Genomic DNA, 144179 nt, shown 5'->3' with positions numbered 1-144179 from the left:
AGGTGCCCGAAACTCTCTATGCTTAGTCTCCTAGGAGGCACACATGGAAACTGTGGTGATTGGCTGGTTGATTGTCCGGCAAGGACTGCCACCCTGCTGGGTTAGTGACAGCTAGGCTGGAATGAATGGGAGAGAACTGAATAAAAGGCGAGTCTTTTGGCTTGGAAGGCAGAGTCGACCACTAGATGAAGGAACCAAAGAAGAACTTGAAGAGGACACCTGCTGCAACTCCTGGACCATTGGTTTGCCCGGTGAAGCCCTGCTGCAGTGCCGAAATGCCAAGTTTGCATCGACAGAGAAGCCCCTGCAAGGACGACTTCTCCCTTTGAGTTGGTGGGACCAATCAACTCCAAAGTAAGCCACCTGGACATCCATCTCGGAGCTCGTTGAATTTCCACAGAGTTGCTGCTGGAAAACATAGAGCCAGGGAGGGGAACACCAGATTGTGTTGCTTTTAAGCTGGCCTAAAGCTTTTGGAAGATTTTCCAGACTCCCAGGAAGCAGGACTGACCAAGCCTGAGCCCTCCCAGCAGAGTGCAGGACCCCAGAAGCAAGGGCAGTCCATCTTGACAGCCAGGAATCATATTGTTGATATTTGTGGTAGTTGGAGGAGCTGAAACGCGAAACAGCCACTGACAGTGAAGCTTGCCGGTTGTGAGTCTTGACAGTCCCAGTGCATAGCAGGAGTCCCTCGATGTCCTCCCTCTTGTCCCCACGACTGGGGCCCAAGAACAGTGAGATCTGCAAAGCTGCACAAGAACAGAAGTAATCAGCTGCATCTTTTCTTCTTTACTAAGGTACTGTAGAACAAGTCTAAGAGAACTTACCTCGTGCTGTGGAAGTGCTTGTAACTTCTCCAACTCACAAGTCTAATCTGCTTGTGGCCCTACATTTGATTTTTCTTTTCATCAAAGACCCCTAAGAACATGTGCAAAGACTTTTACATGTACTTACCAGAAGTGCTTTATCCTATCCAAGACTTTTGCCCCTTGACTTTGGCTTAGCCTATTGAATTGTATGACTCTTCTAAGAGGATCTAAACGTGTTTTGCCCTGCTTACAAAATTTGTAATCTCTTGTTTTCTAATAACCTTTACCTTTTACCAACTTTTAAGAGTGTTCTGAATGCCAAAATTAAGATAATAATGTCCCCAGCACCCTTGTTATTGAAGTCACCTGTGGGTGTAGGTTCTGTCAGTGGGCCATCCCAAAAGGGTCTTGTCTGACTCAGAAACTCAGAATGTACAGTATTGAAGTGTATTTGTGTGTTACTATTATATTGCTCCCTTCTAAAGAAGGCTTTATAACTGACTGATAAATACATTAATAATTGTTTATGCAAGAAACTTTGAGTGCAAGTGTTTATTTGAATACCTGTAACTGTGAATCTTTGTGTAACTCCACTACTGCTCATATTTCCCCTCTTGAGATAAGCCTGGTTGCTCAACGCGCTACCAGAACTGTGTACTATAAGCTTATACCAACGTTTGGATTGCCTACATCTGCAGTCATAGTTGATTGTAGTGTTCCCAGAGGGTACTGCATTCAAACTTTGCCTAACACTTAATCCTTTTGTGAATGGAGCATCAAGCGGATTACTTGAGCAGGAAAAATCCTATCATGACCTCAACCCCCCCGAGCCCCGCACCCCCCCAGATTATTGTTTCTGTAAAAGAACATTGTGGAGGCCTACAAGGATCACCAAACTCCCCCCTCCATCTATTAAGGGACATTGAAAGATGGGATATAGGCTTGGGAGTGAGTACAAACCCATGTAGGATTTGTAGCTGGGTTAGTGAGGTTTGGGTTGAAGTGGGGGGGGCTTAAGCTGAGCCAGTAGTTGGCAGGTGACAGATGTTTCTATCTGTACAAGGTGCAGGGTGCGATGGAGAGTGACCTATCTAGGAGCAACAACTATCTATATTATGTGCCTCCCCATCCAGTGGGATATCTTTAGTAACGTGCAGAGGATGCACCTGTGGCTATTTATGGTGAATGCTGTTCAGATGGTGATGGCTGTCCTCCATTTGGCCTGATGCAGTTAGGCAGCCAACAGCAACATGGTATTGCATTGACAACGAAATTCATTTGTATGTGACCTGCTTCTTTATGTATACGGGGTGATGTTTACACGGTTGGCGGTGCAGACACTGATTAATAAGCTGATTTTGCATGGTTGCATATATGATATGATATGATATGATGTGGCATTTACAACATGCCTGTACACAAGTGTTTCTATGCACGACAAGACCAGGAGGGAGAAACAAGGGAGGACAAAATAAAGATCTTACTAGGCCTTTTGCCATTCAGATCATGCAGGTGCGGAGAAGAGGGAAGGGGAGAAGTGCCAGGATGGAGGGGAAGGGGGAAGTGCAGTTAACTGATAAGTGCAGCCAGTGGGTGGCTCATCAGTGCAGACAGAAGGGACTGTAGGGTTGCAGATGCATACCCTTAACTGCTGGGGAGCCCAGAGGCAGTGCAAGGGCAATTGGACATGCATGAGCCTGGGCCCGAGTTCAGAGGGTGACCAGTGCGCAGAGCAGTCACGAGCATCAGCAGGGGAGAGGAAGAGAGAATGCGGAAGTGAAAAGGAAGGTCTTGAGTTGCTTCCGTAACCGGAGATGGTTCTGCTCAAGTTTGAGAGAGGCTGGGAGGCTGTTCCAGAGGGAGGCCCCAGCTGAGGAGATAGATCTGCCCTCAACTCTCTGCTTGAAGAAGTGTCTGACCCTCAGAGAGTTGGAGGTGGATGAGATAGGAGATGTTTTGGAAGAGAAAGTTGGAGGTAGAGCGGCCCCAGGCCCAAGAAATCATTGTGGACAATGCAGAGGTTCTTTAAGTTGATCCTTGCAGCCACGGGGAGCCAGTCAAGAGATTTCAGAGTTGGAGAGACACGACCCCTAGGTTTGAGGCCAAGGATAAGTATTTCAGTCCTGTTCTGGATAAGTTGTAAAGGTCAAAGAGTAGAGGCAGGAAGATTTAGAAAGAGGCTGTTGCAATAGTCAACCGAGAGAGGACCAGAGCTCTGGCGACAGTGAGTTTCTGGGGGAAAGAGAGAAAAGGAAGAATACCTCTGAGGAGGTGAAACTGATAGTTTGACATTTTAGAGATGTCAGAGATGGAGAAAGAAGGAGAGGGTGGAGTCAAAGATAACACCAAGGTTGTAGCCTCACAGGAAGGCAAAAGAAGAGGATCCAAGGCGGGCAGCCAGAGAGAGTGAGGAAAGGAGGGAGAGGGTGTCCCAATGAGGAGGAACTCATTCTTACTGGCATATACATCTGGGGTAGTGGAGGAGCAATGACGATTTACTTTGGTAAGTTAAGGTGAGGCATGCGTTAAGTATAGATTGGGTGCCTTTTCTGGGCAAATCATACTTGGGCCTGGTGCTCACCCTTTGATCCACAGTGGGCCCTATTCTAGCAACATTAGTAAAGCCTGTACTAGTACAAGCATCACCACTGCAGCTGGTTGCAACATCCAACAAACTCAGGCCTCTCACGGCACCCTCCATACTGATTAACACCTTCATCTCACAACCTCCCCTTCCATGTGCTACAAGTGTTTAGCTCAGACAACTCTGCCAAGAGTTGTCCAATTGCTTCCTGTAGCTCTGTTGCCCTTTTGGCCTGACAGGAGCAATAGGGAGATGGTACCATTTGGAGTGTCTTTGTTTGTACCTGCAGGATCTGAAACTGTAAAGTCATCAGTTTATTCCCATTTTACTTGTTCTCCCCCTGTGTCTTCCTTGTTGTGTCCCTGCTCCAGCACTGCACATCCCAAGTTGTGTGCCACAGGGATGTGCGTCTCTCTCCCTTTCCTCAGGCCTGTCTCCTCCCTCCTACCTCCCTCACACCCTCTATGGTGCTTGATGTCTCTCCCATATTCTCTAACTGCTACTCTATCGAATACCCTATCCCTCTCACTAAGTCTGGAACGAAGAAGTTCAAGAGGGACATCCTGGTCACCAACCCTGGCCTCCCGTTAGCTGATACCTACATCAGTACTTCCTCCAGACAGACTCTCACTGACATCCTCTTTGTCGCTCCATCTCCAGGCCCATGGACCCTTCATATTGTCCCGGCTCTCTCTCCTATCTCTTCCTCTCCCTTTAACTGTGGCACTCGATGGGAGGCCCACTTGGCTTCCTTCTACTCCTCCAAGATCATAATTAATGTCTATCTGATTTGCACCGTCTTGGTCCAGGGCCCTCAGCCTAATCTCCTCCTGTTTGATAGGCGTCTCCCGCATCTTATCAACTTCCTTCCTTTTCCTGTAACTTCTACTAGCACCTCTCCAGCTCCTCTGCCACTCCTTGCTTCTACCTCTGCCCACTGTCAGTCCCCTCTTCCTCTTCTGCTGGGTGCACTGCAAGCCTGTACCCAACCCCGGAAGTCTTTCAAATGTGGCAACTCTGCTGTCAAAAACTCCTCTCACATCTATCACCTCCTTGGAGAACTTGACATGGATGTCATCGCTCTCACCGAGACATGGTTCATGGCCAGCTCTGTCATGAGTTTTGACACTCTCCTCCCTGATAGCTACAAGATCCTCTCTGAGCCCAGAACCAACCGACCCGGAGGTGGAGTAGCTCTGATCTTTTTGAATGGCTCCCTGCTTCTGCCATTCCTATTCAGGCCCACTCCTCTTGTGAATACCGGATCTGCAGGCTCTCTATCTCTCCTGGCTTCTCTCTTACTGTGGCCACTATCTACAGGTCTCCTGGCCAGGTGGCCCTCTTCCTCTCAGAGTGGGCCGGCCTCTCCTATTCTCTCCTTGCCTCTACTTCTCAACATCTCCTCCTCTGAGACCTCAATATCCACCTGGATGCTTCTAATCCCTCCTCTGGGCTTCCGCAACCTCTGCAACACTCTCTCTCTTTCCATTCTGTCTTCTGGTCCGACACACTCTGCCAGACATACTTTGGATGCTCTCTTCTCCTCAGATATCTACCTCTCTAACCCTCTCATCACTCCTCTCTCTTGGACTGACCATTTTCTACTCTCCTCTTGTCTGAAACTCTTTATCCCTCAGGCAAAGCCCCCCCCAGCATTGTTTGCCACCTACCGTCTCTGTCATTCGGCCCATGAAGCGTGTCAGTGGATGCCTTTGTCTTTACTTTCTCTGCTCCTCCTACTCACACCCTGACACAGCCCTCTCTATTCTGCATCTTTCTATTTCCAGCACCCTGGACATCCTCGCCCTTGTCATGAGAATCCACCTGGAGCCTACCTCCAAGTGCAACTCTTGCTATGATTCCAAACTTGCAGCCCGGAAACGCAAGTGCAGGGTGGCTGAGAGGAAGTGTAGGGCTTCGGGCACATCCTCTGACAAACTGGCCTGCCGCCTGCTCCAAAGCAATGCAGACTATCTGTCCTGTCCAAGAAGAGATCATGCATTCAAGCACGCATCCCTGCAGCCTCTAACAACTTAGCCAGATGCTTTCAAATCTGCCAGGAACTGGCCAATCCTGTTGCAGTCTATATGTCTGTGCAGTCTATATGTCTCCTGTTCCCTCCCAGGCCCTCTGCATGGCTCCGGCCTCTCACTTCTCCACAAAAACTCAAGACATCCTGTCCTCTATCTGCTCTTCCTCTCTCGGCCTCCCTTTGGCCATCTCTCCCTCTCCTTTCAAATATTTCTCTCTGACAACACCTAATGAGGTTTCTAGACTAATCCGATCTATGAAACTGGTGTCCAAGCAGGTGCTCCCCTCCTCCTCCATGACCATCAAGGACTATATTGACACCCTCGATGCAGCCTTGGCGGATTTATGAAATCAATCTTTCACTTGAAATTTCCCCTGTTCCCTTAAGTACTCCCTTGTGCACCCCCTCCTCAATAAGCTGTCTGCCGATCCTACCTGCCAGGAAAACTATTGCCCGATCTCTATCACCCCTTTCCTAGGCAAACTCTTGGAAAAGCTGCCCATCTCCCAGCTTAATCTCCACACTGAATCTGTTGGTTGTCTCCATGACCATCAGTCTGGCTTCAGAGCTGCCAGAGGCACAGAAAATGCTCGCCTGAACACCTGTGAAGATCTGCTCTTTAACCTTGATTCCAGCATTCTTTCTTTCCACATCCTCCTTTATCTTTCCTCTGCTTTCGACATGGTCAACCACTCCATCCTGATCAATCAACTCCATGAGAATCTGGGCATCACGGATCAGGGTTGGAGTGGCTGACCTCCTTCCTCTCAGACCTCCCCTCCCAGATCCAGCTTGGCCCCTTTCTCTCTCTCTACCTGTGGCGTTCCCCAGGGCTCTATCTTCTAACCCTGGTTTTTCAACCTCTACTTAGCCCCTTTTTCCCACCTGATCTCTTCCAGCCCCGTCTAACTTTCAGTGTTATGCAGATGACACTCAGCTTTCCTTCAGGCTCCCCTCAGCCTCCTCTTCTCTATTGCTCTTTCCTGACTGCCTATCCACGATTCATGATTGGTGCGCCTCCAATGATCTCTGCCTTAATGCCATTAAGAATGAGATCCTTCTCATTGGGACCCCTGCTCCTGCTTTCCTTCTCTCACTCTGGCCACCTGCCTTGGGTCGTCTTCGTTCGCCTTCCTGTGAGGCAAAAAACCTTGGTGTCATCTTAGACTTTTTTCTCCTCACATCTCGGACGTTGCCAATAAGTCCCACTACCAGCTGCACCTCATCAAAGGGACACTTCCATTTCTCACTTTCTCCCAGAAGCTCACTGTATCCAGACCAAGGTTCTCTCTAGGCTGGATGACTACAACAGCCTCTTTCTCAATCTGCCTTCCTCTACTCTACGCCCTCTGCAACTAATCCAGAACAGGACTGCAAGACTTATCCTTGGCTTCAAGCCCAGGTACCATAGCTCTTCAGCTCTGAAATCTCTCCACTGGCTCCTGGTAGCCGCAGGGATCAAGTTCAAGAACCTTTGCATTGTCCACAAGGCTTTCTGGTGCCAGGGAACACACTACATCTAATGCTCTCTTCCAAAATACCTTTCTTCTTGAGCCCTTTGCTCAGCTTCCTCCAAATCTCTAAGGGTCAGATGATTCTCCAGTCACAGAGTGGGGGTAGATCTCTCTACTGTGTAGGTGCCTTCCTCTGGAATGACCTCCCTTCCCCTCTCATACTCGAGCCGGACCACCTGAAGTTCTGGAAGCAGCTCAAAACTTTCATCTTCTCCTCTGCTTTCTCTCTCTCGCTCCCCTGCTGGCCTACCTGTCTGCTGTCTCGACTGGTTGCTTGGATACCCTAAGGCTCTCACTTGGTACCAGGTTCCTTCTTGATCAGTCTCCCTGCACTGCCTCTTGGCCTACCACGCACTTAGTGGATGTAACTGTAACCCTACAGTCCCCTGTCTCCTTGCACTTACCCTGAGTCATGCTGCCCTGGCTGCACTTACTCAGAGCATAACTGCCCTGTTTCCCCTTCCCTCTCCCATGTACTTCCCCTATGTGTTTCCCCTTCTCGTTGCTGAATGACATGAGGCCTAGTAAGATCATGTGTCTTGTCCCCCCTCTGTCCCTGTCCCATTAGGGAAATGCCAGCAATTGTTCAAAACTTTTAGGTAAACGTCTCAGACCTAGCCTCATCGCTAGTCCGCGTCTGGACGCATCGTGCGGTGCTGTATTACTTGCTGGTTGCTCCTTGTAACTTTCCGTAAATCATGAGACTTCAAGAGGCCCTTGCTGCTATTGAGGCAGCTAAAGGTATGTTATATAAAAAAAAGCTATTACTGATCACATGCATAGCAAAGTTAAGCGAATAGAGGCAGTGTTAGCTAACATAAGAAGTATGTCTACACTAACAGATGCTGGCGCACCTCTGTTTGGTGGGATTACACCCACATTAGAACCGGACATAAATACTCTACATACTCCTACTCCCGGATGTATTAACTAGCATCATTATGCCTCCTCACTTACCTCCTCCATTAACCATAGATACTACTCCAGCATCTATAGAAGATTTAGCGTCTAAAACTAAACACATTAAACCTGTTGCCCACGATCATTTCATTAAAACACTACTTATTAATACTAGATCCTTGGTAAAACATGCTATAGAGATTGCTACCAATATCGAGGAGCAGGATATAGACATATGTGCCATTACTGAGACATGGGCACACTCAGCTGCTGGTCCATCGCTCAACCTAGCCATTCCTGTGGGATATGGTATGATTAGATGCGATAGAAAAGATGGTAAGGGGGGGGATTGCCATTATACATAAGCTAACCTGTAACATTTGGCAAAGTAGCACATTTAAAATGGATGGTGTGGACTCCTTATGCATAAAAACTAGTTTGAGTGCAGAGAGCACCTTGAATATTCTTCTGTTATTCAAACCACCTCTTATAAAGCATTACTTTGTTAAAAATCTCTCGAGGTTCTTACTTACCACGGTCAAAGCAAACACTAAATATTTGATTTTAGGAGTCTTCAATCTATGGTATAACCATATGGAAGATAAAATTGCCCTTGAAATGCAAAAAACTCTGCATGAATTAGGCTTTACACAACGTATCCAAGAGCCAACACATTGTTTGGGCCACATCATAGACTGGGTAGCTAGTCATGAAACCAGTATTGATAACATACTGGTTTCAACATGTCCCTGGTCTGATCACTTCTTTGTGAATTTCAATGTTCCTATTGACTTCCCCATTAAACCTAAAACTCAGACTCCTGTTAAAATATCACATTGAAACTTAAAGAACATCAAAAAAATCAAAGTGGAATCAATTCTTAGTACTATAGTTGATCCGATAATGGACACTTCCGAAAACCTAGAAAAAAGGATTTCTTACAACTTAGAATGTGTTGCTAACACCCTGGCACCTATAAAAATGAAAAGGCCTAAAGCTGATAATAGACATAATTCATGGTTTACACCAGAGCTTCAGTCCCTGAAATCAATAACCACGAAATCTTATTATTTGTGGAAAAAGCATAACACTCCATTGCTTCTTAACAAATACAAAGCCATTATAAAAAATGGTTCTACGTTATTTTGCCGCAGGATTTTTCATCGCAGGACTTTTGATTGCCTTTTTTTAACGAAAAAAACTCATGTTTTTTTTTTTTTGGGGGGGTTACCCCGTGAAACCGCCCCTTTTTTTTTTAATTATTCCCTTTCACCCAGAAATATTTATTTAATTTTTAAACCCCCCCCCCAAAAAAAAAACGATGATTTATTTTTCGATAAAAAAACGGCGATGAAAAGTCCCGCGATGAAAAATCCCGCGGCAAAAGAACCGTATACCCAAAAAATATGCATGATTAAGGAAGACATATTGGAGAAAAGTATTAATTTAAACTGCTCCGAGGCCACATTCACTGATGGGCCATATCAAAGATCACCAACTATTCCTGTCTTCAATTTAGTACCCATAACGGACAAGGACTTAGAAATTATCATCACCCAATTAAAAGCCACAAAAAATAAGAACGACATCCATACTACCATGATAATCAAGACATGTGCCCCTTACTTAATTTCTTCTATTTGTCAATTTGTAAATACTTCCTTATCCACCGGTTCTGTACATCAGGAACTTAAGCAATCATGGGTCATGCCAATCTTGAAGAAACCAGGGCTTTCAGTTGATATGCCAAATACTTATCGACCCATCACAAATACAGCGTTCCTACTCAAGATTCTTGACCGTGTGGCCTACATTCAAATTGCAGAACACCTAAAGGCACATCCCATTTTAAATGACCATCAGTCTGGATTTTGGGTTGGGTACGGCACTGAGACTGCATTACTTGAACTGAAATCTAAATTGATGGTCCGTATGGACAACAGGGAAGCATCCCTGCCTATGCTGCTTGATCTTTCTGCAGCTTTCGACCTGGTGGACCATGATATCATGGCCACCAGTTTGTGCGAAGTGGCTAATTTTTCACCTTTGGCCTGTAAATGGGTATTGTCTTTCCTTAATAATCGAGACAGTAGAGTCTTCTGCGGCAATGCGGAATCGGAACCTACTATAACAACTTGTGGTGTCCCACAGGGTGCTTGTACATCTCCCTGCTTCTACAATATATTTACAGCCCCCTTGTTTGCAATGCTCGATTCCGAGAATATAATTTTGACTAATTATGCGGATGACACGCAATGTGTCATCCCGCTTACTGGCTGTCACAGGGAAGATGAATTAGCTATTAACAGAGTCTTCACTCTTATTGAGGCCTGGATGGTCCATAACAAATTAGCACTGAATAAATCAAAAACGGAACTACTTGTTATAGGCTCACCACATACGATTAACAGAATGGGGCCGAAGAATGAGAACTTCCAATTGGGAGGAGAATTTATTAAACCCCTAAAAAAGGTGAAAACTCTTGGAGTAACGTTCGACCAACATATGACTATGACACAACATGTCAGCAGTCTTGTATCCTCATGTGCATATTACATCAAATTGTTAGCTCATCTAAGGCCATTGATCTCACAGGAGAATGCTGAGACTATTGCAAGAGCAATAGTAGGTTCTAAAATAGACTACTGCTCTAGCCTACTCATGGGTATCAGTAAATCTGATTGTAATAGGCTGCAGGTATGCCAAAATGGGGCTATCAGAGCTGTTATGAATCTTAAATTTAGAGACCATGTCACACCGGCAAGACGTGAGCTACATTGGTTGCCAGTGACCTCTAGATTCCTATTCTGAACTCTGACTATTATACATAAAGACATACTTGTTCAACTAATTCATTCTGAGACAGCTATAAACTCTCTTCTCCGCAATGGCTCTGTACCCCGGACTCTTATATTTGTTATTCGTTGTCTGTGTCTTGTAATGCCCTCGGGTTCATGGCTGCGCTATATAAATGTATTAAAGTAAAGTAAAGTAAAGTAAAGTAAAGACCAGTTGTGTTTACAAACAATAGTCCTGCACACAAATGCTGCTAACAATCCTAGAATCAGTTACAGATTCTCAGGAATAAAACAGGAATTGGACTAGTGTCCTAGAAAGATAAATTCCCATTAAACATACAAGGAGATCCACAGGAAGTTTTAATGTACTCAGTACAAGTATTGGAAAGCAAAAACATACCCACACATGACATCTTTCAGACTTCCTACATGGGAAAACATAAATGCACTCTCTGCAATCATGTCATTCATAAACAAGTCCTTAACAAACACTGTCTCTACGTTTCTATACCTAACTGTGATTCCATTCCATTTTAGCAGGTGGTGCAAAATGGAAACCATAGTATATTGTGTAGGCCTTGCAATTCCAATAAACGTTCCACCTTACATATACAATCAATATGCAATATGAATGCTTTCAACATACAATGTAGATGGAAACAAAAATAACTGCAGCCTTGCAACCTTCACACACTGACAGGTATCACTTGCCAACACAACCTTCTCACTAATAGCCATAATGTACCACACAGGATGAAAGAACAAGGAAATATCGAGGCTGAGTACCACAAAGGAAATACACCACTCACGAGCTAAAAAGATTCAACAATCTTTTATTACTGTACAGTTTACAAAGCAACATAGATAGCTATCTGGCTCCCAATACCCCGCAATGTGTGCCAGCCCAGAGAGAGGTGAGAGAGTGCTTGACGTCTAAACATTTGTGCTTTTATACAGTTTCGAGTAATATTGTCCAGCCTATCTTCACGTTAATAATTTGTGGTCTAGAGTTCGTGCCTAGTTCACATACAGATTATACAATATTATGCAAAGGATTACATAGGTTTGCATTTCCCTGGAGGCACAATGGTGATGTATGTTCTCAAATCCTGCGGTAAGCTTCACACAACATCTCTTTACAATTCTATTCGGCCTATGTCTACGCTCAAGGTTTGTTCTACATTGTCGCAATGTGTATGCAAGGATGAGTCTTGTGTGCATAGACAACACTTAAACAACAGTTGATATGCAATGTAAGGTCTTATTGCCTAGTCTAAACAGTCAGCTCTCGGACAGCCTAAACATTAACAGAACTCAAAGGATGGGAGGCTTGGTTGCAAGTTGAAAACATAGTCCACCATTTTAGAACGAAGAACACACGAGAAGAAATCAAAATGGTTGGATGAATCTTAAAATGGCGGGAAAGTCAACCCAAAATCGGAACTTTGTAACACAGTATTCCCATGTAGCACGACTAGGCTTAGGCCAATATAAATATAAAGGAGGCGCTATACAATTACTGTTTAACAAATCCTCCATTTGGCCTAAGCCAAGAGCTTTACTAAAAATAGTCGCTTTACTCGTAACTCCACGTCCCAATGTCCTTACATCCTGAATCACATTCATCAGAAATATCAATTGCCGTTAGATCTTTGACAGTAATATCCTTCATCACAAATACATTAGTCATCTTCTCAGGTGTGTGTATTTTCGGTCCTAATGTTCCTACAGTTTGCGCACAACATCCCCCTGATATCGAACATATGGCAGGAAGACATTGTATGCAACAACAACAGAACAAAAAAATACCAAGGATTACCATTAAGACTGAAAGTAGCTCCCATCCCCAAGACCCTAAGAAGTCCCAGAACCAAGTACTAAAATCCCAGTTTCCCTCGGGAACATGCACTTCTGAGCTTAGGACGTGCAGATTTTGTATTGCCTTGAACATGGTCGGGGAGGAGTCAGGTACGAAAACACAACAAGCGGATCCCACCAATTGACATACTCCAACACGCTCAGCCAGGATGACGTTTAACACCATCCGGTTCTGTAGAGCCACTAATCTAATTGCTTTCTGTTCTAGAGTCATGTTGTAGAGTATGTCAGTAGTCCGGTTGATGGTTCTCTCCAGTACTCTTGCCAGTCTCCTAATATCCTCGGAATTCATGATCTGTCCCCAAAATGGTACAAAGGATTTTGCTACATCACGCATGACTTGTGAAGGAGTATCACCATTCTCATTCTGCCTTGGACGAGCCCTAGATATCTCAGTGGTACTAGCTACATATACCCCTGGTAGCAAGACACCCAAATAACAAGTTCCCTGCCAATCCCTAGGTAGCCACGGATAAGCTTCATTACCGCAAATGAAATAAACAGGATCACCTACATACAAAGGTCTGTCCTCACTGGTCAAGTTTGCAACATTGGTAAAACCCTCAAAAGTACCCATCGACTGAGAACCATTCCTTTGTATGCAGAAGGAGACAGATTTGGGGCTATGATTGATAATGTAGGAAGGTGGAGTGGCATCCCGGTTGCCTATGGGAGCCATCTTGAAAGAGACTAACAATTGAAAGGTCTAGATAGTCTATCGGAAGGCCTAATAGAAGCAACATTAAGTTTGCACCTATTTGCAAAAAATGAGCATCCCAGAGGTGTCAGGACTCGCCTTTCAAACTCATTTAAATTAGTCCCATCAAAGTTCCCTGAGATGCTATCATTCCAACGACCAAAGATTAATGCCCTTACAGAGGCATAACATGCAGTAGTTAACGGCAAAGGATGAATATACCAGCCCAACCCTTTTTCCCCATGTTGTGGCAAATGCAAACAGATCCAACAATTCATTCTATTCAGAATCGCATGAGTTGCATTCATTATTAACAGAAGTGTGTTGTTGTGATAGCTCTGTCTGTGTTGTGAGTCCCTAGGAGATAGAGTGTCCAAGTGCACAAAAGGTGTAGACATAGTGGGAACATTCTCAGTAGGCAAAAATGTTTCAAGTGGACGCACTCCTTCAATATACCAAAACACAAAAGCAATTACTACTGTAAGACCGGTTAACATAATTACAAGACAACAATATGTCCTCAAGGACCATGTATTTGTCTGTCCAATGTCTTTGTTAGGCACACAATCGATCGGTTCTACCGTATGAGTAGAGATAACGACAGACATTGTTCCTCAAAGCTCTTTCCCGAAAAGTTCCTGCGAAAAACACTGTAGTCCGTTTGCTGGTGATCTCCTGATCACGAGGTTCTTGATTGAATATTGTTTTTCCCAGTCCCCAGCCACTTGCTTATGCTTCAGCACAAAAGTGGCAAAGGACAAGCTCAACAGTTGTTTCCTGTGGGCACAGCCGTGCTGTGCAGTAAGTCTAGTGCTGTGGACGCAGATTGTACCTTGAGACTCCAGGTACTGAGTGATCTGCGAACAGTGTGTCGTTGCTTCCTGATGGAAGTGGTGAAATAGCAACAGGATCGTGCAAGGGTGCAGAAGGATCCAAAGAAGAGCTCAGAGACAAAGCAGCAGTCTCCTCAGGCCCCGTGGGCTCAGGGAGTGTCTCCGAAAAACCCTTGATGCTGTTCAAGACTGATTGATCATCAGAAACAGAGGAAGTAATTTTCTTCTTATCTTCTCTGTCGTGTGGCAAAGGGAAAGGAATCCTCTTGACATGCGTAGCGTGTATCCAATGTTGTTTCCCAGCTACTCGTACAGCAGTCTGTGTGGCCAAGAGGACCAGAACAGGCCCGCTCCAATGCAGTGCGAGGCTGGATGCTCTCTCAAATGACTTTGTGAGCACCCAGTTGCCGGGTCGAATTCTGTGACCTGGCCTCTCGTATTTAACTGGGAGGGCTTCTTGCACCTGTTGATAAATCAAATACAAATTTTTAGTTAACTGGTTGCAGTATTCAGAGAGAAGCAAATGCTCTACATCCTTTAAATACCTGGGTTTGGGGAGATTCCAAATGTTAGCTGGCCTCCCCATAATAATTTCAAACGGGGAGAGCCCAGTTCTAGTCTGTGGGGTTGTTCGCATAGACAGTAGTGCTATCGGTAAGGCGTCCGGCCATTTCAGATTACTACTGGCACAGACATTAGCGATTTTTTGTGGCGTTCTACAAGTCCAGCACTTTCAGCGTGTCTAGCCAAATGGAACCGTTTATCGATCTGTAATCCCGCGCATACTTGCAGAATAACAGCAGCGATAAAATGTGGACCATTATCCGACCAGATGACCCTTGGCAAACCAAACCTAGGAAAATATTCCTTAAGCATGGTTTTCACCATTGTCATTGCTGTGGCATCTTTCATAGGGAAGGCCTCAACCCATTTGCTAAAAGCACAAATGACTACCAGGACGTACTTGAAATTATTACAGCGCTTCATCTCGATGAAGTCGAAATGAACTACTTCAAAAGGCACATACGGTGGCCCAAAACTACCCCTCAGTGTCGACGTACCCTTCCCTGCATTATGCAGTAGGCAAACCATACAATTCTGGACAAAATGCTCAGCAGTTTTTGAGATGTCAACATTTTCCCAGACAGATTCTAACATTTTGCAGATCTTCCTAGCACATATATGAGTGGGACCATGAGCCATTGTGATCATAGCGGTGACATATGCATTGGGTAACATCCATCTTCCTTTTGAATTATCTACCCAACACCCTTCCTCATCCAATCTCGCCAAACCCTCAGAACATTGTTTGATTTCTTCTAGAGTGGCATCTGCTTGAATATTTTTTTATCAAGTCAATCCCTGTATCTATAATACAAGTGTTTGTGGCGTTCTTTGTAGCATACATATCTGCATATAGATCAGTAGCAGTCTGTTTAGCTATCCTGTCAGCAAAAGCGTTCCCTTTTCCTACATCATCTACTACTTTCTAATGTGCCACGCACTTCATAATTGCTAGTTGAGTGGGAAGCGCAAGCCCTGAGAGTAGCTGAACTATCAAGGTGCCATGCTGGATCTTTGTTCCATGTGAGATCAAGAAACCTTGTTCTGCCCATAATCTACCGAAGTTGTGAACCACCCCAAAGGCATACTAGCTGTCAGTAAATATATTCACTCTAAGCCCTTCGGAAAGTTCACAAGCTCGAGTCAGTGCAAAAATCTCTGCGGCCTGTTGGAAGTTTGAAGCAGGAGCCATTGCAAAACAGCTCCCCTTGAGGAATGTTCAAAGGTGTATCTTTCAAATCAATTCTGCCTTTAGTTTCTTGTTCTGTCGCATAAAGGCAGTCGTATGACATTTCGTGATTGCAAGCAATATCTTGCGGAAGAGGTAACAGTTCAGCCGGATTCAGTACGCATCACTTTTTAATTTGACTATGCGGTGCAAACAAGATCAATTCATATCTTGTTAATCGTGCAGAAGAAAGGTGTTGTGTTTGCGTTCTATTTAATAGAACGTCTACAGCGTGAGGTACCAACAAGGTTAAAGCATGGCCTAGGACCATACCCTTGCTCTGCGTTACAGACGCAGCACCAGCAGCAACAGCTCTCAAACATCTTGGCAAAGTGCATCCAACAAGATCAAGGGTGGAGGAAAAGTAACCGCACAGCCTATTCTTCCCCCCATGTACCTGTGTTTACACAGCCAAAGCACATCCATCACGTTCATGCACATACAACTCGAAGGCCTTTTCATAATTTGGTATGCCCAAAACTGGTGCTGAACACAGTGCAGTCTTGAGCAGATCAAAAGCTTTCTGGTGTTCCAAGTTCCACAGTAATGGCAAAGGAATGCCCTTCTTTGTCAGTGCCAACATTGGTTTGATCATTAGCGAAAAATTAGGGATCCACTGTCTATAGTAAGAAGCGATTCCTGTCAAGGCCCTGACCTCCTTCTGTGTATTTGGGACAGACATGACAAAAATTATTTTTATGTGTTCATGTGTCAATCTTCTTCCCTCCTTTGACAGGAGATAGCCTAAATAGGCGACCTCCTGTCGACAATACTGAAACTTTTTAAGTGAAGCTTTATGTCCATGTTTTGCTAGATGAATAAGCAATAACACAGTGCCTTGCTTGCAAGCACTTTGTGAGTCTGCAGCTAAAAGAAGATCATTGACATATTGCAACAATGTACAATAAGTAGGCAACTCAAGTGTATCGAGCTGCTCTTTCAAAGCCCTACTATAAATGCTCTGACTCTCTGTGTACCCTTGTGGCGCACGAGTGAATGTAAACAAACGTCCCCCTAGGGTGCACGCAAACAAATATCTACTATCCACATGTATGGGAATGCTAAAGAAGGCATTCTTAAGATCTACAACACTGAAATGAGTAGCAGAAGCTGGAATCATCATTAGTCTCATCGTTACATCAGGCACAGTTGGAAATTGTGGAGCAACAATCTTATTGATAGCGCGTAAATCGATAATAAAACGGAAAGGAATTGCATTATCCCCTATTTTATACACCGGTAAAATCGGACTGTTGCACAAACTTCCTGCAATTTCTTCAATTACCCCATGATGTACAAAATCAGAAACTACACACTTCAAAGGTTGCTCACCATCAACTGAAATCTTATACTGTGGAATTCGTGGCAACTTAACTCCTGGTTTCAAAATGATTTTAACAGGCTCAATTTGCAAAATACCAATATCATTGTCATCAATCGCCCATAAACATGCCAGAACTTCACTGAATTCTGGTGGCAAAGGTCTGGTCATAAACTGTGAGGCAGAAAATTGCTGAGGTGAAATCGTCAAACGCACTCCATCTGAAGAACAATGAATTACTGCATTTAATTCCTTCAACAGATTCAACCCCCAATTCTCTCCACAGTTCATTGTCACAAGAAACGGACAGTGATCTGTAAATGGACCCAGTGAAATCGGTACCGGCAAAGAAACCGGACTAACCACTGGCGTACCAGAAAACCCTACAGAAGCGTTAGTCTGCCCTGACAGTGGAATGTCTGGAACCCGTGAATGGTCAATGGAACACTTCTGTGCTCCTGTGTCTATCACAAATAGATGCTTCCTATTCCCCACCACATCATCTCAAAGTAGGGACCTTTCTGATTAACGGGACTAGGTGTTGGATCCATACCCTGCTTCGGGCTGTCCTAATGGAACAATATATCGTCAAAGACAAAATCTTCAGAAAGATAGGCAGTGGAAGGATTATCAAAATTATTTCTGCCATCTGCACTAGGTTGCTGATTATTTTGTGAAAAGGACTGAGACTTTTGAGCAAACTGGCTTCTACCAGGGCCCCATTCCCCAGCGTGGCCTCTGGATCGTCTACCCATGACACCATGTTATTCGACCTTTGCTGGAGGATCGGGCATTGTGCTCACCAATGACCCTTTTGTCTGCAATAAGCACATTGGTTTGCGTGTACAGGACCCAACGGCACATTACCTTGTGGAATGAACTGTCCTCGGAATTGTGTACTGCCCCCCTCTAGGCCCTCTAACTATCTGTTGCAACAATACCTTAGTTTTCAGATCTCCTCTTTTCTTTTCAATCCTTTCTTTCTCATTATTGACTCTATTCTCATAATACTGAGCCATATGCAATACTTTGGACTGTGATTTAGCTTGCCAAGCACTCTCTGAAGTCATAATTTGTGACTGGATATCAGGCAACAATCCACGCACAAATGTGTCCACAAATAATCTTTTTCCTGACTCGGTGCTTAAATCCTGTCTGCTAAAATCTGAGAATACTTGTTCGAATCTATTAAATAATTCGGTAGCACCTTCAGATTTTCCTTGGGTACAAGCAGTGAGTTTGTCCCAAACAATCATTCTCTCTGGAATTAAAGTCTTCAATTTTGCTACTATTCTATCTGGCAAAAGTCAGTATCACCTGTGGTGGTCTTTCACTAGCTATCCTTTCTCTATCTTGCCTAACCAGGTTATCCCATGTGTCACCTAACTCCGCTGCATCATCTACAGTCGTAATCTGTTACCATAAATCAGCAGGTAGGAGCACGGGAAACAACAGATCTATATCACCCATAGTAAAAACTGACGAATGCAAGACGGATTATATTTCTTTGTAAAACCCTGTCAGATTTTTCCTAATGTCTGGAATCGACTGTCTAATAGTATTCACTTTCTGTCTTGAGAACCGGACGTGAACAAATTGTGATACATAATGAGCATCAATATCATAGGTTGCTAGACCCGTTGCAGCATTTGCCGGAACCTCAGCTTGAGGGAACAAATGTCGGAGGAACCTCTCTCATAGGCAACTGAGAAGTAGGCAACTCTGAATGCTTACTAAGCAACAGAGCTAAATCGAGCGCTAAAGTGGCGGAAGCAGTGTCAGACGCAAAAGCTCTCTGATAGATATTCAATAATTCTGCGGGACAACACATCTTTCACTTCATACATTCATCCTGCAGGTATTCTACCATTACCTGTTTCACTTTCCTCTGCATTTCTGGAGTATACTGACTATACATGTCATATACTTCTTCGGGAGATATCTACGTATCTGAAATCCATCTAAGTGCATCTCTCGTACAAATTTGCGTTTCTTCACTCATCAACTTACAAAGAGGAAGCAACTGTTTCTGTACGTAAAAAACATCCAAACTATCACCATCTATTTCATCATTCTGCAACCTTTCTAACTCCCTTCTAAACTCAAATACACTCTCGACATGCTCATGTACTTTCTCCGCAGTATCTCTCAAATAAGCTAAAACATGCAAATCCCTCAATCTCTGTGGGACATCTGTGTCCTTCAGTCTATTCCACATTACGGTCAAAAGTGTTCCCATCCCTTCCATAAAGACATTCTGATCGGGAATACCTTCTAGACTAGAGAGTGTAGCTAAGGCAGCAGATCGTTCACCTTTCTCTATACATTGTCTAGTCCATGCATTCAAGTGTATTTTTCTCTCTTTGGAAACTGTATTTTTCGAGTTACAATTTTTGATCCAACACTCGCTCTGTTATCAGCTACAATTGGAGCAGAACCGCTTGTGAAAGAAAGTGTAGATAAATCCTGTACAACAGGCAGTGGAGACACTATCACTGGCGCCAAAGACGATTATATTGGAACCGTAACAGTCGGTAAAGGTGAAGGTACATATGGAGGAACAACTGGAAACAGAGCAATAACTGGTGGCGGAGGAGCAACAAGAGGAGCAGGAATTGCTACGGGAGGAGGAACAACGGCAGGAGGAAGTAAGAGAGCAGGAATAGGTACATAAGGAGGTGGTGCAGTGACACCAGGCCTACCTTCATTTAAGAGTTTATCAATTTGTTCATCTGATACATGAAAATCTTTAGACGGATATATTGTTTGTATACCAAGTAAGAAAAGCCCTATCCATGTTTCTAACAGACTCTCATACATTGATGCTTTTTTAGTGTTTGACATATGCCGACGTGCATGCTTCTCTTTACTCTTAAGTTGCTGCATAGCTTCCTTTTTCAAACTTTGTATTACATCGAATGCTGCAGGTCTAGCTTTTTTCTTTAACAATATAGTTTCTAAATACTCTATTCGGAAACCTCAAAACTACCATTGATTGGCCACTGAAGTTCGGAAGCATGTGTAGTTTGTCTGTGCCAAATATCATTGAATACTATCACTACCAATGTCGTACTTACAGTACATAGTACATGCTGGCGACCCCTCCTGTGGTGCTGGATGGCCAAATTCCAAAGATTGTCTGTCTCTGTGGAATAACGCCCTGAAACAGCCAGACAATTTCCCAGGCATATCAGATCACTGATGTTACCTGGCACCAATTGCGCTCGCGATAACAATACTACAACCACATATCAGGACTCGGGGCACGACTCACCTGATTCAAAGGACTAAGGGAGGTCTGATTGGATTACAAAGGACAACAAAGGACCCTTGTGGTTGGTGATTTTGGCAAAACTGCCCGCCTCGATATATGGACCCACGTCAAGATGCTGTCTGGGACCGCGAGCTCACCATCCAGGGATCGGGTCGTGCAGTACTGTTGAGGTTTCGCGTCTCATCCAAGAAGGGGCCCCCTTTCTCACCATCTGATCCCGGTCAGATAGCCGCGTCAACTCTTCAATGAGATTGCATCAATCTTGAGGGTCTCTATTTGGGCGCCATCTGAAAGAACAAGGAAAAATCGAGGCTGAGTACCACAAAGGAAATACACCAATCACGGGCTAAAAAGATTCACAGATCTTTAATTACTGTACAGTTTACAAAGCAAAACAGATAGCTATCTTGCTCCCAACACCCCGCAATGTGTACCAGCATGACAGAGAGAGGTGAGAGAATGCTGGACATCTAAACATTTGTGCTTTTATACAATATCGAGTAATATTTTCCAGCCTCTCTTCACGTTAATAATTAGTGGTCTAGAGTTCGTGCCTAGTTCACATACAGATTATACAATATTATGCAAAGGATTTTCCATGGAGGCACAATGGTGATGTATGTTCTCAAATCCCACGGTAAGCTTCACAAAACGGGCCTCATTACGAGGTCGGAGGTAAGGGATTACCAGCACCGGTAAGGGCACCGGTGCCGGTAATCCCTTACTTCCAGACTACGAGTTCCCTTTGCGGGTCCTTCCTTAACGTCTGTTTTTTCAGGAGTTAAGGACGGGACCCGCAAAGGGACTGTAGAGCTAATATCGGTACCGCAATTTGCAGTACCGTTATTAGCGCCTTCCCCATTCCCATTGAGCCCTATGGGGGCTCAAATGGGAATGGGGAATTACCGGTCCCTCCGACCTCGGAATGGACCGGTAATTGCTCCATTCACCAGGGCGGAGTCGGAAGGGTTTTGGAGGCAGCCATGGAGCTAATAGCTCCATGGCTGCCTCCAACCACGTAATGAGGCCCAATATCTCTTTACAATTCTATTCGGCCTATGTCTACGCTCAGGGTTTGTTCTACATTGTCCCAATGTGCATACAAGGATGAGTCTTGTGAGCGTAGACAACACTTAAACAACAGTTCATATGCAGTGTAAGGTCTTATTGCCTAGTCTAAACAGTCAGCTCTCGGACAGCCTAAACATTAACAGAACTCAAAGGTCGGGAGGCTTGGTTGCAAGTTGAAAACAAAGTCCACCATTTTAGAACGAAGAATGCATGAGTAGAAATCAAAATGGCAGATGAATCTTAAAATGGCAGCAAAGTCAACTCAAAATCGGAACTTTGCAACACGGTTTTCCCGTGTACCGCGACTAGGCTTAGGCCAATATAAATATAAAGGAGGCACTATACAATTACTGTTTAACAAGGTGACGCAACCACTTCAGGTCACTGTACTGCATACATTGGAAAACACGTACCATATAAGAAGGAGTTGTAAAGTAATTTGTTTCCTTTCATGAACGAGCGGGCCAAAAATGTCCTTGACGAAAGGCACTAAAGTGCGTAAAATGGCCATGCCACCCACGTATGTTCAGCCATTGCATGCACTGTCTGCCAACATACACCGTTGATTCGTAAGACACTGCACATATAAATAGTTAATAGGGCCCATAAATGTACATTTACATATTGTGGCAGCTGAACATTAATTGCACCATCTGTAAGGTAGTAGCATGTCTCCATGTCCGTTAAAGTAAGTTCTACGTAACTGCAACTATATGTGGCTGGCTGTGTACATTCTCCATATTTGAAATGTGTGATGCAGAGCAATTCCTTTCATGTCGCCATAGTTTACTGCACTTCCTAAACAAAGGGTGTCTTTAGGGGCTAACAATAGGAAACGCAGGTGGTGGCATTTCACTCCCTAATGTGAAACAAATGCTATGTCCTACACCATATGAAAGTGTATGCATGACAGATCACTTCTGGTGCTCTACCAAGTGTAAAATGTCCTTCACAACCATTCTGTAAAGGTGACCACCCTCGGAAAGATGCAGAGTTGTAACGGTGTACAATGCAGCAATGTATCGTTATAACAACTTACCCAAAGGAGCGAAAGAGAAAATAAAATGACTCTGTAAACATATTTGTGGCATCCAGACAGTGACAGTGTTGGCATGCATGGCTGCATTATGCTGTGATGGGTGTGGCCAAGACTTACCCTCTTGGGGGCATGGCCTATGGCCTACAGCCTTCCGCCATGCACCCAAGAGCCCAGGCCTTGTCCACACCTATCGCTGCATAATACAGCCATGCATGCAACCATGTAACCAGTTAGCAGAATAATCAAACATAACACAGCCTCCAGCACCCATACCCACTTCCATTCACATAGCATTTTACTACTTCCAACAAAACCACAAAACCTTCACAACATTGGCCCTGCTCCCAATACTCTATTAAATACAAACAATCAATAAATCATAATACAGTTCAGTGCTGAGTAATCTGTGCAATGGCCACAACCCAACCACATAAACCATCCACTGGAACCGTATGCACTTGTATACACACAGAACTTCAACACTTCACCCAGTGGACACATTGCAGGACTGTTGACTCCACCATCTGCAGCCATGGACCCAAAACTGGAAGATGTGCTAACAATCACCACAACCATGTAACTAATACTGTGTACAATGCTGACAAACCACACACACAAGGCAACAATGTGAAACCTACTTGGAACCAGTGGACATACTTTTCAGTGGAAGGCGCTAGGAGCTTTTCTGTAATCAAAAACCTGTAGGAATCTTAACGTTTCAAAAATAGTAATTAGCATAATGATGACATACATACCAAGAAATTAAGTCATTTCAGCCTGACCCGAACAAATGACAGGACATAACATCACAGGAAATCCTGTCATGAGAACTGCTGTCTTATAACATCACAGTAAATGACTTCACTTGACATATGGCCTTTAAGAAATTGCAAGAAAGGACTCCCTGTCCTCTGACCCAACATGAGAATGAACTGTACCAAATGTGTGAGCTGTGAGCACTGTGACCGGCTTCGTCCTCATTAAGACTTATTTTCCTCATCAAACATACAATGAGGTGATAACAAATCTGTATACCCCAGGGTAAGTGACGGCCACACGGACAAATACCGCGTGTAAAGCGTGTAAAGCGAGTGCTGCAAACCACACATTGAAAGCCCCAGAACAAAAGTAATATAGAGAAAAATATTTTGTTGTTTTAGTTGACTGCTGACTTGCAACAAGGGGCAGTTGCTGAAGGCCTCCCTGAGCCTCATGTCCACTTTCCACTGAAAGAGAGGAAAGGCCCTGATGCCGTCCCTACCTTTGACACATAAATTACCAATTGTTTTTTTTTTTTTTAAGTATGGCAGTGTGAAAAGGCAAAGAGGTGATAACACTTCTGTATACCCAAAGGGAAGTGACAGCCGCAAAAGTGCCAGCAAATGCAGCTTGTAAGACAAATGCTGCACATCACACATTTAAAGCCTGACAAAATTGATTCAAAGAGAAATAGATTGCTGTGTTATGACACTGCTGGCTGGCAACATGGGACAGTTGTGGGCCCCCCACCCCCATCATGCTCAGAGCTAATTTCAACTAAAATAGTGCAAAGGCACTGATGCTGTAGTGAGACAAAGCACTGGCTCTAAACTCTGAACAAACAGTATGAATGGAAGATCTCAGACAGACAGCTCTGAGATGCATAGTATGTGTATGCCGGAGCTGTTACAGGAGTCTTCAACTTTTGCATCTCCAGATATATTGGTGTGTTATGACACTGCTGGCTGGCAACATGGGACAGTTGCGGGCCCCCAACACCCTCAGGCTCAGGGCTAATTTCAACTAAAAGAGTGCAAAGGCCCTGATGCTTTAGTGAGACAAAGCACTGGCTTTAAATTCTGAACAAACCATTTGCATGGAAGAGCTCAGACAGACAGCTCTGAGATGCACAGCATGTTTGTGGACAGGGCTGCTACAGGAGACTACAACCTTTACATCTCCAGATGTTTTGAACTACAAATCCCGATTCCCCTCTGCATTGACAGTCATAGCTAGGGCATATGGGAGCTGTAGTCAGAAATATCTGGAGCGGCAAAAGTTGCAGACTTCCACAGTATTGTATTCTATATGAAACAATTTTAAGAAATTGGTTTAAAAGAGAGAATCTTTGTTAGTGTGTCGTGAAGCAGGAATCCATTCGAAAATTGTTTAAAAACAAATAGTAAAGCATGCTTTTCTGGTTTGCCGTTGTCATTTTACTTTTCTGGTCTATGTTTTTCTTAAAGGGAAACAAAACATGTGCACTGTCAGGTCCACCTCCTGTACAAACCCTTACCTACTCAGCTACTGAAAAGGAGAGAGCATGGGAAAAGTGTGAGAAAAAGCTTCACAATGGTGAGAGTGACATTGAACAAACACCACAACACACCAAGCGCCCGATTCATGGAATATTTTCACAGTTCAAAGTCAGTGCATGTGGTAAAGAAGATCATTATTCAGGCAGCACCACACACCCAAAGTACCTTTCAAACCACCACTGACATTCTTTGAAATACAAAGTTTATGCTGTGTACTTACTTGTCCTTAAATGTACTTGTATGGGAGTAACCAAGCAGCAACAGTGATGCCATTTTCCAGACTGACTAGAGACTGTCACATGTACAGTGAAATCTTTTCACCAACTCTACAAACCGCCAATGACTACTAGACACTTTGGCCCTCATTACGATACCAGCGCTAAACCATGGCGCTATTAGCACCATGGTTGGTGCCGGTATCGTAACGTGTCCGCCATGGTGAAATGGGGAAATACTGCCCCATTACAAGGTTGGCGGGGCAGTATTTCCCCATTTCCCCATGGCCCTTCCCCATTCCCATTTTTGCCCCATAGGGCATAATGGGAATGGAGAAGGCGCTAAGTACGGTACCGCAAATTGCAGTACCATACTTACCGCAAAGGTCCCTTTGCGGGTCCCTACTTTAACGGCTGGTCTAGACCAGCCGTTAAGGTCGGGTCCCGCAAAGGGACCTCGTAATTAGGCACTAATGGGTTAACGGCGCCGCAGCCTTTTACGGCGCCATTAACCCATTAGCGCCAGGGTCGTAATGAGGCCCTTTATCTCATGGTGCTCAGTGCAGAGATGGTGTGTCTGTTTCACGGGTCATGCAAGGGCATGCAGCACATTAATCAAATTAATGGGCCTTTTAACACGCCCACCATACAGTGGAGGATGCTGTTCCTTGCTCACACTAAGCCTCCGGCGGCCAGGCGTGCTACATTCATAAATTGGTAGTTTTGGATAGCAAAATCCTTAGGAAGTAGGACTGCTTATAATGCGGTAGCCTACCGCCTGACTCGATAGGGTTGCCAATTGTCATTTGCCATCCATGCGCCATCAGCAATTGAGCCTGCCAGTAGTCACCACACAAAGATGTCACCTCAAGACTTAATGTGCCGTAACAAAGGCTACCTGCATTCATCACACAAGGAACTCGCCTGAGGAGGTAGCCGCCAAATGGGGCAGTATGCACGGATACCGCTGGCACACCACCGTCTTCTTCCAAATAATGAAATATATATCACATGAACCACTTCTCACTCCCCCACCCTTTCCATCCCCTCTTCTCACCACCAGCTTCTGCAAAGAATGTTTGTCAGCCCCTTTCGGCACCGCACTATCCTGGGATACAACATGGCGGTGTTAACCAAAATGATGATGCACATCACGCTTCCCTCCAGCTAACCACTGGGCGCATCCAATATCCATCGACATCACGCCACACTCCAGGCCAATCAGAATTTGACTGCAGAGCGAACAGGGGAATGGTACCGCGGAGCGGAGCCAGATATCACTATTTTTTTGAGACGTACATTTTATCTGCTTTTAAAAAAAGTATCGAACAGATTATCACCAAATTTAGAAAAGCACGCTTCCGGGACCAATGTGCCAATCCTGCTGCAAATTTGATGAAAATCTGTCCAACGGTTTTGGCTGTAAGCGTGTGGAAAGTTTTATCCATTCAGTCTATGGAGAAAAACAAAATGTGGGATCCCCCTATAAGTTTGCCCCCCGGACGAAACCTCAGCAAACTTTGCAAAAAAATTCAGAGCGGCCCATACACTTTTTTTTGCAAAGTTTGATGCAAGTTTGTCATGGGGGAGCAAAGCTATAAGCCTGCCAAAAAGCGGTCTTCCTATGGGTTGAGCAACTTAACCATAAGTACATGCCTGCTACCGCGGGCCGTGTAATGCATATATGTTACAGGGCCTGTGGTAGCAGCCCTGTAGTTATGGTTAATTTGCTCAACCCATAGGAAGAGCACTGTTTGGGTGGCTTATAACTTTGTCCCCCCGAACAAATCCTCAAGAATCTTTGCAAACAAAGTATATGGCTCCATCAGATTGATCCTGCGAAGTTTAGTGTGGTTTCGGCAAGGGGGGTCAAAGTTATGGGGGGACCCAGAATGTGTGGTTTTTACCCATAGACACAATGGAAAAACATGTTGCTCATGTCTACAGTCCAAACCGCTAGATGGATTTTCACCAAATTTGTGGCAGGATCGGCAGCTTGGTCCCAAAAACATGTTTTTTTAAATTTGGTCTAAATCCACCCAGTATTTTTTTTTTAAAACAACCAAAAAGTAGGAAGAAATAAGTTAGTGATATCTGGGTTCAGTCGAACACGCCCGCTGATTGGATGGTGAAAAGCGTGAAGTGTGTCAGATTTTGGGATATTACCGCCATGTTGGATTCTCGGAGAGCCTACAGTGTACGCAGACATTGTGGTAAAAACATATTGAAAATCCCAGCATTGCACTTGTCAAACTAATTAAACAATCTCTGAGGAGTTAAGGGTGATAAGGATCGGATGGGACATGGCCTTAAAAAGCCTGAAAACAGGTGTTTTTCTTCTACGATGTCCGCAAACAGTGTGGAGCGGTCCTGTGATGTTCGCAAACATCTCAGATGTTCGGTGGCATCTATGCTTATTTGTGCATTACAGGGTTAGTGGAAAATAGTTTTCTGATGGCTTATAACTTTGGCGCCACTCAATGAAAGTGCATGAGATTTTGGAATTTCACATGAGACCTGATTCTGAATGGATTTGAAAAGTGTGGTGCTGTTTTGTCAAGAGAAACAAATTAGAGGGGGGGGTCCCAAAATATTGTAAAGGCTTATAAATGTGATGACATTTGACAAATCTGCACAAAAGTTTGCAAAATTATTTCAGATCATCTAGATATAAATACGTTTGCAAAGTCTGGTGGGATTTTGTTAAGAGGGGGGTAATTAGAAGGGGGGTCTCAACATTTTTAGGTGGCTTATAACTTTGTTGCCGTTTGACAAATGTTTGTGCATAGTCTGAATGGATTCGGTCAAGTGAGGGCTATGTTATATAAATATTGTATGTACGCAACACTTTTGAAAAAATGAAACATGGGCGGATTTCCAGCAAACCCATCTAAGGAGCATTGGAAAGTACCTGAAATTATGGTTTTGCAAATGTGTTTGTGTTTTATTTTATGACAAGTGTCATAATGTAGGTACAAAAATTGTTATATACCTTTGGTGTCTGAGGTATAGCCTGTGGCCATGGGCAGTGGCCAGATTGTCCGTGTCCTGGCATAAGGTCATGACCTGGACAATCTGGCTACTCACCATGACCAGAGGAATGACCAATGGGGCTGACGTGGCCATGTCCACCAGGGACCGGCTGTGTGTTAAAGTTTTTCAAAATTGCGATAGGTTTGAAAGGGTAAATATGTGCTTGTGCTAATATAGTCATAGGGTTCTCACTTCGCCTTGTGCAGGCCGACATGGAAGGGGAAGAGGGGCTCGGTATGCAGCCCCACCTTCCCTTTCAATGGTGGCCATCTTGGAAAATGATTTTCTTTCCTACAGTAGGACGCCACGCGTGTCCCGGATTAGGAAGAAACATCCTCTTTTTAGCAGTTTAGGGTTACTAATTTGGCAACCCGGGATGATAATGGCCTTCATCCCTCATTGCAGGGGCTTGAACGGGGGATAGCGGTACAGAGCCCTTGTTATCCACCCTGGCTCCGCTTGGTCCAATCATTTTGGGTGGCACATTATTCCCATTAGCATAACACAAAATGCTAATGGGAATGTTGGAAACTCTTATTGAGTCTATGTACTTTACTGAGAAATGTTAAGTAGATGGAATCCATGCGTTTTATTTAGTTACATGTTTTAACTTTGAAAGGTGATTCCTAAAGGAACCTGTTTTTTTGTTGTTTTTGTATTTCTTTTTTTGCAGGAGATTGTAGACGTATGGTGAGGAGGGAAATGAGGTAAGCGGTGCCAAGCACTAATATGGAGGGGCAGGTGGACAAGGGAAGATGTTGCATGTGTGTTACATCTAAGGTAGGGGGCAGTGTTTCTCACACTCCTTGATTACAGCTTTAAAAGCACTTTGAAATTGCTCCCCCCTGCAGAGAGGTGTGTTGCAGTATATACAGAGGACTGCTGACTTCGAAAGATATGGATCAACAGCCTCATTTATTTCTTGCAAGGTAGCTGGTGGGGTTGTGTGTCCCACAGAAGTAGTCTGTGTGATTACAGTACTGGTTGAGGTATATAAGATTGAGGAAGACAGGAGCCTTTCTGAGAGCATTGCAGTGGTTGGATTGGGTGTGGCGGCGCATGGATGAGGTCCCGTAGGAGTACTGTTCAGGTAGTTTGCGACTGAGTACAATGTTGCACTTCAGTTTGGTAGCTTTAGCTTTTGATACATTCCCAACAGTGGTAAAGAACTGCCTAAACCATGATTATCTCTTGGTGTTAGAGATAGGCACTTCCTCTACCTCATCATCTTGGATCTCTTCATTGTCTTTGGAAGTACTGCTCTTTTTTTTCTTGTGTAGGTCCACCAGCTGGTGGTGGTGGTAACTCTTGTCGAGGAGGGATTGCAATAGCATTTGTGATGTCATATTTGATGTCCTGGGTGTTTGTCTTAGCAGTGCACGGTGGTGGTGTGAGTTATGGCTGCTTTGCTCACCATAATTGGGTAATTTCTGGGGTTTTCAGTTTTACTTGTAAGCATAATATGGATAGGTTTTTATTAGTGCAAAGTAACTATAATGTCCCTTTAAAAAAGCTTTTGCACTGATTTTGATAGCTTTTTATTAGGGCAGCTAAAACATAACATCCTTTTACAATGTTTTTTCACTGAATTTGATAGTTTTTTAGTAGGCCACCTTAACCATAACGTTCCTTTAACATAATTTTTTCACTGAATTTGATAGGCTTTTAGTAGCACAACTTAACCATAACGTCCCTTTAACAGCGTTTTTTCACTGAATGTCATAGGTTTTTAACAGGATACCCTTAGTGTGTATAGATGTACCATTCAACATACTGAACCCTCTGGCTCCATGTTAATGGGCGCAGTGGTCGCAGACTATGCATCTGTTCACGGACATCGGGTGGCATCCAACCTGCTGAGGAACGCAGGGGTTCTCTTACATAGTGGTACCATTCAGCAAAGACAAGGAACATATACAAACAGCACCATGTATGTGAATTGCAAGGGAAAATAGAGTAGGTCTGCAAGCTCTGTACTTATGAAAAAAACAGAGCAAAGGCATAGGGTATGCACCATAATGGAATGCACCAACAAGAGAACTAACGTCTGACTTCAACAATCTTACAGTACTGCTGCTTTACATAGGAACGAAGAACCAACTGGCAGAGTAAGGACTGCAAAGTACTGAGAGCAGAACATCACTACAGCGTGGTAAGTACACTAAAGTTTGTCTTATAATTGCACAGTTTGTGCAGTGAACCATAATATAATAGCATGATGTTTCTTTTTTTACGCAGCAATGGCAGGTCTCCTAGAATGGCTGGAAGAGAATTTCGCTCATGACGAAATGAGTGACGATAGTAACCCCATTGTTACACACTGCAGACTGAAAGTTAAAACAATTAATATATATTGCTTCATGTACACCTAACAGATTATTTTTTTCTTTAACAGAACATGTATTTATTTATTTATTTATTTGGTGCCTCTTCCACAACAGCATGCGGCCATAGGAAGTGAAGGAAACTCTGTAAATAGCAAACTGGACAGCCTGGACGCCAAAATGGAGGAATTGCTCAACAATTTTCCCGCCATAAAAGAATTCGTAGAAGGACATATTATGGAGAAAATAAAATACCACTGCCCCATCGGCATATGTACCCCTTCCCCATTTCCCAGCTGGCCATCCCCGCAAATTCCGTGTGATCAGAGATGTTACGATGAGACCTCGACCCTTCCTCTCCTCACAACCAACTTGTACAAATCCCCAATTCCCCTGTATATGTATCCATTTCTGCTACCCTTTCCTGATAGTTTCTATGAATGTGTGGAAATAAAGGTTTATATGTAAATTGTTGCTGAGTGTATGTGTGGCTTTTCCTTTTTTTTTATCCCGTTATGACTCTGCAGCACACAGTACTGGTGGGGATGACCACAATTAAGCAAAAAGGAGGTGTCCTATGGACATCACACCTGCCCGTCCTATCCGCAGTCACAATGGAGGCATCCGTAATACGCCACTACAGGCCACATCTTGTCAAACACCTGTAATAAGTTGTTGGAGCGCATGTTTGTCCGTTGCTCAGCTACGCGCATCCGATACGTATCTCTTCCTCTGTGACCTGGCAACACCGCCCCTGTCCAGCATGAGCGAAGAAACTTGGAACTTACTTTTAGTAGTTTGAGGCCCCCACCCACGCCCTACGGGTATCTGTGCACATGAACATCCCACCTGCTGTACCCTACAAACACCCAGCTTGTTCCAAAATGTTTGCCGCATGTATGTCACAATTTTAATTAGTCCGGGGATCCCAACGGTGTCCGTAGGACAGCTATGCACATGCGCACAAAGTATTCGTCCATCTACGCATCCTGCGGACATCCGTCCCATTCGAGAACATTCACAACATCACCGTGGGACCGCACCCATGCTGCGCGTGGGCCCTTATTTGCCGGACACCATCCGAGCCCCTGGACATCGAAAAAGTACTGTTTTCTTTTCTACAGTGTATGGAGTGTTACTGCGAAAGGGCACCCTTACAGAGGTCCCACACGTTGCCCTTATACATCTAACTATTTTTGGGAAAGATTTAGGGCCGCTTTCTGGTTCCAAGTGCTCCACAGCATCCCTATAAAAGACCACACCACAGAGCTGCTCTGCATTCTGTGTTTGGCTTTCCAGAACAGAGCAGTGGTGCACATTGCTTTGTGCTGAAATTGCTTTGTGAGCAAATCTGCTGGGCTATATTACCTTTGCAACTAATGGCAACCATGACTGCTGCTATTGCCTCTAACTTCAGCTTCAAGAAAATATCCATCACCGAAAGAGAAAAAATTATACTTTCACTTAAACCCTCCAATTGTAAAAGAGATAACTATCCAGCCCAAATTATAAAGGACACAGCCAGAGGCTTAGCCCCTTTCATCTCGAAGCTTACCAACGCCTCCTTTAAGACGAGCCTTGTGCCCAACAATCTTAAACAATCCTGGGTGCTACCATTGCTCAAAAAACAAACTCTAGACACGTCTATACCGACAATTTTTTTTTTTTTTTTTTTTTTATGTAACATCAGTTTATACAAAAGGAAAGACAAACTTTAAGTTACAGTTCATCACAGAATCTAAAAACAAGTAATCCCAAGGATCCACACATCTCAGGCCAGGCCCTCTAGATTGGATAACCCCAAAGCGTCCATGAAATTTATAATCGCACAGGTTATGTGAGTGTTAAAACCTCCAATCAAATAGCACCACCAGGCATCCATGTTTCCAGATAAAGGAGCACACTGAGCTAAGTGTAGGGAGCGCTGAGCGCCAATCACCTCACAGTCAATGGTTAGATGCCGTAATGATTCTGTCGCTTGGCTACAAAAACGACGTTGAGCGTCCTGTTCAGATATCTCGCGCCTCCTTACAAGTATTTCTTTGGTTTTATAGAGATTGAGACATAATCGTAGGAACATGTTCCTATGGTATCCAGCTTATCCTTCCACTTATTTACTAGGCCATCAGAAGGGTGCTCTGAGACTGTGTGCATGATTTCATATGGTTTCGCCGGGGGCTCCAGCATCATTTTCCTCAGGGCGGAGATTGATTTCCACAAGACTGCACCGTAGAGTGATTCGATACATAACTCGTATCGTATCGCAGCCACTGAGGAATTTTTTGGCAGGCTTAGGACTTTTCTCCAGAATTTCCCCTCAAGCTTGTCCCACAGGTCCTGGGGGCTATTCCAGCCAGATTCACACCCAAAGGTTATAGAAGGCGCCACCTTTTGAAGGTAGAATGTTAATATTGGTTTAAAGGAAAATTTACCATGTGCTGCGTGCAATTTTGCACCTTGAAGTGCAAACATTTGCATCCGGGCCAACAGATCTTGTGTCCAATCCCACTCACGAATGGAATTGTTAAATTAAACTCCTAAGTATCTGATACTATTCGATGATTCTAGTTGTTCTTTCATGATTTGCCAGTGAAATTTTCGAGATCGTACTTGCATTCCTTGACCGACCACTATTATCTTCGACTTTTTAGAATTTATTCGTAAGTCATTTTGCAGGAATTAGTTTTGAAGCGCATTTAACAATCTCTGTAGCCCAATTGGATTGGAATCCATGAGAACGATGTCGTCTGCATAGATGACCCAGCTAATTTTTTGCCTGTTTACTGTCGGCGGAAAGATCCTTAGGTCTTTTAAGGCCCGTGATAAGTCTGAAATGAAGAGCTTAAATAGTTGTGCTGCAAGCGGGCAGCCTTGCTTTACGCCCCTTTTTGCATGAATTTCATCTGCTGATTTAGCCTTACTCTAAAGGACGTGTTAGAGTGTAGTGCAATCAGGGGCACCAACAAATCACTTGGGCAATTCCAATCATTTAGTTTTTTCCATAAGAGGTTACGGTTAATGCTGTCAAATGCCTGACTCAGATCTATAAAGGCAAAGTACAACATTTTCTTCCTCATTAGGGCCTCGAGTTTTAAACAGTTTAGGAGGACCAGATTTAACTCAACTCCTACTCCTTTGGTAAAACCTGTTTGCCGAGGATCACTCACTGCAGCCTCTTCCGCCCAATTTGCCAAACGCTTTTGGAGGAAGGAACCGAAAACCTTACCAATTGTGTCCAACAGGGCAATCGGGCGATAGTTGTTGGGATCATCCCGATTGCCCTTTTTGAATATTGGCACTACCACTGCCCTTAGCCATGACTCCGGCAGGGTTTTTCATATGAAATTCTTTCAAACAGAGAGCATATCATATTTGCCCATAAAATTTTATGTGTTTTCAGCATCACGTTGGAAATTCCATCAGGGCCTGCTGCCCTGGAAGACTTTAGCTTCGTAATTGCCCATTCGATGTCTTCGTCAGAATCTGCAACGTTTCCATTTTGCAGTAGTTAGAGATAATGGTGGGAGGTCGGCACTCTGAATGCTAAGGGTTAATTCTCACGTGTTTTGCAACGAGCATTAACTTACGGTTTGCCTGCCTTTGTCCAAGTGTATTGCCATCTGAGTGAAAGAAGCAACGAATGTGTGTTTAGATAACATTATTGAATTGCCTTATTTGAATTGCCTTATGCCGCTTTATTTAAAGAACACTTGTGCTGCTTTTACGCACTAAGCACTAAGCGACTGCTTTGAGCTGAAGAGCGTGAACTCAGCAATAAGATTCACACGCTTAGGAAAGTACTTACTTGTGGGTCCTCAGGCACGGCAGGAACGCCCAGGAGATCCTTGCCCCCGAGACCTCGTGTTAACTACTAGCAACTGCAGCCGCTTTGCGGTGCACTAAAACTGTAACCTATAGTCAGCGAACTCGACACTGACTCCTGCTTCAGCCTCTGCCATTGGCTAAGCAGGCTTACGGACTTCAACTCCCAGAAGCACCAGCGCCCTTCATAGGGAAACGTCAGGCGCTTCAGCGCCGGCGCTTCAGGGACAAGCCGGTCTTGCGCCGGTCCCGCCGGACTCCACTCTTAAAAGCAGCAAGGAGAGCTTGCATTCAGCATTAGGTAACTTGGTGGGAGGTCGGCACTCTGAATGCTAAGGGTTAATTCTCACGTGTTTTGCAACGAGCATTAACTTACGGTTTGCCTGCCTTTGTCCAAGTGTATTGCCATCTGAGTGAAAGAAGCAACGAATGTGTGTTTAAATAACATTATTGAATTGCCTTATTTGAATTGCCTTATGCCGCTTTATATAAAGAACGCTTGTGCTGCTTTTACGCACTAAGCACTAAGCGACTGCTTTGAGCTGAAGAGCGTGAACTCAGCAATAAGATTCACACGCTTAGGAAAGTACTTACTTGTGGGTCCTCAGGCACGGCAGGAACGCCCAGGAGATCCTTGCCCCCGAGACCTCGTGTTAACTACTAGCAACTGCAGCCGCTTTGCGGTGCACTAAAACTGTAACCTATAGTCAGCGAACTCGACACTGACTCCTGCTTCAGCCTCTGCCATTGGCTAAGCAGGCTTACGGACTTCAACTCCCAGAAGCACCAGCGCCCTTCATAGGGAAACGTCAGGCGCTTCAGCGCCGGCGCTTCAGGGACAAGCCGGTCTTGCGCCGGTCCCGCCGGACTCCACTCTTAAAAGCAGCAAGGAGAGCTTGCATTCAGCATTAGGTACCTTGGTGGGAGGTCGGCACTCTGAATGCTAAGGGTTAATTCTCACGTGTTTTGCAACGAGCATTAACTTACGGTTTGCCTGCCTTTGTCCAAGTGTATTGCCATCTGAGTGAAAGAAGCAACGAATGTGTGTTTAGATAACATTATTGAATTGCCTTATTTGAATTGCCTTATGCCGCTTTATTTAAAGAACACTTGTGCTGCTTTTACGCACTAAGCACTAAGCGACTGCTTTGAGCTGAAGAGCGTGAACTCAGCAATAAGATTCACACGCTTAGGAAAGTACTTACTTGTGGGTCCTCAGGCACGGCAGGAACGCCCAGGAGATCCTTGCCCCCGAGACCTCGTGTTAACTACTAGCAACTGCAGCCGCTTTGCGGTGCACTAAAACTGTAACCTATAGTCAGCGAACTCGACACTGACTCCTGCTTCAGCCTCTGCCATTGGCTAAGCAGGCTTACGGACTTCAACTCCCAGAAGCACCAGCGCCCTTCATAGGGAAACGTCAGGCGCTTCAGCGCCGGCGCTTCAGGGACAAGCCGGTCTTGCGCCGGTCCCGCCGGACTCCACTCTTAAAAGCAGCAAGGAGAGCTTGCATTCAGCATTAGGTAACTTGGTGGGAGGTCGGCACTCTGAATGCTAAGGGTTAATTCTCACGTGTTTTGCAACGAGCATTAACTTACGGTTTGCCTGCCTTTGTCCAAGTGTATTGCCATCTGAGTGAAAGAAGCAACGAATGTGTGTTTAGATAACATTATTGAATTGCCTTATTTGAATTGCCTTTTGCCGCTTTATTTAAAGAACACTTGTGCTGCTTTTACGCACTAAGCACTAAGCGACTGCTTTGAGCTGAAGAGCGTGAACTCAGCAATAAGATTCACACGCTTAGGAAAGCACTTACTTGTGGGTCCTCAGGCACGGCAGGAACGCCCAGGAGATCCTTGCCCCCGAGACCTCGTGTTAACTACTAGCAACTGCAGCCGCTTTGCGGTGCACTAAAACTGTAACCTATAGTCAGCGAACTCGACACTGACTCCTGCTTCAGCCTCTGCCATTGGCTAAGCAGGCTTACGGACTTCAACTCCCAGAAGCACCAGCGCCCTTCATAGGGAAACGTCAGGCGCTTCAGCGCCGGCGCTTCAGGGACAAGCCGGTCTTGCGCCGGTCCCGCCGGACTCCACTCTTAAAAGCAGCAAGGAGAGCTTGCAATCAGCATTAGGTAACTTGGTGGGAGGTCGGCACTCTGAATGCTAAGGGTTAATTCTCACGTGTTTTGCAACGAGCATTAACTTACGGTTTGCCTGCCTTTGTCCAAGTGTATTGCCATCTGAGTGAAAGAAGCAACGAATGTGTGTTTAGATAACATTATTGAATTGCCTTATTTGAATTGCCTTATGCCGCTTTATTTAAAGAACACTTGTGCTGCTTTTACGCACTAAGCACTAAGCGACTGCTTTGAGCTGAAGAGCGTGAACTCAGCAATAAGATTCACACGCTTAGGAAAGTACTTACTTGTGGGTCCTCAGGCACGGCAGGAACGCCCAGGAGATCCTTGCCCCCGAGACCTCGTGTTAACTACTAGCAACTGCAGCCGCTTTGCGGTGCACTAAAACTGTAACCTATAGTCAGCGAACTCGACACTGACTCCTGCTTCAGCCTCTGCCATTGGCTAAGCAGGCTTACGGACTTCAACTCCCAGAAGCACCAGCGCCCTTCATAGGGAAACGTCAGGCGCTTCAGCGCCGGCGCTTCAGGGACAAGCCGGTCTTGCGCCGGTCCCGCCGGACTCCACTCTTAAAAGCAGCAAGGAGAGCTTGCATTCAGCATTAGGTAACTTGGTGGGAGGTCGGCACTCTGAATGCTAAGGGTTAATTCTCACGTGTTTTGCAACGAGCATTAACTTACGGTTTGCCTGCCTTTGTCCAAGTGTATTGCCATCTGAGTGAAAGAAGCAACGAATGTGTGTTTAGATAACATTATTGAATTGCCTTATTTGAATTGCCTTATGCCGCTTTATTTAAAGAACACTTGTGCTGCTTTTACGCACTAAGCACTAAGCGACTGCTTTGAGCTGAAGAGCGTGAACTCAGCAATAAGATTCACACGCTTAGGAAAGTACTTACTTGTGGGTCCTCAGGCACGGCAGGAACGCCCAGGAGATCCTTGCCCCCGAGACCTCGTGTTAACTACTAGCAACTGCAGCCGCTTTGCGGTGCACTAAAACTGTAACCTATAGTCAGCGAACTCGACACTGACTCCTGCTTCAGCCTCTGCCATTGGCTAAGCAGGCTTACGGACTTCAACTCCCAGAAGCACCAGTGCCCTTCATAGGGAAACGTCAGGCGCTTCAGCGCCGGCGCTTCAGGGACAAGCCGGTCTTGCGCCGGTCCCGCCGGACTCCACTCTTAAAAGCAGCAAGGAGAGCTTGCATTCAGCATTAGGTAACTTGGTGGGAGGTCGGCACTCTGAATGCTAAGGGTTAATTCTCACGTGTTTTGCAACGAGCATTAACTTATGGTTTGCCTGCCTTTGTCCAAGTGTATTGCCATCTGAGTGAAAGAAGCAACGAATGTGTGTTTAGATAACATTATTGAATTGCCTTATTTGAATTGCCTTATGCCGCTTTATTTAAAGAACACTTGTGCTGCTTTTACGCACTAAGCACTAAGCGACTGCTTTGAGCTGAAGAGCGTGAACTCAGCAATAAGATTCACACGCTTAGGAAAGCACTTACTTGTGGGTCCTCAGGCACGGCAGGAACGCCCAGGAGATCCTTGCCCCCGAGACCTCGTGTTAACTACTAGCAACTGCAGCCGCTTTGCGGTGCACTAAAACTGTAACCTATAGTCAGCGAACTCGACACTGACTCCTGCTTCAGCCTCTGCCATTGGCTAAGCAGGCTTACGGACTTCAACTCCCAGAAGCACCAGCGCCCTTCATAGGGAAACGTCAGGCGCTTCAGCGCCGGCGCTTCAGGGACAAGCCGGTCTTGCGCCGGTCCCGCCGGACTCCACTCTTAAAAGCAGCAAGGAGAGCTTGCATTCAGCATTAGGTAACTTGGTGTGAGGTCGGCACTCTGAATGCTAAGGGTTAATTCTCACGTGTTTTGCAACGAGCATTAACTTACGGTTTGCCTGCCTTTGTCCAAGTGTATTGCCATCTGAGTGAAAGAAGCAACGAATGTGTGTTTAGATAACATTATTGAATTGCCTTATTTGAATTGCCTTATGCCGCTTTATTTAAAGAACACTTGTGCTGCTTTTACGCACTAAGCACTAAGCGACTGCTTTGAGCTGAAGAGCGTGAACTCAGCAATAAGATTCACACGCTTAGGAAAGTACTTACTTGTGGGTCCTCAGGCACGGCAGGAACGCCCAGGAGATCCTTGCCCCCGAGACCTCGTGTTAACTACTAGCAACTGCAGCCGCTTTGCGGTGCACTAAAACTGTAACCTATAGTCAGCGAACTCGACACTGACTCCTGCTTCAGCCTCTGCCATTGGCTAAGCAGGCTTACGGACTTCAACTCCCAGAAGCACCAGTGCCCTTCATAGGGAAACGTCAGGCGCTTCAGCGCCGGCGCTTCAGGGACAAGCCGGTCTTGCGCCGGTCCCGCCGGACTCCACTCTTAAAAGCAGCAAGGAGAGCTTGCATTCAGCATTAGGTAACTTGGTGGGAGGTCGGCACTCTGAATGCTAAGGGTTAATTCTCACGTGTTTTGCAACGAGCATTAACTTATGGTTTGCCTGCCTTTGTCCAAGTGTATTGCCATCTGAGTGAAAGAAGCAACGAATGTGTGTTTAGATAACATTATTGAATTGCCTTATTTGAATTGCCTTATGCCGCTTTATTTAAAGAACACTTGTGCTGCTTTTACGCACTAAGCACTAAGCGACTGCTTTGAGCTGAAGAGCGTGAACTCAGCAATAAGATTCACACGCTTAGGAAAGTACTTGTGGGTCCTCAGGCACGGCAGGAACGCCCAGGAGATCCTTGCCCCCGAGACCTCGTGTTAACTACTAGCAACTGCAGCCGCTTTGCGGTGCACTAAAACTGTAACCTATAGTCAGCGAACTCGACACTGACTCCTGCTTCAGCCTCTGCCATTGGCTAAGCAGGCTTACGGACTTCAACTCCCAGAAGCACCAGCGCCCTTCATAGGGAAACGTCAGGCGCTTCAGCGCCGGCGCTTCAGGGACAAGCCGGTCTTGCGCCGGTCCCGCCGGACTCCACTCTTAAAAGCAGCAAGGAGAGCTTGCATTCAGCATTAGGTAACTTGGTGGGAGGTCGGCACTCTGAATGCTAAGGGTTAATTCTCACGTGTTTTGCAACGAGCATTAACTTACGGTTTTCCTGCCTTTGTCCAAGTGTATTGCCATCTGAGTGAAAGAAGCAACGAATGTGTGTTTAGATAACATTATTGAATTGCCTTATTTGAATTGCCTTATGCCGCTTTATTTAAAGAACACTTGTGCTGCTTTTACGCACTAAGCACTAAGCGACTGCTTTGAGCTGAAGAGCGTGAACTCAGCAATAAGATTCACACGCTTAGGAAAGTACTTACTTGTGGGTCCTCAGGCACGGCAGGAACGCCCAGGAGATCCTTGCCCCCGAGACCTCGTGTTAACTACTAGCAACTGCAGCCGCTTTGCGGTGCACTAAAACTGTAACCTATAGTCAGCGAACTCGACACTGACTCCTGCTTCAGCCTCTGCCATTGGCTAAGCAGGCTTACGGACTTCAACTCCCAGAAGCACCAGCGCCCTTCATAGGGAAACGTCAGGCGCTTCAGCGCCGGCGCTTCAGGGACAAGCCGGTCTTGCGCCGGTCCTCGCCGTCCACGGCGTCCGGCGCACAGCACGCTGCCCAGAAACCACTGCTAATCAGAAACCATGGGGTTTCTACCTTTTGACATAGTGGCCAACTTCATTCGTAATTACCAAAACACAAAGCTTGCTAAAGCAGCTTGTCACGCAATCCTTGAACGAACCAATCCAGATGTTAGTCTCCCCTCCACAGAAACCCTTGCTATTAAGAGACGTGAGAAAAAAACACCTTCGAACACTTTCCTCAAGAAATCGCCTCCCCAACCTCCTCCAGATCTAAAGATCTGTCTCCTCAACACCCGCTCCCTCAACAAACATGCCATCAGCGTCCATGACATGATATCCGCGGAAAAAATAGACATCATGTGTATTACCGAGACTTGGCTAAAAGAACCCGTCGGTCCCACCTGCGACCTAGCAGTCCCAGAGGGCTACACTATATACTACACTAACAGGGAATCAGGACAAGGGGGTGGCGTGGCCGTAATCGCCAGGGACACCATCCAAATGTTCCCGATCAAAACACAATGTAACGGTTCAGAGATCCTCCACCTTAAACATCTTCAAACCAATAATAGCAGCCTTAACATAATTGTAGTATACAGACCACCTGCCACTATGCCCAATTTTAACGAAGAAATCACAAACCAACTTAATATGATTAAAGGACCCAATACCTCCACTCTAGTCTTAGGAGATTTCAATCGATGGCGGGGGGACCCGAAAGACAGAGAGGCCATTAAATTGGAGAAACTCTTGAACAACATAGACTACCAAGTAATGAATACTGCTCCTACCATGGACAACGGCCACATACTTGACTGGGTTGTCACCAACAACCTCACATCCCAAGATTACGAAACTGACCCATGTATATGGTCAGACCACTATAGCGTGACCTTTCATATCTACCCCCCTGCACAAAGGCCCAAAACTCCCAATCTCCCTATCAAAAAAACACTGCGGAACTATAAAAACATCAATGAAGAGCTCCTGATGCAATGTCTACATGCTCATGAAATTGAGGGAAAAATTGAGGATACATGTGAAACCACTCTATTCAACCTACTTGGCCAGTTACAGGCACTAGTGGACCGCGAAGCCCCACTCCAAACCAAAACCTCTAGACCTAAAAAAATAAAACAAGAGTGGTTTACAGAGGAACTTCTCGAACAGAAAAAGCTTAAAAGGAATAGGGAAAATGAATGGAGAAAAAAACCCACAGTGGACAATAAATCCCTCTGGAAAACCAGGGAGAAAATCTACAAAGGAATGATAACCGAGGCTAAGAAAAACTACTATGATAAACAGATTTCTGCAGCAGCCAACTGCACCAGCAAACTGTTCAATATATTAAAATCTATAGATAAGCCAAGAAGCTTAACCCCAGCCTTCTCGCCCACCCAAGAAGAATGCGACGCAACACAGATCACATTCTTTAACAAAATTAATAAGGCCAGGGATATCATAGCCAAATCCCAAGCTGCCTCTAAATCCTCCACCAAAGACACACCAAAGGAACTTGTACACCAGACGACCCAATTCAAATTCCATCCCATCACTACCAGCGATATGATAAAAACCCTAGCATCCATGAAACCCACCACGTGCGCGGAAAACATACTCCCGGCCAACCTGATCCTAGACCATCCAGCCATTTTTGCACCAGCTCTAACCAAAGTAATAAATACATCTTTCCGTGACCAAAATGTACCTAAAAGCATAAAAAGGGTAACAGTCACACCCCTTGTAAAAAAACCTAACCTAGATCAAAGGGACCCAAACAACTTAAGACCCATAACTAACTGCAATTTCATACTTAAAATCATGGACAAAATTGCCACCACACAACTTCAGGAACATGTAGAAAGCTCTGACCTCCTCCATCACCAACAGTCAGGATTTCGACCAGCACATAGCACAGAAACAGCTATGCTGGACTTACAGACTAAGATGCTTAACATTATTGATCAGGGAAAAGCTGGACTACTAATACTTTTAGATCTGAGCGCGGCTTTTGACTTACTAGACCACAACTTACTTAAGTCAGCTCTAAAAGAAACAGCAAATTGCTCAGACGAAGCTATAAGCTGGATCATGTCCTTCCTACAAGATAGAACATCTAGAGTACATTGGGGAAATTTATTTTCAATTGAAAAAGTAATTACATGCGGAGTCCCCCAAGGCGCTAGCATGTCCCCACTCCTGTTCAACATATACCTTAGATTTCTATGTATAGTCCTTGATAACATCAACACGTTCTTTACCAATTATGCAGATGACACTCAACTGGTAATAGAACTAAGTGGAGACCATCAAAAGGACAACAAAAAACTTGACACAGTGTATAAAGCAGTAGAAAATTGGATGGATCAAAATTGGATGTGTCTAAATGGCAATAAAACCGAGCTCATGGTTTTTGGCTCCAATTTGGTCAGATCTAAGCTCCACCCCGCATATAACACCTTTACCATCAAAGACACTCAAATACAAGTCCTTAACAAGGTTAAAACCTTGGGGATGATGTTGGAAGCATCTCTAGGATCCGAGGCTCAAACCCTCTATGTGAAAAAAACATGCTCCTATCATCTCCGCTTATTAAAAGCCATCAGACCCTATCTATCGGAGGAAAACAGTGCCACAATTGCAAGAGCCACAATTCTATCTCGCCTCGACTATGGCAACGCGTTAATTCTAGGCTCTAACAAAAACTGCTACCACAGCTACCAAGTCCTGCAAAATAATGCAGTAAGAATCATCAAACAAATTCCCGGGAACCAGCATATTAGCGAAGCTAGGAAAGAACTACACTGGTTGAAAATCTAGGAAAGAGTCCAATTTAAGTCGCTCACACTCACACACAGATGTATATATGGCAAAGCCCCAGCATACATGAAAAATAAAAGCATTCCATATAAGCCCTCCAGAGAGCTAAGATCATCCGAACATGCTCTGATTACGAAAGCTCCTTTCAGACTCAAAAATGGAGCAGGCAAATCCTTCCCTGTCACAGTAGCAGGCCTTTGGAACAACCTTCCGGGCCAGATAAGGATGGAAACCAACTATCAACGCTTTCGAAAACAATTGAAAACTTACATCTTTAAGTAAAACATATAAATCTTTCTGGCCCAGTCCGATATCCTATATATATCTGTCTTGTGCTTTGTATTAGTTACCCGTCACTTGTTTCTCGTGTGCCTGTTCCTGTGCCCCGAAGCTTGCGAGCTACCGGCGCAATATAAATAAATAAATAAATAAATAAATAAATAAATAAATAAATAAATAAATAAATGATGGGACCACGATACAATTGTGGTCATCAAAAACATCTGAAAAATGAGCGACCCAACTGGTCCCATTCACACCATTCGACATTGAGTAAGTATGATTTAAGCTGCCAGTATTGATGATCTCCCAAATGTGTCTGCTGTCCTTTAATATGATCAGTTTTAACATCTGTTCAGCTTGATTCTGCACACGCAAGAAGTTGAAAGATTTGATCCCGTTTCGATATTGCTGGCGTCTGGATTTTATTTTCGTGATTGCACTTCCTGGATAAACTTTTTTCAGGAGCTTTATATCATCACAAAGTTTTTTCTTTTCATTACTTATTGTTGCATTGAAAGGATGTTTTTCTTCAAACGCAGCCCCCTTGTGATTGATGTTCCTCGCTTTGAAATAGTGAAGTAGCAAAGGGTAGTTTATCCTTGACGTTATTTTGGTTGCTTTCTCGAGATTGCTAGTCAATGTTAACAGCTGAGGTGCACTCAAGCGCAGCCTATTTGCTCTATTATTTATTGTTACACTCTCGTAATACTTGAGTGAAGCAGATTTTGTTGCTTTTTCCCAATTTAGCAGCATTGCATCGTGATCACTCTTTTTTGTCTTTTTTATTTTGAGTGAAGTGATTTTTGATAAGAAATTTCTGGACACCCAGATATAATCGACTAATTATAGACCTATTACCACAGTCCCTTTCTTACTTAAAATCATTGACAGAGTACCTACATACAAATACAGGACTACCTAGAAGCCAATAACTTACTAGGCTCACGTCAGTCTGGCTTACTCCTCCTTGACTTATTGGCAGCATTTAATTTGGTGTGTCATGCAGTCGTATGCAACCATCTTAGGTCAGCTGCCTATTTCTCAAGTGATGCCATAACCTGGGTGCAATCCTTCTTAGCGAACCGTACAATGAGAGTCTTATCCCCTCTAGCAGCCGCTGACCCTATACAAGTCTCCTGTGGCATTCCTCAGGGACCATGCGTATCTCCTACCATGTATAACATCTTTACTAAGCCCTTGTTTGACCGTTTGGACAGATTGGGTGTCACCTACACTAACTACGCAGATGACACACAGATCCTCATCCCACCTTCGGGCAACTTCTTGGAAGACTCGGCCTTAGTAAATAAGATATACCTCCTCATTCAGACATGGATGGCATCCCATGGCCTCTGCCTGAACGACGATAAAACGGAGCTACTGATCTTAGGCTCAGAGACGGCTATTAAAAAACTCAACCCCAGTTACACCTCATTCAACATTGACAATAATGTCATCAAAGTGATACCCACAGTTAAAACCCTTGGCGTCTATCTTGACTCTGCACTCACCTTCAAGAAGCAAGTTAACTCACTAGCATCATATACTTGCAAATTGATCCAAGCCTGCAGACCATTTCTCTCTGAAACCAGCCGCATTACTTTAGCCAATGCACTTATATTATCCAGACTGGATTACTGCAACGCATTATACGCGGGATCCAATAAGTAAATTATTGATAAAATGCAAAGACTCCAAAATAATGCCCTTAGAGCAGCTCTAAATATCCCGAACAGAGAGCATATCTCTGCATTTAGAAGAGATGTCCATTGGCTTAAGATCAAGGACAGGATCTCCCTCAAAACACTCTCTCTCACGTCCAAATGTCTTAATAACATAGCTCCACCCTACCTTGTAGAAAGAATAAACAAGAGAACCTCTGACTGACCCACGAGATTGTCCAACGCTTACACCTTAGTGGTTCCCGCTCAATCTTGGAATGGACTCCCCCTAGATCTTAGAATTGACTAACCTTACTCTAGATTTAGACGGAAAGTCCCCACCTGGCTACAGACTAATAATGCCTAACCTGACCTCCTTACCTCCTAACTGATCCCCTGCTTAACCTACTCCTGACTGCACTATCTTTAAGGACTGCTAGGCCTGACCATGTCAACTGTATATGCTCTATGGTATCACTTGACTGTATCTTGGGTATATCTATTGGGACCACTGGTCACTGCAAACTATGCGGAAGTATTGATGTCATCATTGCATATAACTATGTTTATCACTCTATGTATGTACTTACCTACTTTGTAACAAAGCTTCTTAAGTATCCTTGTAATGCTTGCGCCCAGCTACCTGAGGGTTTTGGTTTGCGCAATATCAAATAAACAAACAAACAAACAAACAAACTCAGCAACACCCACACCCTCACCCTCACCACCACCACCATCTCCTTCTGAAGGGCTTGGACAAGGGAACAGGCGTGGTAATGTAGATAGAGATCAAGTGGAGAATGAGGATGAAGTAGAGCAATTTCCCATTGCCTGCAGCCAGTGTGAGTCCTGGGTGTGGAAACTATTTACCATCGTAGGAGACGTGCCCAAATCTCATGCTAACCAGGTGAGATGCACTGAGTGCAACATAGTACTCAGTCACGGAAAACCTGGCTTGTACAGCTACGGCACCACCTCCATGCAGCAACACCTCAAATCGAACTACAAAGCAACAGTTTGAAGGCTTGACCCCTTCGAACAAGGCAGTAGGTTAATTTCCTCTACAGCATCCTCCACATCTGCACCTTCCACCACTAGGGTCACTGCAGTGGGGCAGCAGATCCCTAAACCAGATTTGCAGGCCATACACACTTCAGCAGATGCTTACCTTTCAAAGGTCACAGTATTGTGCATGTACTGCGATGCAGTACTCTGTAGGGGAGAGCAAATTCTAAGTGCTTTAGAGGCTTCAGTCTGGGAGCATGACAAGGACTGCCCCCTACCTAAGTAAGGGCTACCCAACATCTTCCTCTCTCCACTTTCCCTTTCGTATCCCTGTGGTTAGTGCCCTTTCCCTAACTTGCCTTCCCTTCCTTTCCTTGTGTGTTGCGTGTTACAAGAACAGAACAAATACAAATCAACCAAAAAGGAAAAAAAAAGCTCTTTTCACAGTTCAAAAATAGAATTCCAATGAAAGGATGCAGGCTGCCGCGCAGCCGATGAGCTTCGCGGACAGCGCGGTACAAAATGCGAGGCTTGGCTACATCACAAACATTGCACACATTCCCAAAAGGAAGTGGTGACTCTGAAAACAGCCTTTTTGTGCTGTTTGTGTTTGAAAGGTTTGGTCAACACCTACTGCAGAAATGCTTGCTATACTTGCAAAAGCCGCTGCGCTGCATTTTGGATATTATGCCGAAACAGCTGATTGCCAGCATCAGTAAAATGGACTCCATCTCTACGAAAATGTTGGTGCTACAAAATGTAATGTTTTCATTGTGGAAGAAGAACATGCCAACGTCTCCCAAAAAGGCGTAAACAGCCTTGTTCACATTGCACCTCGCTTTCTCCATTTGAGGCCCAAATGAGGAAGAACGCAGCTACGTCTGTCGCTGGGAAATGCGATAAAAAATTACTTGCAACTTTGGAAACATTTTTATGAATTGCCGAAGTGTCTCCTTTATCGCAAACTGCAGTGAGATTCCGGTAATATGTCCTAAACTGTTCCCTCCACAATGAATAATAATAATGTCTGGATGATCGAGCATCACAAAAGTGGCACAAAGAGGACACAAATGCAGCAACTTCATCCCACATACTCCATACCAGTGGACATCCACATGATGGAACCCAAGGTGTGCAGCCTCTCCAAAGCGTTCTGCATACACTTACGACCAATGTATCCAGGAGTTGCCCAAAAGCCATACACTCTGCCTCCTGAACAGCACAGCCATAACTATAGCCATGTGCACTCCTATTTGCAAACAAACCTTCTGGCACAATCTGTCCTTACACACCACACCCAGCAAATGTTACTGGCCAATCCCCATGCCTGCACAGTCCCATTTCCATGCCAGCCACCCTCAAAAGACCTGCATGTGGAACGTGCGCACCTCCAAATGCTGACATATTGTCCTTTATGCACGGTTGCAGGAACACATTTCAATCAGAGTAGAGGATCCCCTCTTTATTGGTAGCTGTGAAAAGTGTTTATTTATTTGTATTCTTTTTAAGGTGCTTGTAAACAAGCACCTTTTTTTGTATTCATCTGGGATTGTTCTCTTCTTTTCCTGCTTACATTATTACACACGCTTCTCCAAAGTAGCTTTTAGATTCTGGAACACACGACGATTTTCAATGGGGGACAAAAATAAAACAGCTCCACTGAAAAAATTCACATTAGAAGCACTAAGGTTCTCATGGGCACAGAAGAATATGCCAGCAGCGAACAGAAATCCAGACATGCCACCGTTTACAAGACACATTTCCTTCTCTACCTCGGAAGAAAGTACATCGGGATTGTTCCACACTGGTCTTGGTGGTATGCATGAGAAAAAGGACTGTTGCAGTGGGAAAAAGGCACATCACTGCTTTCATCACCTTCTTCAGTTCACCGAGCAAACTTGCAGCAGTACAAAAAGCCACATGCAGTGCACCACAATGCAGCACTAGTATGTCAACAGTACTCCAAGTGGCCACATCTCTGCACTCTGCAATCACAGATGCAAAGTGTGTTAGAACCACACTGTGCCACTTCTTCCACACCAAAATGTTCATCAACGCCGCTACGCTTGGCATATTTGTGCAGTTCACCCACAAATGAATCACAGACAATGAGCGCTCTCACTCTCTGTATCTGTGCCATCATCACAGTACACAGCAGTGAAAAACAGTATTAGCATTTCTTCCTGATAAGCACACCCTCACCACCTGATTGAATAATCCAAAGTCCCATTTTCATGCCATGCACAGTAAGAAGGACAGCATGTGGCAGTCCTTCTTCCCTTACCAATACTCTTTTTGCAGCACTCCATCATTGGGTACTGTTAAACAGTCACACACACATCCACAATTCACATCCAAGACCTCTGCATCTAACATTATCATCTCTGTTCAGCACTCCATACTAACTGTTAAACACTCAGGGCCTCATTACGACCCAGGTGGAATGGGTTTAACGGCATCAGTTAAGTTGCTGGCGCCGTTAAACCCAGACCAGACGTCCTTTGTTGGTCCCGCGAGGGGACCAGGGAGCTAACAAAGGCCTATGGGGGCTCAAATGGGAATGGGGATTGTCCGGGTCCAGGTTACCTGAATGTGGAAATACCGGGCCCTCCAAAGTTGGAATGGCCCGGTATTTCCCCATTTATGGACCACAGACCCAGACCCGAGTTTGGAGGCAGCCATGCCCTTATTAAGGACATGGCTGCCTCAAAACTCGTAATGAGGCAGTCAGAGTACAAGTGTCCTGTGAATCAAAAGCACCTCCACTGGAAAATACTGTAAAACTATCTAGGATTTCTGCATCCAGATTCATCCGCATCGCCACCTATCACCACAACCTGCAGGTATCAATATTTTGTATATAGTACATTTCCAACTCTGTTATAAGTGCCTCGCAACAGGGTACCTGCCACTGAACCTCCATAATGTACTCAAAAAGCATACTGTAATTTCTCTCATCACCTACCATCAAAGGCAACCTACAGTGGTATGTACTTGCAAAGTTGGCATTTACCCATATCAGCCATTGTAATATCCAAACGATTACACTCGTCTTTCTTTCTGTCAATTTTATGACCTATACCCCCAATAATGCACCTCCTATAACATTCATAAAAATCTCACAGAAAACGATCAGTGAATGTATCCTACTAAACTAAGCCAAGTACATACATTGCATGCATGACAACAGTGTGCCTGCCACTTACTTTGCACACTTCACAGAAAGCAACATTACTTAAAAACCCCAAAAATGTATTTGTGCATTGACAACATTATTCACAAATGTACCTAAATAAATGAAGCAACTGAAATAATTGTTCCACTCATGTGGCAAGCATATATGTGCAGAAAAGAGAATGGAATTGTACACACGAAAACAGTCTCCTTTGTAATCTGTACATCTTTCCAAACCTTTTTCTCACCATTCTACAAGGAGAACTAATCCATTTTCAAACTAAATAGTCCTACACCAATCCACACACTTGCTAAAGTGCACGTCATACAAAACACTTACAAATAACCCACTTAACCCCTTACCAAACATGCTGATGCTCCCAAGTCCCCATTCATATACAAATACATCCATTTATACACACACACTAATTCTTCCTGCCAAGACGTCCCCCTACACCTTTAAATAATGTATTCTCCAAATGCAATCACTATGCCATTACCAAACATATTTTTTTACCTACGATCTTCTTGTACAGTTGTAGTACCCACCTCTGTCCTGAAAGCCACTGGCATGTGAACTTGAAAATACAACCTAGAATAAACCTACTCTCACTAACCAACAAAATAATACAATACCATCGTAGCGTTTTACGTGTTACTGAGAGAGTGTAGTGTTCTTGCATTGTAAGATACAGAATTGAGTCAACCCACCGCTATTTGCTTAATTCTTACTCATGACACTGCTACAGTTCCTCACTATATATTATCAGCTTGCCACCAGTATACTAACCCCCAGATAGTAATTTAGCGTTCCCAACCGAAAGTTAGAGCTCATTACACAGTGGCACACATCCATTTATATGCCTAGCCTCATATTCTACCACTCATGCACATTGCACACATATACATTCCAAAATCTGGACACCCACACTTTCCTTTTTTCTCCAACAGCTACTACAGAATGCCTACCAAACAGCAAATCCGTAGAAAACGATGCAGAAATAGATCAGCTCAACCTAAAAGCATAGAAATTAGCCATCCACCCCTAGTAGAATTTGTACAGAAAGTCCAAAGATAAGAGCTAATACAGTCACTAACGAAAATAAAAGCACCTACCAGTAAGGACACTATTTCCTATGTCAAAATGTAGAAATTAAAAGAAATGTACCAAAAAGAGTGCAATTCGCACTACTGCTAACTGAGCATGTACAAATGGTAATGTCACCACAAGGAAGCATTCCAGAAAATGTATTTTACAAAAAAACTTTCCACCACAGAGTCCTTCCGAACCTTATAAATACAGGGGCAAAATCACGCTCAACCCTTAAAACTAACTGCAGAAAAGTAATCCTGGAAGCTCTTGTAGACACTGCAATGATCCTGAAACGGACAATGTTTATATTTATTTTAAACAGAATGAAACCACTAACAAATTTAATTGATAAACTACAACCATTACTTTGAAACAAATGCAATATCAGCATAGATACCTTTGACAACATTTATACAGGTGAGTGGAGTAACACCACCAGCACAGCGCCATACTTCAATGAAGAATCATACAAACAAGAGCAAATAAACCAAATTACCATACATAGCAGTGGACGAGGTTATGAACAATGCTTTCACAAATATCCCCATCAGACTTAGATGCCACTCTCCATTCCACTGAACCAACAAGCCCCACCTACAAATGTCCTTGCACATCAATGTGTAATGTTCGCCAAAACTCTATCAAATCTTTGCAGCAGTTCCTCAATCACTATGTGAAAGCCAATGACAAAGGAAAAATGAAAATACTACAAACTATAGACTCCTGCTCAGTGCGCAAATACACAGGACTATGAGGACATTCCTTAGCCTGTATTTCTGGACCTGCTTGCAAAAGCACCTTCCAGCATATCAAAATGTTAGCAACACACCATTCTACTTTAGGAAATCTCATAAACAAACTGTACTATGCAAAAATCCAGCTTTAGAACTGCAACATTTAAATGACATTCTCCTACACGATACAGCCAAACAACTGCTTGAATAAATAGAGCACATCCAATGTAAATATTTTGGAACTGAAGAGCACTTACAAACTCCAGCACTTTCAGACAACAGTAGCGACAACTTTGCAGATGTCAACTTTCTATGACATACAAAAAAGAAATATGAAAGTTCAAAAGCACATCTGCTGAAGTGCCAAACCAAGAACATTTGTGTTGTCGCAGAACTTTCTATATATAGAGAACCAAAACTATAGATATAATGCACAAAATAGAAGACAATGAGGAATCCCAATGGTTTCAATTAGCTCTGTAGCTTATAACTGAAAACAAATACGAAATTACTAAAACCTCCATACTGTGCACATACTGCACTGCAAAACTTGACAATAACCAAAGACCTTCACAGGTGATCAGTAATCATTTGGAAGTATTTCCACTGCCAAACACACTCCAAAATCGTAACTTGTATAAGAGCATTATAATCCAAACAGTACACCAATTTCAAGAAATAATACTTCAACCAAAAACTGCAAAATTGTCTCCCACCAAATTACTAAGGGGCATTTGTGGGAAAGTAGTTTATTTACCATTAGATCTCAAAGACAATGTAGGCACTCTATGAGTGCAAAGGCTAATAGAACAATCTTTGATTATCCTGGTAAATGGTGTACCTACAAAAGACAATATAAATTGGCAGCAGCTAGTGGACTTAAACAAAGTTAGGAAAGCCTTGCAATACCTTAAAGAGAACAATAAATACTACAAAGAAATAAACGTTGATGAACAACTGAGAGAAACCACCGAAATAATACAGGACTCCGCAACAACTGGCCAATTTGAACTTCTATATCCTAAATATGTGGACTGACAAAACACATTTCATTTTACACACGCTACAAATTGATACATTACAAAATCATTCACAGAATGCACTGCACCCCAGCCAAACTGAAATGCATATACCCAACCACAGACAGAAAATACCCTAGATGTGGGACCAGGAGGAAGACACCCTACACATGTTTTGGTCCTGTATACGCTTGACAAAATATTGGGCAGAGGAATGCGAGGCACTAGACCTAATGGCAGACCACCCTATTGACTGGACACCAATAATGTGTCTCCTGGGAGCCATGGGCAAGATGAACCCCATATGGCGTACATTGTTAAACCACAGCTTATTGTTAGCAAAAAGGGTCATCCACATGAAGTGGAAAAGCAGTGACCCTCCTACCAAAGCAGAATGGGACAAAGATATGGTTTGGGCTAATGATAAGGAAAAAATGTACATTGAACTATTGCAACATACCTCTCACCCTAGAAACATCTGGGGCAGGTATAAAAAGTACCTCATTGACAAGGAGGAAGAAGAGGACGATGTAAGTAAGAGTAACCCAAGATGAGTATGATAACTATTGTAATGTACCTGTTAAAATAAATGTTTAAAAAAAAAAAAAAAAAACATGTGCCTCTACCACATAGCCCAAAACTTCTCATATAAAAATACCATTAAACCAGATGAGAAAAAAGGTAGATACAAAGTTGTGAAGGCAGCCTGGTGAAACTTACCAAATGCAGCCTGGTTAATCATATGAAATTGTCATTAACAACTCCTCAATAGAAAGAACTGTACTACATGGCTCTACTGCAACTTTTCAAACCATGGAGAAAAGAAGAAGGTTTATTAGCCACCCATGCCTCCTATGATGCTTTCAATGCAAGTGAAAGTAACATAACAGATATAAACTTTACACGGTACAAAACAATATTGGACAATGAACGCCAAGAAGAAGAAGAACTTCAAGCACAACTAAATGTAGACACTCCTGTGAGCAGTGAACCTTCTGTGACAGGAAGCCAAGAATCACTTGGACAGCCAATCATTGCAAATGAGGCAGAATTAGCCATGAAGGAAGTAGAGACCACCATGTGTCAGTATGAGCAATCTGCAGAAGAGTTTGCTGTACTAAAATCGCAACTAAACAATGAGCAGCATACAATGTTTCTAGAAGTAAAGAAATTGAACATGATATACAGCACAAAACTAAAACTTGTACCTCTGAACACTACATACCTGTACTGCTACATGCAAGTTGTCAAGCTGGTTCAGGGAAAACATTATTTATAAAGATTCTCAACACCCCCTAGGTTTAGCTGGCTACAACATAGGTGGAGTCTCTTACACCGATTGCTACTCCTTCCAGTAGAACACCAAAACAAATTAGAGTACTGCAAACTTTCAGCAGAAGCTGCTATGGAGCTACTCTGATCAAAGGTGCTCTCATCAATGCTCGATCTCTAGTAGCCCATGTGCTGGACATTGCTGACCTCATATCCACTAACAACTTGCACTTCCTGGCCATTACTAAAACCTGGCTGCATCAGGCAGCAGGCCCAGCTCTATCCTTGGCCATCCCACAGGGCTATTCAATACTAAGGAACGACCGAAACTCAGGTAAAGGAGGAGGAGTTGCCTTTATCTCCATAACTTCCCCTGGCCTCAGAATGACCCCTCTATCCAGTCTCCGGTCTGCTGAAATCTTGTCCTTTAAGTTCCAACTCTCTGCTTCACAAAACATCCTGATGCATCTCACATACAGACCTCCAGGCCCCATCTCCTCCTTTGAGGAAGAGATATCCGGCCTCCTGTCCACTAATACCAAAACAGGATCCTCCTAGGGGACTTCAACCTGGACCTCGGTGATCCTAATGATGCCAATGCACTCTCCCTGGAAAGCACCATTTTCCAACTAGGGTTCAAGCACAGAATCCCAGCCCCAACCCATAACAAAGGCAGAACCTTGGACTGGCTGGCAGAGCACAACTGCTCCACCTCTATCCTCAAAAATGAAAAAATTAACCAATCGCATGATCAGACCACCACGCCATGTCCTTCTCCATCCAAGGGAAGACGCAACCAAACACCCATCCAGCCACTGTCCCCAAACCTCCACTAGGAATAAACATAACATCACCCTGCAGAGTCTTTGCCCTCTGATCCACAACATCTTTGCTCCCGCAAATTATTCCAACCTAGATGTGTATAAACTCGCTGATCTCCATAATAAAACACTTGAATCTGCAGTAGATATCATCGCTCCTATCAAACTCACTAAAGCTAAACCAGCAGCCCACTTGAACAAATGGTTCACCCCAGAGCTTAAAATCCTGTGGAACGCCAAAAGAGCGGCAGAAGCAACATGGAGAAAAACACCCAACGAGGCCAACAAAACACTATTCACATCAGCGGCCACTACCTACAAAACCTCTATCCTCAGGGTCAAAAAGAGAACTATGATAACAGAATTGAGAATGCCAAATCTAGAAGAAAAGAGCTCTTCATCATCCTCGGGGAACTCGAGTCCCCCTCCCCACCCTAAGAAACCTGTGTGAAAGATGCAGACTGGTGTGAGAGGATCCAAAAAGCCTTGGCAGACAAAATTGCCATGCTACAATCAAAAATCGAAATGAAAAAGCTCAGCCTAGCCAAAAAAGGAAACCCTCTTCTACCACCCACCTCTAAAACTCTATCTTGCCCAACCTTTTCTTTCACCCCGGTATCCGCAAAAGAAGTGGAAGGCATCATCAAAGGCCTCAAGCCATCCAGATGCCTAGGGGACTGCTGCCCATCTCCCATCATCCAGGAAGGCGCCAATGACATGGCCCCCTTCATAACAACCCTAATCAATGCATCCTTCAAAACTCGCTCAGTCCCTAGCAGCCTCAAGGAAACCTGTGTCATGCCCCTGCTAAAAGAAAAAACTAACCTAGACCCCAACATCCCAACCAACTACAGGCCAATTACCACTGTCCCTTACATCCTAAAGATTTTAGACAGAGTGGCCTACCTGCAAATCCAGAAGCATCTGGAAGAGAACAACCTCCTGGGCTTTAGACAATCTGACTTCAGATCTAAGCATGGAACAGAGACAGCCGTCCTGGACTTAAAAGTCCAGATGGACGAGGCTACCTAGCCATTCTCCTGCTGCTTGACCTCTTGGCGGCCTTTGACCTTGTCGACCATCAGAGCCTCACAGAACATCTTACGGCCTCAGCTGCCTTCTCGAGCCAGGGGACTGCCTGGGTCCAATCTTTCCTAGCCGACTGAACCACCCGAGTCTTCTCACCGGGGGCTTCAGCCTACCCGATCTCCATCCTCTGTATCATCCCACAAGGCTCGTGCATCTCGCTGACCTTATACAATATCTTCACAAAGCTATTGTTTGACTGCCTTGATGACCTGGGTGTCACATACACCAACTATGCGACGATACCCAGGTTCTCATCACCCTATCAGGTTGCTTTGAAGAGGATGCCACATGGATCAACAACCTCTACCTGGAGATCCAAGCCTGGATGGCAGAACATGGTTTATGCCTCAACGATGAGAAAACTGAGCTCCTTCTCATCGGCTCCCCTCCATGGCTAAACATACTGGACCCCCGTTAAACATATATCAACATAGACGGTAACCAAATCACTGTAGCCAAAGAAATCAAAACTGTAGGGGGTCTATCTAGATTCCACACTCTTGCTCAAAAAACAGGTGAACGCTATAGCCTCCTCCACAATTTATACAAATAAGATCATCAATGCCTTCAAACCCTTCCTTTCGCCTTCCGGCTGCATTACACTAGCCAGAGCACTGGTGCTCTCAAAAATTGACTAATGTAATACCCTCTTTCTTGGCACATCAGAACGTAACCTGAACAAATTGCAGGTCCTGCAGAATAATGCCCGCAGAGCAGCTCTGAGCATCCCACGACACTCACACATCTCCAGCTTCAGACAAGATGTCCATTGGCTCCTGGTACAAAATCACCCTCAGATCCCTTGTCATTGTCCACAAATTGTCACAAATGCCTATCTAACAAAGCCCCAAAATACTTGGCAGACAAGTTTAACAAACACACCTCAACCAGACCAACCAGAACGCTATACTTTCACTGTCTTTCCATCCCCAAATTCTCACTAATAAAAGTAGGCAGATCCAGCTTCCCGGTCCTAGCCACCAAACAATGGAATGCAATACCACTGAACCTTAGAGCAGAACCCTCCTTCTGGACCTTCAGAGCAAAAGTGAAGGCATGGCTCTCCAACACGATCTCCACCTCGGTCTGACTCACCAACTAAAGTACTTATCCTGTGTCTGCCTATCGACCACCATGTAACCCAGTCATCTGCACTTACTGCCATTAACTTGTATGTCTATTTTCTGCCTGTATGTATTTACTCTGCTGTAACTGCATCTAAGTCTCTGGTGCCCAGTTACCTTAGGGTTCGGCGCATGGTATAAATAAAGAAACTAAACTAAACTACGCCGAGTTTTGAAACAAATTAAAATGCTTGTAATAGATAAGGGTGATCATGGTTTCCAACCCAATGTTATCTTTGATTCACCTCAGATTGCAAGAGGTCCTCAAAACAGACTACGAAGAATCTTTTGGAGGAAAACATGTAATGGTTTTCGGAGATCTCCTTCAATTAACACCAGTGAAAGGTGAACCTATCTTTAAAAACTTAGGACGTAAACTGTGCCGTAAAAGTCTTGTAAGCATCGGGAATGTAAATCTCTGGCAACATTTCAAATACAGAGAACTAACTGAAAACGTACGTCAGCCTGAAGACCTCACCTACATCAACATTAAAAAAAAACATGCGGATTGGTGTACTATAAAAGGAAGCAGAGTCTACCCTAAATACCAGATGCATGAATGAGCTGTACGGGCATAACACGCGTGCTACTGATGTCATGGAACAATTAGCACACAAAAATGTCAACTATTTGTCCTTAATGCCAACTCTATCAAGCTGTGCACAATTCAATGCAACGATGCTGAAAAAGAAATACAACCGCTAGTGGAAATTCACTCCACAAACAAACTGGAAGTACACGGTAATGACAATACCTATGTGTCAACAAGCCATATCATGAATAAATACCTTAGAAAACTCTATCTCCAACACAGCTGGTTTTGAGAAAATGTTAACACTATTTCTTAACTGTAGAGTTATGCTAAAGAGTAACCTTGATGTAGAGCAAGGTTTAGTTAATGGAGCACTCAGTACAGTTGTTGGCTTCCAGACATACCCACGTGACAACAGCATTGAGTTTGTCAACATCCGGTTTGACAAACTTTCAGAAATTAAAAGGATTGGATGCACAACAGCTAGATTTCTTCTTTTCAAAGACAAGTATGTACACAGAGAACAGTTTTCTCTGTCGCTAGCTTATGCACTGACGATTCATAAATCGCAAGGTCTAACCTTAGATCAAGCATTAATTGATATTGGCAGCCCAGTCTTAAAGGAAGGCATGAGTTACATAGCACTGTCACGCCTACGTACACTTGAAGGACTATATCTAGTCAATTGTGATGCGAGTGCAGTCAACTCCGACATTCCTTGCATCATAGAGTACAATAGACTACGTACACTCTACAAACCCCATCTCAAAATGTAACCTGTTCCTCGAAAACGCAAAGTTTTTAAAAGAAAACTCATGCAATCAGAAGTTCTAAATGATCTCCCAACAGTACCAGCAAAGAAATCAAAATCAGCTCATACTGCATCAACTATCAAAAACACAGAAAAGGGGACTGAACCGGACAACACATACTCAACTCTACACAAAGAGAAGTACCTCTTCAAAGAAACCACGTGCAGTTCTATTAAAGTAGTCAGCCACAAACCTACCTGGTCCATTCAAATTTTCCAATACAACTGGTGTAAACTGCTATGCAAATGTAGCAATGAATGTTCTATTCCAAATGCCAGCAATTGTTGACAATATTTATTTAAATGGCTCAGACCAGTTGTGTTTACAAATGCTAATCCTTCCTTCAAAGAAATGCAGCAAATAATCCTGACAACACTTACAGTGGCCCTCATTACGACCCTGGCGGAAATCGAAAAACGATGGCGGAAATGCAATACCGCCATCGAATAGCGCTCGGTGCGACTATGACCCGTCACCGTAAAGTACGATGCCATTAGCGACACCGTAGTGAACGCCAACGCTAACTGCACCAAGTACGCACGCGCGCGCCATGCCAAACCGTAATTAGCACCATGGCGCAAGGGTACGCGAATTCCGACCCTAGCGGACATGTACTTAACGCCATCAAGCACGGCGGAAAGTACCATTCCGCCATGGTGAGAAGTACGGCATCGCGAATCAACCGTAAACGGCCCCACTGAGTGCCTGTACACCGCTCCCTGGCCACATAGTACAACTCCCCGTAGGTGCAACGAAGTCACAATGCAACCAGTGAAATGTACAAGTCACCCATGCATGCCAACGAACAAAAGAATCACAAGAGGGGCCAATGGGAGCTGCAGGGCACAGATGGCACGAATACAGAAGCTATACCAATGGACATGACCTCAGTCTCCCACCAAGAAACGCACGCAAACACAGGCACCTGTGACCAGCAATATTCCGATAATCACATCATTCCACCAATCCACCTGGCTGACCGGCATCTGTTACACAAAACCTAATCCCCCGCCCCTGAGCATGACATCATTCAAACAGTCATATTGGCAGCCCTCACCCCTGACCTCACTGGGCTTCGTAGGCAAACGCGCCCAGCACAGTACCACGCAACTATACTCCGAAGCTGGAACCCAATGCAGATCTCCTCACAATACATCGCTCCCCAAATAGGAATATGCCACATCACTTGCAAAGAAGAACGCTACACGGCCCATATCAGAATAGAAATTTAATGCACAACAAATTCACCAAGCCCATACAGCCATTAGGCCATGAACTCCAAAACACATTTCACCATTGTGGGCTGCATCCGCAATAAATGACCAGCTACTTCTTGTGTGACGCCCTGTTCCTTCATGGTACACAGGGGCTACATTCTCGTACGAAAAGGCAACATGGAAGCGCCTAGAACCGCAGGGCCGTCCCAATAGGGAGGCACTAGTCCAGCTGAAAGGCCGAAATGTTGCTCCGAGCCACTAGTACTGCGTAAGGGCATGTGGCCCATTGGCGATCGTCCCATAAGATCGTAATGCTGCTCCACTGATTAACACGAAGCAGCAGGTGTCGGGAGTAAAACCCATCTGCAGGAGTGGCATACAGATGGCAGTGGCAAAAGGGGAGGAGATACCTGTCAACCAAAAGAAAAGAAAAAGAAAAGAATGGCCATCAGAACTACATTCGAACAACTCACTTCAATGATCACACTAGATCCACAGCCATATGCATGCTAGCCCACTCCAAAGGATCATCACCACCCCAAAACCACTTGCGACTCATAACTATCCATATCGAGGTGAAAACACCATCACAAACGAGTGTACCTGTGCATGCGTCTGTGAAAACAGAATCCATCAGATGGGATTGGTAACGTGCATGGACACAAGTGTCTGAAGGCGCGTCGAGACAGGGAGGGCTCAACAAGGCCAGATAGACGATGGTCCCACTATGGCAGCCCTGCATCACATAGCGCAGGGGAGGCGGACAGATTCCAAGAAGCCCTATACATGGCAAACACCGTATCAAATCATCTGTCCATGCATCCATTCATCTTTCCCTCATCCCGTAATGAGAACGCCTGTTTCCATACTCACATAACATGTGAGAATTCCATTGAGTCTGTGCGTTATGCAGCCTGCAAAATCCACTGTGCCCCAGCCCGTAATTCCAGTGTTGTGAAGTAACATGTATTTGGGAACGTCCGGCCTCATCATCCACTTCGCTATTGCGCATCCCAAACTATTCATATCAATCATTGCATCCTCGCCATGGCCCCTGTCCCAAGGACACTGAACAATAGAACGTTATATTTGCAGTCAGACCTGTGGGCATCTCCTCGCCGCTAGCTGAAGACCGAAAGCGCCGCCCTTCGAATTCCTCATTTGCAACATCACGTCGAAAAGGCATCTGTGGCCGCTTGAAATCACAAATTAATCCATCTAGTGCGGCTGTGTGTGAAAATGGCAACTGCCTTCACTCACAAATGGGAGGCCCCGCCCGTCGGTGAACCTCGGTACAGTGATGCATGAGGGTCCACCGTTACTCGAGTACTACGTTCCACTGACCCTTCACAAGTCTGTTCGCGACTGCAAAGAATGCATGTGAAACAATGGGACCATAGCCGAATGAACATATCAACCAATGTTACACGGCCATCGGGTACTAATACATGATTGTAATAGCAAGATGCCATTCCTTGAATTGCAGCGTTGTGTGCGGGACGTGCTCGCCCAAAGGGGAGAGCAGCTTGCACAGGTGGAATGAATCACCACAGGTGGAGGCCATGCAGCCTGAAAACACATAAATTGCACGCCCAGTCTCCTCCCACAACCACTCCGAAATGCTACCGGCAGGACTCGCGATGTTGGCCCTGGGGGACCTGATAGCACTGCAAGTACTCCAACTCCAAGAAGAAGACGAACACCAACTACAACCGGCCGCACGGAGGAGACGCAGGAGGAGGAGGAGGGCAAGGCAGGGCCAGCAAGGGCTGCCAGCACAGCCACTACCACCACGCAGGCAGCCCGCAATCCCACGCCTCCGAGCACATCCGTTCAACCTCACTGATGAGCAGATCCACACCCTCTACCGTTTGGACCGGGACACTATAGCCGCCATTGTGGACATGACACAGGCTGACCTTGTCAGCATGATAGATAGCCCAACCGCCATCCCACCCCTACTGAAGGTGGTGTCTGTACTCCACTTCCTGGCCACAGGCACCTACCAGCACACAGTCGGACAGTTGCATGGCATTTCTCAGCCACTGTTCTCACGGACACTATTGCAAGTGCTCGATGCCCTCCTGCAGCACGCAGACGACTACATCTCTCTACCACGCTCGGAGCAGGAAATAACCAACACAAAAGTGGGATTCCATGCACTTGGCGGCATACCGGGTTGCATTGGTGCCATCGACTGCACCCATGTGGAATTGGTCGTCCCACATGCCATGGAGGCCCAGTACCGCAACCGAAAACAATTTCATTCACTGAATGTACAAATGGTGTGTGACTCCAACAGGATCATTACACATTGTTGTGCCCGATTCCCTGGATCAACCCATGATTCTATGGTCTTGAGGAACTCTACAATACCACGCTACATGGAGCGACACGCAGGGAACAGATCCTGGCTACTCGGTGAGTCTCATTTCATGCATGATGATGTGGGGTATGTGATGCGGCAATGACCTGGCAGGAAGGGGGGGGGGTGCATACGTAGCAATGGCATTCCACATAATTCGTTTATCGTCCACATACAGGTGATGCCGGATATCCACTGAAGTGATGGCTCCTCACACCAGTCCGGAACCCACGGGACCAGCATGAGGAGGACTACAACCATGCCCACTCACGTACCCGTGTAGTCATTGAACAGGCATTCGGCCTACTGAAGACTCGTTTCCGGTGCCTCAGCAGGTCTGGCGGGGCACTCCTGTACCGCCATGAGAAGGTTGCAAAGATGGTGATGGCATGTGTCATGCTCCACAACATGTGCGTACGTAGAAATGTGCCCATGCCCCCTGACGCAGAACTGCAAGCACCTGAAGATGGTCATGATGAGGGTGGGGATGTGGCAGCACCTCAAGGAGTCTGCGAGGCACAGGAGGGCCGTGAAATTCGTCAGCATCTCATAGATGCATGCTTCTAGCACTCACGCCTGGTGGCTGATACATGGACACGGGACTCGTGGCACTGTGTGTGTCTGGTACATGCACAATATGGACTGTACGCCTATGATGGCCTAGTACACAAAGATCATTGTCCACACATCTCATTGTTTGATCGTGCATTGTTTATGGCATATGTGATATCATGTTGAACACCCTATCGACCCGCCACCCAAGTGAGCCCAACACACCCCCTCCACCCTCCCACCTCCCCCCCGAACACCAGTGTCCAAAGATGCTCATTGTCAGTGGGCAGTCGCTATTGCAAGCCCCCTCTGCGGGTATCAGGGGCACCCCTGCCTGTGGAGCGCAGGTTCCTCCCAGATATACGTTGGGGGCTGCCCTGGACGGAACTTGCAACGGATGATGTCTCTGCCTGCTCACGTCCATGCATGTCCCTAAGGGTTTGTGAGAGCTCAGTGAGCACACGGCGCACTGCGGCAAGTTCGGCACATACGTCTTTGGACGTCGCATGCAGTTCCCCCCTCAGGCTCTCGGTGCTTCTCTCCATTTGGACTCTCAGGCTCTCGGTGCTACTCTCCATTTGGACTCTCAGGCTCTCGGTGCTACTCTCCATTTGGACTCTCAGGCTCTCGGTGCTACTCTCCATTTGTGCCCTAAGTGTCTCAGTTGATGTTTCTATGTCTGCCTTGGTGCCCCCACATCCATCGGCATGGTCCTTGAGGAGCGTGGCCAGTTGCTGCTGTTGCACGATTAACTGGTCGAGGGACTGTTGCCTCTGCTGGGCCATGGCCATTTGCGGTGGTGTCACAGAGGGGCTGTTCGCCTCATGTTGCCCTGCCACAGGGCTTGTGGGGGATGGCCAGTCGTCGTCTTGTGGGTGCCCCTGCGTGGTATCCTCATGGTGTACGGGATGGAACAGACAGGGGGATTGGGACAGGTCATGGATGGATCTGACTTCGACATCCCCGTCTTCTGTGTCGGAGCATGCTGCCATTAATGGGGTGTCACCTATGGTGCTGCTGCCACCAGAGGCAGTACCTTCTGTGGCATCCATTGGGGGGACCTGTGGTGGTGCTGTTGTGGGCATGCTATCTGCTGGGGTGCCTGTTGATGTTCCCTCCTGTGTGCTGCCACTTGATATGTGCTGCTGCCGTGTCTTGATGCGTGCAGCTGAGGTGGAGGGTCTTTGGCCGTCGGTCTTGGCCCTCTTTGCAGGTGTGCTGGTAGGGGTGTCCTGGAGCTCGTTGTTTGGATCGGACCCTGTGGTGGAGTAAAGGAGGGCGAGCGTTATTAATGGGTCTGTGGGAATTGGAATGGCAATGTATCACATGCATTGGGGTGGTACCTGAGGGTGATTTGGGTCGGGGCCTTGGAGGTGCTTTCATTTGTGTGTGGAGTGAGGGTGCAGTTGTTTGGCAGCCTGCAGTTAGGGTGTGCCTGCTGCACGTGTAGTGGGTGTTTTTGGGGTTTTTACTTATTTATGTATTTATTGTGTGTTTTAAAGTGCGCTATCAGGCCAATGTGTGTGGTCGTTCTCCTGGCCATGTGTTGCTGTTGCGCATGTGAGTCACATGATTGGACATTGTGGATTTGGCATGGTTTTATTTGGGCCACCTACCTGATTCTCCGGATGTCTGCACTCCTTTCTCCATCCCTCCGACTCCCTCTATGCTCTCCATTCCAATGGTGGAGGCACAGATTTCTTCCGAGGGGGTCAACTTGATGGGTGATTCCGACCCTCCCCCGGTGGCTGTGGCAATGTTGCGGTTGGCAGAAAGTATGCTACGGACGCGTATCCGCAGGTCGTCCCACCGCTTCCTGCATTGCTGTGGGTTGCGGGGTGCGGTCCCCACCGCACTTACCCGCTGTGCCACCAGGGCCCATATGGCCTTCTTGTTCGCAAGTGCCGTCCTGGTCATTTGCGTGGAGAAGACGGCGGCGGCATTCTCCTGGAGGGTCTCTGTGAGTACGGTGAGTTCCTCACGGGAGAAGTGGACCTGCCGCTTGCGGTCGCACGCTTTCTTCGCTACTTTTCCCATTTTTCTTGGTTTCACTAGGGTGGATGACGGGTTGGGATGTGTCTCAGGGTGGTGTTTTTAGTGGTTGTGTGTATTTTGTGGTTTTATAGGTGTACGGGGTGTTGTTTCCCGTTCCGGGCCCATGTTTTTACTTCCGTTTCCGTATATTTACGGTCGCCGTACTTTCCGGTTGGCGCTCACTGCGGTGTCCGCTATGATGGGTGGCGGTATTGCACCTAGGGCACCGTACGGCGGCGGTGTGGGCCGTTTTGGGGTCATTTCCGCCATCGCGGACTTTGCACTTCCGCCATGGCGTGGTGCTCGTGCCCGATGGGTCGGAATGGGCCGCACTTTGCTCCATCGTGCAATGGCGGAAACGCTATTTACGCTGTGGCGGTCCGGTCAGTCACTTTCCGCCAGGGTCGTAATGAGGGCCAGTGTCTCAGGAATAATGCAGGAACTGGACTACTGTGCTGGAAAGGTGACATTCACATTAAACATACAAGAAGATCCACAGAAAGTTCTAATGTATCTACTACAAATACTGGAAAGCAAAGCATACCCATAAATGAAATATTTCAAATTTCCTACATGTCGAAACATACATGCACTCTCTGCAACCATTTCATTCAGAAACAAGAACTTAATTGGCGCTTTGTCTATGTATCAATACCTAACTGTGATTCCATTCCATTTCAGCAACTGGTACAAAATGCAAACCATAGCATATTGTGTACTTCTTGCAATTCCGATAATCGTTCGACGTTACATATACAATCACATAGTCAATATGTAATATTAATGCTTTTAAGATACAATGCAGATGGAACCAAAAATAACTGCAAACTTTCTACCTTCACACATGGACAGGTATCACTTGGCAAGAACACCTTCACAACAGTAGCCATAATCTACAACACAGATGACACAACCAGTGCAGGTCACGATACTGCATACATTAGAAAGCAATGGCCATTGTTGGAATGCAATGATACTACCATTACTCCAAGAGATTACCAGCAAGTCTTGCAAATGCCTACTTAATATTCCTGAAGCCAAAATGTACTCATTGATGTACAAAATTAGAATACCCTACTTCCAAACACCCACCAGTACCTACATTATTGCACACAAAAGAAATACCTTCTACACTGTCGAACTAGACCAATTTACCATACAGTAACTAACCAACAAATACATCAATGTGTCTGTCTACAATTTCTTTCCCCAATTAACTCAATGATTACACTGAGAGAAACAATAAGTGTACACAAATTACACTAATATTGTTTCCTACATGATACGTAAAAGAAAAACTACTAAGTATGAGGGTTCAAAACTATCCCCAGTAACCTCTGAAACACCAACTACGCAAATGAGTCACCACCTGCCTAACAATGCCCATACAAATTCAAAACAAAAATCAAATATCATTAAGTAAACCCATAATGGTGCACCACCACTTCAGAATGTGGAAATATGTGAAACTACCAACAGGATTGCACAAGCTCCTAAACGTACCCTATAAAAATGGGAATATATAAAGAGTTAGAATAGGCCAACCGGTATCTAACTGCAACCAGAATACTTCAATAGTACTTGCAGCATTGAAACTGCCCAAGTTAACCTTCAGCAATCACTGTGCTACAAACATATCCTCAAATACTTCCAAACTATGAACAGTTACAGTACGCCAACAGGTACATAACTGACCTCACAATTCAGCAGTAGCACAGTGCAATGGAAGAATACTTGCAAACCATCAGCAGCAACCAAGCGCATAAATAAATAGTGCTAAAAAAAGGAAGCAGGTAAACAGTTAGAATACACCAACTGATATATAACTGCAACCATACTACCAACACGTACAAAACAGAAATCATACACCATTGCAATTCCTCCTAACGCAACAGTGAACCTTAAACATTGCTTTAATCAGTGCAAATGTTAATTTAATGGACTGTGCAACATAACAGCAAATAAATTTGGAAGTTTTTGTTTAATCCAGCATGGAATTTCTTTTTCCCCACAGCCCCGATGATTATGGAAAGAAACACAGGAACTGCTCACATTGCACAGTACACTTGTTTAAAGCATAGTGCTTATGAAGTAGTAATTATGAGGGTCCACAATGTGTAAAAATATCTACAATGTAATGAACTGCAAAGTAACGAAATACCTGCTCTAACATGTTTTGCTCTCTTTTTCCACAGATAATGAAGCAATGATTACTACAACATTTCACATCCCATACACAAAAACTACACAGGCCCTCCACAATAGAAACAGTAAGTATGAAATTATTGGTGTCATACTTCTTTACGATTTGCAAAGTTTAATGTGTACACATATTTCTGCAATCCACATACCAATGGCACAATGTTCAATGTACAGCTATATTACACTGTGCTGCTTGTGCCCACGGCCTACATGCTTCAATACACACCGTACAGTGTACGGGCTCCAGCCATGCACACAATATTGTAGACTCTGGCCACAACTACCACAGCACAGTACAACCATGCTTAGAAACATCTATTCACTTACCACAAACCCGACACATAACACAGCCACCTACCCCTTAGCCACTTCAGTTCATATTATATTACGTTACTTCCACCCTATAGACAACCTCTTTGCTGAATGCCCTTTTCACCCAAGCCTGTAATAATGGACACATTCAATGCACTATAGTACAGTAACCGGGCCAATAATCTGCACAATCACAACAACCCAAACACAAAAATGCATCCATGTGTCTTACGTAACTGTCCTATGTTCTGTGAGATTTGCCTCCCTGCATGCAACTGGCACCATTTAGGGCATTAGTTCATCTTTGTTGTTATATACACCATTTGACTGTAAGGTATAGAACACACAATAGAGTGAAGCACATGGTGCACAACTCAGCAACCATATTTGAAAGTCTGCTGTACTCCTTAAAATGTCATACTTCGGCTTTTCTTTTTTAATGTGTAATGGAGACACAATTTGAAAACCATACCCCCCTTACAATGTTTTAAGAAAGGTTAAGTAATTCCTTTTGTTTGATGAACGAGAGCCCCAAATATCTCTGTGCTGAAAGACAACAAACTGCGTAAAATGGCCCTGCCACCCACTTATGCAGAGCCATTGCACACACAGTCTGCCAATGTACACCGTTGCTTAGTAAGACACTGCACATATAAAATGTACGTAGGGGCTGTAAGTGTACATTTATGTATTGTATCATCTGTGAATTCAGTGCAGCATGTACGTCATAGTAACTTCTATGTAACTACACTACTGACATTTGGAAATGCACAGTGAAATCGTAACGCGTTGCCATGCATCCAAGAGGCTAGGCCTTGGCCACAACCACAGCAACATAATGCAGCCATGCATGTGAACATCTGGCCAGTTGCCACCACCCACAAACGGAACACAGCCACGGGCACCCCAACCGAACCCCTGCAACATAATACATTCATGTATGGAAACATCTAGCCAGTTAGCAGAACCCATAAACATAACACAGCCTCCGGCACCCCTACCCACTTCTGTTCACATACTATTATAATTCTTCCAACCAAAGCACAAAATCTTCAGAGCATTGCCCCTGCACCCAAGACTGTATTAAGTACTGACAACCAATACATCATAATACAGTAAAGTACTCAGTCATCTGGCCAATGGGCACAACCCAAACACATAAACCATCCACTGGAACCCTATCCACTTCTATACACACATTATTACAACACTTCACCCAGTGGACACACTGCAGGACTATTGACTCCATCACTTCCAGACATGGACCGAAAACTGTAGGAAATGCTAACAATCACCACACCCATGCAACCAACAATGAGTACACTGCGCACAAACGACACACACAAGCCAACAGTGTGAAACCTACTTGCAACCTGTGGGCATACTCTTCGGTGCAAGGCTTCTGGCCATGCGCCCAAGGCACTAGGGGCTTGGCACACACAACACAGCATAGTACACCCAATGCAAAAATCCTAAAATCATCTACAATCCACTCCCCATCCCCAATTGAGCCTGCCTGCACTCACCACAGCAGCTAGTTGCCTGAGGAGCTATCCGAGAATCAATTCTATGTGGGTAGCTGCGTACATTGGGCCTCATTCCGAGATTGGAGGTAGTCATGGCACTATTTGCTCATTGACTGCCTCCAATGATGGGTCCGGCACCGGTATGGTTCTATGGGGACTTACCAGTGTAGTCCGACCTTTGCGGGCCCCGTAAGTCCCCATTGAAAAAGCCATTCCCCATTCACATTTGAGCCCCCATAGGGCTCAATGGGAATAGGGAAGGTGCTAATAACGGTACCGCAAATTGCGGTACCGTTATTAGCTCTGAAGTCCCTTAACGGGTCCCGTCCATAATGTCTGGTCAGACCAGGCGTTAAAGGAGGGACCCGTTAAGCAAACTCGTAGCAGGGCGGTAAGAGATTACCGGCACCGGTCTCCTTACCGGTGCCCGGTATCCCTTACCACCCTACTCGTAATGAGGCCCATTGTCCATATTGCTAATGTGTGATGCTAAGGAAATCCGTTCATTTCGCAATATCTTACTGCACTCACTAAGGAAAGGGTGTGATCAGGGGCAAACCATTACAAACGCAAATAGTGGCATGTCACTCTGTAATGGGCAACAAGTGCAATGAAGTACAGCATATGGAAGTGCACGCATTTCAGCTCACCTCTGGTGCTCTACCAAGCTTATTTAAAAGTGTTTATTAATTTATTTTTATTTATTTATTTATTTATTTGGATTTATAAAGCACCAGCGGCCCAAAGGCATCGTAGCGCTGTAACAGGATACTTAGCTTGGACAGAACATACATTTTACATAGTGGGACAGTCAAAACAGTTACATAGTGAGATACAGCATACTCATTTCAGGCTAGTGAGCCATTGTAGGTCAGGCTCCATGGAAGCGTTACATTCAGAAGTAGCAGTGTTTGTGGGTCCACCATTTAGGGGGGGAGTCTAGTGGAAGAGTTGTGTTTTGAGTGCCCTGTGGAATGAGGAGATTGAGGGTTCTTTCTTTAGGGCTGGTGGTAGCGCATTCCAGTTCTTGGGTGCTAGGACGGACAAGCTCGAACCTCCTGCTTTGAGTCTTTTGTAAGTAGGGACCATGAGTTGGTTGCAGTGTTAGGTCCGTTTCAGTCTGTTAGAGGCGGCCCTGTGGATAACTTCTGACAGGTAAGGCGGCGGTGTTTGGGTTAGACATCCATGTGTGAAGGAAAGAGATTTGAAAAGAATGCACTCTTTCAGTGGGCATTACGTCTAGCCTGAGAGTTGTGCTCTCTCTTGGGAATTCAGAGGGCTGCTCTTAGTGTGTTGTTTTGTGTAGTTTGTGGCTTCATCAGGTTTTTGGAGGATGTGCCTAGGAATAGGACGTTGCAGTAGTCTAACTTGACTCCCACTGTGGCCCTTGCAATGGCTAGGCAGTTTTTAGGGGACAGGCAGGGTTTGACAGCATTAATGATTTTAATTGTTAGTGCCGTGGAGGATGCCATCACGTTCACTTGTCGTGACATGGAAAGTTTGGCATCTAGGTATACCCCTAGAGTATTGGCAGCTGTTGCAGTGGGGATGGCCGTATTGTCAACGTTGAATGATGCATACTTGCTATCCAGTTTGCTGAGGACTTGTTTGGGACCTACTAGTAGTGTTTCTGTCTGATGTCCATTGAGACAAAGACCAGGCCTGGATGATAGAGCAGATATTGTTGAGTGTGGCTGCATCTTGTTCACAAGAGCCAGTTAGTGGGAAAAGGACCTGAGTGTCATCAACATAGTGTATGCTGTGCCGTGATCTTCAAGGTTGTTGAAAAGAGGGAGGGTGAACATATTGTAGAGGGTGGGTGAAGTGCAGGATACCTGGGGGACTCCGCAGTGGATAGGGGTAGCGGTCGCACAGTCCTGGTCGGAGAAGCTCTCATGAGTCTTCCTTCGAGGAAGAAGGTGATCCATGATGTGACTTGTTGGGAGAATTGTGCAGCATCTTTGAGATGTTTGCAGAGGATCTTGTGATCCACAAGATCGAATGCAGCAGAGAGGTCCAGGAACAGGAGCAGTGCTGGCTTCCCTTGGTCCATTGTTTGCTGTATCTGCATTTTTAAATCTAGTAGGGCTGTCTCAGTCCTGTGGCGTGGTCGGAAGCCTGATTGCTTTTTGCCAAGGATATTTTTCTAGGCATTGTTGATTAAATTGGTATGCTACCTTATCTAATATTTTCAGTAAAAAAGGGACGGTGGTTATCAGTCTATAGTTGTTTGGTTGGTCTGGGTCAAGTAATGTTTTTTTTAGAAGCAACAAACCCAGAATTCTTTGAGGGAATGGGGAACAACACCTGAAGATAGTGATGTATTGATGAAAGCACTTAGAAATGGGGCTAGAGGTTCTGTGCAATCTTTAATCAGGGATTCAGGTCAAGTGTCCCTCTTACAGGAGGAGGGTTAGATTCCTTTCATGAGTGCGAAGACCTCTGTTTCAGTCACTTCTCTGAATGAGAATAGTTGGTTGCCTTATTTGTCAGAGTGGTGTTTTGCTGTAGGGTGTGAGTTGGTTTTCGGGAATGCCTTGAGGTGGGCTTTTATTTTTTCTTGGAGGGTGTTATTTTATTTAACATGGCCTTTTGAATGGTGTTGCACCTTGCTTCATCTTTTACTGTTTCTTGGGTGTTTGTTGGTGGCATGCAAGCTCTTTATAGATAGCGAACAATTCCTTTGACTCAGATTTAGCGTTGTCTATTCTGGAGTTGTATGATGAGGATTTGGCTGTGGTGATTTCTTTTTTGTACTGAGAGGTGAGTGATTTGTACGCATCTAGAGAGGTGGGAGATGGGTTGGATTTCCATGATGTGAGGGCTGGCTGTTTCTTGGCACCAGTGTGTACTGTAGGGTATTTTGTGGAGATTTGGGGCCTGACGGTATTTTATTACCGCCGAAAAATAACTTAGCAATAATCACTCTTTGTATTCAGATTTGGCCATGTGCAACAATAATACAATGGACATGCATTATTTCAGCACCCAGACCTGCATATTTGGTATACGTGGTTGGTGGTATTTTGGTGAGCATAATTCCCTTGTTTTATTTGTGGCCCCAATGTCCAGAATCCCTTATCTTTGCTTAGATTTTTCGTGTGATCACTAGAGAGACCTCAGACCTGCATTCTAGGAATACCACATTTTCCAGTGATAGTGTTGGTGTGCCACCATGGGCGAACTCACTGACTTATTTACGACAGAGAGCTATATATGGTAGTCTTGTGGTAATTTCCACTACCTTATATACGGTAGGGAGCTATGTTCAGAGAGTCTCTCTTCCCGTTGGCTCATGTACCTCCAACGAGCTATGCTACAGTCACTCACAATTATTCATACTGATTCTGACATGCACACATCTGTCTTAAAATGACCATTGCACTGTTTAAAAATCTCCCCACATCATCAGCATTGTAATGGTAAACAATAAACATCACCCGTCTGTTTTCAAATATTTTTCTGTATTATAAAAGTTGTATTTAAACACGACCTCATTCTTTACAGAAATAAAATGGTACAGTCAAAGCATTGTCTATGACACACTGCAAAGAGCGTGGCGGAGAACAGAACTCAAATTGCAACATTGGTATTTGATTAAGACACGCACAGGAATCCTACACTGACTGCATATTTTCGTGCACACACACGGCTCCCACGCTTATGTAATTACCTTATCTGAGTTTTCTTCAGCTGTTCTCTTTCTGAATGTAGCTCCCTTGAAGATTAACCCCAGTAAAAGGATCGCCTTTCCTTCTCAAACCGGGGTCATTGCCTGGAATTCTCAGCTTTTTCAGATAGGAACGCCTCAGCCAGTGGAAAGGTTTTTCTTTCAGCTCTCCCCAATCTCGACTGCAGCAGGACACAGGAATCTGCATTCAGTCAGGAGCCCCACAGCCAGGTCTTCTCCCCAGTAGTGCAGAAAAATGTCTGCCTGGAATTTTCCCCGTTACTGCCCACTAAAACTTTCCTCTCAGCCCTCTGTATGACGTGTCCCAATGAAATCCATCATCTCTCATCCTCCTACTCTTCAACAATAGCTTCGCTTATACATTTGCAATTGTTGCAAATCTGACTTCCTTCTTCCTGCAGTTACTGTGCACAAAAACACGGAGAATCAGGCAGAGAAGAGAAGAAAAAAAAATCTGCACACACATTTAAATGGTTTTCAGAGTATGCCTAATTCTGCAGTGGAGAACACATTTTATTAGTGGGTTATATTAAATAAGGTTTTATTAGTCAGGTTAATGGTTAATAGGTTAGCTGTTAATTTTCAAATGTGTCTCTCGCACCATAGGCATTTCAGGTGAAAAATAGTGTGCATTTTTAAATGAGCACGTGTGCTTTTAACTGTAAAAATAGATTTGCATCTTATATGTTAAAATCGTTTTTGACTGAATAGCCTGTCTTTCCTTGTTAATCTGCTAACCCATATAGCAATGCACCGCACCCTTGTGGTGGTGGTGCTGCAAAAAAAATGTGCTACTTGTGCAGTAGTGCTGTACTCTGTGCTGTTTGCTAAATATCCTTACATATACCCTCCTTTTGTTTTTAGAACTTGGCTATAATCCAAGCCAATTCCTAAAAACAACTTATTCTTTTTTTTTTTTTTTACAATATAGCAATCCAACAAAATGAATATTCATGTGCATCAATGAAAATTTGCAATCAACATTTCATCTGAGTCCATCAGTTCATAAAATGTTCCACATTTGCCTTCTCAGTGGAAGTGGCATTACTTTAAGTTTAAATTTTCCAAGTCAATTAAAAACAACGAAATAAAACAACTAACTAAAACAAATAATTAATATAACAAATTAAAATAAATAATTAAAATAATAAATACGTGGAACTTCATATGCCGGAACTTTTGTTTTGTCTCTTTTGGTATGTCCCGACCAGCGATGTTATTCGGTTCATTCGAGTATTCTTTCATCTTGGCAATCTTGAATCCACAGCAGTCATCTCTTTTGGCATTCCGGTTATTTTGTCTTCACCTCCACCTGGAGGCAGGCATCTTTTGGTCTTCATCCAGGGGACTCCAGGACTCCATCGTCTCTCCCGTGGGCTCTGATCTCGGAACCTCCGATCAAATAATGTTAATTGTCTAAATCAAAATAGAAAATAAACAGATTAAGTACATAGCACAATACTAACTTCATCCTTTTGCCAAAAATAAAACATGCTTGGTAAAAATATTTCATTTTTTTTTTCTGAAATTAAACACAAGTTAAAAGAAAACAAGCAGATATTCAATATTTAACACACTTTCTCTCTGCACACCAACCATGAGCTTCCATTATATGTGCATTTATTTATTTATTTATTTATTTATATTTATTTTATATTATATTTTACATATACTACAGTGTTTATGTGCCATCATAACAATCAACTTTTTAACTTCTTTGTCACTGCCTCCTGATTGTACCCATTTATTTTCTCTTTTTGTGTTCAAGGGATTTTATCTGTTTCTACATGCTCAAGCCGCCTGATCTCATGTCTGGGATGGCATGGTTTGATTTGATTTACATGGACAAACTGCTCTATTGCTGTTTCACCTTCATTTTTCAAAATTTTATACACTACAGGAGAGACCTTATCTATAATTCGAAATGGCCCCTGCCAGGCTGCTAGAAATTTAGAATTTTTCTGTTTACTTTTTCCAAAATGAAACTTGTACACCTGATCCCCTACACGGTATTCCTTTACTGATGTCTTTTTATCATAATATGACTTTGCACTGTCAGCAGCTCTTTCCAGATTTCTCTGCACAAAAGCAAATGCATGTTGCAAATGTCTCCTCAGTTCATCAATATATTCATGAACTGTGGATGCACTCACAAGGGTTTGCTCATGTGTTCTGTATAGTAGGTGTTGTGGTAACACCATTTTCCTACCTGTTAAGACCTCATGGGCAGGAGTCGACCTGATTGCCATCAGAACCAACGGTAAACGTAAATCCCAGCTGGAACCTGCTTCTGCCACAAATTTCTTTAAAATATCCACAACAGACCTATTGCTTCTTTCAACTGTACCTGAAGACGCCGCCCGATATGCGATATGTAGTTTCCTTTTTACACCTAGTATTTGCCATACCTTACTCATTAGAGTACTTGTGAAATGACTTCCTCTGTCTAACTCAATTCTTTGTGGCAACCCAAACCTTGAGAACACATGGTTCACCAGCAATGTGGCTGCTGTTTGCGCACTACAATCTGGTGCAGGAATGCACTCAATCCACTTTGACATCAAACATACCACACTCAAAATATAACGGTGTCCCCTGCTCGACCTTTTTAAAGGACCTACATAGTCTATTTGCAAATCTGACCATGGGAGAGTTAGGCCTCTTTTCATCAATGGTGCTCTATGCATTGGTGAAGCAGGTTTAAATTGGGCGCATACTAGACATCCTCTAGTATATAATTCCACATCTTGGGACATATGTGGCCAGTAAGCATAATCTTTTAGTATTTCTAATGTCTTTTGTGAACCTCTATGGCCTGCAGTTATGGCATCATGTGCATGGTGTAGCATTAGTCCTCTGAATGAAAGGGGTACTACCCACTGTATTTGCCCTGTTATGGACTCTCTAATCATGAGCCCATTCTGTAATCTAATTCGTGTTTTGTTCTTTAATAACACCCTCAACTCTTCTTTTCCCATACAATCTTTTTCTGTTAAAGGATTTTGTTCAGGATCTATCAAATGATTATAATAGATTCCCAAAATTTGATCATTCTTTTGTGCCTCAATCAAATCTTGGTCTGGCGTGTCATGACTCCACTGCACCACCGGTTGATCTATCTCCTTTGGTGCTTTAGAACGTGTCACTGCATCAATTTGTATTTCACCCATTAAATAATCAATATGTAGCAATTCTCCCATCACAGCCCCAATCTTAGCCAGATGGTCTGCCTTATCATTTCCCTCCTTATCCTCTCCTGGTGTTTTTAAATGCCCACGAATTTTTCTCCAGTATATTGTTAAATTATTTTCTGACACCAATTTGTCTATGGCTTGTATCATTTTTCCATGTTTAAGTGGCTTTTTGTTGTATGTAACCATGCCTCTTGCTTTCCAACCAGGCAAATACTCCACAAAGCTATTCCGTGCATAGTCAGAATCAGTCACCAGGACAATTTCACTGAACTTTTTATCAACTGCAGTAGCAATTGCTTTATAAATGGCTGCCAATTCCGCCACCTGACTGCTCCTATCTCCAATCCTCATCCCTATACTGGGGACGCCTTCACATTTCAACCAGACATTTCCTATTCCTGCCACTAACTGTTTATTACTGTCATTTTCAATGTGAAAAGCACAACCATCCACATATACAGTTGGCAAATCCTTGCATGTTTTTTCATCAAAAGCTTTGTGTGATGATTGTTCAAATTCCTGCAAACTAGTTTCCACTTCCATTTCATTTGGTATTTGTTCAGCTGCACAGTCATGTAAGTCAGCTAACCCTTGAGCAATTGGGCTCTTTTTATTTTGTCCATATCTCACTTCTACGGGAAAACCTTGTAATGCCAGCGTCCATGAAGTGATTCTGGATTGCGCTAGATTGCCTGATCTAATTCTTTTACTCTCTAAAAATTGCAAAGGTTGATGATTTGTTTCAATAATCACCTTTTCTCCCTGAACAATGGGGCGGAAATGTTGTAGCGCCCACACAGTGGTTAATAGGGCCTTTTCACATTCATTAAATTTCATTTCAACTTGGGAAAATGCCTTACTTGCATATGCAATGGTTTTGTGATTCAAATCGTGTTTTTGTGATAACACTGCTGACATACAATGTTCAAAAAAACCTATTTCTATGAAGAAATCCCTGTCCTTTATGGGGTATGCTAAACATGGTGCCTTTACAAGACATTCCTTCAATCTAGCCACTGCATCAGACTGCTCTCTTTCCCATCTCCAGGGAGTATTTAGTTTAAGCAGTTTAGTTAATGGTTGAGTGATTTCTGCATAATTCTCAATGAACTTTCTGTTATAGCCTGTCATCCCTAATAAACTTTTTACTCCTTTCACATTTTTAGGATCTTTTAATCTTTGTATGGCCTCTATTTTCTTCCTTTGTGGATTTAGCCCACGTTCAGTCACTTCATGCCCTAGAAAGTTCACTTTTTTCTTGCACCATTGTGCTTTTTGCAAAGATACTTTGGCGCCTGCTTTCTGCAATTGGCCAAGTATATGTCTTATTTCATCAAAATGGCTTTTAAGGCTTTCATTTTTTATCAGGACATCATCCACATAAACTATTGTTCCTCTTTCCGCTGCATCCGGCATGGCCTTTCTCAAAAATATGCCAAATTCACTCCCACTATTGATGTACCCGAACGGAGCTCTCAGCCAGGCATATTGAGTCCTGTCAAATGTAAAGGAAAATAAGTGTTGTATCTCCTCTGCCAATGGCACACACCAATATCCAGAGGTGAGATCTAACGTGGTAAATACATTTGAACCATGTATCTGAGCTAGGCCCTGATCAATGAATGGTAGTGGCCATCTAGATACTGGTATTCTTTTATTTAACTCTCTTAAGTCTGCACACAGCCGCCATTGACCATTTGGCTTTAACACACCTAAAATAGGCGTATTGGATGTGCTATGAATGGGCCTGATTATTCCCCGTGATTCTAAATTTTTAATAATCTCTGCCAATGATTCTAAACATGCCAGCGGTAGTCTATACTGGCGTACAAACACTGGATTTCTGCTACAACCTTCTGGTAGTGTGGCCACATGTAAATCAGTTAAACCACAATCATAAGCATCTTTTGCAAATACATCCTTAAACTCCATAAATATTTCCCTCAGATTGTTTTGATCCTCATCGCTGTCACATGCATCCGCTAAGGAGATCTGCTCTTCTACCATTCTGGAAAATTCTGGAAACTCTTCTGGTAAAGGAATCTCAGCGCTTTCCTCTAACTGTGTGGCTGTATCTTTTTGTAGAGCTGCCATTTTTAAATATTTTGGCATATCAGCTTCCACTTCAATGGGCTGATTTCCTGTTTCATTTTCATTTAAATTAAATATTATGCAATCCTCTTGATGGCAGCACACTGTCTCATTTGAATCATAAGGATACACAGAATGAATTTTAAATATTCCTTTGGGCTGAGAGTCCAGGTGTTCTGGCAACTCGCCCTTGGCATCTACATATTTTTCAGGAATATTCCCAATCACCATGTTATTTAAATCTGCCGTATAATGTGATTTTTGTATGGCCATTCCTAATGGGGAGTTTTCCTCTAAATGAATATCCTGACAACCTTTATTATTTACCATGATTTTTACAGATCCCTCACCAATGTCTACCAATGGAATGTATTCATAATCCAGGCCTTGCTGTTTTATGGATTCATTCAGGCATACAAATGCATCAGAGCCTTTCATCTGCTGTCCATTTTTGCATTTCAGTGTTATTGCAAACTGTTTTGTGAATGCAGGAATAATAGTATTTTTCCTCATTTGTAATTCGACTGCATAAGGAACCAGTTGTGCACAATGATAAGCCCTTCTTTTGTCTTCAAATTCAGGTGCCGGACCACCTAGGCGTGACCATATTTTTTGATTAAGGAAATCTAACACCATACACATTCTGTGCATGATGTCATTGCCCATGTAAAATTCATTTTGTGCTCCACTCACTATCCATATATTATGGTAAATTGTTTTCTGACCAATGCTAATTTTAAGCATGCATCTGCCTGCAATTCGGTTTTCAAAGTCTGGACTGTCCAACCCAGAAACATATTGGTTTTTAATCCTAAATTTCGGGATTTCTTCCCTCTCCATAATTTTTTGCAACAATTTCTCATTAATGAAACTCCTTTCATGTTCAAGTGCTAAAGTGGCTTTTATTGTTTTAAGATAATCATTTATACCAACATGAACCCATGGTTGCTCATCTTCCATGTGTATTTCTGCCAGAGTGGTAATGTGTTTTTCTGAATCTGTTTTAGGAACAATATTCTGTTTGCATGTTTTCTCTTTTAAATAGAAACGTAATGTGTGCTCATCTATGGCAGTCTGCCAATCTTTCCTTGGGTCCAAGTATATTTGTACAGGTAGTTTTTCATTGTCGCTCTGATCTTTGTCTTGACACATTAATATAACAGTGACACTAGGTATGCAGCTATTCTGGAGATATACCTCCACAGCATCATTTGTTTTGGCAACGGTGTGACATTCTTTTATATTGCTGTTTTTTGATTTTAGTTTCTTAGGCCTCAATGGTTTTTTGGTTAAGGACCACAGCACTCCATTCACCCCATCTATGAGAGGAGACAATCTTTTCAGGCAATCTGTCCCCATCAGAAATGGAATTTCACAAATAGATGTGATCAATACCTCTTGTTTCATTCTGTGCTTTCCTATTTTTATGTCAACCTCAGTTACACCTATGATGGGCACCTCCTCCCCATTAAAGTTATGCACTGGGCCTTGATTTTCCTTCACTGTGATCTGACTCTGTGGAGGCCTCCCTTCATTGATACTCTTTACCAGCTCCTTGGACATGATTGTGGCCTGTGCGCCAGTGTCAATCATAGCGAAGGTGTGGCATTTTTCTTCTACAGTGATGGGTGCATAATATCTGTCCTCAACTTCCTCTAATACACATAAGAAATGTGAATTCTTACTGATTTCAGGGCTCACCTTTCTCAGATCTTTTTCACTTTTGGCTAAGCACATTGGTAAATGAAAAGACATTTTTCCCTCCTTTTTACCCATTTCTGTGCGAGATATTTTATTCATTTCTCCATGTTCAGAGGTTTTTTGGAGTGTGGCCACTGTTCGCCCATCCATCTGGGTAACATCAGAGACCACATTACAACCTTCCAACTGAACATGTGTAACAACATCATTCAGCAATTTGTCATTTTTTAATTCTGTGCATTTGTGATCATTTAGTGTAATACCAGCCCTTTCAGCCTCTTCAAAAATATGTGGCTCAAAGAATTCTTCAGGTGATTGACTTGTACCCTCCTTGTGAGTATTTCCTTTTTCTGTCTGTGTTTGGTCATTGTTTTGCTTGCCCAGGGAAGGAGCTATGGCATCCCCACTTACTCCCTGTTCACTGGTATTCCCCATGCATGAGTCATTTTTCTTAAATCTGTCCCTTTGTTCTTTTGGAATTCCTAATGTTTCTTTTTCATTTGTGCAAATCTTTACTGTTTTATTTAGCTCTAAGTTAAACCGTACCTCTTTTTTAGAAGTATTTGCACTTTCTATCACAATTTCATTTACTGGTACTTTCATTTTTAATCCATTAGTCACCTCAGAGTTGTTATGCAAAATTATATCAGAGCAATCTGTCATTTTGGCACTGCGATTATCATGAGTACTTAGTCACTTTTCGGAAGCCCCCCGGTCATTGCTATGGCCATCAGCCCCCTCTTTGGAAGGTTGTTTTTGCGCTGTATAGAGCTTTCCTATTTGCTCAGCTAATATTTTCACTTGGGCCTCAAGGCACTGGAACCTTTCCATCTCTCTAGGATCCTCTTTCTGTGGCCTAGGTCGATATTGGTTGTTTTCCCCCTGATTGGATCTATTTTGATACCTCTCAGGTGATTGATGTCGGTTGGGATGGTTTCTGAACTCTTGATTTATTTGTGGAGGGGAGCGGGTTGCACCCATTCTTTGATTATAGTCCCCTGGTGGGGAATCATTGTACTGGCGTGGATTGTAGTTCACGTTTTGCCTCATGTCCTGTCTCTCAGATTGTGGGTACTGGCCCCTATGTTGATTTCCATTATCAGTAAATCGATCCACATATCGGGTCCTATCCTGATTACCATATATCATGGTGCTGGGATCAAATCTGCTCTGTGTCCCCAATGACTGGTAGGGACCATCATTTCTTTGATCTTGATTTTGTCTCTGGTTATTGTTCATACCTGCCATATCAGACCGGTATCTTACCCGGGGTCTATCCCCTAAATATCTAGGGCTGATGTAGCTCTCTCTATTACTAGGATCATGTGTTTGGAACATTGGTACAGGAAATGGCGATCTTTGTTGATTACCCCTTTGTTCAGGTGTCACATTATTTTTACCTTGGCTTTGAGCAGACTCAAGGGACATTTTGGCTGACCTGATTTCCATTACTGTGGCTGAGGGTTCTTTAGATTTAGGCCTAGTATCTTTCATTTTATCACTTTCTCTACCCTGACAATAGAGTACCTCATATAGCTTTGTGCTTTGATGTACAATCCATTCAAGGGACTTGTCACGGTCAAATCCACGGACCAATTGGGATATGATGTCTTTCTGTAGCCCATAGAAGTATGCAGTTTTAAACTCATTGGAATTTGAGTCAAAAGATACATCAAAGCGAGAGAATGCTCTTTTTAAGTCTTGTAAAAATTGGCGAGGGGATGTATTAGGTCCAGCAGTAATAGTGTACGCGACTTTCTTTGCCTCCTGCAATGACTGAAAAGGAGAAAAATGACGCCTAATTTCTTTTTCAAACTCCAGCCATGTCATATTCTGCTGTTCATTTAATCCCCTTATGATGCTGGCCGTCGGGGCATCTAAAGTTAAATGAAAATATTGTCTGTACTGTTCCCTAGGTATCTGGAGTGTTTTAAAAATGTCATGCACCGCTTCTAAGTGATCCTCAATGCAGCATTCACCTCCCTTTTTAAATGGTTTGATCAGGGCTTTAATGGATTTCATTATTTTTATGGGGCTACTTGTTGCAATGCATGGAATTGCATTATTTTGTGAGTCAATCCTGTTTTCAGGTGTATGAGATTGGTGACTGCCCCCAATGGGAGTATCAAATCCCCCAAGGGCGCTGCAACCAAGTTCAGTCACCGGCCCAGTCACTGGGGCACTAGCTCTTTGGGCAGAGCTAGACTTCACCTCCACTCCATTGAATGTGGTACCCTGCCGCCTCTCCTGGGACCTGGGAATGCACATTTGCTGTTCTAAGTCCTTACACTTTTTAAGGAGTCTGTTGGCTTCATCATGCAAATAATTATTTTCATCACTCATTTTATTAATCACCTCCTGCATTTCGCACATTTGCATTTGGCATTCATTGAACTCTTTATTTCTCTTGTCTCTTTCTTGGATCATTTTAATCATTTCTTGTTCTGCACTCTGGAGATCACCTTCTTTTTCACAATGTTCTTTTTGTAAAATCTGCATTTCTGAAACAACCTCATCTTTATCCTGCCTAATGTGATCCACTAAGGCTTTTAAGTGTGCCAATTCTTGCTCACTATCTTCAAATTGTTTCTTGCTTTTGGATAACTGAGTATCAAAGTCTCTGCATTTTAATTGCATGTCTTTTTGGCATACATCCAATTCTGCTCTCAACATTTCCTGATTTTTACTTGCCCCCTCTAATTCAGTCTTTAACCTGTTAATTAGCTGAGTATCATTCTCTTGCATTCGCAGGGACTTGTTTAAAATAAACCATATTTTGCCGCATAGCCGTATTAAACAGTCTTTCTCTGCACTTTTATCGGCTGCATTCAATAATCTTGTAAGGCAGACCTGAATTATGCTGCCTTCTGCAAAAATATTGTCTAGTTTTTCTTTCTGCACCTCACCCTGAATGCGGTTACTCCATTCTAACGTACTATTCGAAGACCAATTCCCATGTGCAAATAACTTTGCCTCTAAATATTGCACTAGATCTGAGAATGTGGTTTCCCTTTGTGACATTCTGAAATTCGTTTTTAGTGGCACACTGCTATTATAAAATGGGTTCCCTTTAATGTGCAAATGGCAGTGTGAGACACGCTTGCCACGCCCAGTAGGTACTCTATGATCACTTTCCCGGCCTGCAACGCACCATAAATATGTAGGGTATTTTGTGGAGATTTGGGGCCTGACGGTATTTTATTACCGCCGAAAAATAACTTAGCAATAATCACTCTTTGTATTCAGATTTGGCCATGTGCAACAATAATACAATGGACATGCATTATTTCAGCACCCAGACCTGCATATTTGGTATACGTGGTTGGTGGTATTTTGGTGAGCATAATTCCCTTGTTTTATTTGTGGCCCCAATGTCCAGAATCCCTTATCTTTGCTTAGATTTTTCGTGTGATCACTAGAGAGACCTCAGACCTGCATTCTAGGAATACCACATTTTCCAGTGATAGTGTTGGTGTGCCACCATGGGCGAACTCACTGACTTATTTACGACAGAGAGCTATATATGGTAGTCTTGTGGTAATTTCCACTACCTTATATACGGTAGGGAGCTATGTTCAGAGAGTCTCTCTTCCCGTTGGCTCATGTACCTCCAACGAGCTATGCTACAGTCACTCACAATTATTCATACTGATTCTGACATGCACACATCTGTCTTAAAATGACCATTGCACTGTTTAAAAATCTCCCCACATCATCAGCATTGTAATGGTAAACAATAAACATCACCCGTCTGTTTTCAAATATTTTTCTGTATTATAAAAGTTGTATTTAAACACGACCTCATTCTTTACAGAAATAAAATGGTACAGTCAAAGCATTGTCTATGACACACTGCAAAGAGCGTGGCGGAGAACAGAACTCAAATTGCAACATTGGTATTTGATTAAGACACGCACAGGAATCCTACACTGACTGCATATTTTCGTGCACACACACGGCTCCCACGCTTATGTAATTACCTTATCTGAGTTTTCTTCAGCTGTTCTCTTTCTGAATGTAGCTCCCTTGAAGATTAACCCCAGTAAAAGGATCGCCTTTCCTTCTCAAACCGGGGTCATTGCCTGGAATTCTCAGCTTTTTCAGATAGGAACGCCTCAGCCAGTGGAAAGGTTTTTCTTTCAGCTCTCCCCAATCTCGACTGCAGCAGGACACAGGAATCTGCATTCAGTCAGGAGCCCCACAGCCAGGTCTTCTCCCCAGTAGTGCAGAAAAATGTCTGCCTGGAATTTTCCCCGTTACTGCCCACTAAAACTTTCCTCTCAGCCCTCTGTATAACGTGTCCCAATGAAATCCATCATCTCTCATCCTCCTACTCTTCAACAATAGCTTCGCTTATACATTTGCAATTGTTGCAAATCTGACTTCCTTCTTCCTGCAGTTACTGTGCACAAAAACACGGAGAATCAGGCAGAGAAGAGAAGAAAAAAAAATCTGCACACACATTTAAATGGTTTTCAGAGTATGCCTAATTCTGCAGTGGAGAACACATTTTATTAGTGGGTTATATTAAATAAGGTTTTATTAGTCAGGTTAATGGTTAATAGGTTAGCTGTTAATTTTCAAATGTGTCTCTCGCACCATAGGCATTTCAGGTGAAAAATAGTGTGCATTTTTAAATGAGCACGTGTGCTTTTAACTGTAAAAATAGATTTGCATCTTATATGTTAAAATCGTTTTTGACTGAATAGCCTGTCTTTCCTTGTTAATCTGCTAACCCATATAGCAATGCACCGCACCCTTGTGGTGGTGGTGCTGCAAAAAAAATTTGCTACTTGTGCAGTAGTGCTGTACTCTGTGCTGTTTGCTAAATATCCTTACAGTACGTTGGAGCAACGTATGGTTATTACAACTTACTCAAATGAGTGAAGGAAAAGAAAATGCACTTCAAATACATATTTGTGCAATCCATATACCAGTATCACACCCCATACCCTCTTCCATTCACATGCTATTATAATTCTTCCAACCAAAGTATGTATTAAGTACTGATAACCAATAATCATAATACAGTAAAGTACTCAGTCATCTGGCCAATGGGCACCACCCACACACATACACCATACTGTAGGATTATTTAGCGTCTTTTTGGAGTGCAGCGCCACTACATGGGATCAATGTATAGCGTGTTTTTGGAGTGCAGCGCCACTACATGGGATCAATATATAGCGTGTTTTTGGAGTGCAGCACCACTGCATGGGATCAATGTATTGCTATAATGCGGTACAGCAAGCCATGTGTTGCCAGTGTAACATATGGATATGTAAATGAAGACAGCCTACTCAGTCAAAAACACATCATTTTTTTCACATTTAAAAACGCACCATTTTTTTTTCTCACCTGAAATGCCTCTGTTGCAGGAGACACATTAGAGGATTAATGAACTAATATAATTAACAGTACTAACATGATTCTAACTTCTTAATATCATAATGTGTTCTCCAAGTGCAAAATGAGGCAAGCTGAAACTCATTTTAAACGGACATTCAGAATTTTTTTTTTCCTTTCTCTTTCTCTGTGCTTTTCACGGTCCTTGCTAAGGAAACAAAACTCGAATAAGCAGGAAATTAGTGGATACAGTTTCTTACTGAAAAGTGAGCTATTGTTTGAAGAAGGAGGGTATGACATGATAGACTTTTATTGGATGCACGTCACGTAAGGGGCTGTAACAGAGGTCTCTTGGTGCATCTCAGGGAGAAAGAAAGGCAGTGGACATTTTGCACAGCTTCGGTGAAGACTTGGCGGGAGTTGCTGTGGGGTTGCCTGATTGAGGGGCGTCGTTCCAGTGCACTGCTGACCTTCACAGGCTGGAGATTCTAGTCAATAAGCACCGGCTTAAGGACCAAGAGTGCAGATTGGAACTGCATGTCCTCGCCGGGTGCTCTAAAAGGAAGCCCTGAGCCATTTTTAAGAACGCGACCATCCCAGAGAGTTCGCGTGCTGAACAGCTACAATTTGCTGGTAATTATCTTACACAAAGTGAGAGTGCGGTGTGTGAATGAAATCTATTTCAGTCAGGCAGCGTAGCGATAGCTGTATTCTAATGTTGCCATTCAGAAATGCAAGTCAACTGATGTACTGTTCTTTTTATTGTTGCAAAGAATCTAATGAAATGCCATGTATTTTGCAATTGTTTCTCTTATGTTTATTTTAGAAAAGACTGCCTCGCAAAACTGGTAATGTATGATTTTTGAAATGAAACTGATGTAAATCACAATCTGTGTAAAGGCTTCTATTTACTTCTGTTTTTCTCTGGTGCAGTTAGTCCATATCACCGGATAAAAGGGGAGGTTATTAGGTAATATATGCCAAGCATCCCATGTGGAAAAAGTTATGTTATGAGTAATTATAAATAGCTGTGTGTGTGGTTCCACTCAGTGTATATTTGTGTGTGACTTCTGAGTGGAACACAATCTGATAGTCTGCTGGACGTACATGAGTCAGCAGAGAGAGAGGCCTCTGGAAATAGTTTCACTAATGTAAATAAATTAGTGATTATACCACATGTTATTGTGAATACTTTATGGAAGCATAGCTCATTGGTGTAGATAAATCAGTGATAACAGCCATAAGTGGCACTTCATATGAAAATGTGGTGTTCTTGAATAATGTAGAAGCCTCTAGAGATTACATGAAAAGTCTAAACAAAAGAAAGGGGTTTTGTATGTTGGGGCCACAAATAAAACAAAGAAATTATGTTCATCACTATACCACAACAAAATGCATACCATCTAAATGTATCTGTGTACTGAAATAATGCATAGTAACAATACCACTATAATACCAAACCCAATCTGATTGCAATGAGTGATTATTGCTAAATAACTTTTATTTTTGGTGGTAAGAAAATACCGCTAGGCCCCAAATCTACACAAAATACCCTACATATTTATGGTGCGTTGCAGGCCGGGAAAGTAATCATAGAGCACCTACTGGGCATGGCAAGTGTGTCTCACACCACCATCTGTACATTAAAGGGAACCCACTTCATAATAGCAGTGTGTCACTAAAAACAAATTTCAGAATGTCTCAAAGGGAAATCACATTCTCAGACCTAGTGCAACATTTAGAGGCAAAGTTATTTGCACATGGGGCGTGGTCATCGAATAGTTCCTCAGAATGGCATGACCGCATTCGTGGTGAGGTGCAGAAAGAAAAACTAGACAATATTTTTGCAGAAGGCAGCATAATTCAGGTCTGCCTTCTAAGGTTATTAAATGCAGCCGATAAAAATGCAGAGAAAGTCTGTTTGAAACGGCTAGGCGCCAAAATCTGGTTTATTTTGAATAGGTCCCTGCGAATGCAAGAAAATGACCCCCAGTTAATTAACAGGTTAAAGACTGACTTAGATGGGGCAAGTAAAAAAGAGGAAATGTTAAGAGCAGAATTGGATGTATGCCAAAAAGACATGCAGTTAAAATGTTAAATTGTCCAAAAGCAAGAAACAGTTTGAGGACAGTGAACAAGAATTGGTACACTTAAAAGCATTGGTGGACCACATTAGACAAGATAAAGATAAGGTTGTGTCAGAGATGCAGATTTTACAAAAATAACATTATGAGAAAGAAAGTGACCTCCAAAATGCAGAACAAGAAATGGTTAAAATGCTTCAAGAAAGAGACAAGAGGAATAAAGAATTTAATGAGTGCCAAATGCAAATGTGCGACATGCAGGAGGTAATTAATAAAATGAGTGATGAAAACAACCATTTGCAAAACGAAGCAAACAGGCTCCTTAAAAAGTGTAAGGACTTAGAACAGCAAATGTGCATTCCCATGTCCCAGGAGAGGCGGCAGGGTACCACATTCAATGGAGTTGAGGTGAATTCTATTTCTACCCAAAGGGGTAGTGCCCCAGTGACTGGGCCGGTGACTGAACTTGGTTGTAGCGCCCTTGGGGAATATGATACTCCCATTGGGGGCCGCTACCAATCCCATACACCTGGAACCAGTGTTGAGTCACCAAGTAGTGCAATTCCATGCATTGCAACAAGTAGCCCCATAAAGATAATGAAATCCATTAAAGCCCTGACCAAACCATTTAAAAAAAGGAGGGGAATGCTGCATAGAGGATCACTTAGAAGCGGTTAATGACATTTTTAAAGCCCTCCAGATACATAAGGAACAGTACAGGCAATATTTTCATTTAACTTTAGATGCCCCGACGGCCAGTATTATAAGAGGATTGAATGAACAGCAGAATATGACATGGGCGGAGTTCGAAAAAGAGATTAGGCGTCATTTTTCTCCTTTCCAGTCATTGCAGAAGGCAAAGAAAGTCCCTTATACAATCACTGCTGGGCCTAATACATCCCCTCGCCAGTTTTTACAAGACTTAAAAAGAGCATTTTCTCGTTTTGATGTAGCTTTTGACCCCAATTCCAATGAGTTTAAAACTGCCTACTTCTATGGGCTGCAGAAAGACATCATATCCCAATTGGTCCGTGAATTTGACCGTGACAAGTCCCTGGAATGGATTGTACACCAAAGCACAAAACTATATGAGGTACTCTATTGTCATGGTAGAGAAAGTGATAAAATGAGAGATACTAGACCTAAATCTAAAGAACCCTCAGCAACAGTGATGGAAATCAGGTCAGCCAAAATGTCCCTTGAGTCTGCTCAAAGTCCAAGTAAAAATAATTTGGCACCTGAACAGAGGGGTAATCAACAAAGGTCATCACACACTGCACCAATGTTCCAATCACATGATCCTAGTAATAGGGAGAGCTACATCAACCCCAGGTACTTAGGAGATAGGCCCCGGGCAGGCTATCGACCTGATATGTCAGTTATGAACAATAACTAGAGACAAAATCAGGATCAAAGAAATGCTGGTCCTTATCAGATATTGGGGACACAAAGCAGATTTGATCCCAATACCATGATATATGGTAATCAGGATAGACCCCGATATGTGGATCGATTTGCTGATAATGGGAATCAACATAGGGGCCAGTACCCACAACCTGAGAGACAAGACATGAGGCAGAACATGAACTACACTTCACGTCAGTACAATGATTCCCCACCAGGGGACTACAACCAAAGGATGGGTGCACCCCGCTCCCCTCTGCAAATGAATCAAGAGTTCAGGAACCATCCCAATAGAAATCATTCTCCTGAGAGGTATCAGAATAGATCCAATCAGGGAGAAAACAACCAATATCGATCTAGGCCACAGAGAGAGGATTCTAGAGAGATGGAAAGATTCCAGTCCCTCGAGGCCCAAGTGAAAATGTTAGCTGAGCAAATAGGAAAGCTCTGTACAACACAAAAACAGTCATCAAAGGAGGGGGCAGAAGGCCATAGCAATGATCGGGGGGCTTCTGAAAAGTGACTAATTACTTATGATACCTGCAGCGCCAAAAAGACAGTTTGCTCTGATGTAATTTTGCATAATGACTCTGAGATGCCTAATGATTTAAAAGTGAAAATACCAGTACATGAACATGTAACAGAAAATGCAAATACTTCTAAAAGAGAGGTACGGTTTAACCTATAACTAAATCAAACATTGGCGATATGTACAAATGAAATAGGAAAACCTGAAAATCCAAAAGAACAAAGAGACAGGTTTAAGAAAAATGACTCATGCATGGAGAATACCAGTGAACTGGGAGTAAGTGGCGATGCTATATCTCCTTCCCTGGGCAATCCAAACAATGACCAAACACAGGCAGGAAAAAGAAATGCTCAAAAGCAGGGTACAGGTCAATCACCTGAAGAATTCTTTGAACCACATATTTTTGAAGAGGCTAAAAGGGCTGGTATCATACTGAATAATCACAAATGCACATAATTAGACAATGACAAATTGCCAAGTGATTTTGTTACACATGTTCAGTTAGAGGGTTGTAGTGTGACCTCTGATGATACCTGGATGGATGGGCGAACGGTGGCCACACTCCAAAAAACCTCTGAACATGGAGAAATGAATAAAGTCTCTCACACAGGAATTAGCAAAAAGGAGGGAAAAATGTCTTTCCATTTACCAATGTGCTTAGCCAAAAGTGAAAAAGGCCTGAGAAAGGTGAGCCCTGAAATCAGTAAGAATTCACATTTCTTATGTGTGTTAGAGGAAGTTGAAGACAGGTATTATGCTCCCATCATTGTGGAAGAAAAATGCCATACATTTGCAATGATTGACACTGGCGCACAGGCCACAATTATGTCTAAAGAATTAGTAAAGAGTATCAATGAAGGGCGATCCCTGCAGAATCAGATCACAGTAAAGGAGAGTCAAGGTCCAGTGCATAATTTTAACGGGGAGGAGGTGCCTATTATAGGCGCCACCGAGGTTGACATAAAGATAGGTAAACACAGAATGAAACAGGAGGTATTGGTCACATCCATTTATGATATTCCTTTTCTGATGGGAACACATTGCCTGAAAAGATTATCTCCGCTCATAGATGGGGTGAATGGAGTACTGTGGTCCTTACCCAAAAAACCATTGAGACCTAAGAAACTAAAATCACAAAACAGCAATATAAATGAATGTCACACCGTTGCAAAAACAAATGATGCAGTGGAGGTGTATCTCCAGAATAGTTGAATACCTAGCGTCACTGTTATATTAATGTGTCAAGACAAAATGCAGAGTGAAAATGAAAAATTACCTGTACAAATATTCTTAGACCCAAGGAAAGAGTGGCAAACTGCCATAGATGAGCACACCTTACGTTTTTATTTAAAAGAGAAGACATGCAAACAGAATACTGCTCCTAGAGCAGGTTCAGAAAAACACATTACCACTCTTGCTGAAATACACATGGAAGATGAACAACCATGGGTTCATGTTGGGATAAATGACTATTCTAAAACAATAAAAGCCACTTTAGCGCTTGAACAGGAAAGGAGCTTCATTAATGAGAAATTGTTGCAAAAAATAATGGAAAGGGAGGAGATCCCGAAATGTAGGATTAAAAACCAGTATGTCTCTGGTTTGGACGGTCCAGACTTTGAAACCGAATTGCAGGTAGATGCATGCTGAAAATTAGCATTGGACAAAAAACAATTTACCATAATGTTTGGATAGTGTGTGGAACACAAAATGACTTTTACATGGGCAATGACATCATGCACAGAATGTGTATGGTGCTAGATTTCCTTAATCAAAAGATATGGTCACGCATAGGTGGGCCGGCACCTGAATTTGAAGAAAAAAGAAGGGCTTATCATTGCGCACATCTGGTCCCTTATGCAATTGAATTACAAATGAGGAAAGATACTGTTATCCCTGCATTCACAAAGCAGTTTGCAATAACACTGAAATGCAAAAATGGACAGCAGATGAAAGATTCTGATGCATTTGTGTGTCTGAATGTATCCAGAAAACAGCTAGGCCTGGATTATGAATACATTCCATTGGTAGATGTGTGTGAAGGGTCTGTAAAAATTATGGTGAATAATAAAGGTTGTCAGAATATTCATTTAGAGGAAAACTCCCCAGTAGGAATGGCCATACAAATATCACATTACACAGCAGATCTAAATAACATGGTGATTGGAAATATCCCTGAAAAGTATGTAGATGCCAAGGGTGAGTTGCCAGAATACCTGGACTCGCAGCCCAAAGGAATGTTTAAAATTAATTCTGTGTACCCTTATGATTCAAGCGAGACAGTGTGCTGTCATCAAGAGGATTGCATAACATTTAACTTAAATGAAAATGAAATAGAAAAACAGCCCATTGAAGTGGAAGCTGATATGCCAAAACATTTAAAAGTGGCAGCTTTACATAGAGACACAGCCACACAATTAGAGGAAAGTGCCGAGATTCCCATGCCAGAACATTTTCCAGAATTCTCCAAAATGGTAGAGGAGCAGATTTTATTAGCGGATGCATGTTACAACGAGGAGGATAGAAATGAATTGAGGAAGATATTTGTGGAGTTTAAAGATGTATTTGCAAAAGATGCTTATGATTGCGGGCTAACTAATTTACAAGTGGCCACACTTCCGGAAGGGTGTAGCAGAAGCCCAGTATTTGTACGCCAGTATAGACTACCGCTGGCATGTTTAGAATCATTGGCAGAGATTATTAAAAATTTGGAGTCGCGGGGAATCATCAGGCCCATTCATAGCACATCCAATACACCTATTTTAGGTGTGTTAAAACCAAACGGTCAATGGCGACTGGGTGCAGATTTGAGAGAGTTAAATCAAAGAGTGCCAGTATCCAGATGGCCACTGCCATTCATTGATCAGGGATTAGCTCAGGTACATGGTTCAAAAGTGTTCACCACATTAGATCTCACCTCTGGATATTGGTGTGTGCCATTGGCAGAGGAGATACAGAATTTATTTTCCTTTTCATTTGATAAGACTCAATACGCATGGGTTAGAACTCCACTTGGGTATGTCAATAGTGGGAGTGAATTCGGCATATTTTTGAGAAAAGCTATGCCTGATGCAGCAGAAAGAGAAACCATAGTTTATGTGGATGATGTGCTGATAAAAAATGAAAGCTTGAAAAGCCATTTTGATGAAATAAGACATGTGCTTGGCCAATTGCAGAAAGCAGGCGCCAAAGTGTCTTTACAAAAAGCACAATGGTGCAAGAAAAAAGTGAACTTTCTAGGCCATGAAGTGACTGAACATGGACTAAATCCACAAAAGAAAAAAATAGAGGCTATACAAAAACTAAAAGACCCTAAAAATGTGAAAGGGGTAAAAACGTTATTAGGAATGACAGGCTATAACAGAAAATTCATTGAAAATGATGCTGAAATCACTCAACCATTGACTAAACTACTAAAACTGAATACACCCTGGAAATGGGAAAAAGAACAGTCTGAGGCAGTGGCTAAACTAAAGGAATGTCTTGTAAAGGCACCATGTTTAGCATACCCCATAAAGGATTGGGATTTCTTTATAGAAATAGGTTTCTCTGAACATTGTATGTCAGCAGTGTTATCACAAAAACATGATTTGAATCACAAAACCATTGCATATGCAAGGAAGACATTTTCCCAAGTTGAAATTAAATTCAATAAATGTGAAAAGGCCCTATCAACCACTATGTGGGCGCTACAAAACTTCCGCCCCATTGTTCAGGGAGAAAAGGTGATTATTGAGACAAATCATCAACCTTTGCAATTTTTAGAGAGTAAAAGAATTAGGTCAGGTAATTTAGCGCAGTCCAGAATCACTTCATGGACGCTAGCCTTACAGGGTTTTCCTGTAGAAGTGAGATATGGCCAAAATAAAAAAGCCCAATTGCTCAAGGTTTTGCAGATTTACATGACTGTGCAGCTGAACCAGTATGAAACGAAATAGAAGTGGAACCTAATTTGCAGGAATTTGAACAATCACCACACAAATCTTTTGATGAAAAACATGCAAGGACTTGCCAACTGTATATGTTGATGGTTGTGCCTTTCACATTGAAAATGACAGTGATAAACAATTAGGGGCCGATTCATGGAACAAACGTGCGCCGAAAATCTACGCGCAAGCAGGCGCAAGCAGGCGCAAGCAGGCTCAACTGGAAAAAAACAGGCGCACGCGCACGCGTGCGATTCATGGAAGTCCCTTCGCGTGTACACCCCGGGATGTGCGCCAAACCCGTGCATGGCGCACAAGTCACTGCAACATCCCGGAAGGCGTGCGCGACGCGCACAGTGAAAGCGCACAACCTCGGCGCATACACCAGAAAGTGGGCGGGACATGGGGCGTAACGCGCGGAATGAACAACGCACGAAAATAAGAGCGTAACTGGGGATGTACTGCAGGGAAGCAGACGGAACGCCCACACGCACTCGAACCACACGTATTCATGGAATCGAATAGGGCAAAGCCACGCACAGCCAAAGACACGCACAAGCCGAAACACGTCCGCCACACTAAGGCAGGCGGTAGCGTCCCTGCGCATTACAAAAGTGGCAACATACAGCAATTGGGCCTGTGCGAGTGGGCTACGTGTATTTCAGGGGTTCGCGTGAACTTTTTCACGCGATCGGGCCTGGGGGAGCGGGCTGCGTGTATTTCAGGGGTTTGCGTGAACTTTTTCACGCGATCGGGCCTGGGGGAGCGGGCTACGTGTATTTCAGGGGTTCGCGTGAAGTTTCTCATGCAATCGGGCCTGGGGGAGCGGGCTACGTGTATTTCAGGGGTTCGCGTGAAGTTTTTCACGCAATCGGGCCTGGGGGAGCGGGCTATGTGTATTTCAGGGGTTCGCGTGAAGTTTCTCACGCGATCGGGCCTGGGGGAGCGGGCTACGTGTATTTCAGGGGTTCGCGTGAACTTCTTCACACGATCGGGCCTGGGGGAGCGGGTTACGTGTATTTCAGGGGTTCCCGTGAAGTTTCTCACGCGATCGGGCCTGGGGGAGCGGGCTACGTGTATTTCATGGGTTCGCGTGAACTTTTTCACGCGATCGGGCCTGGGGGAGCGGGCTACGTGTATTTCAGGGGTTCGCGTTAACTTTTTCACACTATCGGGCCTGGGGGAGCGGGCTACGTGTATTTCAGGGGTTCACGTGAAGTTTCTCACGCGATCGGGCCTGGGGGAGCGGGCTATGTGTATTTCAGGGGTTCGCGTGAAGTTTTTCACGCGATCAGGCCTGGGGTAGCGGGGTACCACTCACCGTCTGCCTTGCGTGTAGAAGAACGCGTAGCCAACACCCGCTGTGAAGTAATAGCGTGTGAACCCCAACGGATGGAAAACACACGCACCGAACGAAAAGCACGTACAGAACAGTGTAAAGGCACGCGGGATCTCCAAGCCCTGCCAGGGAAACGCCCGTGCGCAAAACGTCACAGACGCGCTTACGCTGTAAGGGCCTTTGGTCCAATGAAATCGCGTACGCGTGCTGACGCGCTTACGCACTAAGGGCCTTTCCTCGATTTTCACGCTGACGTGCAGGATTTTCATGTGCCAAATCACTCCGTATCAAGCTGGCCACGCGAAAACACACGGAAGACCACGCTCCTGCCCAGAAGGCCAAATTACTGCCCCCCAGTGCACCGAGCAGCCTCCCACGTGCCATCTGCTGCTGCCTGCCTGCCTGACTGCTGCCACTGTGCCCTGCCATTTGGTGCCTGCACATCAGCCATCTGCAGGGGTCCAGTTGCTGTGTCCACCCCTGCTGGAACAGAAGACTCCCGACTCAGATAACATCGCTCCACAGCCCAGCCCCAGGACCCAGTTGCCCACCCACTCCTGCCCCTGGGGTTTCCATGTCGGGCACATCCACATCTGGCACCAGTGGCAACCCCCGGCCAGAGGGGCAGAGGTGCACCAGCTTCACTGCCACTGAAGTTGGTGTCCTGGTGGAGCAAGTCCTGGGGCAGTATGATGCCCTCTTCGGATCGTCCTGCGCCAACAAGGAAGGATGGGAGAGGATCTTGGCCGACTGTGTGGTTGCCATCAACGTGGAGGGGGTGGCAACCCGCACCATCCAGAAGGTCAAGAAGCGCTGGGAAGACATGAGGTCCAGGACCCTCATGAAGGCCCGGCGCCTCGTGGAGGGGGGCCGGGGCCGCATGAGTTCCATCCAGATGCGGGTCCTGGAACGCGTACACCCAGCGCTCCACGCCCAGGTCCTTGAGAGGGAGACCCGTCTGGAGTTGAGCGGTAAGTGGCCAAGCATTGCTGTGTGAGACAGGGCATGTTGCAATGTGCTGGTTGTCTGATACTTGCCTGTATGTGTGACATAGGCCATGTACGCATGTATGTGTGCAGGGACATCATGGTAATGCATGTGCGACCAGTAATGTGTGAACCGCACGGTTGTTGCATGTGTTTAAATGCAACATGGGGAGCCCTATGCAGATTGTACACATGAGAGCATGGCAGTCTCTGTTCTTGGACATGGGTGGGGGTGAGGGATGGGTGCTGATGCCAGGTACATATATGGTGTCCATGTCTGTGTGCCTGAGCTGCGTGTCTGTGACTTGTGGATGCCATGGATGCATGACACATGTCTGTGACAATGTACAGATTCACTGATGCAGCCTAGTCATCCTTGTATCCACTGTGATTGGGGTGTACGGGGCCAGATGGATGTGACTGAGGTGAAGTGTGTGCATGGGATAGGGATGACCCATGATGCATGTGAGTTCCATTACATTGTATGTTTCGAGAGTCCATTGGACATGTATGGAAATGTCCATGGCATGCACCATGACTGTCACTGTGTGTGTTTTGCATGGACTGACACATGTGTTGTGAAGGGACATGATGGAAGTGTACTTTGACAGTGGCACTCATCTGCTATTGCTTCCTGTCTAGGGGACCATTGTACAGTACCCTGATGCTTGTGTTCTATGTCTCCCTCTACGCAGCGGCTAGTGAAGAAGAGGGCGGAGACGGCGCTGTGAAACAAGGCAGCGGGGATGTCCCGACGGCTGCAGCGGAAGGGGTAGGTGAGCCCCCACAGGGGCCTGCTACGGCGGAAGACGGTGAGGAGCCATCCAGGTTGGTGGTTTCCACAGAGGAGGAGGAGGCCGCCACTGAGGCGGACACGAGGGGACCCCTGGCCGTATGGAGAAGGTCCTGATTGGGGTTGCGATGCGCACGGCTGTGATTCGTGATGCCGTGCGTGCTTCCCAGGAGGAGCACGCACGTCATCACGAAGAGCACCGTGCCGACGTGGCCCAATTGGGATCGTCCATGTTCGGGGGTTTCCTGCATGTGTCGGCCAATCTGGCGGCCCTCTCCTCCTCTGTGGAGACTATACGCCAGTCGTTCTCCTTGCTGTCTTCCGGCCCAGATGCCACCAGGGCCCCCTGTGGACCTGCCCTGATCAATGCAACCAGCTCGGTGGGGATCCCATCCCTGCCACAGTCGGGAGTCAGAGGTCCAGCAGGGATGGACACCACAGCAACTGTACCCCAGCAGATGGAGGATGTGCCGGCATCATTAGGCAGGGCACGTGCACGACGGCGTCGGTGGATTCCATCAGCCTGGATGCCGTTGTGCTGGCAGAGGCAGTGGCGTCGGAGGCAGCAGCGGAGTCAACGTGGGAGGCATCATGGCTCGGGGCCATCAACATCGGAGGGGCAGGCATCGGCCGGAGGGTAGGAGGACCCAGGACGGGAAGTGTCTTCCGCGTGGCAGCGGTTGGGCCAGCATATAGGTGCGGAGCGGCGGCGGGCGGAAGAGGCGCGGCTCACAATGGTCAGGGCAGAGAACTCCATGCGGAGGGCCCTGAGGCGGGCCGAGTGCCTCGAGGCAATCCGCAGGGGGTTGGAGGAGCAGATGGCGTCGTCCCTGCGGACCCTCGGGGCCATGGAACAGGACCGCCTCCGGGACATAGACGAGGAGTTTGATGGTGCCCTGGCCCGGAAAACCACGGAGTGAGCCGCTGGACTTGCCCGCCGCCTTTGTATATAATTCTTTAGTTTTAGGTTTCATTTGTTTCTTCTTATGATTTGGAGTCGACGGACACAGCTCCACTTTTTGTATATAGTTGAATTTTAGTTAGGGTTTTTTGTAGGTTTCCTTTGTTCAGTTGGGCTCATGGACCCTTGGATGTTTTGTACATAGTTCTTCATTGGATTGTTTTATTTTTTTATTTTTGATTTATTCTCCATGGAGCAATGGTCTTTGCATTTATTTTTATCTCTCGGATTGATTTTATTTTTAATGTGACTTTGAACAACTTTTTTTGGGATTTGGATTTGTAGTTTTGATTTTTTTGGACGGACATGCAGCTTATCTTTTTTTCATTGCCATTGTAGTTTGTTTCATTTAATTTGCATTCAGTTTTTTTTAATACAATTTTGTTTTCATACTTCACTGTGTGGTATCATCTCATTGGTTTCATGCATGTCATGTTGGGTGTTTTCCCATTCATTTGCAACCATTTTGTGTGACGGACATGGGTTCATTTGCTTTATGAACATTGGGGGTGTAACATGTAATTTCCATTTCCATGTGGGTGAATGGGTTACTTGGTAGGGCCTTTTGGCTGTGGAGGCTGACCATAACGCACATGATTGGGGATTGTGAGGACCTGGGTGCAGGGGGACATGACTGGGGGCCTGGTGGAGGCTGCCCCTGGTGACTGGGTGGGTGGGGGTGGTGGGAGACATGGGTGGGGGCCTGGTGGCAGGTGCCCCACAGTGCTGGGGGGTGGGGGGATAGGGAACAAGAGTTGGACATGGGTGGGGGCCTGCTGGCAGGTGCCCCACAGTGCTGGGGGGTGGGGTTGCTGGGAGACATGGGTGGGGGCCTGCTGGCAGGTGCCCCACAGTGCTGGGGGGTGGGGGTGCTGGGAGACATGGGTGGGGGCCTGCTGGCAGGTGCCCCACAGTGCTGGGGGTGGGGGTGCTGGGAGACATGGGTGGGGGCCTGCTGGCAGGTGCCCCACAGTGCTGGGGGGTGGGGGTGCTGGGAGACATGGGTGGGGGCCTGGTGGAGGCTGCCCCTGGTGGCTGGGGGTGCAGGGGGACATGCGTTGGTGGGCAGTAGTGCAAGTTGACATGTGGGTTGGCTGGGGGGCATGGCCATGGTGGATGGGGTGCCTGCAGGACATGTGCAGGGTAGCTCCCTGTGGTGTGAGCCACCTGCAGGGGCCGTGGAGGGTGTAGAGGGAACACCTGGGAGGACCCACACGTGCAATTCACGTGTGGTGCTCCCCGCGCACCCCTGAAATACGCGTACCCTGCTCGCACGGGCCCAATCGCGTGTGGAAATTCCTGCGCACCCCTGAAATACACGTACCCTGATGGAATCGCGTGTGGAACTTCCCGCGCACCCCTGGAATACACGTACCCTGCTGTAATCGCGTGTGTAACTTCCCCTGCACCCTGAAATACACGTACCCTGCTGATATCGCGTGTGGAACTTCCCACGCACCCCTGGAATACACGTACCCTGCTGTAATCGCGTGTGAGACTTCCCCTGCACCCTGAAATACACGTACCCTGCTGATATCGCGTGTGGAACTTCATGCGCACCCCGAAATACACGTACCCTGATGGAATCGCGTGTGGAACTTCCCGTGCACCCCTGGAATACACGTACCCTGCTGTAATCGCTTGTGTAACTTCCCCTGCACCCTGAAATACACGTACCCTGCTGATATCGTGTGTGGAACTTCCCGCGCACCCCTGGTATACACGTACCATGCTGATTTCGCGTGTGAGACTTCCCCCGCACCCCGTAATTCACGTACCCTGATGGAATCACATGTGGAACTTCCCGCGCACCCCTGAGATATGCGTACCCTGCTCGCACGGGCCCAATCGCGTGTGGAAATTCCCGCGCACCCCTGAAATACACGTACCCTGATGGAATCGTGTGTGGAACTTCCTGCGCACCCCTGGAATACACGTACCCTGCTGTAATCGCGTGTGTAACTTCCCCTGCACCCTGAAATACACGTACCCTGCTGATATCGCGTGTGGAACTTCACGCGCACCCCTGAAATACACGTACCCTGCGGAAATCGCGTGTGTAACTTCCCATGCACCCTGAAATACACGTACCCTGCTGATATCGCATGTGGAACTTCCCACGCACCCCTGGAATACACGTACCCTGCTGTAATCGCGTGTGAGACTTCCCCTGCACCCTGAAATACACGTACCCTGCTGATATCGCGTGTGGAACTTCACACGCACCCCGAAATACACGTACCCTGATGGAATCACGTGTGGAACTTCCCGCGCACCCCTGGTATACACGTACCCTGCTGATTTCGCGTGTGAGACTTCCCCCGCACCCTGTAATTCACGTACCCTGATGGAATCGCGTGTGGAACTTCCCGCGCACCCCTGAGATATGCGTACCTTGCTCGCACGGGCCCAATCGCGTGTGGAAATTCCTGCGCACCCCTGAAAAACACGTACCCTGATGGAATCGCGTGTGGAACTTCCCGCGCACCCCTGGAATACACGTACCCTGCTGTAATCGCGTGTGTAAATTCCCCTGCACCCTGAAATACACGTACCATGCTGATATCGCGTGTGGAACTTCACGCGCACCCCTGAAATACACGTACCCTGCGGAAATCGCGTGTGTAACTTCCCATGCACCCTGAAATACACGTACCCTCCTGATATCGCGTATGGAACTTCACGCGCACCCCGAAATACACGTACCCTGATGGAATCGCGTGAGGTACTTCCCGCGCACCCCAGTGATACACGTAGCCCGCTTGCTGTGCTGGTACAGGGTTAGCGCAGCCCTTTGCGCTGGATTGGGTATATTGATGGCTTTTCCCTGCGCGAGAGGCGTTCTTGGGGGCGTAACTGGCACTGCTGCAGGGTCGCTGCGCCACTGTGCGCCACGGCTGGTTTTGGTGGCTGGAATCCATGAATACGCTGTGCGCGGAATTGGATTTTAGCGCACGCGGCTGGCGCAGGGATTCGCACGCGCACACTGTGTGCCAGCCGCGTGCGCCACTTGTGCGCTTGATTCTATGAATTACCCCCTTAGTGTCAGGAATAGGAAATGTCTGGTTGAAGTGTGAAGGTATCCCGAGTATAGGGATGAGAATTGGTGTTAGGAGCAGTCAGGTAGCGGAATTGGCAGCCATTTATAAAGCAATTGCTACTGCCGTTGATAATAAATTCAGTGAAATTGTCCTGGTGACTGATTCTGATTATGCACGAAATAGCTTTGTGGAATACTTACCTGGCTGGAAAGCGAGAGGCATGATTACATACAACAAAAAGCCACTTAAACATGGAAAAATGATACAAGCCATAGACAAATTGGTGTCAGAAAATGATTTAAAAATATACTGGAGGAAAATTTGTGGGCATTTAAAAACTCCAGGAGAGGATAAGGAGGGAAATGATAAGGCAGATCGCCTGGCTAAAATTGGGGCTGTGATGGGAGAATTGCTACCTATTGAACATTTACTGGGTGAAATACAAATTGATGCAGTAACACGTTCTAAAGCACCAAAGGAGACAGATCAACCAGTGGTACAGTGGAGTTATGATACACCAGACCAAGATCTGATTGAGGCACAAAAGAATGATCGAATTTTGGGAATCTATTATAATCATTTGATAGATCCTGAACAAAACCCTTTAACAGAAAATTATTGTATGGGAAAAGAAGAGTTGAGGGTGCTATTAAAGAATAAAAAATGAATAAGACTACAAGATGGACTCATGATTAGAGAGTCCATAACAGGACAGATACAGTGGGTGGTACCCCGTTCATTTAGAGGGTTAATGCTACACCATGCACATGATGCTATAACTGCAGGCCACAGAGGTTCACAGGAAACAATGGAAATACTAAAATATTATGCTTGTTGGCCACATATGTCCCAAGATGTAGAATTATATACTAGAGGATGTCTAGTATGTGCCCAATTTAAACCTGCTTCACCAATGCATAGAGCTCCATTAATGAAAAGAGGCCTAACTCTTCCATGGTCAGATTTGCATATAGACTATGTAGGGCCTGTAAAGAGGGCGAGCAGGGGGAACCGTTATATTATAAGTGTGGTGTGTTTGATGTCGAAGTGGATTGAGTGTATTCCTGCACCAGATTGTAGTGCGCAAACAGCAGCCACATTGTTGGTGAATCATGTGTTTTCAAGGTTTGGGTTGCCACAAAGAATAGAAGCAGACAGAGGAAGTCATTTTACAAGTGCTCTAATGAGTAAGGTATGGAAAATATTGGGTGTGAAGAGAAAGATACATATCGCATATCGGGCGGCTTCTTCGGGTGGAATTGAACGCAGCAATAGGTCTGTTGTGGACATTTTAAAGAAATTCGTGGCAGAAGCAGGTCCCCACTGGGATTTACGCTTACCTTTGGTTTTGATGGCAATCAGATCAACTCCTGCCAAAGCAACAGGTATTAGCCCTCATGAAGTTTTAACAGGTAGGAAAATGGTGTTACCACCTGCTATACAGGACACATGAGCAAACACTTGTGAGCCCATCCACAGTTCATGAATACATTGATGAACTGAGGAAGCATTTACAACATGCATTTGCTTTTGTACAGAAAAATTTAGAAAGAGCTGCTGACAGTGCAAAGTCATATTATGATAAAAAGACGTCAGTAAAGGAATATTGTGTGGGCGATCAGGTGTATAAATTTCATTTTGGAAAAGGTAAACAGAAAAATTCCAAATTTCTAGCAGCCTGGCAGGGGCCATTTCGAATTATAGATAAGGTCTCTCCTGTGGTCTATAAACCTTTGAAGACTGAAGGTAAAACAGCAACAGAACAGTTTGTTCATGTGAATCAAATTAAACCATGTCACCCCAGACATGAGATTAAACAACTTGAGCGTGTAGAAACAGATAAAGTCCCTTGAACATAAAAAAGTAAAGTAAACGGGTCTAGTCAGAAGGTAGTGGCAGAGAAGTTAAATAAAGATGGTTGATTATAATAATGGCACATAAACACTGTAATATATGTAAATATATATATATATAAATAAAAATGGAAGCTGAAATTTATGGAATTGGTGTGCAAAATGAAAATGGATTATATATTGAATGCTGTTTTATGTATGTTTGTTTTCTCTTTAACCTATGTTTAATTTCAGAAAGCAAGAGGAAAAAGGGCGAAATGTTTTACAAAGCATGTTTTATTTTTGGCAAAAGGGTGAAGTTAGTATTGTGCTATGTACTTAATTTGTTTCTTTTCTATTTGATATAGAATATTGACATATTTGTACTTGGAGGACACGGACCAGAGGACACGGGAGACGATGGAGTCTTGGAGTCTCCTGGAAGAAGATCAAATGATGCCTGCCTCCGGATGGAGGTGAAGACAAAATAACTGGAATGCCAAAGAAAAGATGACTTCTATGGAAAAAGGATCCAAGAGTGCCAAGATGGAAGAGCACCCGAATGAACCAAATGATGTGACATCGCCGGTCGGGACATATCAGAGGCAGACAAGTGTCCCGGAGTATGGAGTTCCACGTATTTATTATTTTAATTAATTATTTTAATCTGTTAGGTTAATTATTTATTTTAACTATTTGTTTTATTTTATTGTTTTGTGATTAACTTCAAGTATAAAATTAAAACACTGGACTATGGACACTTCCATTGGGAAGAAAAATGTAAAATATTTTATAAGAACTGATGGACTCAAAGATGAATTTTGATATTATGATGATTGAACAGTGATTTTTCAATTTTCATTTCTTCACATATAAATATTGATTTTGTTGGATTGCTACATGTTAAAAGAAGAAAGGGGGCAAGTTGGATTTCTTCCAATTGTGGCTTGGACCATGGCCAAAATTCTCAGAAAAAGGAGAGGATATGTAGGATTATTTAGCGTGTTTTTGGAGTGCAGCGCCACTACATGGGATCAATGTATAGCGTGTTTTTGGAGTGCAGCGCCACTACATGGGATCAATATATAGCGTGTTTTTGGAGTGAGGCACCACTGCATGGGATCAATGTATTGCTATAATACGGTACAGCAAGTCATGTGTTGACGGTGTAACATATGGATATGTAAATGAAGACAGGCTACCTAGTCAAAAACACATCATTTTTTTTTCACATTTAAAAACGCACCGATTTTTTTCTCACCTGAAATGCCTCTGTTGCAGGAGACACATTAGAGGATTAATGAACTAATATAATTAACAGTACTAACATGATTCTAACTTCTTAATATCATAATGTGTTCTCCAAGTGCAAAATGAGGCAGGCTGAAACTCATTTTAAACGGACATTCAGATTTTTTTTTTTCCTTTCTCTTTCTCTGTGCTTTTCACGGTCCTTGCTAAGGAATCAAAACTCGAATAAGCAGGAAATTAGTGGATACAGTTTCTTACTGAAAAGTGAGCTATTTTTTGAAGAAGGAGGGTATGACATGATAGACTTTTATTGGATGCACGTCACGTTAGGGGCTGTAACAGAGGTCTCTTGGTGCATCTCGGGGAGAAAGAAAGGCAGTGGACATTTTGCACAGCTTCGGTGAGGACTTGGCGGGAGTTTCTGTGGGGTTGCCTGATTGAGGGGCGTCATTCCAGTGCACTGCTGACCTTCGCAGGCTGGAGATTCCAGTCAATTAGCACCGGCTTGAGGACCAAAGCGTGCAGATTGGAACTGCATGTCCTCGCCGGGTACTCTAAAAGGAAGCCCTGAGCCATTTTTAAGAAAGCGACCAGCCCAGAGAGTTTGCGTGCTGAACAGCTACGATTTGCTGGTAATTATCTTACACAAAGTGAGAGTGCGGTGTGAGAATGAAATCTATTTCAGTCAGGCAGCGTAGCGATAGCTGCATTCTAATGTTGCCATTCAGAAATGCAAGTCAACTTATGTACTGTTCTTTTTATTGTTGCAAAGAATCTAATGAAATGCCATGTATCTTGCAATTGTTTCTCTTATGTTTATTTTAGAAAAGACTGCCTCGCAAAACTGGTAATGTATGATTTTTTAAATTAAACTGATGTAAATCACAATTTGTGTAAAGGCTTCTATTTGCTTCTGTTTTTCTCTGGTGCAGTTAGTCCATATCACCTGATAAAAGGGGAGGTTATTAGGTAATATATGCCAAGCATCCCATGTGGAAAAAGTTATGTTATGAGTAATTATAAACAGCTGTGTGCGTGGTTCCACGCAGTGTATATGTGTGTGTGACTTCTGAGTGGAACACAATCTGATAGTCTGCTGGACCTACATGAGTCAGCAGAGAGAGAGAGGCCTCTGGAAATAGTTTCACTAATGTAAATAAATTAGTGATTATACCACATGTTATTGTGAATACTTTATGGAAGCATAGCTCACTAGTGTAGATAAATCAGTGATAACAACCATAAGTGGCACTTCATATGAAAATGTGGTGTTCTGAAATAATGCATAGCCACGATACCACTATAATACCAAACCCAATGTGAATGCAAGGAGTGATTATTGCTAAATTACTTTTATTTTTGGTGGTAAGAAAATACCGCTAGGCCCAAAATCTACACAAAATACCCTACAATACACTGGAACCGTATCCACTTCTATACGCACAGTATTGCAACACTTCACCCATTGGACACACTGCAGGACTATTCACTCCATCACATCCAGGCATGGGCCAAACAATATAGGACCTGCTAACAATCACCACAGCCATGCAACCAACAATGTGTACACTGCACACAAATGGCACACGCAAGCCAACAGTGTGAAATGCACTTGCAACCAGTGGGCATACTCTTCTGTGCAAGGCCTGCTGCCATGCAGCCAGGGCGCTAGGTACTTACCACATTCAACACAGCATACTAAACCCAATGCAAATATCCTGATGTCATCTGCAATCCACTTACCATCCCCAATTGCGCCTCCCTGCAGTCACCACAGAAGCTAGTCGCCTCAGGTGCTACCCACGTATTGCTGCAGTACCTGCAGACAGCGCTTGCACACCACTGTCTTCTTTCACCTAAACAAATATATCATATGAAACACTTTCCACTCCCCCACCCTTTCCATCCACTCTTCCCACCACTAGGTACCACAAAGCATGTATCCAGCCCATTTTGGTGCCACAGTATCCTCTGATACAACATGGCAGAGTTACCTAAAATTGTGACGCACATTACGCTTCCCTCCAGCTAACCACTGGGTGCGTCCAATGTTCGATGACATCACGCCACACTCCAGGCCAATTAGACTTTTGACCACGGAGCAAACTGGGAATTTGGACCGCAGAGCAGAGTCAAATATCACTATTTTTTTGAGATATACATTTTAGCTGTTTTAAAAAAATACACTGGATGGATTTTCACCAAATTTACAAGCATGCTTTCGGGACAAAGCCACCTCTCCTGCCGCAAATTTGGTGAAATATGGTGAAAATCCATCCAACGGTTTGGAATACATGCATGCACAAAGTTTTTGTCCATTCACTCTTTGGGACCCCCCCTATAACTTTGACCCCCTTCATGAAACCTCACCCAACTTCCCAAAAAATTCAGAGTGGGCCATATACTTCTTTTGCAAAGTTTTATGAGCATTCGTCCAGGGGGAGCAAAGTTATAAAAAAGTGGTCTTCGTATGGGTTGAGCAACTTAACCATAACTACACAGCCACTACTGCTGGCCATGCATATATATATATATACATATATATATATATATATATATATATATATATATATATATATATATATATATATATATATATCCAGTAAAAAAACTTTGTTAAAGGGACATTATGGTTACGGTGCGCTACTAAAAACCTATGAAATTCAGTGAAAAAACTTTGTTAAAGGGACGTTATGGTTCCAAGTAAAACCGAAAAACCACTGAAATTCGCCAGTTATGGTAAGCTAAGCAACCATAACTCGCGCCACCACCGTGCACTGCTAAGACTAACACCGAGGACATCAAAGATGACATCACAAATGTCATTGATGACATCACTGATGACAACACATGTATGGCTCCCTCTTTTTTCCTTTACTGACATATCTAGGCCACATGGTTTTCTTCAGTAACAGTCAGGAACTAGAAATTTTAAATATACTATATTTGTAGACATATCCTTCAAGTAGGTTCTTACAGTAATTCCCTTAGAGTCCAGTCACATCATATGAAACTTATACATAGGGGAAGACACAAGCTTGAAAGACAGCAATCCTTTCTGTGCATGAAGATAATCAATAGCCTTATCAGCACTTTCTGATAGTTCTGTTGTTTTTTTATGGCTGTACTTTCCCTGTATATGCTCATATTTGTATACATTGTACTCACACTACTTTCCTTAGGGTTCAGACACATCATGTGATACATATACATAGGGTAAATAGCAGCTTTGAAACAGAGCAATCATTTATTTGCATGAAAATAATCAGTTAGGTTATGAATTGTTTCTGCTACTACTTCTGCTTTTTTGCTTACTTCACTTTCTTGTCTCTTAGTGTTTTGTCTGTAGTAATGCAATTATGTAATACATGGGTTTTATTAGCTACTTATTACATATTTCACAGTACACAAAACTCTAATAAGAAAACATTTATCATTTCATTATTCAACATATCAACATTATGAATATTATACCTTCATCATGTATGCTGCGCACAATGCTATGTTTCTGCATGAGTAGCTTAGCATACTAGATAGAACCTCATAATATAATACTATTTATATCAATGCATTATTTAATGCAATAATTAGCTTATGATATTTATTGCAATGATCTTTGACATTTTTTTTTCAACATTATATTAAGAATCCCTTGTTCAGAAATTTCATGAACAGTAAATACACATGTGATGTCATCAGTGATGTCATCAATGATATTTGTGTTGTCATCTTTGATGTCCTGGGTGTTAGTCTTAGCAGTGCACGGTGGTGGCGTGAGTTATGGTTGCTTAGCTTACCATAACTGGCAAATTTCAGGGGTTTTCCAGTTTTACTTGGAACCATAACGTCCCTTTAACAAAGTTTTTTCACTGAATTTCATAGGTTTTTGGTAGCGCAACTTAACCATAACGTCCCTTTAACAAAGTTTTTTTACTGAATTTCATAGGTTTTTAGTTGCGTAACTTAACCATAACCTCGCTTTAACAAACTTTTTTCATTAGTACGCAGACAATATACAAAGATGGAGTGTAAAAAGCAACTTCTCAGGGATGTTGCAAAGTAAGAATTTATGCTCGTTCACAGTGAAGGTCAGTTGCTTCCATTTTTTGCTCGCGGGCCGGAATGGCCCACGACTCGCACTATAAGGTTCTATTGTTTTTTGACCTTGACAGACAGGGATCATGCCAAAAGACTTCTTTTGAAGTAGGGGTACAGTAACGTAAGAGACGATAAGGATGACATTTCTGAAACGAAACCGCTTTTAAATATTATATCACTATGAGAAAGATCGTTAGCACAGACAGAGTCGTATTTAGGGACTGCATTACGTGTAGACAATGGAAAATGCCAATATAATGTAAGTAACCCTTTAGATTATTTTATACGGGAATATAATAACAATAGTGTGGCTTTAAAGCCCGGTTAAGTTGTACTTGTTCGTTCAATGTGGCATATTGTTTTGTACAGTGCACTTTCACCGCTGAAGTGGTCCCGTGGCACTCTGACGGCTCTGAAAAAGGCAGAGGAGAGAGGGTGGGTTAGTGGGAATAAGTTAACATACTCTGTTGCAATATCCTCGCTAGCAAATAGTTTCACGCCCTAATAAATAAAATGAATATTTTTAATGAAGATCGGCTGGTGAGACTAATTTATGTTTTTAAAACAGGTACATCCTTCCCTCCTGTCAATGCCATGATTTTCAGACCGCGGCCGATGGATTTTTTAACTGCCAGGTGCAGCTCCTAGTAAACAACGTCATGACCCTCACCATTTTATGGGACATTCGCCAAGGACCAATATTCCCTTACGCGTTACTAGTGGCTAGAAGCAACATACCAACCGTTATGGTGGTCTAATGCCTCGTTGTTGGAACAGCCTTCCGATTATCAGTGCGACCACAGTCCTTCTTTTATCATAAACCAACACCCTGTGTAGCGCAAAGGAACAGCGCGTGACTCAAGATGAACTTTTGCGGATCGACAGCAAAGACAAATGCAAATCGCTGAATATTCTCTAAACATTTGATGTCAAATAAATGTACTTTACGAAATGTACAATCTTGCTGTTTGCTTTTAAATCACAGTTTCATATTCCGAATTATGGCGCGCTGTGTTGTGAGATGATCTGTGTTGTTTTCCGGATTCTGTATGAAGTCACGTAGGAGCAGTGTTGGCAACTCCTTAGTAAGAAAAGTAGCTATTGGCCGTCATAAAATTAGCTAGAAGTAGCTAAATGACATCATAGCCTAATTTGCATAATTCACCAGGTGCATGATGGCTGATTGCCGAGGGCATGGTTGTTATAGACTCTCATTGAGCTCACCCCTTTTTTGTAATGAAAGTCGCGAATGCACAGATGCAAACTCATTACATCCATATGCATACATTCACATGCAAATGCAGTAGTATTTAAATAAACCCCACAATGATTAGGTTGCTCTGTTGTTGCTTCTTAAACGTGTACTGCCATTTTTAATATGCTAGTATTTTATAATCCATAATGCCTCGTTGTTGGAACAGCCTTCCGATTATCAGTGCGACCATAGTGCTTCTTTTATCATAAACCACCAACCTGTGTAGCGCAAAGGAACAGCGCGTGACTCAAGATGAACTTTTGCGGATCAACAGCAAAGACAAATGCAAATCGCTGAATATTCTCTAAACATTTGATGTCAAATAAATGTACTTTACGAAATGTGCAATGTTGCTGTTTGCTTTTAAATCACAGTTTTATATTCCGAATTGTGGCGCGCTGTGTTGTGAGATGATGTGTGTTGTTTTCCAGGTTCTGTGTAAAGTCGTGTAGGACTGGAGACGACGGGGCGCGTTTGGCTACACACCCTTTAACAAATAACACAACAAGATAATGCTGCAAAGAAAGAAACAGAGCACTCAGCACCTTGCCTAGTGTGCTGAATTGGTGGAGTGCCTTTCAGTAATTGAGTTTTTTTCTCGTATCAAATCCCACCCCTAGTTACAACCATATTCATGCATGGTGAAATATATAGAAAAACAAGATGACCACATGTACGACAACATTTCCAGTGTATAATTTATACTGTTTTAATGCTGTAAAAAGTTGCAAACAAAGATTACCATATGTTGAATAACAGAATTAAAAAACAAAACAATTATACATCGAATCGTAAACATGGAGAGGGGAGATGAAACAATTATTTACATCATTCATCAAACATATGGTTACACATAACCAAGGTTAAAGAATAAAGGAAACAGATGCTGATAAGTGCAAGTGTGAACAAATAAAAAACCCAGTGCTCAGAATAAGGGGAAAGAGCAAGAGAGGAAAAGCTCCTCTGATTTAAAAAAAAGGGAAAGAAAAGGATAAATGAAACAGTTTCATAGTGACAGTTTCATATATTCAGATTTGAGCAACAATCTAAACAAATCAAATAGAGGTTGGAAATCCCTCAAATGTCTAGTATTAGTATACAATATATTTCAAAATGAGTTTAAAGGGTTTTTTTTATAAAAAGTTTTCAGAGATCTTCTCATAAAACTAATTTAAGGGAAACCCCCACTGGGTTTGCCAACGCATATAGGGGAAACAGAAAACATATATGGATACACCAGATTTGGACGCTGGGGGTCGCGTAACTAAATGCATATAGGGGAAATAGAAAACATATATGGATACACCAGATTTGGACAGAAACAGTTTTCACTGTAACGTCACGGAGAGAGACGGGAAATATGAATGCCTTGATAATGTCAAACTTAGGGCCGGGAGATATGATTTAGTGTCGCAAAAACAGGTCAGCCAGATCGATGGGGCAAGTGATAGGATTATTACATAATGTCGGCGCACAGCAGCCTGATTTATCGTTTCTTTAGTGGACAAAAAGTCGTGTAAGGCCCATAGGAAATTGTAATGTCAGCGGACATAAGGAGGGTTCTTAGAACACTTTCAACCTGACAACGAACAATACGAACAGCGTTCTCAGAACACCCCCATTTTGTTTAATTGCAAACATTTCAGGACACCGCGAGTGTTCTTAGAACACATTCAACTTGCCAGAGTACAATACGGACAGCATCCTCAGGACACCCCCATTTTGTTTATGTACGAACATTTAAGGACACCGCAAGTGTTCTTAGCTCAATTTTAGCTTGCTTGCGAACAAAACGGACACATACTCTGTCCTCAGAACACCCCACCATTTAGTTTATATAGAAAATTTCAGAACAGCCGTGTTGTCCGCAGACAAATTGAACACAACAAAAGCGTCTAGCACATAAAAAAAACAGAACATTGAACCTATCTCATACTCCTCCACCCTCCCCAAACACTCTTACACACCAACACACTCCACTAGATCCAATTTTTAATCCACGTTTCACCGCGCTGTCCGCGGTCGTCGGCAAATGTAAGATGGCGGGCGCCACAAAAAATCTGATGCTCTTCATGCACCACGCCGTCCAATCAGCGAACACGTTGCATGTCCGCGGACATCACGCAAGCCGCTTGGCCAATCGGGGCGCTGTCCGTGGAGCAAACAGGGAAGTCCATCCGCGGAGCGAACGGAGATATCACTATTTTTTTTGCCTTACATTTTGGTCATTATAAAAAAAACAACTGGACGGATTTACACCAAATTTGCAAAAGCACGCTTTAGGGACCAAGCCCCCACTTCTGCCGCAAATTTGGTGTAAATCCGTCCAGCGGTTTGGGCTGTAGGCGTGCGCAAAGTTTTTTCCCATTATGTCTATGGGAAAAAACTAAAGTTTTGGGACCCCCCCTATAACTTTACCCCCCCTGGACCAAACCTCTCCAAACTTTGCAAAACAATTCAGAGTGGGCCATATACTTTTTTTTGTAAAGTTTGGTGTGGATTCGTCCAGAGGAAGCGAAGTTATAAGCCACCCAAAAAATGCCCTTCCTATGGAAACACCAACTTAACCATAACTACATGGACGCTAACGCGTCCATGTAATATCACAGGGCCTGCGGTAGCAGCCATGTAGTTATGTTTAAGTTGCTCAACTTATAGAAAGAGCACATTTTTGGCAGTTTATTATTTTGCTCCCCCTGGATGAATCCTTACCAACTTTGCAAAAAAAAGTATATTGCCCTGTCTGAATTTATTTGACATTTGGCAAGTTTGGTCAGGTTTCATCAAGGGAGGGCAAAGTTATATTTTTCCATAGACACAATGGAAACAACATTTTGATCACGGATGTTCACCAAATTTGAAGCAGGAGCAGCGGCTTGGTCCCAAAAGCGTGCTTTTGTAAAATTGGTGTAAATCCTTCCAGTAGTTTTCTTTAGAACGGGCTAACAGTAGGTACAAAACGAATAGTGATATCTGGGTTCGGTTTGCGGACTCACTTCCGTGTTCGCTCTGCGGACAGGCTTCCGATTGGTCCAGAGGGTGGCGTGATGTCTGCGGACACACAACGCGCCAGCTGATTGGTTGTTGAAAAGCGTGAGGTGTGTCGTATTTATCCGAAACAGGGTCTTGGGCTGCCATCTTATTTGTTGACTGCAAGCAGTCTTCGTTAGGGTAGGTGAGTGGAATATAGATGATATGGGGATGTTTGCATCGCTAAAAAATAGGCCATGCACCCAAGAATCTAGGCACTGGCCACAACCACCACAGCCTAATATGGCCACGCACCCAAGAATCTGCCATTGGCCACAACCAGTGTAATAATATGTGTACAGAAATGGAATTCGGCCATTGGAAAGAAACATTATAATAATATGTGTATAGTAATTGGAAGTGTATAGTTTTTCTAACATGGTGACACAATACTATTGAAGTGCAGATGGTACTTATGATTTATGTACCATTGGGTGGACAGGTTGACTTTGTTGTGCATGGTAATGCAGAAAAAAGGTTTGCTTCTTATTCTGTGAAAAAAACATAGCATAATATTGTTAGGTTGGATAGTTCTCAATGTCGCATTGCATACAATTTCACATATTCATGTACTTTTTAGTCCCTCATAATTAGTACATTCCAAGTGCTATGTTTCAAACAACATTACTGTGTGTTTTGCACAGTTGCTGTTTTTGTTTGTACAATCATTGGGTCAATGGGAAAAAAATCCATATAGGATTTTAAAAAACCTAGTACATTTATTTGACGTTACAGGTCACGCTATATTTGTTTGAAGTGTGCAGTACTTAAAGGAATGTTTAAGGTGCACTAATAAGTGCTTTGTTGTTAGAAGCAGAGTTCCAGCAGTAAGAATTGTAATGCTGTAAGTGTTTTGCTTTTCGAAAGTGATGATGAACTCTTTTTTTTTTAAAGGAATTTTTGAAGTATTTAGATATATGTTGGCGTATTGAAACTGTTTTTTATTTGAAAAGGAGCACTGCAGTACTATAGATGTAGTTAGATACCAGTTGGCATACTCTAATCATTGATACTTTTGTAGTTCTGAAGGGTATTTTTTGAAGCAGTTTGATACTTGTGGAAGTAATCCAACTATTTTGCTACTTAAAAGTAGCGTTGCAGCAGTATGGCTGCAGTTAGATACCAGTTGCAGTAGTCTAACTGTTGATAGTTTTGCAGTTTTGAAGGATATATTTTGAAGAATTTTGATTCCTTTTGGTGGATTCTAACTATTTTACTATTGGAAAGTAACATTGCAGTATTATGGGTGCAGTTAGATACAAGTTGGCGTATTGTAACTGTTGATAGTTTCATAGTTTTTAGGGTATGTTTTCAAGTATTTTGATTCTGGTTGGTGTATTCTAGTGATTTTTCTATTCAAAAGTAGCATTGCAGCAGTATGGCTTCCGTTAGATACCAGTAGCAGTAGTCTAAATGTTGATTATTTTGCAGTTTTGAACAATGTGTTTTGAAGCATTTTGATTCCTTTTAGTGGATTCTAACTATTTACTATTGGAAACTTACATTGCAGTATTATGGGTGCAGTTAGATACCAGTTGGCCTATTCTGACTGTTGATAGTTTTACAGTTTTGAAGCGTATGTTTTGAAGCAAGTAGATTCCTGTTGGTGCACTGTAGCTATTTTGCTATTCAAAAGTAGTATTGGAGTATTATGGCTGCTACCAGGTGGCATATTCTAACTGTTCGTAGTTCTACAGGTTAGTGACCAAACATTGTAGACCCTCATAATCAATACATTATAAGCACCATGGTTGAAACAACATTAGTGTGTGTTTTGCAAAGTTGTTGATTCTGTTGGGTCATTGGGGAACAAAATCTACAGAGCCTTACCAAAGATGTACTACATTTACATCTGTTGACATATTGAAACTGTTTCCCATTTCAAAAACAGCATTATGGATGTAGTTGGATACCACTTGGTGTATTCTAACTGTTCATAGTTTTACAGTTCTGAGGGTATTTTTTGAAGTAGTTAGATACCTGTTGGTGTATTCTATCTATTTTGCTACTCAAAAGTAACATTGCATTATCATGGATGCAATTAGATACCAGTTAGCATATTCTAACTGTTGATAGTTCAGAAATGTATTTTATGAAGCTGTTTGACACCTGTGGGTGTGTTCCAGCTATTTAGCTATTAAAATGTAGTACTGGAGTAGTATGGCAGCAGTTAGATACTAGGTTGTGTACTCTAACTGTTGCTAGTTCTACAGGTCAATGACTAAACTTTATAGACCCTCATAATCAGTACGTTCTAAGTACTATGGTTGAAACAACATTACTCTGTGTTTTACGGAGTTGTTGTTTCTGTTTTCATAATCATTGGGTCATTGGGAAAAAATATAGAGTGTTACAAAAAATGTAGTACATTTATGTGAATTTAACTTTGACACTATGTTTGAATTTTGCAGTTCTTAAGAGAATGTCTGAAGTGAATGAACTCATGATAGTTTCACAGGTCAGTGAATAAATTTAGGTTTAAGGAATTTTAAGTTGGCATTTGTTAGATGTGTTGGTAATCTATGTTTTAGAGTAATTGAAGTGTCATTGTATTCAAACCAAGCACATATTTTTTTTAATGTATGCGGTATAGTGACTTGCAGTGGTCGTGGCACCAGTGTGGTATATAATGCCTACTTTTGTGAAGGATTTCTTGCCAAGAGATACTTGCCTGTGTGTGAAGCTAGTAAGCTCTCAGTTGCTTTTGGTACCATCTACTTTGTACCTTAAAAGCATTACTATTAAATATTGGCTTTGTGAGTTTATGTGTAAGGTGGAACGATTGTCTGAATTGCAAACAGTGCATAATATGCCATAATTTGCATTTTGCAGCAGCTGATGAAATAGAATGGACTGACAATTAGGTATGGATACATGCACAAATCTTTCAATAGGGATGTGTTCTTGTGCAACATCACTGCAGAGAGTGCATGTATGCTTCCACGTGTAAGCAATCTGGAAGATTTCATTTATACGTATAGTTTTGCTTTCTAGTACTTACAGTAAGTACATTAGAAATTCTTGTGGTATCTTCCTGTGTGTTTATGGTGAATTTTACCATTCCTGCACAGCAGTCCAATTCTTGCCTTATTCCTGAAACATTGTAAGTGTTTTCTGAATTATTTGTCGCATTTATATGCAGGATGAGCATTTGCACACACAAATGGTCTGAGCTATCCAACTAAATGTTTTGAACAATTGGTGGCAATTGGAACAGAAGATTGATCGCTACATTTGCATGGCAATTTACACCAGTTGTGATGGAAAATTTAAATGGACCGGATAGTTCTGTCTCTGTGTCATTTGCTGGACCTCAACTTTTTTTTAGAATACATATTTCTCTTTTTTGTGTTGATGGATGTGCACTTGTGTTTGGACTAGATCATTTTGTGGTTGTACTACTTGATGGGGTAGCAGTTGTTTTGAGTTTCTTTGGTGGTATTGTTGGGAGATCTCTTATAATTTCTGTTTGCATTAATTTTCCTCTAAAAAGTTAACCTTTTTCAGGGTCAGGGTACATATCGAGATGAGGTGTGTAGAGTGCACACAGTCTGTTGTACTCTACGATGCAAGGAATGTCAGCCTTTACTTTGTTTGCATCAAAATTGACCAGAAATAGTTCGTTGAGTGTATGCAGACGTGACAGTGCTTCATAACACATACCTTCTTTAAAGACTGTGCTGCCAATGACAACCAATGCCTTATATAGGGTTAGACCATGTGATTTGTGAATAGTGACTGCATATGCAAGAGACAGAAAGAATTGCTCTCTGCGTACATACATGTCTTTGAAAATAAGGAATCGTGCTGTTTAGCATCCTATCCTTTTAACTTCTGAAAGTTTGTCGAAGTGGATGTTGACAAACTGAATGTTGTTGTCATGTGGATTCATCTGCAAGCTAACAACTGTACCAATTACTCCATTGACTAAACCTTGCTCCACCTCAAGGTTACATTTCAGAATTACTGTGCAGTTTAAAAAAAAGTTTACATTTTCTCCAAACCAGCTGTGTTGGAGATACATTTCTAAGCTATTTAGTTGTGCTGTTGCTTGTTTACACATAGGGAGTGTCATGCTGGGCACTTCCAGTTTTTCTGTGAGCTAATATGCACTGTTGGTTGCATTTCTTTGTTTAACATTGTCTCATTGAATTGCATGCAGCTTGCTAGGGTTGGCATTAAGGACATACATTTTACATTTGTTTGTTTTGATTGTTCCACGACATCAGGAGCAGATGTGTTATGCCCATATAGCTCATGGATGAGTCTACTATTTAAGATAGATTGCGCATCTTTAGAAACCAAATTTGCAAAAGCACGCTTTCGGGACCAAGCCCCCGCTTCTGCCGCAAATTTGGTGTAAATCCGTCCAGCGGTTTGGGCTGTAGGCGTGCGCAAAGTTTTTTCCCATTATGTCTATGGGAAAAAACAAAAGTTTTGGGACCCCCCCTATAACTTTACCCCCCCCCAGGACCAAACCTCTCCAAACTTCGCAAAACAATTCAGAGTGGGCCATATACCTGTTTTTGTAAAGTTTGGTGAGGATTCGTCCAGAGGGAGCGAAGTTATAAGCCACCCAAAAAATGCTCTTCCTATGGAAACACCAACTTAACCATAACTACATGGACGCTACCGCGTCCATGTAATATCACAGGGCCTGCGGTAGCAGCCATGTAGTTATGTTTAAGTTGCTCAACTTATAGAAAGAGCACATTTTTGGCAGTTTATTATTTTGCTCCCCCTGGATGAATCCTTACCAACTTTGCAAAAAAAAGTATATTGCCCTGTCTGAATTTATTTGACATTTGGCAAGTTTGGTCAGGTTTCATCAAGGGAGGGCAAAGTTATATTTTTCCATAGACACAATGGAAACAACATTTTGATCACGGATGTTCACCAAATTTGCAGCAGGAGCAGCGGCTTGGTCCCAAAAGCGTGCTTTTGTAAAATTGGTGTAAATCCATCCAGTAGTTTTCTTTAGAACGGGCTAACAGTAGGTACAAAACGAATAGTGATATCTGGGTTCGGTTTGCGGACTCACTTCCGTGTTCGCTCTGTGGACAGGCTTCCGATTGGTCCAGAGGGTGGCGTGATGTCTGCGGACACACAACGCGCAGGCTGATTGGTTGATTAAAAGCGTGAGGTGTGTCGTATTTATCCGAAACAGGGTCTTGGGCGGCCATCTTATTTGTTGACTGCAAGCAGTCTTCGTTAGGGTAGGTGAGTGGAATGTAGATGATATGGGGATGTTTGCATCGCGAAAAAATAGGCCATGCACCCAAGAATCTAGGCACTGGCCACAACCACCACAGCCTAATATGGCCACGCACCCAAGAATCTGCCATTGGCCACAACCAGTGTAATAATATGTGTACAGAAATGGAATTCGGCCATTGGAAAGAAACATTATAATAATATGTGTATAGTAATTGGAAGTGTATAGTTTTTCTAACATGGTGACACAATACTATTGAAGTGCAGATGGTACTTATGATTTATGTACCATTGGGTGGACAGGTTGACTTTGTTGTGCATGGTAATGCAGAAAAAAGGTTTGCTTCTTATTCTGTGAAAAAAACATAGCATAATATTGTTAGGTTGGATAGTTCTCAATGTCGCATTGCATACAATTTCACATATTCATGTACTTTTTAGTCCCTCATAATTAGTACATTCCAAGTGCTATGTTTCAAACAACATTACTGTGTGTTTTGCACAGTTGCTGTTTTTGTTTGTACAATCATTGGGTCAATGGGAAAAAAATCCATATAGGATTTTAAAAAACCTAGTACATTTATTTGACGTTACAGGTCACGCTATGTTTGTTTGAAGTGTGCAGTACTTAAAGGAATGTTTAAGGTGCACTAATAAGTGCTTTGTTGTTAGAAGCAGTGTTCCAGCAGTAAGAATTTTAATGCTGTAAGTGTTTTGCTTTTCGAAAGTGCTGATGAACTCTTTTTTTTTAAAAGGAATTTTTGAAGTATTTAGATATATGTTGGCATATTGAAACTGTTTTTTATTTGAAAAGGAGCACTGCAGTACTATAGATGTAGTTAGATACCAGTTGGCATACTCTAATCATTGATACTTTTGTAGTTCTGAAGGGTATTTTTTGAAGCAGTTCGATACTTGTGGAAGTAATCCAACTATTTTGCTACTTAAAAGTAGTGTTGCAGTAGTCTAACTGTTTATAGTTTTGCAGTTTTGAAGGATATGTTTTGAAGCATTTTGATTCCTTTTGGTGGATTCTAACTATTTTACTATTGGAAAGTAACATTGCAGTATTATGGGTGCAGTTAGATACAAGTTGGCGTATTGTAACAGTTGATAGTTTCATAGTTTTTAGGGTATGTTTTCAAGTATTTTGATTCTGGTTGGTGTATTCTAGTGATTTTTCTATTCAAAAGTAGCATTGCAGCAGTATGGCTTCCGTTAGATACCAGTAGCAGTAGTCTAAATGTTGATAATTTTGCAGTTTTGAACAATGTGTTTTGAAGCATTTTGATTCCTTTTAGTGGATTCTAACTATTTACTATTGGAAACTTACATTGCAGTATTATGGGTGCAGTTAGATACCAGTTGGCCTATTCTGACTGTTGATAGTTTTACAGTTTTGAAGGGTATGTTTTGAAGCAAGTAGATTCCTGTTGGTACACTGTAGCTATTTTGCTATTCAAAAGTAGTATTGGAGTATTATGGCTGCTACCAGGTGGCATATTCTAACTGTTCGTAGTTCTACAGGTTAGTGACCAAACATTGTAGACCCTCATAATCAATACATTATAAGCACCATGGTTGAAACAACATTAGTGTGTGTTTTGAAAAGTTGTTGATTCTGTTGGGTCATTGGGGAACAAAATCTACATAGCATTACCAAAGATGTACTACATTTACATCTGTTGACATATTGAAACTGTTTCCCATTTCAAAAACAGCATTATGGATGTAGTTGGATACCACTTGGTGTATTCTAACTGTTCATAGTTTTACAGTTCTGAGGGTATTTTTTGAAGTAGTTAGATACCTGTTGGTGTATTCTATCTATTTTGCTACTCAAAAGTAACATTGCATTATCATGGATGCAATTAGATACCAGTTAGCGTATTCTAACTGTTGATAGTTCAGAAATGTATTTTATTAAGCTGTTTGACACCTGTGGGTGTATTCCAGCTATTTAGCTATTTAAATGTAGTACTGGAGTAGTATGGCAGAAGTTAGATACTAGGTGGTGTACTCTAACTGTTGCTAGTTCTACAGGTCAAAGACTAAACTTTATAGACCCTCATAATCAGTACGTTCTAAGTACTATGGTTGAAACAACATTACTCTGTGTTTTACGGAGTTGTTGTTTCTGTTTTCATAATCATTGGGTCATTCGGAAAAAATATAGAGTGTTACAAAAAATGTAGTACATTTATGTGAATTTAACTTTCACACTATGTTTGAATTTTGCAGTTCTTAAGAGAATGTCTGAAGTGCATGAACTCATGATAGTTTCACAGGTCAGTGAATAAATTTAGGTTTAAGGAATATTAAGTTGGCATTTGTTAGATGTGTTGGTAATCTATGTTTTAGAGTAATTGAAGTGTCATTGTATTCAAACCAAGCACATATTTTTTTTAATGTATGCGGTATAGTGACTTGCAGTAGTCGTGGCACCAGTGTGGTATATAATGCCTACTTTTGTGAAGGATTTCTTGCCAAGAGATACTTGCCTGTGTGTGAAGCTAGTAAGCTCTCAGTTGCTTTTGGTACCATCTACTTTGTACCTTAAAAGCATTACTATTAAATATTGGCTTTGTGAGTTTATGTGTAAGGTGGAACGATTGTCTGAATTGCAAACAGTGCATAATATGCCATAATTTGCATTTTGCAGCAGCTGATGAAATAGAATGGACTGACAATTAGGTATGGATACATGCACAAATCTTTCAATAGGGATGTGCTCTTGTGCAACATCACTGCAGAGAGTGCATGTATGCTTCCACGTGTAAGCAATCTGGAAGATTTCATTTATAAGTATAGTTTTGCTTTCTAGTACTTACAGTAAGTACATTAGAAATTCTTGTGGTATCTTCCTGTGTGTTTATGGTGAATTTTACCATTCCTGCACAGCAGTCCAATTCTTGCCTTATTCCTGAAACATTGTAAGTGTTTTCCAAATTATTTGTCGCATTTCTATGCAGGATGAGCATTTGCACACACAAATGGTCTGAGCTATCCAACTAAATGTTTTGAACAATTGCTGGCAATTGGAACAGAAGATTGATCGCTACATTTGCATGGCAATTTACACCAGTTGTGATGGAAAATTTAAATGGACCGGAGAGTTCTGTCTCTGTGTCATTTGCTGGACCTAAACTTTTTTTTTAGAAGACATATTTCTCTTTTTTGTGTTGATGGATGTGCACTTGTGTTTGGACTAGATAATTTTGTGGTTGTACTACTTGATGGGGTAGCAGTTGTTTTGAGTTTCTTTGGTGGTATTGTTGGGAGATCTCTTATAATTTCTGTTTGCATTAATTTTCCTCTAAAAAGTTTATCTTTTTCAGGGTCAGGGTACATATCGAGATGAGGTGTGTAGAGTGCACACAGTCTGTTGTACCCTACGATGCAAGGAATGTCAGCCTTCACTTTGTTTGCATCAAAATTGACCAGAAATAGTTCGTTGAGTGTATGCAGACGTGACAGTGCTTCATAACACATACCTTCTTTAAAGACTGTGCTGCCAATGTCAACCAATGCCTTGTATAGGGTTAGACCATGTGATTTGTGAATAGTGACTGCATATGCAAGAGACAGAAAGAATTGCTCTCTGCGTACATACATGTCTTTGAAAATAAGGAATCGTGCTGTTTAGCATCCTATCCTTTTAACTTCTGAAAGTTTGTCGAAGTGGATGTTGACAAACTGACTGTTGTTGTCATGTGGATTCATCTGCAAGCTAACAACTGTACCAATTACTCCATTGACTAAACCTTGCTCCACCTCAAGGTTACATTTCAGAATTACTCTGCAGTTTAAAAAAAAATTACATTTTCTCCAAACCAGCTGTGTTGGAGATACATGTCTAAGCTATTTAGTTGTGCTGTTGCTTGTTTACACATAGGGAGTGTCATGCTGGGCACTTCCAGTTTTTCTGTGAGCTAATATGCACTGTTGGTTGCATTTCTTTGTTTAACATTGTCTCATTGAATTGCATGCAGCTTGCTGCTTGCTAGGGTTGGCATTAAGGCCATACATTTTACATTTGTTTGTTCTGATTGTTCCACGACATCAGGAGCAGATGTGTTATGCCCATATAGCTCATGGATGAGTCTACTATTTAAGATAGATTGTGCATCTTTAGAAAGAAGACCAGCCCTTACGCTTTTTAAAATGTTATCATAGGTAAGGTCTGCAAACTGATGGATGTTTTGAGTTAGTTCTCTGTATTGGAAATGTTGCCAGAGATTTACATTTCCTATGCTGCCAAGTATGTTGCAGCACTCTTTGTGTGCTAAGGCTTTAAAAATAGGTTGTAGGAAGGAGGAAGGGGAGGGAAGAAAAAGGAAGGCAAGCAGAAAGAAAGGAAGTGAGGGGATAAGGGAGGGAGGAAGAATGGAAGGAAAGAAGTGTATGGTAGGTCCAAAAAATGATTGCAAAAATCAGTCCAAGGGAACAATAATGGTGTGCATGATTTACAATATAAACAGTTTAATACATGCAGCCTATTGGAACTGAAAGCTGAAAATGCTCTTGATCTGCCCACATTCAGTTACATTATTTAAAGACTGTGAATACCTTACAAGTATCAAGTACACGTTAATCCCACAATCCATTTTGGCTCCTACCTATATAGAAATCTAAACACAATATATATTAGTATGATCTTTTGCTTAGTATGTTACCTGTGACCACTCTAAGTTCAGCTGCCTACGAATGACCTAATTGTGCAGTCAGCAGGAAATACTTCATCCTGATAGGCTAAACTTATACGTTAACATTTACTAAGATGGTATACCCTTATTGGTCAAAACAATTTCATGTAACTTCTGAAGTGCAATCCCACCTGACTGGCCCAATCATGTAGAGGATGTGAACAGTGAGGTCAGCAAATCAGACACTGTAATACCTCTCCCACGAGCTGAACCAATTGGGCACTCCAGATATTTCCCAGGACATGTACCACGTTACTCTGCAACACTTTGTGTAACTCCCATTTTGAAACATGTTGGTATCCGTGAAACACATCCATCTGGCTAACTCTTGGGATTGAGGTGACTTCATAAAAAAGTGAACTGAGGCTCCACTCCTTGGAAATTGATTTCCCATATTTATTCATACTACCAAGCCATTCTATTGTAGACCCAGTTGTCCCAACACTCACTAGGGGGCAGCATAACCACAATCTAGTTTAATACTTTGGCAATGTCTCCACTCAAGACTTTGTTCACACCAAAATATGTCTTTCACAATGATTGTATTCATCTATTGTCAGGAGCACAAACCGTTATTCTACATTTCACTCAAAGCTCCTGAGAACCGCTAGGCCCTGCATTATTAACAAATATGTATGCTTCCCCTCACCCTTCCTCCAAGGACCTTGGCATGCTAAATACTCGCTGAGGGAAGCAGGAATACAGTTTAATTGAATGGAAGGACAGAGGCTCAGAACTGTGGCCTAGTACCCTTAATGCCATAAATCGACACACTCTCACGGGGCCTAGTCCAAAATGGCAGGACTCTGACTAGTGTGGTAAGAGGCCCTTGTGCAAATGGAAACCAGTAACAATATTGTTTGCAGCTCATAATTACACCACATACTCTGTAGCCTAGTGCTCTCTAAAATGTAGCAAATCTTCATGCTAACTAAATGTACTTCCCTTCCCTTTTAGAACTTGCACTTGCATCCTAGAGGAAGGATGGAAGAGAGGGAGGAAGGAAGGAAGGAAGGAAGCGAGGGAGGAAGGGAAGGAAGGAAGGAAGGAAGCGAGGGAGGAAGGGAGGGAGGAAGGAAGGAAGGAAGGAAGGAAGGAAGGAAGGAAGGAAGGAAGGAAGGAAGGAAGGAAGGAAGGAAGGAAGGAAGGAAGGAAGGAAGGAAGGAAGGAAGGAAGGAAGGAAGGAAGGAAGGAAGGAAGGAAGGAAGGAAGGAAGGAAGGGCTATGGCAATGGCTATGTGTTTACCTGAAAATTCTACCTTGAAACAAAATGAGTGCTGCCCATCGTGCACCAGCTATACAAATCCAATGGGTCCGTAATGACAGCAATACTTACACAAAGGACAACATTGGGGTACAAACGTTTAGCATATTACAGTAGGATTTTAAACTCAGTTATGAGAGGATACTTCCCTTGTAAACAATCTTTGGCAGCTGCCGTATATGCAATTGAGAAGTCTGCAAGTAGTATCATGGGCTGTTCTGTGACACTGTTCGTGGATCATTCCTTGTTTGCCATGTTAGAGAAATCCAAGGACACATTGACATCCCAAAGAGCTTCAGTTTATGAGGTAATGATTTCTAATTCAACAATTCAACAATTAAAATTGTAAGATGTAAAATCGTGAACCCAGCCACATTCATAGCTGAAAGCGGTAGAAGAATGTGATCATGTACATGACTGTGCAAATTATGTTGAATTTTATGATGATATACCCCATGCGAAAGAGGGGAGATTCGTTTTATTGATGGTTGTTCAAAAATTGATCAGACTAGTGGGGAAAGGCATTCAGGTTCCACAGTAATGAGACACAGAATAAATGCAGGATTCAAGGCAGTGGCAAGTGCTAGACTACCGTCTCATTTTTCAGCGCAAGCAGCAGAATTAGTAGCGCTTATTGTCATGCTGGAAAACATGAAGGACAGAAAATGACAGTGTTCAGTGACTCTGACTATGTGACGTCAAGCGTACATGCAGGGTTGGCACATTGGAAAAGGAGGGGCTACCTCTCTGCAGACGGCTCTCCAGTACAGCATGCGTCCTTACTGAATAGACTCATTAAGGCACTACAACTCCCAGTAGCCATAGTTATCATAAAATGCACAGCGCATACTAAACAAACAGATTCAATTGCTTGTGGGAACAAAGCCTCAGACGTAGAAGTCAAAAGGGTTGCATATTCTACAGAAATGTCAAGTTTTGATACTGAAGATATTAAAGAGAATTCAGCTACAACCATGTTCATGCTGGAGGGGTTTAATATGCTGTCTATAACCCAATGAACAGAGATTCAGGAAAGTACCACAGGAAGAGCAAGAACTGTGGAAACAGAGGGGGTGTTCTTCATCCCCCACAGAAGCTTTGTGGCGACAGGACAGCATTGGAAAGCCAGTGATGACAGTGACTTTATTAAAAGTCGCACTTGAACAGCTGCATTACCCCGCACATTTAACTAGAGAATGTCTTGCTGACAATATTGCGGAAGACTGGTTCATTCCTAATTTGTTGGAACACGTTGCACTGTTTATGGTGAATTTCATCATGTGTCCAAAGTTTAGTGCTGGGCATACACTAAGAATGATTAGAGGAGTAATACCTCGACCAAATGGTCTGTTTCAGCATTTGCATATCAACTATGTCGATATGCTGCAGACTTGTAATGGATAAAGGTATCTATTAGGGATGGTGTGTCCCTTCTCTAGGTGCCACTTGAGCAGCAAACATTTTAGTGCTCAAAGTTTTCCCAAGGTGGGGTTTGTGTGAAGTGCTAAGATCCGATAATGTGCCATATTTTGCAAATAATCTAATAGGGCTTTTAGTATGCATAAAGCACAAGTTCTCTTCTGTGTATCACCCACAAGTGAACGGACTATGTGAGAGACTCATTGGGCCCCTCAAAGAAAGGATTGCCAAGATTAGATTGACTTTGATGTCTGTATTGCCTACGCCTGGCCTTATATTCCCTTCAGGATCGGAGCACCATCTCACTCCACATGGGCTAGTAACAGGGCATTGAATGAAAATGCCCCTTACAACTCTGTCTAGGATTAGGAGTGATAACCAGAGTGTAGCCAAAAATGTAGGTGATGAGATGCACGATTATTTGACATGTATGACAACCAGTATTTCTTTCATTTCAGATCAAGTCAGGCATCGTGGGGATGGTCTAGGACCACAAAAGAAGATAATTTGGCAACTAATCCAAGTTATATATTGGGGACCTGATCCTGATCCAAAATTTCACCTGGAAGTGGCACAAGCCCCACTTTAATTGTCCATTCTGTGTTGAGGAAGTGTCCCCTTCAGATGTTAAAGTTTCAGGAAGATGAGCTTCATTGCATCTGAACGAAGTGAAGGTTTATAAAGGTGAGACCCACCCTCCCACTATTGTTGATCCAGAAGCAAGACAAGAAGAAGAATATCCACATGTGCAGACTCAATCGATGACTAATAAGAAGGACAATCAAGCAACAAGTGATTAAACACGTACTTTATTTGGACTGGAATTCAATAGACACTCCATATACATACTACTTGAATTGACTACAACAACCAGAATTACCTGAGGCCATCATTGGTATTAACCATTAACACCTGGACAGACTGCCTCCCTGATGATTGCAAGAGGCAAGAAAGCGCTAGGAGGAGAAGATCTACTGGACTGTGCAAAGGTACACCTAACTGGGAACCAGAGTGCGCCCCTCACCCCCTTTCTGTCAATATATGTATATATATATATATATATATATATATATATATATATATATATATATATATATATATTCAATGAAAAAACTTTGTTAAAGGGACGTTATGGTAAAGTTGCACTAATAAAAACCTATGAAATTCAATGGAAAAACTTTGTCAAAGGGATGTTACGGTAAAGTTGTGCTACTAAAAACCTATGAAATTCAGTGAAAAAACTTTGTTAAAGCAATCATAACTCGCGCCACCACCGTGCACTGCTAAGTCTAACACCAATGACATCAAAGAATTCATAGGTTTTTATTAGTGCAACTTAACCATAACGTCCCTGTAACACATTTTTTTAAACTGAATTTCATAGGTTTTTATTAGTGCGACGTAACCATAACGTCCTTTTCAATAGATGAAGACCACTAGCATCCTAGGTCCTCAAAGTGGGAACCCCGGGTGGTAAAAAAAAGGAAAATCTTTTACCAAGATGGCCACCATGGAAAGGGAAGGCGGGGTGTATAAAGAGAACACAACAGGGCATCAGCGGGGTGTGGGGGGGAAAAGGAGGGAGACACGGGGCATGAGCGGTGGCTGAGGGGAACAGGGGAGACACGGGCCATGAGCGGGGGGTGGGAGGGAGACACGTGCCATGAGCGGGGGGTGGGGGGAACAGTAGCAAGACACGGGGCATGAGCGGGGGGTGGGGGGAACAGGGCAGACACGTGGGCATGAGCGGGGGGTGGGGGAGAAAAGGAGGGAGACACGGGGCATGAGCAGGGGGTGTGGGGGCACAAGAGAGAGACATGGGCCATGAGCGGGGGGTGGGGGGAACAGTAGGGAGACACAGGGCATGAGCAGGGTGTGGGGGGAACAGGAGAGACACATGTGCATGAGCGGGGGGTGGGGGGATCAGGGGAGAAACAGGACATGAGCGGGGTTGGGGGGAGGAAAGGAGGGAGACAAAGGGCATGAGCGAGGGGGGGGACAGGGGAGACATGGGGCATGAGCGGGGTGGGGGGAACAGGGGAGACACGGGGCATGAGCGGGGGTGGGGGGGAACAGGGGAGACACGTGGGCATGAGCGGGGGGTGGGGGGAACAGGGGAGACATGTGGGAATGAGCGGGGGTGGGGGGAAACAGGGGATACATGTGGGCATGAACGGGGGGTGGGGGAATAGGGGAGACAAGGGGCATAAGCAGGGGGTGGGGGGGAAAAGGAGGGAGACACGGGGCATGAGCGTGGGTGGGGGGAACAGGGGAGACACAGGCATGGGTGGGGGGGAAAGGAGGGAGACACGGAGCATGAGCAGGGGGTGTCGGGGCACAAGAGAGAGACATGGGCCATGAGCGGGGGGTGGGGGGAACAGTAGGGAGACACAGGGCATGAGCAGGGGGTGGGGGGAACAGGAAAGACACGTGGGCATGAGCGGGGGATGGGGTGAACAGGGGAGAAACGGGACATGAGCGGGGTTGGGGGGAAAGGAGGGAGACAAAGGGCATGAGCGAGGGGTTGAGGGGACAGGGGAGACATGGGGCATGAGCGGGGGTGGGGGGAACAGGGGAGACACGGGGCATGAGCGGGGGTGGGGGGAACAGGGGAGACACTTGGGCATGAGCGGGGGGTGGGGGGAACAGGGGAGACATGTGGGAATGAGCAGGGGTGGGGGGAAACAGGGGATACATGTGGGCATGAGCGGGGGGTGGGGGAATAGGGGAGACAAGGGGCATGAGCAGGGGGTGGGAGGGAAAAGGTGGGAGACACGGGGCATGAGCGTGGGTGGGGGGAACAGGGGAGACACGGGCATGGGTGGGGGGGAAAGGAGGGAGACACGGAGCATGAGCGGAGGGTTGGGGGGAAACAGGGGAGACACAGGGCATGAGCGGGGTGGGGGGAACAGTAGGGAGACACGGGGCATGAGCAGGGGTGGGGGGAACAGGGGAGACACGTGGGCATGAGCGGGGGGTGGGGGGAACAGGGGAGACACGTGGGAATGAGCGGGGGGTGGGGGGGAACCAGGGGAGATATGTGGGCATGAGCAAGGGGTGGGGGGATTAGGGGAGACAAGGGGCATGAGCAGGGGGTGGGGGGGAAAAGGAGGGAGACACGGGGCATGAGTGTGGGTGGGGGAACAGGGGAGACACGGGGCATGAGCGGGGGGTTGGATGGAAACAGGGGAGACACGGGGCATGAGCTGGGGGTGGGGTGGAACAGGGGAGACACAGGGCATGAGCGGGGGTGGGGGTGACAAAGAGGGAGACACAGGGCATGAGCGGGGGTGGGGGGAAAAGGAGGGAGACACGGGGCATGAGCGGGGGGTGGGGGGAACAAGAGAGACCCACAGGACATGAGCGGGGGCTGAGGGGGGAAAGGAGGGAGACACGGGGCATGAGCAGGGGGTCGGGGGAACAGGGGAGACATGTGGGAATGAGCGAGGGATGGGGGAACAGGGGAGAGACACGGGGCATGAGCAGGAGGTGGAGGGGAACAGGGGAGACACAGGGCATGAGCGGGGGTGGGGGGGAAAAGGAGGGGGACATGGGGCATGAGTGGGGGGGTGGGGGGAACAGGGGAGACACGGGGCATGAGCGGGGGGTGGGGGGGACAGGGGAGACACGGGGCATGAGCGGGGGGATGGGGGGAAGGAGGGAGACACGGGGCATGAGCGGGGGTGGGGGGGAACAGGGGAGGCACGTGGGCATGAGCGGGGCATGGGGGGCAAAGGAGGGAGACATGGGGCATGAACGGGGGTGGGGGGAATGGAGGTAGACACGGGGCATGAGCGGGTGGTGGGGGGAATGGAGGTAGACACGGGGCATGAGTAAGGGGGTTGGTGGGCGGGAAAAGGAGGGAGACACGTGGGCATGAGCGGGGGGTGGGTGGCTCAGGGGAAACACGGGGCATGAGCGGGGGGTGGAGGGGAACGGGAGGGAGACACGGGGCATGAGCATGGGGTGGGGGGTGAACAGGGGAGACACGGTGCATGAGCGGGGGGTGTGGGGTAACAGGGGAGACACGGGGCATGAGCAGGGGGTGGGGGGAACAGAGGAGACACGGGCCATGAGCGGGGTAGGGGGGAACAAGAGAGAGTCAAAGGCCATGAGCGGGGGGTGGGGGAGAACAGATGAGACACAGGGCATGAGCGGGGCGTGGGGGGGAAAAGGAGGTAGACACAGGGCATGAGCAGGGGGTGGGGGGAACAGGGGAGACATGTGGGCATGAGCGGGGGATGGGGGAACAGGGGAGACATGGGGCATGAGCGGGGGGTGGGGGGAAAGGAGGGAGACACGGGGCATGAGCAGGAGGTGGGGGAACAGGGGAGACACAGGGCATGAGCAGGGGTTGGGGAAAAGGAGAGAGACACGGGGCATGAGCAGGAGGGTGGGGGAACAGGGGTGACACGGGGCATGAGCGGGGGGAACAGGAGAGACACGGGGCATGAGAGGGGGTGGGGGGCAAAAAGAGGGAGACACGGGGCATGAGCGCGGGGTGGGGGGAACAGGGGAGACACGTGGGCATGAGCGGGCAGTGGGGGGAAAAGGAGGTAGACACGGGGCATGAGCGGGGGGTGGGGGGAACAAGAGAGAGACACGGGGCATGAGCGGGGGTGGGGGGAACAGGGGAGACACAGGGCATTAGCGGGGCAGTGGGGGGAACAGGGGAGACACGGAGCATGAGCGTGGGGTGGGGGAACAGGGGAGACACAGGGCATGAGTGGGGGGTGGGGGGGAAAGAAGGGAGACACGGGGCATGAGCGGGGGTGGGGGGAACGGAGGTAGACATTCGGGGCATGAGCAGGGGTGGGGGGTAAACAAGAGAGAGACACGGGGCTGAGCGGGGGGTGGGAGAGAACAAGGGAGACACGGGGCATGAACGGGGAGGTGGGGGGGAACAGGGGAGACATGGGGCGTGAGCAGGGGTGGGGGTGAAAAAGAGGGAGACACAGGGCATGAGCGGGGGTGGGGGGAAAAGGAGGGAAACACGGGGCATGAGCGGGGGGTGGGGGGAACAAGAGAGACCCACGGGACATGAGCGGGGGGCGAGGGGGGAAAGGAGGGAAACACGGGGCATGAGCGGGGGTGGGGGGAACAGGGGAGACATGCGGGAATGAGCGAGGGATGGGGGAACAGGGGAGAGTCACAGGGCATGAGCAGGAGGTGGAGGGGAACAGGGGAGACACAGGGCATGTGCGGGTGTGGGGTGGAAAAGGAGGGGGACATGGGGCATGAGTGGGGGCGTGGGGGGAACAGGGGAGACACGGGGCATGAGCAGGGGGTGGGGGGGACAGGGGAGACACGGGGCATGAGCGGGGGGATGGGGGGACGGAGGGAGACACGGGGCATGAGCAGGGGTTGGGGGTAACAGGGGAGGCACGTGGGCATGAGCGGGCGTGGGGGCAAAGGAGGGAGACATGGGGCATGAACGGGGGTGGGGGGAATGGAGGTAGACACGTGGCATGAGCGGGTGGTGGGGGGAATGGAGGTAGACACGGGACATGAGCGGGGGGTGAGGGGGAAAAGGAGGGAGACACGTGGGCATGAGCTGGGGGTGGGTGGCTCAGGGGAAACACGGGTCATGAGCGGGGGGTAAAAGGGGAGGCACGTGGGCATGAGCGGGCGTGGGGGGCAAAGGAGGGAGACATGGGGCATGAACGGGGGTGGGGGGAATGGAGGTAGACACGGGGCATGAGCGGGTGGTGGGGGGAATGGAGGTAGACACGGGACATGAGCGGGGGGTGGGAGGGAGACACGTGCCATGAGCGGGGGGTGGGGGGAACAGTAGCGAGACACGGGGCATGAGCGGGGGGTGGGGGGGAACAGGGCAGACACGTGGGCATGAGCGGGGGGTGGGGGAGAAAAGGAGGGAGACACGGGGCATGAGCAGGGGGTGTGGGGGCACAAGAGAGAGACATGGGCCATGAGCGGGGGGTGGGGGGAACAGCAGTAGGGAGACACAGGGCATGAGCAGGGTGTGGGGGGAACAGGAGAGACACATGTGCATGAGCGGGGGGATCAGGGGAGAAACAGGACATGAGTGGGGTTGGGGGGAGGAAAGGAGGGAGACAAAGGGCATGAGCGAGGGGGGGACAGGGGAGACATGGGGCATGAGCGGGGGTGGGGGGAACAGGGGAGACACGGGGCATGAGCGGGGGTGGGGGGGAACAGGGGAGACACGTGGGCATGAGCGGGGGGTGGGGGGAACAGGGGAGACATGTGGGAATGAGCGGGGGTGGGGGGAAACAGGGGATACATGTGGGCATGAACGGGGGGTGGGGGAATAGGGGAGACAAGGGGCATAAGCAGGGGGTGGGGGGGAAAAGGAGGGAGACACGGGGCATGAGCGTGGGTGGGGGGAACAGGGGAGACACGGGCATGGGTGGGGGGGAAAGGAGGGAGACACGGAGCACGAGCAGGGGTGTCGGGGCACAAGAGAGAGACATGGGCCATGAGCGGGGGGTGGGGGGAACAGTAGGGAGACACAGGGCATGAGCAGGGGGTGGGGGGAACAGGAAAGACACGTGGGCATGAGCGGGGGATGGGGTGAACAGGGGAGAAACTGGACATGAGCGGGGTTGGGGGGAAAGGAGGGAGACAAAGGGCATGAGCGAGGGGTGGAGGGGACAGGGGAGACATGGGGCATGAGCGGGGGTGGGGGGAACAGGGGAGACACGTGGGCATGAGCTGGGGGTGGGTGGCTCAGGGGAAACACGGGTCATGAGCGGGGGGTGGGGGGAACAGAGGAGACATGTGGGAATGAGCAGGGGTGGGGGGAAACAGGGGATACATGTGGGCATGAGCGGGGGGTGGGGGAATAGGGGAGACAAGGGGCATGAGCAGGGGGTGGGAGGGAAAAGGTGGGAGACACGGGGCATGAGCGTGGGTGGGGGGAACAGGGGAGACACGGGCATGGGTGGGGGGGAAAGGAGGGAGACACGGGGCATGAGCGGAGGGTTGGGGGGAAACAGGGGAGACACAGGGCATGAGCGGGGGTGGGGGAACAGGGGAGACACAGGGCATGAGCGGGGGTGGGGGTGAAAAGGAGGGAGACACGGGGCATGAGCGGGGGTGGGGGGGAAAGGAGGGAGACACGGGGCATAAGCAGGGGGTGGGTGGAACAAGAGAGACCCATGGGGCATGAGCTGGGGGTGAGGGGGGAAAGGAGGGAGACACGGGCCATGAGCGGTGGGTGGGGGGAACAGGGGAGACATCTGGGAATGAGCGGGGATGGGGGGAACAGGGGAGAGACACAGGGCATGAGCAGGAGGTGGGGGAACAGGGGAGAAAAGGGGCATGAGCGTGGGGTGGGGGGGGAAAAGGAGGGAGATACGGGGCATGAGCGGGGTAGGGGGAACAGTAGGGAGACACAGGGCATGAGCAGGGGTGGGGGGGAACAGGGGAGACACGTGGGCATGAGCGGGGGGTGGGGGGAACAGGGGAGACACGTGGGAATGAGCGGGGGGTGGGGGGGAACCAGGGGAGATATGTGGGCATGAGCAAGGGGTGGGGGGATTAGGGGAGACAAGGGGCATGAGCAGGGGGTGGGGGGAAAAGGAGGGAGACACGGGGCATGAGTGTGGGTGGGGGAACAGGGGAGACACGGGGCATGAGCGGGGGGTTGGATGGAAACAGGGGAGACACGGGGCATGAGCTGGGGGTGGGGTGGAACCGGGGAGACACAGGGCATGAGCGGGGGTGGGGGTGACAAAGAGGGAGACACAGGGCATGAGCGGGGGTGGGGGGAAAAGGAGGGAGACACGGGGCATGAGCGGGGGATGGGGGGAACAAGAGAGACCCACAGGACATGAGCGGGGGCTGAGGGGGGAAAGGAGGGAGACACGGGGCATGAGCAGGGGGTCGGGGGAACAGGGGAGACATGTGGGAATGAGCGAGGGATGGGGGAACAGGGGAGAGACACGGGGCATGAGCAGGAGGTGGAGGGGAACAGGGGAGACACAGGGCATGAGCGGGGGTGGGGGGGAAAAGGAGGGGGACATGGGGCATGAGTGGGGGGGTGGGGGGAACAGGGGAGACACGGGGCATGAGCGGGGGGTGGGGGGGACAGGGGAGACACGGGGCATGAGCGGGGGGATGGGGGGAAGGAGGGAGACACGGGGCATGAGCGGGGGGTGGGGGGGAACAGGGGAGGCACATGGGCATGAGCGGGGCATGGGGGGCAAAGGAGGGAGACATGGGGCATGAACGGGGGTGGGGGGAATGGAGGTAGACACGGGGCATGAGCGGGTGGTGGGGGGAATGGAGGTAGACACGGGGCATGAGTAAGGGGGTTGGTGGGTGGGAAAAGGAGGGAGACACGTGGGCATGAGCGGGGGTGGGTGGCTCAGGGGAAACACGGGGCATGAGCGGGGGGTGGAGGGGAACGGGAGGGAGACACGGGGCATGAGCATGGGGTGGGGGGTGAACAGGGGAGACACGGTGCATGAGCGGGGGGTGTGGGGTAACAGGGGAGACACGGGGCTAGAGCAAGGGGTGGGGGGAACAGAGGAGACACGGGCCATGAGCGGGGTAGGGGGGAACAAGAGAGAGTCACAGGCCATGAGCGGGGGGTGGGGGAGAACAGGGGAGACACAGGGCATGAGCGGGGCGTGGGGGGGAAAAGGAGGTAGACACAGGGCATGAGCAGGGGGTGGGGGGAACAGGGGAGACATGTGGGCATGAGCGGGGGATGGTGGAACAGGGGAGACATGGGGCATGAGCGGGGAGTGGGGGGAAAGGAGGGAGACACGGGGCATGAGCAGGAGGTGGGGGAACAGGGGAGACACGGGGCATGAGCAGGGGTTGGGGAAAAGGAGAGAGACACGGGGCATGAGCAGGAGGGTGGGGGGAACAGGGGTGACACGGGGCATGAGCGGGGGGGAACAGGAGAGACACGGGGCATGAGAGGGGGGTGGGGGGCAAAAAGAGGGAGACACGGGGCATGAGCGCGGGGTGGGGGGAACAGGGGAGACACGTGGGCATGAGCGGGCAGTGGGGGGAAAAGGAGGTAGACACGGGGCATGAGCGGGGGTGGGGGGAACAAGAGAGAGACACGGGGCATGAGCGGGGGTGGGGGGAACAGGGGAGACACAGGGCATGAGCGGGGCGGTGGGGGGAACAGGGGAGACACGGAGCATGAGCGTGGGGTGGGGGGAACAGGGGAGACACAGGGCATGAGTGGGGAGTGGGGGGGAAAGGAGGGAGACACGGGGCATGAGCGGGGGTGGGGGGAACGGAGGTAGACATTCAAGGCATGAGCAGGGGTGGGGGGTAAACAAGAGAGAGACACGGGGCTGAGCGGGGGGTGGGAGAGAACAAGGGAGACACGGGGCATGAGCGGGGAGGTGGGGGGGAACAGGGGAGACATGGACATGGGGCATGAGCAGGGGTGGGGGTGAAAAAGAGGGAGACACAGGGCATGAGCGGGGGTGGGGGGAAAAGGAGGGAAACACGGGGCATGAGCGGGGGGTGGTGGGAACAAGAGAGACCCACGGGACATGAGCGGGGGGCGAGGGGGGAAAGGAGGGAAACACGGGGCATGAGCGGGGGGTGGGGGGAAAAGGGGAGACATGCGGGAATGAGCGAGGGATGGGGGAACAGGGGAGAGACACAGGGCATGAGCAGGAGGTGGAGGGGAACAGGGGAGACACAGGGCATGTGCGGGGGTGGGGTGGAAAAGGAGGGGGACATGGGGCATGAGTGGGGGGGTGGGGGGAACAGGGGAGACACGGGGCATGAGCAGGGGGTGGGGGGGACAGGGGAGACACGGGGCATGAGCGGGGGGATGGGGGGAAGGAGGGAGACACAGGGCATGAGCGGGGGGTGGGGGGTAACAGGGGAGGCACGTGGGCATGAGCGGGCGTGGGGGCAAAGGAGGGAGACATGGGGCATGAACGGGGGTGGGGGGAATGGAGGTAGACACGGGGCATGAGCGGGTGGTGGGGGGAATGGAGGTAGACACGGGACATGAGCGGGGGGTGGGGGGGAAAAGGAGGGAGACACGTGGGCATGAGCTGGGGGTGGGTGGCTCAGGGGAAACACGGGGCATGAGCGGGGGGTGGGGGGTAAAAGGGGAGGCACGTGGGCATGAGCGGGCGTGGGGGGCAAAGGAGGGAGATATGGGGCATGAACGGGGGTGGGGGGAATGGAGGTAGACACGGGGCATGAGCGGGTTGTGAGGGGAATGGAGGTAGACACGGGACATGAGCGGGGGGTGGGGGGGAAAAGGAGGGAGACACGTGGGCATGAGCTGGGGGTGGTTGGCTCAGGGGAAACACGGGGCATGAGCGGGGGGTGGGGGGAATGGGAGGGAGACACGGGGCATGAGCAGGGGGTGGGGGGTGAACAGGGGAGACACGGGGCATGAGCGGGGGGTGTGGGGTAACAGGGGAGACACGGGGCATGAGCGGGGGGTGGGGGGAACAGGGGCAACACGGGGCATGAGCGGGGTGTGGCGGGCAAAAAGAGGGAGACACGGGGCATGAGCGCGGGGTAGGGGAACAGGGGAGACACGTGGGCATGAGCGAGTGGTGAGGGGAAAAGGAGGTAGACACGGGGCATGAGCGGGGGGTGGGGGGAACAAGAGAGAGACACAGGGCATGAGCGGGGGTGGGGGGAACAGGGGAGACACAGGCATGAGCGGGGCGGTGGGGGGGAACAGGGGAGACACGGGGCATGAGTGGGGGGTGGGGGGGAACAGGGGAGACACAGGGCATGAGTGGGGGGTGGGGGGGAAAGGAGGGAGGCACGGGGCATGAGCGCGGGTGGGGGGAACGGAGGTAGACACGGGGCATGAGCGGGGGTGGGTGGTAAACAAGAGAGAGACACGGGGCTGAGCGGGGGGTGGTAGAGAACAAGGGAGACACGGGGCATGAGCGGGGAGGTGGGGGGGAACAGGGGAGACATGGGGCATGAGGAGGGGTTGAGGGGAAAAGGAGGGAGACACGGGGCATGAGCAGGGGTGTGGGGGGACCAGGGGCGACACGGGGCATGAGCGGGGGGTGGGGAACAGGAGAGACACGGGGCATGAGCGGGGGTTGGGGGGAAAAAGATGGAGACACGGGGCATGAGTGGGGGGTGGGGGGAAAGGAGGGAGACAAGGGCATGAGCGGGGTTGGGGGGGAAAAGGAGGGAGACACGGGGCATGAGCGGGGGGTGGGGGGGAACAAGAGAGAGGCACGGGGCATGAGAAGGGGGTGGGGGGGAACAGGGGAGACATGGGGCATGAGCAGGGGTGGGGGTGAAAAAGAGGGAGACACAGGGCATGAGCGGGGGTGGGGGGAAAAGGAGGGAAACACGGGGCATGAGCGGGGGGTGGGGGGAACAAGAGAGACCCACGGGACATGAGCGGGGGCGAGGGGGGAAAGGAGGGAAACACGGGGCATGAGCGGGGGGTGGGGGAACAGGGGAGACATGCGGGAATGAGCGAGGGATGGGGGAACAGGGGAGAGACACAGGGCATGAGCAGGAGGTGGAGGGGAACAGGGGAGACACAGGGCATGTGCGGGGGTGGGGTGGAAAATGAGGGGGACATGGGGCATGAGTGGGGGGGTGGGGGGAACAGGGGAGACACGGGGCATGAGCAGGGGGTGGGGGGGACAGGGGAGACACGGGGCATGAGCGGGGGGATGGGGGGAAGGAGGGAGACACGGGGCAAGAGCGGGGGGTGGGGGGTAACAGGGGAGGCACGTGGGCATGAGCGGGCGTGGGGGCAAAGGAGGGAGACATGGGGCATGAACGGGGGTGGGGGGAATGGAGGTAGACACGGGGCATGAGCGGGTGGTGGGGGGAATGGAGGTAGACACGGGACATGAGCGGGGGGTGGGGGGGGAAAGGAGGGAGACACGTGGGCATGAGCTGGGGGTGGGTGGCTCAGGGGAAACACGGGGCATGAGCGGGGGTGGGGGGTAAAAGGGGAGGCACGTGGGCATGAGCGGGCGTGGGGGGCAAAGGAGGGAGATATGTGGCATGAACGGGGGTGGGGGGAATGGAGGTAGACACGGGGCATGAGCGGGTGGTGGGGGGAATGGAGGTAGACACGGGACATGAGCGGGGGGTGGGGGGGAAAAGGAGGGAGACACGTGGGCATGAGCTGGGGGTGGTTGGCTCAGGGGAAACACGGGGCATGAGTGGGGGGTCGGGGGAACGGGAGGGAGACACGGGGCATGAGCAGGGGGTGGGGGGTGAACAGGGGAGACACGGGGCATGAGCGGGGGGTGTGGGGTAACAGGGGAGACACGGGGCATGAGCAGGGGGTGGGGGGAACAGAGGAGACACGGGCCATGAGCGGGGTAGGGGGGAACAAGAGAGAGTCATGGGCCATGAGCGGGTGGTGGGGGGAACAGGGGAGACACGGGGCATGAGCGGGGCGTGGGGGGGAAAAGGAGGTAGACGCAGGGCATGAGCGGGGGGTGGGGGAACAGGGGAGACATGTGGGCATGAGCAGGGGATGGGGGGAACAGGGGAGACATGGGGCATGAGCGGGGGGTGGGGGAAAGGAGGGAGACACGGGGCATGAGCAGGAGGTGGGGGAACAGGGGAGACACGGGGCATGAGCGGGGAGGTGGGGGGGAACAGGGGAGACATGGGGCATGAGCAGGGGTGGGGGTGAAAAAGAGGGAAACACAGGGCATGAGCGGGGGTGGGGGAAAAGGAGGGAAACACGGGGCATGAGTGGGGGGTGGGGGGAACAAGAGAGACCCACGGGACATGAGCGGGGGGCGAGGTGGGAAAGGAGGGACACGGGGCATGAGCGGGGGGTGGGGGGAACATGGGAGACATGCGGGAATGAGCGAGGGATGGGGGAACAGGGGAGAGACACAGGGCATGAGCAGGAGGTGAAGGGGAACAGGGGAGACACAGGGCATGTGCGGGGGTGGGGTGGAAAAGGAGGGGGACATGGGGCATGAGTGGGGGGGGGTGGGGGGAACAGGGGAGACACGGGGCATGAGCAGGGGGTAGGGGGGACAGGGGAGACACGGGGCATGAGCAGGGGGATGGGGGGAAGGAGGGAGACACGGGGCATGAGCGGGGGGTGGGGGTAACAGGGGAGGCACGTGGGCATGAGCGGGCGTGGGGGGCAAAGGAGGGAGACATGGGGCATGAACGGGGGTGGGGGGAATGGAGTTAGACACGGGGCATGAGCGGGTGGTGGGGGGAATGGAGGTAGACACGGGACATGAGCGGGGGGTGGGGGGGAAAAGGAGGGAGACACGTGGGCATGAGCTGGGGGTGGGTGGCTCAGGGGAAACACGGGGCATGAGCGGGGGGTGGGGGGTAACAGGGGAGGCACGTGGGCATGAGCGGGCGTGGGGGGCAAAGGAGGGAGACATGGGGCATGAACGGGGTGGGGGGAATGGAGGTAGACACGGGGCATGAGCGGGTGGTGGGGGGAATGGAGGTAGACACGGGACATGAGCGGGGGGTGGGGGGGAAAAGGAAGGAGACACATGGGCATGAGCTGGGGGTGGGTGGCTCAGGGGAAACACAGGGCATGAGCGGGGGGTGGGGGGGAACGGGAGGGAGACACGGGGCATGAGCAGGGGGTGGGGGGTGAACAGGGGAGACACGGGGCATGAGCGGGGGGTGTGGGGTAACAGGGGAGACACGGGGCATGAGCAGGGGTAGAGGGGAACAAGAGAGAGTCACGGGCCATGAGCGGGTGGTGGGGGGAAAAGGGGAGACACGGGGCATGAGCGGGGCGCGGGGGGGAAAAGGAGGTAGACGCAGGGCATGAGCAGGAGGTGGGGGAACAGGGGAGACACGGGGCATGAGCAGGGGTTGGGGGAAAAGGAGAGAAACACGGGGCATGAGCGGGGGGTGGGGGGAACAGGGGCAACACGGGGCATGAGCGGGGGGTGGCAGGCAAAAAGAGGGAGACACGGGGCATGAGCGCGGGGTAGGGGAACAGGGGAGACACGTGGGCATGAGCGGGCGGTGAGTGGAAAAGGAGGTAGACACGGGGCATGAGCGGGGGGTGGGGGGAACAAGAGAGAGACACAGGCATGAGCGGGGCGGTGGGGGGGAACAGGGGAGACACGGGGCATGAGTGGGGGGTGGGGGGGAACAGGGGAGACACAGGGCATGAGTGGGGGCGGGGGGGAAAGGAGGGAGGCACGGGGCATGAGCGGGGGTGGGGGGAACGGAGGTAGACACGGGGCATGAGCGGGGGTGGGTGGTAAACAAGAGAGAGACACAGGGCTGAGCGGGGGGTGGTAGAGAACAAGGGAGACACGGGGCATGAGCGGGGAGGTGGGGGGGAACAGGGGAGACATGGGGCATGAGGAGGGGTTGAGGGGAAAAGGAGGGAGACACGGGGCATGAGCGGGGGTGTGGGGGGAACAGGGGCGACACGGGGCATGAGCGGGGGGTGGGGAACAGGAGAGACACGGGGCATGAGCGGGGGTTGGGGGGAAAAAGATGGAGACACGGGGCATGAGTGGGGGGTGGGGGGAAAGGAGGGAGACAAGGGCATGAGCGGGGTTGGGGGGGAAAAGGAGGGAGACACGGGGCATGAGCGGGGGGTGGGGGGGAACAAGAGAGAGGCACGGGGCATGAGAAGGGGGTGGGGGAAAGCACGGCAACACGGCGTGTGAGAGGAGAGGTGGGGGAACAGAGGATGCACAGGGCATGAGGGGGGTGGGGGGAAAAGGAGGGGGACAAGGGGCATGGGCAGGGGCTGGGGGGGAAAAGGAGGGAGACACGGGGCATGAGCAGGGGTTGGGGGGAAAAGGAGGGAGACACGGGGCATGAGCGGGGAATGGGGGAACAAGAGAGACACAAGGGCCATGAGAGGGGGGTGGGGGGAACAGTAGAAAGACACAGGGCATGAGCAGGGGGTGGGGGGAACAGGGGAGACACGTGGGCATGAGCGGGGGATGGGGGGAACAGGGGAGACACGTGGGCATGAGCGGGGGGTGGGAGGAAAAGGAGGGAGACACGGGGCATGAGCCGGGGTGGGGGAACAGGGGAGACACAGGGCATGAGCGGGGGGTGGGGGGAACAGGGTATACACGGGACATGAGCGGGGGGTGGGGAGGAAAAGAAGGGAGACACGGGGCATGAGCGGGGGGTAGGGGGGTAAAAGGAGGGAGAAACGGGGCATGAGCGGGGGGGTGGGGGGACAAGAGAGAAACACGGGGCATGAGCAGGGGTGGGGGAGGGAGACACAGGGCATGAGGGGGTTGGGGGGAACAGGGGAGACACAGGGCATGTGCGGGTGGTGGGGGGGAAGAGGGAGACACGGGGCATGAGCGGGGGGGGTGGTGGTAACAGGGCCTACACGGCGGCATTAGCAGGGGGTGGGGGGAACAGAAGAGACACGGGGCATGAGCGGGGAGTGGGGGGAAAAAGAGGGAGACACGGGGCATGAGTGGGCGGTGGGGGGAAAAGGAGGGAGACACGGGGCATGAGCGGGGGTGGGGGGAACACGAGAGAGACACAGGGCATGAGCGGGGGGTGGGGGGAACAGGGGAGGCAAAGGGTATGAGTGGGGGGTGGGGGGGAAAAGGAGGGAGACACGGGGCATGAGCGGGGGGTGGGGGGAAGGGAGGTAGACACGGGGCATGAGCAGGGGTGTGGGGGGAAAGAAGAGAGAGACACAAGGCTGAGCGGAGGGTTGGGGGGAACAAAGGAGACACGGGGCATGAGCGGTTGGGTGGGGGGAACAAGGGAGACATGGGGCATGAGTGTGGGGTGGGGGGAACAGGGGAGACACGGGGCATGAGCGGGGGTTGGGGGGGGCACAAGGGAGACACGGGGCATGTGCGGGGGGTGGGGGGGAACAGGGGAGACACGTGGGCATGAGCGGGGGGTGGGGTGGAACAGGGGAGACAAGGGGCATGAGCGGAGGGTGGGGGGAAAAGGAGGGAGACACGGGGCATGAGCCGGGGGCTGGGGGGGAAAAGGAGGGAGACACAGGGCATGAGCGGGGGGTGGGGGGAACAGGGGAGGCACAGGGCATGAGCGGGGGGTGGGGGGAAAGGAGGGAGACACAGGCATGAGCGGGGTGTGGGGGGGAACAGGGGAGACACGGGGCATGAGCAGGGGGTCGGAGGGAACGGGGGTAGACATAGGGCATGAGCAGGGGTGGGGGGAACAGGGGAGACACGTGGCCATGATGGGGGGTGGGGGGAACAGGGGAGACACGGGGCATGAACGGGGAGTGGGGGGAAAAGGGGAGACACGTGGCATGAGCGGGGGTGGGGGGGAACAGTGGAGACACGGGGCATGAGCCGGGGGGTGGGGGGAACAAGAGAGACACGGGGCATGAGCGGGGGGTGGGGGGGAACAGGGGAGACAGGTGGGCATGAGGGGGGTGGGGTGGAACAGGGGAGACAAGGGGCATGAGCAGGGGGTTGGGGGAAAAGGAGGGAGACACGGGGCATGAGCCGGTGGCTGGGGGGGAAAAGGAGGGAGACACGGGGCATGAGCAGGGGGTGGGGGGAAAATTAGGGAGACACAGGGCATGAGCGGGGGGTGGGGGGAAAAGGAGGGAGACACGGGGCATGAGCGGGGTGTGGGGGGGAACAGGGGAGACACAGGGCATGAGCGGGGGTGGGGTGGGAAAAGGAGGGAGACACGGGGCATGAGCAGGGGTTGGGAGGGAAAAGGAGGGAGACACGGGGCATGAGCGGGGGGGTGGGGGAGAACATGGGAGACACAGGGCATGACCAGGGGGTGGGGGGGAAAAGGAGGGAGACACAGGGCATGAGTGGTGGGTGGGGGGAACAGTGGAGATGCGGGCCATGAGCGGGGGGTGGGGGGAACAGGGGAGACACGTGGGCATGAGTGGGGGGTGGGGGGAAAAGGAGGGAGACACGGGGCACAAGCGGGGGGTGTGGAGGGAAAAGGAGGGAGACACGGGGCATGAGCAGGGGGTGGGGGGAATGGAGTTAGACACGGGGTGTGAGCGGGGGTGGGGGGAACGGAGGTAGACACCTGGCATGAGCGGGAGGTGGGGGGGAAGAGGGAGACAGGGGCATGAGCGGGGGGTGGTGGGAACAGGGCCTACACGGCGGCATTAGCAGGGAGTGGGGGGAACAGAAGAGACACGGGGCATGAGCGGGGAGTGGGGGGAAAAAGAGGGAGACACGGGGCATGAGTGGGCGGTGGGGGGAAAAGGAGGGAGACACGGGGCATGAGCGGGGGTGGGGGGAACAAGAGAGAGACACGGGGCATGAGCGGGGGGTGGGGGGAACAGGGGAGGCAAAGGGTATGAGCGGGCGGTGGAGGGGAACAGGGGAGACACGGGGCATGAGTGGGGGGTGGGGGGAAAAGGAGGGAGACACGGGGCATGAGCGGGGGGTGGGGGAAATGGAGGTAGACACGGGGCATGAGCGGGGGCGTGGGGGGAAAGAAGAGAGAGACACAAGGCTGAGCGGAGGGTTGGGGGGAACAAAGGAGACACGGGGCATGAGCGGTTGGGTGGGGGGAACAAGGGAGACATGGGGCATGAGTGTGGGGTGGGGGGAACAGGGGAGACACGGGGCATGAGCGGGGGTTGGGGGGGGCACAAGGGAGACACGGGGCATGTGCGGGGGGTGGGGGGGAACAGGGGAGACACGTGGGCATGAGCGGGGGGTGGGGTGGAACAGGGGAGACAAGGGGCATGAGCGGAGGGTGGGTGGAAAAGGAGGGAGACACGGGGCATGAGCCGGGGGCTGGGGGGTAAAAGGAGGGAGACACAGGGCATGAGCGGGGGGTGGGGAGGAAAATGAGGGAGACACAGGGCATGAGCGGGGGGTGGGGGGAACAGGGGAGGCACAGGGCATGAGCGGGGGGTGGGGGGAAAGGAGGGAGACACGGGCATGAGCAGGGTATGGGGGGGAACAGGGGAGACACGGGGCATGAGCAGGGGGTCGGAGGGAACAGGGGTAGACATAGGGCATGAGCAGGGTGGGGGGAACAGGGGAGACACGTGGCCATGATGGGGGGTGATGGGAACAGGGGAGACACGGGGCATGAACGGGGAGTGGGGGGGAACAGGGGAGACAAGGGGCATGAGCAGGGGGTTGGGGAAAAGGAGGGAGACACGGGGCATGAGCCGGTGGCTGGGGGGGAAAAGGAGGGAGACACGGGGCATGAGCAGGGGGTGGGGGGAAAATTAGGGAGACACAGGGCATGAGCGGGGGGTGGGGGGAAAAGGAGGGAGACACGGGGCATGAGCGGGGTGTGGGGAGGAACAGGGGAGACACAGGGCATGAGCGGGGTGGGGTGGGAAAAGGAGGGAGACACGGGGCATGAGCAGGGGTTGGGAGGGAAAAGGAGGGAGACACGGGGCATGAGCGGGGGGGTGGGGGAGAACATGGGAGACACGGGGCATGACCAGGGGGTGGGGGGGAAAAGGAGGGAGACACAGGGCATGAGTGGTCTGTGGGGGGAACAGTGGAGACGCGGGCCATGAGCGGGGGGTGGGGGGAACAGGGGAGACACGTGTGCATGAGTGGGGGGTGGGGGGAAAAGGAGGGAGACACGGGGCATGAGCGGGGGGTGTGGGGGGAAAAGGAGGGAGACACGGGGCATGAGCAGGGGGTGGGGGGAATGGAGTTAGACACGGGGTGTGAGCGGGGGTGGGGGGAACGGAGGTAGACACGGGGCATGAGCGGGGGGTGGGGGGGAACAGGGGAGAAACGGGGTATGAGCAGGGGGTGGGAGGAAAAGGAGGGAGACACGGGGGGTGGGAGGGAAAGGAGGGAGACACGGGGCATGAGCGGGGGGTGTGGGGGAACGGAAGGGAGACACAGGGCATGAGCGGGTGTGGGGGTAACAGGGGAGACATGGGGCATGAGCGGGGGGGAACGGGGGAGACACGGGGCATGAGCAGGGGTTGGGGGGAAAAGGAGGGAGACACGGGCATGAGCAGGGGGTAGGGGGGAAAAGGATGGAGACACGGGCCATGAGCGGGGTGTGGGGGTAACAGGGGAGACACGGGGCATGAGCGGGGGGTGGGGGGAACAGGGGAGACACGGGGCATGAGCAGGGGTTGGGAGGGAAAAGGAGGGAGACACGGGGCATGAGCGGGGGTGGGGGGAAAAGTGGAGACACGGGGCATGATCGGGGGGTGGGGGGGAACATGGGAGACACGTGGGCATGATCGGGGGGTGGGGTGGAAAAGGAGGGAGACACGGGGCATGAGCGGGGAGCTGGGGAGAACAGGGGAGACACGGGGCATGAGCCGGTGGTGGGGTGAAAAGGAGGGAGACACGGGGCATGAGCGAGGGTTGGGGGAACAAGAGAGAGACATGGGCCATGAGGGTGGCATGGGGGGAACAAGAGAGAGACATGGGGCATGAGCGGGGGGTTGTGGGGGGAACAAGAGCGAGACACGGGCCATGAGCGGGAGGGTGGGGGGAACAAGAGAGAGACACAGGCCATGAGCGGGGGGGTGGGGGAACAAGAGAGAGACACAGGGCATGAGCGGTGGGGGTGGGGGTAACAAGAGAGAGGCACGGGGCATGAGCGGGGTTGGGGGGAACAAGAGAGAGACACGAGGTCCTGCACCGCACCGCCTTTAAAGAAACATTACTGCCTACAGGTACACTTGTGGCCGATGCAGAGCCGACGCAGCCCACGTCTACACTGTGCAGGCAGATCCCGCTCCTGTTGACAAAGCCTCTCATTCGATAAACAAAGATGCCGGGCGTCTCTGAAAATAGACGCACTGCACGCTTCACCGCAGCCAATAGGAAAGCACGTCAGATGTCCGCAGACATCACGCAAGCCGCTTTCCCAATCCCTGTCCTGTCCGCGGAGCGAACAGGGAAGTGTGTCGGCGAAGCAGACAAGAATATCACTAATTTTTTTCACTTACATTTTTGTCATTTTTAAAAAAACTACTGAACGGATTTACACCAAATAAAAAAAGCACGCTTTCGGGACCAAGCCGCCGCTCCTGCCACAAATTAGGTGTAAATCCGACCAGTGGTTTGGGCTGTAGGCGTGAGCAAAGTTTTTTCCCATTATATCTATGGGAAGAAAATAAGTTTTGTGACCCCCTCTATAACTTTGCCCCCCCTGTACCAAACCTCACCAACCTTTGCAAAACGATTCAGAGGGGGCCATATACTTTTTTTGCAACGTTTGGTGAGGATTCGTCCAGGGCGAGCGAAGTTATGAGCTGCCAAAAAAGTGCTCTTCCTTTGGAAACAGCAACTTAACCATAACTACATGGCCACTAATGTGGCCATGTAATTAGCAGGGAGTGCAAGGATTTGCAGAGAAATTCCAGAGTTTTGAAATACACTTTTGAAATATATTGAAGCAGTGAATGGTGCATGCATCAGAATTATGCCTAAACATCAGTTCTTGATCAGAAATTGAAAGAGAGATAACTAGCCAGATTCATTTTGTGGAGAATATCTCTTTTAGGTGATAATAATACATGATACCTGCAGATAGTGATGTTCATTGGCCTGTGGTTGCTATCTTTGTATTAATACTTCAATCTTACCCTGCTCTTGTCAGAAGAGACTTTAATATTCACACATTGTTACAGGATCCTAAAACATATACATTTATTAAAAGACTCCTTATTGCAATAATTGAACGAATTGTACGGTTACAAATGTGAAAGTAGCTCAATGATGGTATTAGAAATGATGAATGAAGAAGAGAACACGAGTTCAGCAAGCAGTGTGATGACACGAGAAATGAGTTCCCAAATTTCTATGCATAATATATATTTGCATGATTGTTTTCATTGGCCCTCATTACGACCCTGGCGGAAAGTAACTGACCTGACCGCCATAGCGTAAATAGCGTTTCCGCCATTGCACGATGGAGTAAAGTGCGGCTAATTCTGACCCATCGGGCACGAGCATTACGCCATGGCGGAAGTGCAAAGTCTGCGATGGCGGAAATGTCCCCAAAACGGCCCTCACCGCCGTCGTACGGCGCCCTAGGTGCAATTCCGCCACCCATCATAGCGGTCACCGTAATGAGCGCTAATCGCAAAATACGGTGACCGTAAATATACGGAAACGGAAGTAAAAACATGGGTCCGGAACGGGAAACAGCACGCCATACACCTATAAAATCAGAATCCCAACACAACCATCAAAAATCCGACCCTGAGACACATCCCAACCCGTTAGCCACCCTAGTTAAAACAATCAAAATGGGAAAAGTTGCTAATAAAGCGTGCGACCGCAAGCGGCAGGTCCACTTCTCCCATGAGGAACTCACCGTGCTCACAGAGACCCTCCAGGAGAATGCTGCCGTCGTCTTCTCGACGCAAATGACCAGGACGGCACTTGCGAACAAGAAGGCCATATGGGCCCTGGTGGCACAGCGGGAAAGTGCGGTGGGGACCGCACCCCGCACCCCACAGCAATGCAGAAAGCGATGGGACGACTTGCGGATACGCGTACGGAGCATACAATCAGCCAACCGTAA

Source organism: Ambystoma mexicanum, chromosome 2q (assembly GCF_040938575.1).
Source record: "Ambystoma mexicanum isolate Mex_15411 chromosome 2q, UKY_AmexF1_1, whole genome shotgun sequence".
Classification (NCBI taxonomy): Eukaryota; Metazoa; Chordata; class Amphibia; order Caudata; family Ambystomatidae; genus Ambystoma; species Ambystoma mexicanum.
This window is presented reverse-complemented; position numbering follows the sequence as displayed.